This window comes from Chenopodium album, chromosome 22 (genome assembly GCF_948465745.1).
Source record: "Chenopodium album chromosome 22, dcCheAlbu1.1, whole genome shotgun sequence".
Taxonomy (NCBI): domain Eukaryota; kingdom Viridiplantae; phylum Streptophyta; class Magnoliopsida; order Caryophyllales; family Amaranthaceae; genus Chenopodium; species Chenopodium album.
Window position 1 is genome coordinate 33355315 of NC_137855.1, and position 121896 is coordinate 33477210.

Consider the following 121896-nt stretch of genomic DNA (forward strand, 5'->3'; position numbering starts at 1 on the left):
TTCCAAACCTATTCAATATAAATACTTCGTATTTCAAATTAACCCTTTTGTTTTGCTATCGATAAAATATACAAAAAAAAAAAAACCTCTACGGTCATAATTGGTTGCGGACTTACGGGTTATAAATGGTTTGGTTATAACCGTTTACGGGTTGTAAACTGTTCGATCATAACTTATTATGGATTATAAACGATTCGGTCCTAACCAGTTACAGGTTGTAAGCGATTTGGGTTTATCGGGGTTTTGTCGGGTTTAAACAGTTTCGGTTTACAGTGGGTCGGGTTGCTATCGGGTTCGAAAGTACTCAGTTCCAGTTGTTCTTGGTTTCGGGTTGTATAAATTTGGCTTGATAACGGGTACGGTTCATTAACGGTTCTCAAACATCCGGATCGGTTCAGTTTCAGGTTTTGAAAAATCGGGTGGGGTCAGTTTACGGTTTTAATAACAGGTTCTTATCGGTTCGGTTCCTTTTCGAAACAGTTCGGAACGGTTCAGATTCACCAGTTTGGGTCGGTTTTTGACAGCTCTTCTTCACTCCCATCTTTTAAAAAGAAACTATGTACGCGGGCTGATATTCTATTAGAAGAACTATTGCATATTTGCATATAGTATTACGCTTCCTCATACGAAAATCTGTTAAATTTGAAATGTCGATGCGTATGGACTCTATTATAATCAATGCTTAATTTTTTATTTAAAGAAAGGGTAGATGAAATTCGAATTTGTGACCTTTGTGTCACGTAGATGCTGATACCATATTAGAAGGCAACCATTTTAACCAAAAGTTTAAGGTAATGATTGAAATTAAACCTGATTATTAGTAGGATAGTCCAATGATAATAGGGTTAGAGCCAAAATTTTTGGTGCTTAAAGAGCCACAAGGACACGTGATAAGAATCGATCCCAAGATCACCTGAAATCGGGAGGGCTCTAACCACATGAGCTATCCCTAAGGCTCAGAGCCAAAGTTAAAGTGCCATTAATGAACAGGGTCTTTTATAATGGACATAACCCTTAATGATTAGGGCCAAAATATTTGACCAAAAAAATAGATAAAGAAAATCAATAAGCTAAAATAAAGCATGGATATATAATCAATAATGGTTTTGTCCTATTTTTTCTTTTTAATTGATAATTTATTGATCCATTTATTATCGACCTGCTAATGACTTGCGCCACACATTGGCCTAAGTCATTTTAGGCCCTGTTCTTTTGAGCTTATGAGCAGAGCAGAGCAGATTTCAACAAAGCAGAGCAGAGCAGATTTCACTTTGTAACGAACTTTGTATGTTGAGGTAGTCTAAGCTAGTTGATTTTTAATTGCTTGAAATTGGAGAGTCTAGAAAGAGATATCCTTGGGATAGGGTTTGTAGTTAGGTTAGTTAAGCTCTTCTGCTCTTCCCCTCAAAAAAAAAAAAAAAAAAAAAAAAAAAAAAAAAAAAAAAAAGCTCTTCAGCTCTTGCATGCTTTGAATGAAAATTAATTTGTCTAGGACTAGAAGACCTTTAATTTGTCATGCTAGTAGGCTTCAACCTTGGTTATATTAGATCCAGCTAGCTCATAGATTAAGCGCTAAGTCAGTTTTGCCTAGCGTTTGTGCCCTTTTTGACACCTTAAAATCTTTGCCAACAAAAGTCAGAGAGGAATTAAAGTAGGCTTATACCAATTTTAGTCGTATTTTTGGTATTTAGAGAGCCATTAGGACGGGGGTGAGAATCGATCCAAAAATCTACTGAGACCAGGAAGGAAGCTCTAAACATTTGAGCTGAGCTATCCCTCATTCTCACCAATTTTAGTTGTATTTATTGCATTGTATCTCTATTTAAATAAAATAAAATAAAATAAAATAAAAAATAAAGTATACTTTGTATAATCATTATGACCTAGTGGGAAGTCCATAAGCCCTAAACCTTATTCATAGATTGTAATACCTCGACCCTAAACAAATTAGGGAGGGGCCTATTACCACGAAATGCACATCAAGGGATATTTGTCCCCACAGATCAACACAAGTCTTTGTGGTGCATCTTATCCTCACTCATGCGCATCCCGAGAAAACTTCGTAGGAGGTCACCCATCCCAAGACTACTCCCAGGCCCCAGCCAAGCACGCTAAAATGCAGAACATCTTAGCGTATGAGCTCCCTAAAAAGAAAATGCATTTTGTTGATATGAGTATTATATCAAATCCTTTTTAAAGCAATTATGAGGTGTATTACATAGATTATCTAGCTACCATTATCATCATCCATATTCACCTATGGATTTGTTGAACATGCAAAGACTCAAACTAGTGACCATAAAAGCTTAGCTAGGATCGCTTGATTTCTGTGGAAATTAACCCTACTTGCCCTATAGCATTTGTGTTTAAGAGCTGCTAGGTATTGCTTAAAATAAGCCCACAACAACCCGGTCATTTGCAAAGGTTTAATTCAATTTAATTTAAAAAATTTGAAGATCGAGCAATCTTTTGACCTAAGAATATACTTCATAAGTATTAATTTGTGTTTAAGGTAACCTAAGTAGTAAGTAAAAAGGGTAACATGAGTACTCGAAAGTGAATTTATAGCAAGTGATAATGTGATTATGTTCTCGCAAAGTGAAGCGTGAATGCGTGATCGATTGAAGGCCAACAAGTTGTGTTAATAGTAATAATTTCTCGCGAGAAAAGAGTTTGTTGGCTTAGCCTAATGATATCTTGTACTCCTTCCGTGTTTTAATAAGTGCTACAGTTTGACCAAATACGCATGTTGAGGCACGACTTTGACTATTAATTTATCTAATTATATGTTAGTAAAATCATAGAAAATTTGATATTATTAAAGTATACATTATAACGAATCCAACAATATATTATACAGTAACGTATGTTTTTTTTATATATTAGTTATTAATCAAGTCAAAGTCATTATGTGAATAGTGAAAAAAGTCAAACTGTAACACTTATTAAAACACAAAGGGAGTAAGCAATGTCGTATTCGTGATATCTGTAAGTGTGTACGACGCATGATACTTTGATCTACTTCCTTCATTTTTGTATAGTTACAATACACACTTTACCACGGTATTTAAGAATAGTGAATCTCACATGATATAACACACTTAAAATGGGGTTAAAAGGTTGTTAAGAGCATAATCAAGTGGGTCATGTGCTTTAAATAAAGATAATAGTACTCCTTCCGTCCCTTTATTACATGCCTATTTCTCATTTTGCACGGGAATTAAGAAAGCTAAAGATTCCTTAAAACTAAAAATTGGAAGTACAAATATGCATGTGGGGTTAGAGAGAGATAGAGAGAAAGAAAAAAGTTGTTGAAAATTAGGAGAGAGAAAGTATTGGGAATTGATGTAAAGTACAAAAAAGAAAAAGAAAAATGATGACAATTCATCAAAACAAAAATAATATTGGCGAAAAGTACAACCTATAAATAGAAATAGGCACTTAATTTTGGTCACCTCAAAAAGGAATACAAGCATGTAATAAAGGGACGGAGGGAGTACAATTTTCTCCATAAAAACCTTTCTTTTATGGTGTATTGCAACTATTATGATATTTTTATTTTAGAAAAGTGACAACTATAAAGAAAAAGAGGAAGTATAAACAAAAAAAACTGTATAAGTAATATACTGACAACAAGTTTCAATTGTTCAAAACAAAGTAGCCTGCGTAGTAAAAAGACTTGCAAGTACAAAATGGGTGACGATAACCTCCTATCTTGTGATCGGCCAATTAAACATGATTCCATGTTGTTTTGAGTTACGCAAGGTTAAAATAAAAGGGTAAGTATTATACCACTTGTTTTTAATGGTAGGGAGAAAACTCATCTTCAAAAGGAGAAATTTAAAGAAAATTCCTTCTTAAATTGATGAATTCGATGAGATTTGACTTGTGACTTGAATCTTGAAATTGTAAAGCTAACCAATTACTCTAACTTTTTATCTTATTATATAGAGTACCTTTTTGCTTTTAGCCTCTTGTTGAATAAAATTCTCTTCTTCATATTTTTTTTTATCTTCCAAAATAAAAATGAAGTTTTCCCTCGAATTAAACTCATATATTACGGATCCAAATATCAAACCCAAGTTTAGAAAACGGGTCAACAAATGAGTAGGTCCGTACACGTGATAACCAATAATTTTGGGTCAGGGACTCAGAAGCTATCATTGACAAATAAAAAATTCAATTTTTTTGGATAAGAAACACTACTCTAAAATTATTAAAGTGTATGTTAAATTATTAAAGTATATGAATTTTAATTTCCTAATTTTTGGAGATCCCAATAAATTGTAAGAGTACCGTACAAAAGAGGGGAGGAGGGACGAAGTGTTTAAGAAAATGGCATTATTGCACGTGGGAGGAGCAAAGAATGCCCTCATTTTAAGAGCTTGTAGGGCATACCAACAATTCATACAAATTACTCACTACTTCCTCCGTCCCTAAATTACATTCCTCAAACTATTTTTGGTATTTCAAAATTACATTCCTCCTTTCTGTTTTTGGTAAGTTTTTTTAGTAAATCAACTCTCTTTTTCTGTTTTAAATTGGTGCTTTCTCACTCATCCTTATCTAATCTCACTCATAATTCTTGTGCCAAATTACAATGAATATGATTGGTTAAAAATTTTCAATTAGGAGCATGTAATTGGTCCTTTATTTTTGCAAAGGATTGATGACATGTCATGAGTAATAACTAACCTATCTTTGTACTTTCCATTGCATTATCCAATTATTGTTATTTGTCTCATTCTTCCCTCCTTAATTCCCGTGTAAATTTCCAAACAGGAATGTAATTTAAGGACGGAGGGAGTACATTTTTTTCTTTTTTCATATTGATTTTTACCATTTGTCAAAAAAATAAATTTAACCACATAAATGCGTAAGCATCTAAAAATTATATTAATTGATATTTTGAAAAATATACATTGAGTCAAATACAATTATATTACGTGCATAATAACAATTGTTTTCATATTTGAGTAGAAAAAAGGATCAAGATAAAACATGAGAATGATGAAAAAGCTAAGTGAATTGAATTTAGATTTTGGAGCAATTTAATTAGAAAGTAAAATGAGTGAAAAATAAAAGGTGTCTTTTCTTGCATATGCTTAAATGGTCGAAAATAGCTACGATGACTTGTGATGGCGTGATGCCTTAGCTTGTATCAAAATTTCGTGATGGTAACAATGTATATCTGCAAGACGGTTTCGTTGGAGACCGAGAGGCTATAAGTTATGTTGTCCTTGGTTTGAAGGGAAGGGATAGTTGGGATAGACAATTCAAGTCACACATGAAAAGAAAAGGAAGTGTAGAGTTCCTAAATAGGCTTAGGGATTGGACGTTATTATATTAATGTGGAGTGAAGGTGTGCAAGCAAGCTACTCACTCGTCTGTGTTTTATTATTCACATGTATTTTTGACTTAATTATTTTACTAATATATTAAAAAATAAATATTAATTATATATATAATATATTGTTGGATTTGTTATAATGTATACTTTTATAATATCATTTTTTAATAATTTTATTAACATATAATTAGATTAATTAATAATAAAGTCCTGTTTATTTTAAGAAGTATATGTATTTGGTTAAAGTGTAACATTGATTGTAAAAATGGAGTAAGGGTCTATTCTAATTTACTGAACTAAGCTGAATTGAGTTGAACTGAACTAAACTGAATAGAGCTCAAATGAATTGTTTATGAAAGAAGGAAATTAAGAGCTGAGTTGAATTGAACTAATTGGAGCTGAATTGATCTGAACTGAAATTAAGCTGTAGAGAACAGACCCTAAGTTGGATGACCCGGGCCTAACATGAGTTTTTTTTTTTCAAGATTACTGTTCAGTTTTTTTTTTTTTTTGAAGGAAGATTATTGTTTAGAACTTGATGAAAGTATATGTGATTATTAATTTTGTGGAAGTAAGTTAGTAACTATAAGCGCAGAGAAAATATCATCCACTGAAACTAAAAGAAAATCATTTAGATTTTGCAGGGCTGGGTCACCACTTAACTAGTACACATGCATCCAATTTTGCAGAGCTTGCGGTGTACTGTAGTATATTCTGTTTCTAAAATGGAAAATTAAATTTATATTAAAAAAAAGGGTATCATTTTATTCTGGTCTAGCTATTTCTGTCTCACACTCCCACACTACAAATGGGAGTTTGTTGTTGTCCAAAAGAAAAAAAAATAATAATAATAATAAAAAAAAAAAAAATAATAAAAAAAAAAATATCTGATAGATCATTCTAGTAATTGTATTGTTTTGTAGATATTGGAGTACAACATATAATGTTCTAAATCTTCTAATGTTCAATGCACAATGTCAAAGACTCATTACAAGTTTATAACCACTAGTCACAGAGAATATGCTAAATTAAACATGTCATTGTTTTTCTTAATCCTTAATTAATCTTTTCACGTAACTAGCGGTGTTAAATTCATCTTTAAAATTAACGTGCCTTCTAAATGGTCGTTAGATCAGTTGTACGTTGTTAGCCTACTTGCCACGTCGTTATGTTTTGGGTCATAAACACATGTATCACTGACGTGAGTAATGATAAGCATGTGGCTTAATTAGCTTGTTTATTTATTTATTTTAATATCGGATAAGACATTACCAACGTCTCTCGCAAATAAACCACTCCAATTCAACTACACATGCCAAACTCTTGAATAGGAAGGGGAGAGGACAGATAAGAAAATTCTTATCCCCAATCAATACAACTGGGATTATTGAACTTTTGATCTCAAGGTAGGTCATAAGGTGAAACCCCTACCAACTACATACACCACACACTATTTATTAATTGTTGAGCTCGTTAATTGAGCTATTTGTTGAATTGCCTACAAGCATATAATACAATAATAATAGAAATTGAGTAACTAGATAAAAATAAGGGTTAGTAAGTCTTAAATAAATAATGTACAATGATAAATAGATTACATAATAATTAAGAAGAGGGAGCACACTTCTCTTAGACTCTTACCCTTGATGAACCATTATGGCTCCACATGATCCTTTCCCTTTCTCCTTTAATAAAAGGGTTGAGACATCGGTAGATACTTGCAAAATCAATTATATGCCATCAATTCTTTATTTGGTCCCCTCTTAAAACCCTACTTTTATTCCCCATCTCAATTTTTACACCAAAAGACAAACAAGGAGGATATATATCATCGACTACCTCTACTTGTTAAAAGGTGGTATTGAAACTTCTTTGTAAACTTTATTTTGATTCAAATTTCCTAAATTAAAATCAAATGTAAATTGGATATACTTCTAGAGACAAACGAAAGAGCCGAACATATTCGAGCTCGTTTAGTGCACATCTTGTTCATGTTGACAATTATGTTGTGAAATTCATTGGGGGTTGAGTCATCATGATCTCTTTTACTAACTTGAATTTCTAAGCTTGATGAGAATATTGTAAGTCAACTTATTGATGTCTAATAAATTAGAATAAGTTTCTATAAGTTCAAGTAATATGGGTAAAGTTTAAATAAGCTCAAATAAGTGAAAAACATGCGGGTAACATAACACACTCTTATTAGCTATTGAACATAAGGTAACTCAAATAAGTCTTTTTTTTTTTGTAATTTTTTATTTAATTTTTTTTTTTTTGTAATAAGGTAAATCAAATAAGAGCTTTATCAACAATACATATGATGAGATGTGACTAAATAACCTTTTATAATGACTAGGGTGACTAACTCGAGCAATGCGCGCATTATAGTTAGTCATTTTCGGGAAAATCTTTCAGCTTGGTCTTATGCCACACATATTTAGTTGTTAGCAATTACTATCAATGGGGAAAAATATGTAAACATATGGAGGTGTGTAATTATTCGCATACTATTCATAAATGTTTTTAAAAATAGGAAGTTAGCATCAATGAGGGTAAATAAGCAAACAATCATTTTTAGAGGTATACATGTCTGTAAACTATTCATAAGAGTTTTAAAAAAAGAGGCAGTTAACATCAATGAGAAAAATACATATTTAGGGGTATAAATGTTGTCCACACGCTATTTATAAGAGTTTGTTTGAACTTTATAAAAGGTAGGAAAAAGTGAGAGTTTTACCACCAATTCGACGTAATATCTTATCTATAATATTATTAAAACCTAAAAGGACAATATGCTAATGCCATCATGTGTCACCCTTCCTTCAATTCAATTTGAGTTGGTGCCACATGTGTGCCATGTGTCACCATATGTGTCATCATCCTTCTCTCGCCATATTAATTCGTAGAATGTTTCATCTACTTGAAAAACTCTTCATATGTATTACCTCCTTATTTAAAATTAATTCTCTATAATAATGTTTAGCCCCATTCACTTAATAAATTGTTCAACATTAACCTTTCTTACTTAATTTTGAACAAACTTATAAGCTCATGATGTACCGGGGCATCACCCGAGCCAATAACTAGTTATTGTTTAATACTCCGTATTTCAACAAAAGATAATTAAGTTTTATAAGCATTCCCTTCTTTTCTTATTGTTAATCTTGTAGGGAATCTGTATGAATTTCATTGCAAATGAAATACGAAGTTATAAATACACCAATATCTTTCAATTATCAATATGCAAAAATCATCAAAAGTTGATCTATATTCAATATTGTACATTACGTACAATTTAATAAGATCCCATTTAAGTATGCTTTTTAATTAAATAAATCAGAATAATATAAATAAATAGTGATAAAGTCAAACCGTGTCAACTAATAAGAAACGGATAAAGGAGTAGTATAATAGTTAGGAAAAATACACTTTAATAATCCCAACTATAGCCGATTCACTTTTATTAATCCCAACTAAGGTTTATTATCTAATAACCCTAACTACTGCGTATGTTTACCTCTAATGGTCCTAACCGGTCAACACCAAGTCAATGACCTGTTATACCAGGTAACCATGACACATGTCAACACGTGATTGGCCCAAAAAAAAAACAAAAAATTTCCCAGCCACTTTCCACCACCACCAAACCCTTGCCCCTCCCCTTATATTGCAGGAAAACGGCTGACCACCTCCTTAACCACCAAAAATCGGCCGACCGACCCTTTACCACTCCACCTGAGCCACCCTCGACCCCCAAAGCCACCCACACAGCCTACCCCGACCCCAAAAACCACCAACACGAGCCTCGATACTAAGCCCACTCCTTTCCTTCGTCGCCAAAACCACCCTTCCTCCCTACCCCCACCATCAAAACGACTGATTTTGAGGGTGGAGAAAGGGAGGAGCAGTGATTTTTGCGACAGAAAAAAGGAGAGGGCACCTGATTTCGAAGATGGGTTGGTGGTTTTTGGGTCGAGGTGGGCTGGGTAGGTGGTTTTGGGGATCGGCGGTGGGGTGCTAAAGGGAAGGCCAGTTGGTTTTTGTTAGTTAAGGGGGGTGGCCGTGAAACTTTTTGGCGAGGTTAAGGGAGGGGTTAGGGTTTGGCAGTGGTGGGAAGGTGGCTCGAAAATTTTGGGTTTTTTTTTTTTTTTTTAAAAAAAAAAATTTTTTTAAATATATTTTTTATTTTTGAGCCAAGCACGTGTTGACACATGGTGATTAAAAAAAAAAAAAAAAAAAAAAAAAAAAAAAAAAAAAAAAAAAAACTCTTTCAGCAGGTTACTGGTCATTGAAACCATTGAAGGCAAACACCTAGCATAGTTAGGATTATAAGATTATAAACCTTAATTTAGATTATTAAAAGTAAATCGCCCATAGTTGGAATTATTAAATTGTATTTTTTTAAAATAGTATTAAAGTGTATTTTCCTAATAGTTAATACATAGTTAAATCATTGACTAGGCTTACCTAAATTTATGAACTTCATTCATAAACAATTAAGTTCCCTAAATTTGGACTTAATACAGATTTGGATTAATGATCATTTATAATTTTAGATTGGTGGATCCTAAATTAATTAGAAGTCGAATACACGAGCGAATTCTGTCAGCGAGACCCACATTGAAGTTAAAGTTATCACTGGCTCCATAATTTCACCACAAATTTGCAAACTGACAAACTTCAAAATCCATCATGCATGTGCTTAATGAACCTACCACTACTGCTATCACTTACTACTAACGAACCAATATATTTGTGAACATATTTATTTGCAAATTGACCTTTTGGAATCCTACATTATATTCCAATTTGCAAAGAAATTATTTAGGTTGATGCAAACTCTTTATTTAATATATTTACAAATTTAATTAAGGATATAATGGTGGCAACTAAGGTCGGTCTTTCTAAGACTTTAAGGGGGTGTTTGGTTGGTGGGAATAGAAGATGGGAATGGGAATTTAAATCCTATTTATCATAAAAGTCCATGTTTGTTTGATGGGAATTAGGTTGTGAGGAGGGAATGGGATTGGGAATAAAAAACTTGAATTACCATCAAAATAATACTGGTAGGGGTGGTATTAAGGGATGGGAATTAAAAAATGGATAAAATGACAATATTGCCATTAATGAAAAGGGGTGTGGAAGAAATATTAGTAAGACTATTTTTATAAATTTGTTATTTATTCCCTACATATTCTCACTTTGCTACCAAAAAAGGTAATTGACATATCAATAACTATATACTAAAAGACACACCAGTAATGACACGTGTCATTTTCTGGTGTGTCCATTATTTTTTTTTTTAAAAAAAAAAATAATCTTTAGCAAACAAATCTTATACATAAATAGAAAATAGCAAAATAATACATAAATTAAAGATTTGACACATCTTATACATAAATAAAAAGATAGCAAAAATAATACATATATAAGAGATTTGATATGTCTTTCCATAACATATATGGAGTACATTGGCAAATATAGAAACTAAAGTACATAAAAATATAGTAAATCAGATTTTTAATATAATTGTGCCATAATATTATGTACTACTTATTACAACAATAATTTTATTTATTTATATTTTTAATTATGTGTTAAAAAATCCAAGAAAGTTTTTTGAATTTCAAATATTAAAAAATAGATTAAATTAAAAATTTGATGTATCCTTCTACAAATAAATATTAACAACTAACAATCAATGAAAGAGAAAAAAATCAAGTTCTTAACATAATTTGTGATATACATAAGTGACTAGGAATGGGTCTCGGTTTGGCGGGTGGCGGGGCAGGGATGGGGATAAAAACCATACCCGCCATGGGTGATGGGGCAAGGGTGGATTTTAGGTTGTACCCGTCCCATCACCGCTCCACCCCACCCGCCCCGTCCCCACCCCATACCTATCTATATATTTTTTTATAAGATAATTATATACTTTTATGCTATTTCATATAAATAATAAATAATAATGTAAAATAAAGTAATAAATGTAATACATTATATATATATATATATATATATATATATATATATATATATATATATATATATATATATATATATATAGGGGAGGGATCCGGTAAGAACCCCTCCTTATATAAGAACCCTAGTTATATAAGAACCAATCTCATCCGTAGGATTAGATTAGGATGAGTGGTCAAGATTAAACAAAAAAAAAAAAAAAAAAACTCCCCCAAAACCCTCCCCAAACGTTCATACTTTTATCTCTCCTCAAACTTTCAATCCTCTTTACTTTCTCTCTCCTCAAATCTCAAAATCTAGCCCAAATTGCTGCAAAACAACCTAAATTGCTCAAATCAGGTACGTTTTTCTTTGATTTTGTTCTAATTTTGTGAATTTCACATGATATTCAAGTCGATTTTGTACTTTCAATCGCATGATGTCCGCAAATTGGCGATTTTGATTTTTGCAATTTGATTTTCATGAATTTTGCATGAGTTAAAGCCGATTTTGTATGTTTTTCTTTTCGATTTTTTTTTAAATTTCTATGAAATTAGCATGATGTTCAAGTGGATTTTGTTTTTCTTTTCGATTTTTTTGAGTTCGATTTTTGAAAATTTAGGGCTCGAATTTAGGGTTCGAATTTTGCGGCTTTAGTGTTCTAATTTAGGGTTCAATTTTAGTTCAATTATTTAGTTAGATTTTTGTTCGATTTTCGCTCGATTTTAGTTCGAATTTTGCTCGATTTTAGTTCGATTTTGCTAATATTTTTTATTTTTGTTCGAATTTTGTTCGATTTAATGAGTTCAATTTATGTTTGAATTATTTTGTTCGATTTTTGTTGTTTGTTTTCTGTCAATTTCGAATAGGCTTGTATAATGTTCTAGACTCTTTTTTTTAAAAAAAATTATGTTCTAAACTCATTCTATTATGTTCCATGTTTAAATTAATGGATAATGTTCTAAACTCTTTTTTTAAAAAAATTATGTTCTAAACTCATTCTATTATGTTCTACGTTTAAATTATTAATGGATATCCGACAACATAATCATAATGGAGGTGGATCTTTGATTTTTACGATACATAATTCCACGTTTTAAAAGCATTGTTGAATGCTGCTGAATTATTCAATGGGAAAATGTGCTGAAGAAAATTTCAATAATAGAGCATCTTGTCCAGAGACAACATAAAATCAGCTATCATCCCGGTCCATCGCTGTCAATTCGTTCATAATACGATGTGACATAACAATCAAAGAGGAATCTCATAAAAAAGGCGTAAAATTAGAATGTTGTCAGAATTTTGATCAATTTTACTGGAATGTTTGGTTTTGATAGTTCATTATTAGAGTTCATATGAGATTGCAAATAATATTGAAGCATTTGCTGGTAGTTGCACAAATTTAGTCATCTAGGTTAGTTCATGTAAAAATAAGAGTATTATAGTAAGAAATTAGGTTAGCACTTGCAGTAGATAAATTTGCATAATATTTTATAGGAATGGAATCAATGGATGAACATCCAACTATATATTTTCCTCTGTCAGACTATGTAATTTACTTGATAATACTTCCTAGTAGTACTGTAGTAGTGGTGTTGGGTAATGTATGAGCTATGGTGGTTGTTTTAGCAATAATGGAGGCATTTGAGTTTCTACATGTGATCGTTTTCCTCTACTTCTATGGGAGGGTAGTGTGTTGATCTATATCAAAAACCTATTAGCTCAAGTGGTAGAGCACTATGCAAACTGCATAGATGATGTAGGTTCGAGTCCTACATAGGCTATATTTATAAATAACTATATAAAAAAAACTTAATCATTGTTCTTTCCTTAGAAAAAATTAAATCATAATTCATAATGTTATAATTTAGAACATAAGAAATATTTTTAGAACATAGGGAAAAAATTAGAACATAGGCTCAAAAGATAGGTTTAGAACATATAAAGAATTGAAATTTAGAATATGGACGAAAAAACTAAGAATATAGGATATGATTTTAGAGCATAGGGGAAAAAAAATTAGAACATAGGCTCACAATATAAGTTTAGAACATAGGAAAAAGTTTAGAACATAGACAAAAAAAAAATTAGAACATGAAAATGTAAAATTGAACATAAATCGAAAATCAAGCATAAATCTAAATTTAGAACATAGAAAAAAAAAATTAGAACATAGGGAATAAATTTAGAACATAGGCTCAAAATATAGGTTTAGAACATAGAAAGAAATTTAGAACATACACGAAAAACTAAGAATATAGGAAATGTTTTTAGAGCATAGGGGAAAAAATTAGAACATAGACTCACAATATAAGTTTAGAACATATGCAAAAGTTTAGAACATAGACAAATTTTTTTGAACATAGACAAAAAATTTAGAACACGGAAATATAAAATCGAACATAAATCGAAAATCAAGCTTTTTATGTTCTAAATTTTTTCTGCTTATGTTCTAAATTTTTGTTTGCTTATGTTCTAAATTTTATTTCTTATGTTCTAAATTTTTCTGCTTATGTTCTAAAAATTTTCCTATGTTCTAAATTTTTATTCTATGTTCTAAACACAAACTCTTTAAAATTACAAAAATGCCATTACTAAAGGATCATTTTAGATGGTTGGATCAAAACAAATAAAGGGTTAAGATTGGTTCTTATATAAGATTGGGTTCTTATATAGTGGAGGGTTCTTACATGAGCCTTCCTCTCTCTCTCTCTCTCTCTCTCTCTCTCTCTCTCTCTCTATATATATATATATATATATATATATATATATATATATATATATATATATATATATATATATAAATTTAAAAAGTGTAATATAAACAATGAATTTTTTTTTGTTGTAATTTAAATTATGTAGTGTTGTTGTATTTAGGAGGCGGGGATAGGTGGGGCATGGATATCCAAGTGGGGGGTAGGGTAGGGTGGGGATGGTTTTAGCATTGGACTTGGCGGGGCGGGGAAGGGGATGGGAATGAGATTATTAGGCAGGGATGGGATTGAAAAGCCAAAATCCGCCCCGCCCCATTGACATCCCTAATAGTGACTATAGAAGTGTAATGTGCAACTTTTAAGAAACCCATTTGGTTAACGACAAAAAAAATTGTACCAATTTTTTTTATGAAATATAATATACATATTGTCAAATGCGTTTTAAAAATAACTACCGGGCTAATATGCTCTTTTATAATAATTAATTATAGGGTATTTTATAATAAATTCATTACACCATGTAATATTTTAGAAAAAATTCATTGTTAATTTAAAAATAATAATTAAAATTACCGTGCATGTCACGGGACCTAACAATCTGGTGTGTCATTAGAATTTTTTTAAAAAAACAATTAATTTAATAGAAAATTTATTTTAGGAAATTATTTGTAAAATATAATTAAAATATAAATAGCTATGATAATTACCTTTATTTTATACTGACATTCAATTAACTAATGCGGAAACTATAATATTTGTATAATATTTTTATAAAATATATGATCACTGATAAGTTTATATGTATGGATTTTTTAAATAAGACATTACAATATAAATATGATCACTGATAAGTGTATATGTATGGATTTTTTTTGCCATAACTCACATCCTCTCCTTTTTTTTTTTTTTTTTTTTTTTTTTTTTTTTTTTTTCTATTCTTCTTTCTGTGGTTTTTAGGAATTTATTTTAAATGATTTTTTTTTTATTCCTATAATAAATTTTAATCTTTATCTTTATGTATTTAGCTAATATAGATTTTCTTATATGGTTGAATCATTAGAATGTCAATTAAACATGTAATTCCATGTTTCATTATGTCAAAATGTCAAATACTTCATTATTTTTTATCAATAAATATAACATTTAATCGATAATAAATAATTATAATGACCGTGCATGGCACGGGACCTAACCTAGTTTTACCAATTTCTAACCACAAATTCCCAATCCCATTCCTACTCTTTATTCCCCCAATTCCCATTCCCACATGCCAAATGCCCATAAGTTCTTGTTTTAAATTTTGATAGCATTTGATTATATTGTTGGTAGACCCATTTTTTATTTTGATTAACTTATTTGGGGTCTAAACCCAATTGTAAAGGGATAATCGGGCAATGGACTAAAATAACAGACCAACACAAGGCCCAATAGCCCATTTGCATAAAGCTATAAGCCTATACGTCAAGGAGGCCTAGAACTACTAAGTCAATGAATTTATAATGAAGTCTTGTATGATGAATTCAAAAAGAGAAAAGAAGTGCCAAAGAGAAAGGTAGGTGCCAAAGAGAAAATAACCATCACAAAGAAAATTGTCGACTCAAGGCCGGTCCTTACCTGGCGCAGCCTGTGCGGTTGCACAGGGCCTAAAGTTGGTTAGGGCCTCAAATAAGTTAAAAAAAAGCATAAATATACGGTAACATTAACTTGTACAAACTCTTCTTTTTTTTTTTTTTTTTTTTTTTTTTTTTTTTTTTTTTTGGCTAGGAAAGAAAAACAACAAACAAAACCAAACTAAGGGAGAATAAAATGTGACAAAGCCACGCCTATTACATCATTATGCAAGATACGACCTAGAGAGAGGAATAGGGACTTGAATCAACTCAATTTGGTTATTATGAGATATTCTTGATTAGCAAGCCAATCTGCCAAGTTGTTTCCTTCTCTGAATATATGTTTCACTTCAACCTGCCAATATGGATTAGCTATGACTTAGAGACAATTCGCAATGTGATGAACACATGCTCCTCCATAATTCTCCACCTTCGCAAGTATATTCGCAATAGCCTTATTATCAATTTGTAACCGAAGAGACTTACCCATTATTATATTAATTGGGATTGTATTTTATTTTGAATCAATATGTAGCATAAGTAATCTATATAATTCCATCCTAAATGAGTTTAATAAGTAAGCATTATCAAGTCTTTTTTGGGTCATCAACTCATCATGTCATTACCAAATATAAGTACACAGGTATACGGATATTTTTTGTTATACCATGCACAAAGTACAACTGATTGTACATAGAAAATTGTTGTACATTAGATCCCACTATTCTGTTTTATAGTTGATTAAATCAACTTTCATAAGATAAAAACCCAAATTAATAAGATCAAATACTACGTAATAATAATAGGGGGGTTGCATTGGTTTAATATCATACATGCACAAACAGGATCAATATTACATTCAACAGAGTGCTAGGCTATCAAATTAAGCAAGTCTGATAAAATCGTTTATCAATGGTTTGCCTTAATTACTACTAAAATATTTTCTAGACCAACTTCTAAGTTCTAAGCACCAAATCATACAAACTAAATCATCTAATTTAGCAGTAAAAGCTCAAACAAGCCTTGCTATCTAGCAACTACAGAGTACTTGTTACCATAATTCGATCTTTCCTCTAAGCTGTAGTTGACCGTGTTAAGGGAACAATGTTATAAATGGCTCGAAATATGTAGACGTTAAAGACAGGTACATGCCCTTTTTGAATCAGCTCGAACACACATGAATCGTCCACCTCCAAGTTATTATCAAACACAAAGTTAGCCATGTTTCGATAGAGGAAGTGGTAAAGCTGCTTATGAGACCCACGAGCTGTCACTGTGTATCCAACAATCCAGCTTCGGTCTCCAACTTGGAGCTTCACATCTTGAGTGTCTTGGACCATATGCTCTTGTGCAAATATTTTTGGGATTGTCTGCTTACAAATTCATACATATATATATACATATATATATATATATATATGTACATCTTGAGTTGGTAAATTATAGTAGCAAATAATGCTAGGATAATAAACTATAGCATAGAAAAACTGTGTGAATATGCAATCAGAGAAGTAAAATCATATTTAGCTAGGATAATGCAGAATTTTAATCCTTCAAATGATGTTACCACAAGCTAAGGAAGGTCCTTTAATTAAACTTTAACTTGATTTATGATTTTATGATCAACATGGGTATTAATACCTTGGCCTACTACATAATTTCTTTGGATTAAGCTGTGTCTACTTATTGGTAATAAACATGCTAGATATAGAAATAAATATGTACAGGAATCCAACTCGACAATTTAGATTGTTTTTAACCTCTTTATCTAGTGGATGGATTATTCAACGAGCATATGTAGCATAGTCTTTCTGAGATGGCCGAAGCCTTTCAACATTGGCTAGTTGTTAATGACTTTGTGAGCCAATTCTGATAGATTATAAAACATACTCCTCGGCCTTAACTATCAACTTAAGCTTTTGGTTGAGATGATTCTTTAACATGGTATCAGAGATGGTCCCAAAAAGCTTAAGCTGATGGTTGAGGCCCAAGATTATGTTTTATACTCTATCAACTTCACTTGTTGTACTTAGCAGCAGATACATACAAAGATGTACTCCAACAGTCACACTACTCATATAGACTGAAGTACTCCTATTCATCTATCTTCCCATTTAATTTTCTAATTCATCTCAATGTTGTTTCTACTAAATTTTCTGCTTATGACCAAATAATCGGATTCCTGCCATTAAAAACAAGATCAGATGGTGCACAATAAGGAATTTTGAGTGGGAAACTAGTAAATTCAACATATTAGCTAGAGGTTGGAGTAGCTATTACTTTTAAACAGAGTAATTAAACACTCTCCATAAGTCAAACAAGAAAAATTATAAATTAGAACTTAGAAAAACTCGGGTTTAGAGAGGAAAACAAACCATTATAAACTTATGTTGAACATGTGTAGGCACTAAGATTTTCTGAAACATAGGCGCGCTCTGAATCTTGTTTCTGCTCGCAATATCCTCCATGAATCTTGATGCGTTTTCTGAAGCTCTTTCCTTTTCTTCATCTGTAGGCTCCCTCCTATTAGATATGTAGCACAATTTTCTGTGCGAAGTTTTTTCTGCATGTATAACATGCTGATTAATTCATCAATTAGAAAAGGAAAAAAAAAAAAAAAAGCAAATTGCTGTTGCCTAGTGTCTTTTGCAGATATGAATCAGGCCTTCATTCAAGGTAATAAGTTATCTAATTTCTAGCATGAAATAAATTGAGCCTTGCACTACATCAACATCAGCTTCAAATGACGAATTATGCAACAAATAAATCATGAACACACTACCACGGTACAATCTCCTTGATATCAGTCACCCACCAAAGATTGCTTTAAAATTTGTACCTACAACTCATAACATCATTCTATCTAAATCAAATGGCGTGATCACAAATTGAATCGATGAAATCCAATTCAGAGATCAATAGCCCTAGAGATCAATTTTTCACCACTTTTTTCTGATGATTTAGCTCAAGATCAAAGATATAGTGCCACCAACACTACCAAAACCAGTCAATTCTGTCTTGAGCAAATATTGCTCCTCTGCTACAGGTGTTTCTTTATAGGCTATCTTTAAATATGTTCAACTTTCCCCCCTCAACAATGATTCGCATTCACACGAACACCAACCCAACAGAAACAGCTACACTGAGCAATATGCAGATAACCACCTTAAAACACTCAATACAATGATTCACATACTGAAGACTCTGAGAGACAAAATCCACAGTTCAGCATTCCCCCCCTCAACAAATCGCGCTAGCTACATTGTTAATAATGTGACACTATCAAAACTTCCAAATAAACCTTCGACCTTTACCTCAACATATGCAATTTCAATCACATATTACATAATATCTAGAAATTATATATAGGATTATAGGTAATAAATCTTAAAGATGGTGTTATAACCTGTAGGAGAGTAAGATGATCTAGCCCTTGTTCTGCGTTTCCAAATAGGCTGGTACTCCCACTTATCTTCGTCTTCCTCACTTGTTTCAACAGTAGCAGCAGAGTCATACTCATACTCATAGTCATGGTCTTCCTCATCAATTACAATTGGAATTTGCGAACTTCCAACAGCAGCAGCAGAACCAGCAGCAGAAGCAGGAGTAGGAGCCCCTGAACCATTGTTGTTACCAACCCTCTTACAATGCAAAGTACTAGTACAAGTAACTTGGTGCGAGCTAGAAGAAGTATTACTCGCAAAGTGAGAGTGCACCCTTTCGCAACCATTCTCCCTATCGAATATAGAGACCTTAAACGACGAATCTCCAGCATAATGAAACACCACAATGTCATTGACTTCAACTCCATGATCACTAACAAACTTCTCCCATCCATCTGAGAATTTCGTATCACTAACAAACTTTACTCTCCATTTGTTTTCATTTGGTCCGATTAGTGTACACCATGTTGAGAGTTCCTCTTTGAAACATTCTGTGAACTTCCGAGGGATTTTCTACCAAAACAAATAAACAAAAACTGTGATGAGTTCATGAGTTGGGTAATTAAATGGTGATCGAGTTTGATACTTCATCCGTTCTTTTTTATTGTTTTTGTTGCAAACGAGGGGCTAAGACCATAGGAAAATAACAAAATAATGGCCTAAGCGTGGCATATCCACACCACAAACATCATCAATTCATCATGCAAAATATGACCCAAATCTAGTGGGTCATATGGAAAGTTTATCTTTCTATGATTATATTTTCCGAAATTTATAAAATGTTGGTTTTTTTGAAAATACATCCGCAAACTAATCTAACAAACAAGATTTCACTCGATTATGTCTATACTTTTCATTTAAATTGAACCATTTGAAGTATTAAGCTAGCTAAATGTGGGTGAGTTTAACAATTATTCTATAACTATCATTATAAAAGCATCTAGACACATCAAACAAACAAGATTCACAAATAATTTGAAGTTTTACACTAGCAAATGCACAAATTATATGGCAAAATTAAACCCATTCTACAATTACCTTACCAAACTTATAAAAAAAAGTTGATATTTTTGTAAGTACATTTTGAGACAAATTTAACAAACAAAATCTAGTCACCTTGTAAGTATGCTTTCCATTACGTATAAATTATAAATTATGTTCCTCTTTGACAACCTCTCAAATCAAGAGAAATTTTCTACCAACATAATATAAAATTTAACCAAAAAAAAACAAAACTAGTAATGACAAGTAAATTACCAGTTCTTGACGGAAATTGTGGGCCATAATCACGATAAACTGGTGATTAGTTGAAGGAAATTCAAACCAATAACAATATTTCTCCATAATGTTACAACATTGGCATTTCTTTGCCATTTTTGCAAAAGCTACCTTAGAGAGAGAGAGAAAAAGAAACAGAAACAGAGCTTACTAATTTACTATTGGTAACTATTGGTAAAAGAAAGAGAGTAAATCTTTTGGCAGAAAATCGGATAATATATGGTTGAATTTTACTGACCAAGAACATGTTAGTAAATGAGGTTAGTGGAAATGGTAAATTTTCAGTATTGCTGGTTTGCTAAACGCTACAGAACTTTCTTTTCTAGGTAAGGAAATGAAAGAAGCGATTACTCCTCTGTTTTTTTATTTTATTTATTTATTTATTTATTTTTTAAGCGATTACTTCCTCTGTTTTGTAATAATTGCAACAGTTTGAATTTGAACTATTTATACGAAGTATATTGTATTCCCTCCGGTTTTTTTTTATATGTATCACTTTCCTTTTATGGGTTTTTTTTTATATGCATCACTTCTATATTTGGTAAAGTTATACAGCACTATATTTTATTATTTATCTCTCTTACTTTAAACCCCACTCAAATTATTTTATCAATTCTCCCTCTTCTATGTCCCCACTTAAATAATAAAATATCTATTCTCTCTCATATACTTTCTCTTTCATGGTCCCTCATACTTTTATTATAATAATTTATTTACCCACTCACAATATTATATTTATCTCCTAAAACTATGTGCATTTCCAAGTGATGCATATATATATATATATAAAAAAAAAAAAACGGAGGGAGTATTTATTTATACTATACTTTTTACTAATATACTCCCTCCGTTTTTAAATACGTGCTCCATTTTCCTTTAGCGGTCGTTTTAAATACTTGCTCTATTTTCTTATTTGGAAATATTTTATAAAATTTAATTTATTTTTCTCAACTAGTGGACCTAATTTTATTATTTTTAGATTCTCTCTCTTCCAATTTACCTTACACCAACCCCACTACAATACTTTCTCCAATTTCTCCTAAAGCTTCGCGCATGAAGAAATAGAGCAAGTATTTAATAATGGAGGGAGTATATAAATATAAAAAAATAAAATTACATGTTATCACCTGATATATACTTTGTATTTGATTAGCCTTTATGTGTATTTTCATTGTATTATCCTTTTATACTTCTTTTTTTTGACGAGTCCTTTTATACTCCCTCTGTTTTTTTTATATGCATCAGTTTGACTGACACATTTGTCGAGACGCTACTTTGACCATAAATATCTTTAATTGTGTATTAGTAAAAATTGTAACAAAATTATATTATGAAACTAGACATTATGACGAATCTAATGACATATAATAGAATAACATTTGTTCATTTTTTAGAGGTGAAAAAATTAAGTCAACCATGGTATGTGAATAGTGCAATTGTCAAAGTGATGCATATGGAAAAAAACGGAGGGAGTACTTCTTTAATTATGTACTCCGTATAATTTATAAATATTAAAGGTCAAAGTTGAGCACTAACATGTATTACAGTTAAAGTGGTGCAATTATTATGAAACAGAGAAAGTACATTTTTTTTTTGAATTGTCAATCTACTACCTAAATATTACAAATTAGTTCTTTCAAAAAAAAAAAAAATAAATAAATAAAATAATAAAATTGACACAGTTAAACATGATACCCATGTCTAACAATATAATCAAATGATTTTAAATATTAATATAACTGATTGTAAGTTTATTTTTGTAATAATTAGTAAAAAATATATAATAAAAGATGATATTACATAACTTTATTTTTATACTAGATTTTTTTTAAAAAAAAACAGTTCGATTGATCAGGTCGGGCCAAGAATGCTTGCCCAAAACTCACAATATTGGATCATATCGGTATTAGTGGGCTTTATGGGCTTTTTCGGGCCAGAAAAAGAAATTTAAGAGAAAGCTTAGAAATGCATGTCCAAGGTCTGTTGGAATTATTGTTTACAATTCAGGCCAGGCCCGACCCATTTCAAACCAAAAATTTATAGCCAAAATCGGGTCGGGCCTGACAATTGTTGTCGTTAATATAATTTGTTGTTATGTGGTTCTTATGTTAGTTTTATGTCTTGTAATATTTGCGATCGTGGGAAGAAGAGCAAAATAAGTAATATAGAGATGCAAGGACACAAATGGCAATTGCCCCCTCAAATTAAAGGTTGAGTATGATAGATTAACATATGGTGGGAAGATATTATTCAAAAATGATGTCACCGGCACGTACAATCATCCTTTCATTGTATATTTGGAAGGTCATCGTTAAATTAGCAATCTCAGTCTTGATGCGAAGCAGGTGGTGTGTGATATGAAGAAAGCACATGTTGTGCCTCGTAATATCATGGTAACTCTTATAAAGATCATCTAATCATCAGACACGTTTAAACCTATCGGATGGAGTGACATCAGAATGTAGTGTTCGTCTAAAGGGAGAGAGATAAACTTGCATGTAGTTTCTTCTTCTATTATACTTCATCCTAGAGGTGATCATTGGGCGGGCCAGGCCAGGTTCCGGCCGGGCCATAGCAAAAAAAATAAGCCCACTTCTCGGGTTAGGCCGGAATTTTTGTGCCCAAACCCGCCTAAAATGGTCAAGCTGTGCAGGCTTTTCGGGTCGGACCTAAAAGAATCAACTAAATATGCATAAAAACGCATTTCCAAACCCGTCGAAAAAAAAAAATTTGGGTCGAGCCCAACTTGATTCCAAGCCGAAAAATTCTACCCAAAACCCACCCAAAATCGGGTCGGGCTACCTTTGATCACCTCTACTGCATGCATTCATAGCACACCAAGTCACGACAAACTTATTACGCACATATGCTTGTGTGATCAGTATGGATTATATGTCAAGGCAAACTGATACGGTATGCCATTCTCAAAAAATTTCCGGATTAATTATGACGACAAATCAGTACTTTCTTGTTATTTATGCGTTCATCAGCTAGGTTAGAGATGTATCAATGGGTGTTGGAAAAATTGAGGGTGTTGATCGGCTACAATAGTGAACCATTGGTAAGTATTGTTGACCAACTATGAGTTTGATTTATGTGCAATGCTACCGAGGGTGTTTCTATCGAGTATCTTCGTGCCATGTCATCTTCTATCGTCCAATCGTTTGACAAATTGTGTAATTTATATTTTCTTATTTTTTAAAATTTATTTTAAAATTAGAATTTAAGGAATTATAAATACTCAAGGAGACTTATTTTCTCCTTACACCTTTTATTATTTTTATAAGTGTGTTTTCTTTTCTCTCTAGCCACAGTTTCTTTTGCGCAACTCCATAGATTCCTCCATGGATTGTTGTAGAGTTTGTTACATTAATTAATTTATTAAGGTATTTTATTTATTTCTTTGTTTTAATTATGCTTTCTTTATTAGATTTAGTTTAATTATTTATAAGTTCGTTTTCTTACACTTTTTATAAACTACTTATTTTCTCCACACTTTTTATTATTTTGATAATTAGTTCGTTTTCTTTTCTCTTTATTCATAGGTTCTTTGCTCTCGAGCTTCTTAATTCATTAAGGTATTTTAATTCTCTCTTGTAATTATACTTTCTTTATTAGATTTAGTTTTGATTATTTATTTCATGCTATAGTAGTTTATTTTTTAGTATATGAGAAATCCATGTTTATTTAATGATTTTTTATTGATGTTATTGATATTTTGATTATTCATATCTCTAATTGATAGTGTTATAATGTTAGGGCCTGTTCACATTTACTGAACTGAGCTGAACTGAACAAAACTGAACTGATTGGAGCTGAACTGAACTAAACTGAACTGAATTGAGCAGAAATGAATATTTTATGAGAGAAGGAAATTAAGAGCTGAACTGAACTGATTAGAGTTGAACTGAACTGATTGGAGCTGAACTGAACTGAATTGAAATTAAGTAAATGTGAGCAGGCCCTTAATCTTGCAACCTGATCAATTGTTTGATTAATTATTGTTAATAAGAGTTTGAATCGAAAATCGTACTTAGGCTTTCCTACAATTAGCAATTTTGATTATGTTAGCGATCGTACTTCATATGTTGAATTGAGAGTGTTAAGTCCCAACCGTAGACTTAACAATTGTTTGAACGAGATACTTAATTAATTGAATAATTATTGGTATTTTGATAGATGTAGAAGTAGAAACATGGTGAACCACAACCCTAGGCCTTTTTATTAATTTTATTCTTATTTTAGTTTAGACTACTTTTCTCCCAATTCGTGACATAGTTTAATACCTTTGCCCTGTGGATTCGACCCAACTTACCCTACTACATTGTTAGTTGGTTTTGTTAGGAGTTTATTTTTGACAAGGGAAGAACTTAGGCCCTATTCACTTCACCTTAGAAAAGTAATATTTAGTAAAAATAAATTCATTACAGTAAAAATAATTTTAGTTCAGTAAAAAATAATTTCAGTTCAGTAAAACTCAGTAACTTTAAAACATAAATATAATAGAAAATCAATAAAAAAAAAAAAATCACTTCTAGCAAAAATAATTTCAGTTCAGTAAAATTAAATTCAGTTTAGTAGAAATAATTTCAGTTCAGGAAATATAATTTCAATTCAGTAAAAATAATATAAGTTCAGCAAAAATAATGTCAGTTAAGTAAAAATAGTTTCAGTTAAGTAAAAATAAGGTGAACTGAACGCGGCCTTATTTGAAGATTGTTTGGTTAATGTTAATTGATTCACGTGTTATATTTATAAGACATGATTTGGGAAATGGACCAGTAATGTGAGCATGTTGCTTATCATTATTAATTAATCTTAATGTGATTATTTATAAGATTCTGATTTAGATGGTTTTAATTTACTAACTATTCCATGAGGTTATTTTATTATTACTCATTAATGACATGTACTATGGATTAAGTCAAAGGAATTATGAAATTCTTAGTGACGAGGTTAGTTGACTTTGTTCAACAAGTGAATTTTCTTATAAAGGATTTGTTGATTCAAACTAATATAATGTTCGTAATCACTACCGGCAATTAAAAAAAGAGAATTTGTTGTGGATTGTAGTGTTATAATGTTGTGTGATGATTGTTTGATGACTCGAAATTAATTAAACTTGTAAATCTCGTAAAGTGAAAGATAAATAAGCAAGTAAAATTTGTCAAGAGTAAAACGACCTTTCAGTGGTCTTCCAAAAATAATACGACCTTTTGATTATCTCGGAATAAAATGACCTTTGACATGGATCTACTCAAAATAGGATGTAACCGGTTGGTAACCAGTTTGATAGGTTCATTGTGACACGTGTCGTCATCCAATTGGTCAATTTTTTTTTTACAATTTCTTATAAATTTTTTTTAGTAATAATAATAAAAAAAAAATCATTAGCTCCACCCATCACCGTGCAGCCACCACCAACCGTCATCCCCACCCTCCACCATTGCTCGACCAAAACCCTAGTCTCATCTACCACCCAGTCACCCACCACCGGCACCCAAATCCACCAGCGTCCCCACACCTCCGACAGCCCCAACGTATCCCACCCCTCCCCCCACCATCCCGCCCGAAACCCGCACCCAGCTTTCCACCATGAGCTCGAAACGGCGAAACCCCAACCCTCAACGAACTTCCCCAACGAAACCTTCCCACCACCAACATCCGCCTTATCAGAATCGCCTTACCAGATCCAACCGCCCAGAACACCGCCCTACACCTCCATCCTTTCATCACCAATTGCCCATAAAAACCATTCGATGTTGCGGATAAGAGTGAAGACTGGGAGCGCTGCGGGAAGGGGGATGGGGATTCGTGGCGTTGCGGAAAGGGAGGGGGAAGAAACCGGTGCCGGTGGCATTGCACGGAGGAGCAGGGGGATACCGATATATGGTTGAAGCAGGGAAGGGGTGGAGCGGAATTGACAGAAGGGGAGGGTTTTTTTTTTTTTTTTTATAATTAAGTTTTAATTAAATTAAAATATTTTACTTAAAAGAAAATTTACAATAAAAAATCCTAAGTAATCAATATGCGACACGTGTCCGGGTTAACCTTTGAAATAGGTTACCGGTTTTTTTATCCTATTTTGAGCAGATCCATGTCAAAGGTCGTTTTATTCCGGAATAATCAAAAGGTCGTTTTATTTTTGAAAGACCGCTGAAAGGTCGTTTTATTCTTGACAATTTTTCCAAATACAATGAAACTCTAGATTTTTGCATGTTTGAAATATAGAAAATCAGAGGTTGGGGTTCAAGGTTTCTAGAGGCCGTGTGATCTACAAGTCTCTATTTATCTTAATTTACAATTATATTTTATTATATAAAGGGGTTAGTTGAGATCTCATCAAACTATAGTGACGGAGTCGTGCCTGTTCGCCATCTAGATTACTATTTTCGATGCTTTCTGATGAGAAAGCATGAGAATTTTATTTACTATAATTCTGATGTTCATAAATAGGAACATAGATGAGACAACCTTGACTATTGCTTAATCCAACAAATGTTACCTCAAAATCTAAACATCCAAGATTGCTACCAATTCCTCTATAACATATTTATGGCACGAGTAGAGGTGTCAAACTCGAACCGACCCGAAAAAAATTATCCGTTTCGAACTGTAACCGATCCGATTTGATCCGAGAAATTCAAGACCCAAACCCGATCTGTAACCGAACCGAACTCAACCCGAATCCGAACTTGACCTGATCTGAACTTAACTCGGCACCGATTTAATCCGACCTGAACTCAACCTGAATCCGATTTGACCCGACCTGAACTCAAACCGAACCGATTTGACCCGTCCCGAGCTCAACCCGATCCGAAATTGACCCGACAAATAACCGATCAGATCCGATCTGTTTTGACCCGAACTGTTATTAACCCGACTCGATTTTAACTCGATTTGATTTTTACCCGATCCGAATTTAACCCGACCATAATTGATTATTGACCTTTTTATTCAAGTTCTTATACTATATATTTACTAAGTATTAATAAGTTAACTTTTTTACTACAAAGAAATAGTCTGGAGTCTTAAGTTTACTACAAACCCATCACGTGAGACAATCTGACCAAAAAGTAGGTGGGGTCCATATAAAGAGCTCTCTCTTCCTATCTCTCTCCTTTTTTCTCTCTCTACCATGTGTTTTTAGAATATTTTAATCGTTGTTATGTATTTACAAATGCATAACATTCCTTCATTACTACTTCCTCTACAATTGTGCATTATCCTAGAATTATAGGCATTATACATCGTACGGTTATATACACACTACATACATATGCAATAATTTATGCTCAAATAAAAAGAATGTACATAGTAACAATTAACTATCACTATGTATAATGTCAAGTTTTTAATATAAAATTGAATTAGTAATAAAGTAATTCTAATAACTCTAACAAATATCTTATACAAATTGAATTAGTAATAAACTAAACTAATAGTACAGAACTCATAACCTCGCAAGATTGTACAATTGATGAAGAGTTGTAACCTTGTAATAACCTTAAAAAATTGATATTCTATTTTGTATATATCACCATATGTAACTATTATTACTCATCAATATATCACTAGCTCGGTCTCACTTATATAAGTATGATAAGTTATCGATAATTATTCAATCTCAATTTTCCTTTAAGATAAAAATTATACATAACTTGATCAAATGAGAAAACTAAAACTTCGTGCTTCATAATTAATAATCATATTGAACCAATAATAAGGTAAAAACTCAATAATATCTCTAGATTAAAAATAACCTTATTTGGATATGAATTTGGTCAGATCGATCAAAATCCAGCCAAACACAAAAAGGAATTGAATCGAAACTGACCATTTAATGAATCAACGGATCAACCTTATCTTAATCAAACCGAACTTGACCGAACCGAAATCATCTGAACCGAAATCAACCCGACCCAAATTCATCCGACCCGAAGTTATCCGGTTAAACCCGATCCAAATTTATCCGAACCGAAAGTGAACCGATCTGGAGTTGACCCGACCCATATCCGACCCGGACTCGATAGACCATGACCCAAATTTGACCCGACCCGAATTTGACCCGATCCGAGTTAAAAGGATAATTTTGATCCGAACAGACCCGACCCAAACTCCATCCGGTTATCCGAATTGACACCTCTAGGCACGAGTGTCATCATACTATAGAAGGGAGAATTCAAATTGAAGTACAAACACAATAGAAACGACATCAAAATTAATCACACACATCGCATGCACACAAGGCTAGTTTATGATATGAAAACCCACATTTGACCTTATTTAGTAGGAAAAAAAAAGATGAAAGTTGTCTCAATTTTAAGAAGAAATACTAATTGTTATAGATTTGAGTCTTCAACAAATTTCTAGCTCGAAAAAAGAATTAAAAAAATGTGAAAACCTATGTTAGCTTGTGATAATTACAGTAGAAACTTTAGCAAAATTGTAGAACTACTCTTTTCTCATCTTTTTTTGTTCACTTATGCACAATACCATGTAAGGAAGTTAAATTTTGTATCAAGTATGAGATTAGTATTATGTTAAGTTGTTGTGATACTTGGTTGAGTTGATTTAATTTGGTGATCCATGTCTTATATGTAAGCATGTGAACTTGCTAGAATTATCATAAAGAGCTTGATACATGCTGAAAGTAATTGAATCATGTTGTTATACTTCCTCCGTTAGCTATTATTTGCAACAAAGGGGGTATTTGTGGACTCCTAGGCAAAATTTGTTTGTGAGAGTAAAATGGAGAGAGAGAGAGAGAGAAATGATTACCTAAAAAGGAAAGAAAACATTTGTTTCACATAATAGTTAGCATCCATTTATAATATATGTTGCAAATAATAGTTAACGGAGGAACATTTTTTTATTAAATATCAAAAAGGCATATATTTGATAAACTAAGACTTAGATTCATTGAAAGAGGTAAAGTTATATTTATTTTGAACATGATTCATGATTTTATTTCTCACACTGCAAATTTGAATATTCAACCAACTTAGTAATAATCTTTAAAGTTGAATAGTGTTTGTATGCCTTTGAGGCTTTCAAATCGCAAAGAGTACTTTTCACATTAAGAATCGAGTAAAGGCTAATACGAGCGAAGTTGACTACCATGACTTAACTTCGTACCATCATCTTCGATATTTCATATGTGGTTCGTGACCATATGGAGTAAGTAATTAATCTCATGGATTATGAATGAGGGATAACCTTCATGGATTAAATCGTTGTTGCCTTTCAGTTTGTCACTTTTTGTGGTTCCCTTTAATGATCCATACATGAACGATTACAAGCTTTTTAAAACTTGTTGGCGACACCCTACATTTTGTCCCTAATCGTAAAATATTAAATCCCACTTCCTATAATTTCCAAGCATATTCACAACATGTTTAAGTAGGCGCACGTCATTTGATGCCTATAGTAGGGGAAGGGGTGTAGATAGCATTACCTACATTGAGGTGTTGGAAAAAATTGTAAACAACTGATAATTTGCTTCGCCTAATCAGGCCACGCCTTGCCCGATTAGGGACAAGCTTGTTGCTAGCAGGGGTTATTTAATTCTTGGATTTCTATCATGGGCCTTGATATGAATTAGCCTTATTCCCTTCTATTCACTACTTGGTCCATGCTAGTAATTTGGACTTTCATCATAGCCTATTCCCTTTATCGAGCCCTTGTACTGAACCAAGTTCCATTAGCTCGGTCTTGGGGTTCAAATATTCAGTCAGGTAATATGACTCAACTCTAATGTTTCGTAGTGGCTTAAATTAATGAGCTTGGTGACTGTCATAAATCTACAAGTTTATTTAAAAAAAAAACCAACAATACAAAAACATTAGAAAATGCATATTAGTAATTAAAATAACTCAGAATAGCTCAAATAAGAATATATATGACCTTGCATATGTAGACAATGAATTATTTGATATAGTTGATTTGTTTCCTTTCAATTCCAAGATTTAGTTGATATTTTCCTTTTAGTAGTTGATTTCTTTCCTTTTAGTAGTTGATTTCTTTCATTTAATCTTGCATTATTTCATACATTATTATACATTTCTTTCTTTCAAATGTTATTAGAATTGCCAAAAATTATTTTCTATCTGTGCTTGTCTATATATATATACTGTTATATGTACATGGAACTCCATAATACATACACTTCAACAAGTAAAAAAAATGGCTTCAGTAGTGCTCCTTATTGTTTTACACATCTTTATGTTGTTCACCAGAATAAACACATTCTCCTTACCAATGATTCCTTTAGATTCACCGCGTTTACAAATTATACCTCAAAATCTAAACACCCAAGAGCGCTACCAATTCCTCAAGAACATATCTATGACACGAGTGTCATCATACTATACAAGGGGGAATTCAAGTTTAAGTACAAACACAATAGAAACGACATCATATCGTATTTTAAGCAATTATTATGTAACAGAAATCTTCTTTGGAACGGGCCAACTATTCTCCCCTTACGTTATACTTGACACTGGGGATGATAGGACGTGGATCCAATGTGCCGGATGCAACCCATGTTTCGAGGTAAAGGGTGAAAACATTCAACCCTCTACCTCTTCATCTTATAGACTATTAAATTATGATGATCCGCGATGCAATCCTAGACTTCTTTATCATTGGGCATGTGGGTTCAGAAGAGGATACGGAGGAGATCCATCCATGATTTCATCCACAACTGGTCTTATGGGAACGGATACCTTTCTTTTCATAAACTCGGATACCCATAAACCACAACCATTTCAAGATCTAGCATTTGGGTGTGGTCTTGAAAACAGAAATTTCAGCTTTGGCTTGAACAATGGTCCTAACAACCCTATAGCCGGGGTCTTTGGACTTGCACCCGGTCCACAGTCATTTCTTACCCAATTAGACAGTGTGACCCAAGGTCGATTTTCTTATTGCTTAACGTCTTGGGCTGAGACAAATCCTGGCATTTCTACTGTCCATTTTGGCCCTAGTGCTCAAATAGAAGGGCTTGATGTGCTAAGATTAAACACAATACCATCATCAAACTATCAATTATTCTTACGAGGTATAAGTGTGGATGGTAAAAGTGTTCCGTATAATCGATCTTTTTGTGCACCAGACTTTAATAAAGAGCTCAGAGGCTTTATCATTGATTCTGGTGCACCATATATGCTACTTCCTCAATCCATATATCGGCCATTTAAGTCACTCATAATGCTATATTTTGCAAGTTTTGGGTTGGAAGCATTGCAACCATACCAGGGTCCAATTTTTAATCTTTGTTACAGATATGGACCTAAAAGACCTGAAGATTTTCCTAAAATTATGTTTCAATTTACAAGTAGTAAGGGACTGACCACTAATTGGATTATGGAAAACGAAAATATGTTTTTGACATCTAATAGTGATGGCGGGTTTTGCATGGTGGTAGAGGAGCTCCCTGACCCCGGACCTTGCATTTTAGGTGCATATCAACAAGAAAACTTCAGAATCTCACATGACTCCAAGAAATGGAAGATGAATTTTAAACCCGAGAGATGTCAAGAGAATCTTCCCATGTATGATCGTTCAGACATGATAAATTATGCTAAACAAGGATAAGGTGTACCTTCATAACCATAATAAAGGGTTTGACTGATTTGCCTTTATGTTACAAAAAATAAACTTATTTTATGGTTAAACCAAATCTATTAATTAGTATCCATAAGTGAGTTTATTATAACTCTTTTCTTCAGTCTTTATTTATGGTGTCAAAAAGTTTGAAACCCGCTTTATTCATTGTTGTACTCTTATGACGTTATGAGAACCTAAAGCTTTTATAATTGAAGCCTAGGATTGGTTTTATATATTCTATCATGACCTCTCACACGAGAGCCCCTTGGTTTTGAAATGTGGATGCAGTGTAAGTCTTTTGTTGACCTTAAGTTTTGATGATGACTCAAGGAACCTAAGCAAACCCATTTAAATTTTAACTTTCGTTTTTAGCTTTGATTGATGATAAGTTTATGCAACGAAATTCTAGAGTAAGAATGAAGCATGGAACAAGGTCTAGAGATATGCTATGGAAGGATAAAGAAGACAATCAGAAGTCAAGTTCATTGAGTGAGGAACTGAAGCTCTAGAGATGAAGCTTCCCAGAGTTTCAAGGAGTCTAATGTATTTTATCTTTATTTTAGGCTTCTTGTATTTATGTTAAGTACAATGATAATTGATAGGATTTAAGTGGATTTAATTTTATTTGATAAAGATGTTATTTTCCATATTTTAACTAATTTATTTTCGAAAATATCTTTTAGTTAAAATATCTTTTTTGTTAAAAAGATTTTCTGTTTTGATTCTATCTTATTCTTTGGAAAATTTGATTTGGAAAATATCTCCTTCAATGTGTGTTTTACTTTGTCAAAGAAGCTGAGAAAATTAAGGAAGTTTTAAAACCACTTCCTTTAGTTACGTTTTAGCTTGCTGCCCAAGCTCCTACGAACTGCACTTCCTAGTTTTATGGAAGTTGTGGCTTAGTGGAGGTTAAGGCAAACGACAGTTTTTAACTTCCTTCTTCTCTTATAAATAGACTTGGTTTTCTATTGAGAAAAACACACTTGAGCATTACAATCTTTTAGCTTTCGAAAAGAGTCATAATCCACTTAAGTCCTTGAGTGTCTTTGTACTTAGTATTTTAGAGTTTAATCTTGAGTTGTATAGGGTTAGAGTTTGGGTAAACTCTCGAGTGTTTATTGCTTTGAGTGAAGCAAGGAGAAAAAGAGAGATTAGAGAGTTCAACTAGTTAAGGGATCAGTTGAAGGGGACTTGAGTTCGTTGAGGAACTTGAGTTTAGAGTCTTAATTTGTAATAGGTTGTTTGCCCTATTATTATTAAGAGTTGAGTTTAAAATCCCTTGTGGTCATGGTTTTTCTTCTTGATTAGGGCCAAGAAGTTTTCCACGTAAAATCTCTCTTTGCACTTTAAAGTTTTGTTTAAGTTCCTTTAAGAATTCCGCCAAAATTACCCTAGTTCCTCTATAATACAATTCACCCCCTTCTTGTATTGTTCATTCGAGTCAACAGTTGGTATCAGAGCTTGTTCCTCGAAGAAATCAGGAAACCCGGACGAGTTAAGTTCCTGGAATCAAGATGAATAATCACGAGAAAATGGAAGAAAGTTACTCTACGCAGCGTCCTCCTATGCTCAATGGGAAGTTCTACACCTACTGGAAGAACAGGATGGAGATATTTATCAAAGCTGACAACTACCAGGTAAGGAGAGTGATTGAGGTTGGTGATTTCAAAATCACCAAAACTACAAATGAAAATGAGGTAGTACTTAAACCTATGTCTGAGTTTGATAAGGAAGATTTTAAGAAAATGGAAATTAATGCACTTGGTGTTAAACTACTTCACTGTGTTCTTGGACCCCATGAACACAATAGTGTTATGGGATGTAAAAATGCTAAAGAAATATGGGATTTACTTCAAGTAACACATGAAGGAAATAACGAAGTAAAACGCTCTAAAATTGACCTGCTTATGTCTAATGTCTAAATATGAACGTTTTGAATTGCAGCCAAAAGAGACTATTCAGGAAATGTTAACTAGTTTACTAACATTATTAATGAGCTTGTTTCTCTTGGAAAGAAAATCCCTATTGATGAGCAGGTTAGGAAAGTTCTGAAAAGCCTTCCTCGGGATGAAAGATGGAGAGCCAAGGTGACCGCCCTACAAGAAACTAAGGACTTCACGAAGTTCAACATTGAGCAACTTGCTGGTTCCCTCATGACTCATGAGTTACACTTGGGAACAAGCAATAGTGAAGGAAACAGAGGAAAAGGCTTGGCTCTCAAAGCTGGAGATCTAGAAGACTATGAGGTAGATGAAGAAGAGGCTGGTATGTTGGTTAGAAGGTTCAAAGAATGTTCAATCGAAACAATAGAACGAGGAACTTCACCAAGAAGGCAAGAAACCCTCTACCTCAATAGCTGACTCTGGATGTCACAAATGTGGATCACTAGAACACTGCATTCATGAGCGTCCACTTTGGGATATAGAGAAAGGAAAAGGGAAGGCAAAGGAACAAAGCAAGAGCAACAAAACTCCTTTAATTTCAACAAAACTGACATTAGGAAAGCTATGATCGCTGCCTGGGGAGATTCTGAAAGTTAAAATGAAGAGGAACAACCTAAAGAAAAAACATCCCATTTCTGTTTGATGGCCAAACGAGATGAAAAAGCTTATAATGACAATCTTGCTAAAGAGGTATTCCTTGATCCTAACTTACTTAAGACTTATACTAAAGATGCTCTCATTGATTTAGTTTTTGAAATGGAAGATGAGTGGACTCATACTAGTATTCGTCTAGGTGAATGTCAAAGAGCTCTCAAAGTATGCAAAGAACATAGTGCGTGGATTGAGAATCAACGAAATGATGTTCAAAGCAGATTCTTTGAACTATTTGACAAGAATCTTCTCCTAAAAGAAATGAATGAGAAACTCAAGTTTGAAAATATTATGGTTAATGTAGAACTGACTCAATACAAGCTTGCTAGTGCAAAACTGTCTCCAAGTTCCTCTTCTGAATCTTTGCCTAAATTTAATGAGGATTTTGAAAAATTAAAAAATGATCTTGACGAGTTAAGGAATGAAAAGGAAAAATTGGAAAAGGAACTTGAAATTCGAAAAGAAAGAAGCACTAGTCAGCTTGGAATTCCTAAGTGGATTGGGAATGCTCAAACCAAAAGAACTAACGGGCTGTTTGGTAAGTGGGATTATGGGTTGGGAATGGGAATAATAATACCCTAGTCTTTATAAACCCATGTTTGGTTGGTGGGAATTATAATATAAAATGGGAACGGGCTTGGGAATAATTAGCTTGTATTCCCTACATTTTATTACTTGGGGGAGGTAGGTAATATTTCGGGGGGGGGGGGGGAGTTCACTAAATTGTTAAAAAGACAATATTACCCCCTATTTTGTGGCATACTTCCTCTGTTCTATTAATATTGCAACAAGGAGGAAATTACGCATCCCAAAGCACATTTTATATGCTAAATATCTATAATTGTGTAAGAGTAAAAATTATAAAAAGTTGATATTGTGAAAGTATTTTATGGGACGAATCCAACAAGATCCCACATGACTATATTTTGTTTAACATATAAGTCATATTATATGGTCAAACAAGAGTGATGAATAGTGCAAAAAGTCTATTGTTGCAATATTAATAGAACGGAGGAAAAATATTTTTGTGGTATATGATAATAAAAGGGCAATTTTGTAAACTTAGCTTATAATCCCTCTATTATTCCCACATACCAAACATAGGATTTAAAATTTCTCAATCTTATTTCTAAAATATGCCAAACAAGGGATTGGGATGATTTCATGAATTCCTACCTATTAATAACCATTCCCACTCCCACCCTATATTCCCCAAATTCCAATCCCATTTGCAAAACGCCCCGTGAAGGATTAGGATTCATAAGTTCCAAGCACCAAGGTAAACAGAAAAAATATGTTGACTTGCCTAGCTATAAAGTGTATTCCTTTGGTGGAAAAACTAGTCACTTAGTTGCTACTTGTAATAAGAAGGAACAATCTGCTAAAAAGAATGTTAAGCAAGTTTGGGTGAAAAAAATCTGATATTGCTTCAATGTCCAAGGAACCCAAGGAAACCTAGGTTCCTGAATCTAACCAATAAGTTCTTTTGTAGGTCTTAGTGAGGGGGAACAGCACATGGTGATAGTGGTTGTTCTAAGCATATATGACAGAAGACAAATCAAGATTTCTCTCACTAGAGGCCTATCCAGGAGGAAATGTGACCTTTGGAGACTACAAGAAAGGTGAAGTAATTGCTAAAGGAAAAGTAGGAAGGTCCAGTTCTCACTCAATAGACAATGTACTTTTGGTCGAGGGTTTGATGCACAATCTGCTGAGCATATCACAATTTTTTGATAAAGGAAACTCTGTAAGTTTTACTGCTGATTCATGCAACATCATTAATGACAAAACAGGAAGGGTTGTTCTTGAAGGAACTAGAAAAGGGAACACATATATTGTGGATCTCAACTCTGTTCCAAGGAACAACCTTACATGCCCGAGTGCCATTAATGATGATCCTTTATTATGGCATAGACGTTTTGGACAAGCAAGCTTCTCACTTATGGATAAACTTAGGCCAAGGAACTTGTTCATAGGGCTTCCCTCAGTCAAGTTCTTTATACATCATATCTGTGATGCACGTGTGAGAGGCAAGCAAGTCGGGTCTTCATTTAAAAGTAAAAACATGGTCAGCACCACAAAACCATTAGAACTTATTCACATGGGTTTGTGTGGCCCCATGCGGGTTCAAAGTAGAAGTGGAAAGATATATGTTTTGGTTATTATTGATGATTTTTCTAGATTTATCTAGGTGATTTTTCTGTCTAGCAAGGATGAAACCTTTGATGAATTTGTGTCCTTTGCCAAGAAAGTACAGAAGACAAGTGGAAATCAAATTGTCCACATTTGATCAGATCATGGAACTGAGTTCGAAAACACAAGATTCGATGAGTTCTGCAAGGAAAATGGCATGGATCATAACTTTTCAGCCCCAAGAACTCCTAAAAAAAAATGGAGTTGTTGAAAGGAATAACATGACCCTAGAAGACATGGCAAGAACTATGCTCATTGCAAGCGGTCTTCCAAGGAACTTCTGGGCTGAAGCTATTAATACTGCATGCTTTATTATTAATAGAATTATTATGATGAGACCAATCATCAATAAAACTCCATATGAACTATTTAAGGGCAGAAAACCAAATATTTTTCACTTTAGAGCTTTTGGATGCAGGTGCTTTGTTCATAATAATGGAAAAAGGAACATTGGAAAATTTTGATGAAAGAAGTGATGAGGTTGTGTTCCTTGGCTATGCATCAAATAGCAAGGCGTACAAAGTTTACAACAAAAACACTTTGTGTGTCGAAGAAAGTATTCATGTGATATTTGATGAATCTAACATGTATATGAATGTGCAGGAACAAGATAATAATGATTATGAAATTGGAATGATTAGAGACAGGGAAGAAGATGAAGAAATATCCAAACAAACCAAGGAAATGCGAGAGGAACCTGAACCAAAACATCAAGAATATGGTGAAGTTCCTCACCCTGAAATTCAAGAGGAACAAGTTCCGGAAGAAGCAGACAACGAGGAAAATGCAGAAGGAACAGAAGGAGAAGTGCCTAAAATAGGAGTTCCATCTAGAAAATTTCAACTAAAGCCATTCAAATATCAAGGCTCTCATCCTACTAATCTCATAATAAGTGATATTGGTAGAGGAACTCAGACCGGATCGTAGATGAGGAACTTATGTGCCTTCCAAGCCTTTCGATCTATAATTGAGCCAAGAAATCATGAAAAAGCTCTTAAAGATGCTGACTGGATAATAGCTATGCAAGATGAACTCAATGAATTCGAAAGGAACAAGGTCTGGCACCTTGAAGAGAAACCCAAGAATAAAAAGGTGATAGGGCTCAAGTGGGTATTCAGAAACAAGCTGGATGAATATAAAACGATTGTGAGAAACAAGGCCAGACTTGTTATGAAGGGCTACAATCAACAAGAAGGTATTGATTTCGAAGAAACATTTGATCCAGTTGTTAGATTAGAAGCTATTGGAATATTAATTGCTTTTGCTTCTTTCATGGGTTTTAAATTGTATCAAATGGATGTTAAATGTGCCTTCTTAAATGGTTTTCTCAAAGAAGAAGTTTTTGTGGAACAACCACCTAGCTTTGAAAACCCTCAATTTCCTAATCATGTCTTTAAGCTTGATAAAGCTCGTTATGGGCAACAAGCACCATGAGCTTGGTATGAAAGGCTCTCTAAGTTCCTTCTTCAAAATGATTTTAAAAGAGGAAAAGTAGATAAAACTTTGTTTTTGAAATCTGAAGGAACTGACTTATTAGTTGTTCAAGAAACTAACGAAAACTTGTGCAAGTACTTTGCTGAACTAATGAGTGGTGAATTTGAGATGAACATGATGGGGGAACTAAACTTCTTTCTTGGACTTCAAATTAAAAAAACGGAAAGAGGTATTGCAATTCACCAACAAAAATATGTCAAGGAACTACTAAAGAAATACAACCTTGACCAAGCAAAGACCAACCATACTCCAATGGGTACAGGCGCAAGATTGGATGAAGATCTGTAAGGAACTAGTGTAGATCAAACCAAATATAGAGGTATGATCGGATCTCTTTTATGTCTAACTGCTAGTAGACCTGATATTGCCTTTAGTGTTGGCTTGTGTGCTAGATTTCAATCAAATCTTAAAGAGTCACACCTTACAGCAGTGAAAAGGATCTTAAGATACCTCAAAGGAACTGACCACCTCTGTCGCTTCTATCCTAGAAGTGATACTTTTGAATTGAAAAGTTTTGCAGATGCTGACTATGCAGGAGATTTGGTGAACAGAAAGAGTACTTCAGGAATGATCCAGTTCCTCGGGCCATGTCTAGTTTCTTGGGGATCCAAGAAACAAAACACTGTGGCCTTGTCAACTACTGAAGCTGAATATGTGGCAGCTGCTGCTTGTTGTTCTCAAGTACTTTGGATAAAACAACAATTAAGAGATTATGGTATGCAGTATGATTGCATTCCTATTTATTGTGATAATACTAGTGCTATATGCATTTCAATAGATCTAGTTCATCATTCTCGTGTGAAACATATTCACATAAGGCATCATTTCCTTAAGGATAATGTGAAAAAAGGCTTAATTAAGTTAGATTTTTGTGATATTGAAAATCAAATTGCTGACATTTTTACTAAGCCTTTGAGCAGGGAAAAATTTGAGAAGATGCGCACGGAACTTGGTATGATACAATTGAGTTAAGAAGACCTAAAGTTCCCCCCAAAGGTATAACTCAATGATGCATACATTATATGTGTCTTACACAAAATGAATATGTGAAAACATAGTCCTGAGCATTAGAATGTATGGCATTGCATATGGGATTGTGGTTGTATGTGAAGAACTCAAATTGCATTTAGTATGTCTTTATTACTAACAAACTATGTTGAATTGTTCCTAGTTCCTCCGCAAAAATATATCTCAATAAGATTTTCTTTATCTCTTGAATTAATTAACTTGTCAGTTAATTAATTTTATCCTTTCAATCTTATCAATTATTCTTTCGGATTTTTAAAATATCTTCAATTTTAAAATCTTTTAAAATTCAAATTTATCTTTTTGCAATTACCCTAGACTCCTTAAATACACTTCACTTTATTAAAAGTTCTGATCAGAGGCCAAGTGAAAAGAATTTACTCATCCTCCCTCAAACGACACCTGCTACATTCAATTCACCTTCTACACTATTCCACCGACCTATTTTACCTCTTAAAATTCCGATCCCACCACTATATGATGAAACCAAACCCTAACCACTGTTCCTTAACACCTTACTCCGTAAAATACACTCTCATCTTTAGTGATTCTTCTCTAATTCTCATGGAAATCTCTCTGAAAGTTTAAAACTCTCCTCAAAAGGAATCGTCCATGGAAATCGAGAATGAAACCTCAGCCAAAGCCGCTATTGAAAAACCTCAAAATAAACCCATGGCTCGTAGTGATTCGAAAAAGAGGAAGATCGAGGTTGAAGAAGAATTGGACTATGAGGAACTTGGTGAACCAATTTAGGGGGTAAATCGAAGTCAACTGCTGTGAAAAAGCTTGAAGCTAGCTCTGATCAATTCATTCCTAGTTTCTGTATAAACCTAAAGTGGTGCGAATCGAGTAACTGCACTAAACTTCTTGATATTCTTGAAGCACGAAATTGGATTAACTTGTTTAGTGAATGTTATGATAATGTGATTGCTCATGCTCCTCTAAAGGAATTTTGTGCGAATTTTAAGAATGTGAATGGTGTGTGTACTAGCAAAGTTAAAAATAAGAAAATTAGTTTTGATGCTAATGATTTATGTGCTGTGTTTGGAACTCCTAATGAGGGGTTTGATGAGTATTTTAAAGGAGAAACTAAGTTGAGTGTTGATGGTGTACCTATTGAGAAAATTGTTGAATCTATTAGTGGTAAAGCTTCCAAAGTTCGAACCAGCCACAATCTATTCTCTCTTATTCAAAAGCTGCTATTTATCTTTGTCCATCTAGCTATTATCCCAAGAACCCATCATAGACACGAGGCTAATCACCTTGATGCTGTGCTTATGTATTGCCTTGAAAACAAAATTCAGATCAACTTTCCATCTTTGATGATCTAACACCTCACTTACTATCTTGCCAACCATCTGAAGGTTGGGTATGCCAATCTGCTTATTACCCTCCTTGAAAGCTGTGGCATCTCCATGACAAACTATGAAAGCCTCAAGCTTAAAACAAACCAATATGTCCAACCCAAAACCTTGACGCCAGAAATCTAACTATTATTGATGGAGTTACCCAATTCATTTCCCAATCTCTTCCTAAGCCTAAGCAGGATGAAAGAAGTGTGAAGAAAATTGAAGATGAAGAGTTGGATAGATGGTCGGAGGAAGAAGAGAGTCCGGAAGAAGGAGAAAAGAAAGGAAAATAGGTGACAGTGATGTCTAGCAAGAAATTAAAAATGCTCTAAGTATTGGGAAGAGAAAGAGTATCAGGTTGGCCTTTACGCCAAAAGGGAAGGGCAAAGCTGAGTCTACTACAGTGGTTGATCTTAGTGAAGAGAAGGGCATCAGTGAAGGGAGAGCATTTGTTCAGGGGGAACAGGGCACGTTTGAGCAAGAGACTATGATCCGTTCTGCTCCAGCTAGTGAAGGATTGGGGTTTGCTGGCTTCAGTTCTGTCAGTTCTACCTTGGAATTGAAATCTCTCAAGGACACTATCAAGCTACTTCATGATGCTCAGCCTACCCTGCTTTTGAGGATTGAAGCTCTAGAGAAGGTGGTAGGAGATCTGGTATAAGCTTCCAAGGAGCTAACTACAGCCATGCAGTAGAGCACCTCAACTCTTTCTCAAGGCCAAGCTGATCTGTTGAAGAAGCTGGAGGATCTGGTCATTGAAGAAGTGCCAGCTGAAGATGCAGGAGAAGAGCACCAGTCCTCAGCCCCTGAAGCCAAATCTTATTTTCTTTCTGTTTCACCTATGAAACTATCTTTCTTTGAACTTAATCTGGATTGAACTTGGTTTTATTTTGCTTCTTTTGGTTTGTAAACAATTAAACAGGGTATTTGCTTTTGTCTTTTTGATGTTCTGGAGGAACATCAGTTTGTTTATATGGATAATGCTTGCTTGCTTTATGATTATTTGCATACTATTTCTGCCTATATGTGCTTTGTTCTATGCTTTGGACACAAACCATTATCATGGTGCTGTGTTTAGACATGCATGTATAAGTGCATTAATTTTGATGAAAGCCAAAAGGAGGAAAAGAAAGGGAAACTCAATTGTTGACAAGCTCTCCATCCATCTGAATATTGAGGTATATCAGTTCCTTGTTAATTTCTAGTTCATTTAATTTTGCTTATATTTTTTAATTTAAATTCTTTTTTTACTAATTGTCTCTTCTCTATTTTACTGAGTTTGCTTAGGTTTGTCATTCATAAAAAAGGGGGGATATTGTTGACCTTAAATTTTGATGATGACGTAAGGAACCTAAGCAAACCAATATAAGTTTTAACTTTCGTTTTTAGCTTTGATTGATGACAAGTTTATGCAACAAAATTCTAGAGTAAGAATGGAGCATGGAACAAGGTCTAGAGATATGCTATGGAAGGATAAAGAAGACAATCAGAAGTCAAGTTCATTGAGTGAGGAACTGAAGCTCTAGAGATGAAGCTTCCCAGAGTCTCAAGGAGTCTAATGTATTTTATCTTTATTTTAGGCTTCTTGTATTTATGTTAAGTACAATGATAATTGATAGGATTTAAGTGGATTTAATTTTATTTGATAAAGATGTTATTTTCCATATTTTAACTAATTTATTTTCGAAAATATCTTTTAGTTAAAATATCTTTTTTGTTAAAAAGATTTTCTGTTTTGATTCTATCTTATTCTTTGGAAAATCTGATTTGGAAAATATCTCCTTCAATGTGTGTTTCACTTTGTCAAAGAAGCTGAGAAAATTAAGGAAGTTTTAAAACCACTTCCTTTAGTTACGTTTTAGCTTGCTGCCCAAGTTCCCACGAACTGCACTTCCTAGTTTTATGGAAGTTGTGGCTTAGTGGAGGTTAAGGCAAACAACAGTTTTTAACTTCCTTCTTCTCTTATAAATAGACTTGGTTTTCTGTTGAGAAAAACACACTTGAGCATTACAATCTTTTAGCTTTCGAAAAGAGTCATAGTCCACTTAAGTCCTTGAGTGTCTTTGTACTTAGTATTTTAGAGTTTAATCTTGAGTTGTATTGGGTTAGAGTTTGGGTAAACTCTAGAGTGTTTATTGTTATGAGTTTGGGCGAAAAAGGTTCGTCGGCGCCGGGGAGGAGGTTTGGACGCCGGCCGCGAAGGAGGGGGGTTTTCGAAGGACGGGGAGGGGTTTAAGGGGAGGGGAAATGGAGGGAGAGGGGGCTGGGGGTAGGGGAGGGGGTGTCGAGGGTGAGGGGGCTGGCCATCGTCGGCACCGGCGCAGGGGGAGGGGTGGGAGCTGGCGGCCGCCGCCGGCGCCATCTAGCAGGGGCTGGTGGTGGGGTATTTTTTTAGTTATTTTTTTATATTTTTAAATTTTTTTTAATAATTAATTAACTAATATTACAATAACTAATTAGAGGCTGCCACGTGGCATATTAGTCATTAATGATTAACGGTGAAGATAACCGCTGTTAGTCATTAAGGGCATTTGGTGACATTTTTCTTAAACTCATGAGTATTTGGTGTATTTGAAAGTTTTGATGGGTATTTGGTGAATAAAAAAATTACTCAGGGGCATTTCATGAAATTTTCTTAAAATTTTTAATGTGATAAGATGAATTTTTTTTGTTTTTAAAATTATTTTAATAAATCACTATTTGTAGTTTTTTTAACCGACATATAAAATTAAACTCTCAAATCTCATCTGTTAATTTTTCTTACGTGGCGATTAATTTTTTTTTTTTTTTTTAATTCTGAAGTAAAACAAAAATCTCTTTTTTCATTGAATAAAATAATGTCTTGCTTATTTATGTATGAAAAAACTGTGCATCGCACAGGCTTGACGCATATAATAATTAATATAGATTAACCATAATTTTATATCACTTTTCTCATATTAAATAATTTAATGTTATCAAATTTTTTATTTCTTCATCTTTCAAATATTTATAACAAGTTTTTTTTTTCTTTTTTACAAAAATAAGTGGGTCAATTGATTCCATTACCTTACACATAGATCCGCCCATGATCTTAGTCTATAATATATACGGAATACTAAAATAAAACTTTTTGCATGGAGCCTAAATCTATACCAACAACCTTTTTAACATAATTATTTAGTTTATTTTAAATAATGTATGTCCTCATATTTTTTCATCTTAACCATCTATTACATTTCAATAATTAAATACATCAAAATGTAATAGTAAAAAGGAAAAAATAAAACTAATAATCCCAACTTTGGCTCATCTTCTCAAAACAATCAAACCTTTGCATATTCTGAAAACAATCCCACCTTTATATCCCATATTTTCAAAATGAGCCTTTTACCAGTTTGTGAAATTGATAGCTGGTTTGGAAAGTATTTTGCCACGTGTTATCTTCCAATTGGTTATTTTTTTTTTAAAAAAAAATAAAGGAATAAACAAAAAAAACCTTCTTTTTCCTTCCTCTGCCGGGTTTCCCCCACCCTCGTCGAGTCAGCTGCCTGCCGGAACAGCTAGACCTAATCGGGCAGCCGCCCTCCTTGATTCCCTCCCTCCCAATTCATCACCACCACATCCAGCCACCCTCACTGTGGAAAATAAACAACAAATAAACCCCTTTCGGAATCCCAACCTGCAACACTCCCCTGCCGAAATCAACTCCCTTTCCCCGTCGCTCCCCACCTGAACCATCACTAGAATCCAAGCTCTCCCACCATTTTTTCATTCTTACCACTCAAAACCCCCCTTTCTCTTTCTCCTCCTTTAAAGCTCTCATCAATGGTGTATCAATTTTAGATCGCCATCAATTTCTTTGCAATTCACATTACCCTTTTTGTTTTCCAGATTAGGGTCTTACAACCTAACTTTAAAGACTGTTTTTTTGTTCCTGACACACACTAATCTGTTCTTCTCACCTTTGTGGGATTGTTTCTTCAATACTAGTTCACAAAAATTGTTCAACATCTATGGTTTTGGGGTGGGGATCAGTTCGGCGGTGAATATGGTGATGGGTGGTGATGTGGTGGTGGTGGTGGTGGTGGAATGGAGGAAGGGGGTGAGGTAGGAGAAGAAGTGTTAAATAAAAAATATTTAAAAAAAAAAAATCTAACGTGTAAAACAGGTTGAAGGTAAAAAGGTTTATTTTGAGAACATGAGGTATATTGGTGGGATTTTTTTTAGGATAAATAAAGGTGGGATTGTTTCGAGAAAATGAGCTAAAGATGGGATTATAAGTTTTAATTTTTCCTATTAAAAATGGTATTGCTCTTTATTTTATTTTTTAAAATTACTGTATAAGATGTGTGAAACACATAGTATATTCTAAGATAATTTTTCTAAAAAATTGCAGTTGATGACCAATCAATACTACTATACTAAAGTAATCACCGGTATTATCCTCTAATACACGTGTCACTTTCTCAGCAAAAATTTTCCCGCCCAAAGTTTGTTTGTTTGTTTGTTTTTTTTTTTTTTACAATTTTTTGTTATCTTCTAAAAAAGTTTGTTACAGTATGATTGGATATTGCTTTAAATTGGTAATTATCTCTTAAATTACTAGTTTAGGTCCCGTGCCATGCACAGTGATTTTTAGTGTTATTATCAATTTACAACTTTTTTTTTGTGCGATCAATTTACAACTATTTTAATATGTGTAAAGCAAAAAAGTGTGAAATAAACTACCAAAACATTTACTAAAATGACACATAATCATGAAAAATTTAATTAGCAAAATATGTACTCTAAAGTTAAGCATTTGAGCATATGGTTATTTTATGTATTTTGGTGTGGTATTGTTAAAGTGTTATCATTCTTGTTAATTATATGAAAAATTTTAAAGTTAAGTGCTAAACTTGCGAATAAATTTTTTTTGTATACACTATTAAAATCAATCTATTGTGAATAAGTTATGTTTCTCCAAACTCAATCCAAGTGGGGGCTTCTGTACACACCTGATTGTGTCTCCCCAAAAATCAAACCCAGTGATGATTACCTTTCACGTATTTGATTATCGAGTAAGGAGAAATGTTAAAGAGTCTCGTGAATTTCCCCTATTCTAACCTTTCCTGAAAATGTTTTAAGCCAAAATCATCCATTTTGTGTCTTTAATTAAACCCAAAATAATTCTTTTCGTGTCCTTAAAATAATTCATTTTGTGTCCTTTTTATAAAATTGTCCAAAATATTTTATTTTGGTCCATAATCTAGTCCAATAATTGTGTAGTTTGAATGAGGTTTGAAAACAGCTTTCTAACGATATAATATAAGCCAAAATCCGAGTTATAACAAGGAAGTTATGGCCAAAATACTAACTAGACCCAAATCGAACATTACCTACGGCCCAAAGATCATGTGGAGGGTCCAATGACTTTAATCCCATTCTTAAACCAATTAGAATTAATTATAAGCTTCTAATAGTTTATAAGAGATCTTACTTATCCTTTTTAAAAAGATAAGATTAAAGAGTTTGAAATTGAATAAAACTCCTCTTTTTAATAATCCTAATCTCGTTTAAATTAAAAGACGTTCAAAGACAGTCAGATATTATTTTTTTGCCTCATAGTTTTATCCAAATCTTGGATTACTAGATATCCCTTGAAATTATCTTTCCAATGATATATTATAATATTAATTCCGAGCTATAACGAAAAAGATATAATTGAAATACCAAACTCTATCCAAAACTAACATCGTCCCACTATTTTGGCCATATTATTTATTATACAAAATATTTTGATGTGATTTTAATTAGGTTGGAAAGTAGACTTCAAGAGCTTTCCAAGAACATATTATTTATCTTATTCCGACTTCTGGATCAAAAGTTATGATAAAAACAAAAAACGCAAAAACTGTTGTCTATCAAAGGAGCTTTTTTCCTATTCGAAATCAATTCGGATATTTTCTTATTCCTTTGACCCTCTTTTTCCTTATAAATAGAGGTCATATCACCCCTTTTTCTAATCATCAACAAACTTGACCACCAACAATCATCTAATTCTCTCGATAAGCTAAAAACTTCTTCTTTCTCTCTTCTCTAAACCTTTTCCCTAAGAAAAACACACACCATACGTCATTTGCGAGACACTAATACACCTAGCTAAGCTCGAAGTTGCCTTCGCCGTCGACGTGAAAGGTTGATAGTTATGAGGGTTTAGTCCCAAATCTCTATTTCAATTCTTTGATTGGATTTACTATTTAATATTTCCTTGAAGTTACTAACGTGTGTCTTGTTTTGATAGAAAGAGGTACATGAAACAAAGTGAGTAATTCAATTGCTCTATTCTGTTAGAAAGCATGCTTAGATTATTATATTAATTCATAGTATCATGTTAAGATGTCTTTAATGCTTTCTAGTATCATGTTTAGGGTGCCTCCTATTTCTTATATCATGATAGTATTATGTTTAGGGATAAAGTTTTGAGTTTTATTATTTGGTGACATGCTAGGATTTGTTACTAATTATATTAGTATCATGCCTAGGATCTTGCTAATAATATTATGTTTTTATGATAAGATTATTATGATGATGATGATTTGTTGTGCCAATAATTATTATGTTGCTTGATATATATATCATTGTTATTGCTTGATCACGCCTTTTTCTTGTAGGTTTAAAGAAAATTTGTACTAGAGATCACACTTAATAAGATAATTAATCATTTGGTTTAGGATTAATATGATTTTAATTCCAGTGATCGTCAATAATATCTTTATTTGTGCATTAATAATCAACCAACTTAGATTAAACAGGTTTAGGGCTAACATAGTGATTGTATGTTAATTGAAAAGCGCACATGAATATAAGAAGAATAAAGTAGAGGCCTATTTAGGGCGGGTTCAATCTCTTTTAGGTTGGATTCGTATCTTCATCCTCGAATATCCATTCATGGTTCCGGACCACTATGGAGTTAGCGATCTCAGTGATCGTGAATGGGGTGTAACCTTCACCTCGTGAACGGTTTACAAGTTCCTAAAAACTTGTTGGTGACTCTTTTGCTCTAGCTTCCTTCCCTTTGAACGCCACCATGCTTAAATGCATGATCACAATAGGGCTCAAAGTTTGGTGTTTGAAATATTCCCTACACTCTTCTAGAGGTTTACTCAAGGAGATCATTAATCACCAGTGTTATTTGTTATAATGTTATATCACTATATGTATGGAAATGCTCTCGAAGAAGCCTCTTTTAGATTCTTTTGATTAAAATTTGATATAGGTTTTATAATCAGATAAGTTATGGTTTATATTAGAATAATCCCCACCCCCAAAAAACCTTGACCTCTCTCCTCTCTCATAAACCCTAGCCTCCATTTTTGAGGGGCTTCCATCGGATCTTGCCGGCGGAAAGGCCCAATCTAGTTTTTTTTTTTTTTTTTTTTTTTTTTTTTTTTTTTTTTGTCTTTAGCTTATTATAATGGTTCCTCTGCTCGAGAGGAAGTTATCTCCCTCGAAAGAAAAAAGGTTTTTCTTCTTTAAAAGACAAGGTTTTTTCGATTTCCTTCGAAAGATAAGGTTGTTCAAACCCCTTCGAAAGACAAGATGTTTTATGCGCTTGTAATATTATTAGGTTATGCGAGGCTACAATTGATTTTGATTACTCTGATTCAGGATACAAAATTATCGCAAGAATTTTCTTCCTCCAAAAATCATGAAGTTATGACAAATCCACTAAAAAATGTGTATAAGACAACAAATCAAGAATGTGACGAATTGTTATATCTATGTATTTGGATTCTTAGTCCTTCGCCATTTAACTAGTTTGATTGTGTTAAATCTATTTTCTTTGTCATTAATCATCAATGGTACATGGCGTATGGTTATAGTCAATGAATATAAGTGTCTTTTGAGACTTCTTTAGAGAGAGAGAGAGAGAGAGAGAGAGAGAGAGAATAATCCCCACACCCCATTCAAACATTCCACTAACTTTACATAACAATGACCCAAACACTTTTTATGAATAAAATAATATTCCACTAACTTCACTTTACAATAAACAATTTCATAAAACTATCCCGCTCAAATATTTCTTAAAATTCGTGTCCATTTTAAAGTGTCAGATGAACTAGAAAGGATGGATTGAGCATAACCAATTCCTTCAAAATTGGAGAGCTTTGAAAGGATAATGAAAGCCACATTTCCCCTCCCCATCCTTCTCTTTCCATCACCCCCTTGCTTTCTCTTCTACTTTGCTATCCAAACAAATCATAAAGGTCAAAAGAAAAATTAATAGTTCCTTTGTTTCTTTTATATGTGACACAAATTTTAGTCACTTGTGCAAATACATTTCAACCTTGTTGAATAATAAGCATAAACTATAATTAATATTTTGAAATTACATATTGATATGAATCCAATAAGATTTTGTACTTTTTTTTCATTACGTAAAAATCACAAAAGATAGCAAAGCAGAATGTGAAAAGTGGTAAAGTCAAAGCTTGTCAATTTTTTTTTTTTTAAAAAAAAAATGAAATATTGAAAATTGAACTAGTAGCCCATATAGCTGAAAAGTATCACTGGAATTTCTATTACTAATGACTAAACTAGTAGTAATTGTAATTTAATCGATGCAGCATCGACAAGAGGCACCTCATAAATTTGACAAGCATAAAACTTTCTTTATAACCCATCACATGGACATGATATGATGAATGTCTGAGTAAGTGCAAACAATTCATAAAGCATATATTATGGTTAATAATACTCTATAATTTATTTACAAATAATTAATGGCCCCTTTCTGGGATTTTTAAATGTAAATATAGTTCACTTGCAGAATGCAAATACATTCCATTATTTATGTACACATACTGACAGCTAAGATACCACAAGATCTGCATCATAAAACTATGTTAAACACGGAGTAGTCTATCTGAATCTAGCCATACCTAATCAGCATCCTCATTACTGGAGGCTTTAGAACAGCCCTCTTTGCGAAAATGTGACCGGAGTCCTATCCAGCATTGATAGTAATCGTTGTCGAGGAAGGGTGACTCAAGAGCCCAAGTGCAAACTCGAGGAATTAGATATGATTCAAACATGAATGCCAGGGTATCAGTAATTTTGTACGGTCCTGCATTCTCCCCGCATGCAACGGTTGCCTGGAAGACATACAAATTTGTAAAGCTAAATGATGGGCAAGCCAATTATAGCAGACTGGAACATTTCTATTCAAAACTAAGTGTATTCAATCACAAAATCACCCGACTGTAGAAGAACACTTTTGTTTAACCTAACAAGTAAAGACTAAAAGAAAATAATAACAGGAAATCAAGAGGACATAATCTCATGGACGGAATTGATAGTAATTAGTTTTTAAGTCAACTAACAACATTTGTACATACCTCATAAGTCTTGGTATCAGGACCATGTGGAGTCATGCAGCTATGCAGACTTGAACCACCCGGGATAAACCCATCAGCCTTTGCCTGCATGTAATTCAATAAAATTGTCGATATGAAAGACGTGACCACATAAGATTAGCGAGATATAACAGCCCAGAACAGACATAATAAAAGGCAAAGAACTTGAATATTCATGTTAAGAATGAAATAGTAACAAGAAAAGAGCCCCTCGATCTAAACAAATATGAGTAAGATTCAGTACAAAAATTAATGGGCAATAAAAGTAGTGTAGCCAACTAGGGTAATAAAATGAAGCCTGTAGGCTTCAACTGTTGAATATGGGACAACATATTTATACTTGTTCGTAAGAATCTCCCCTTCAAATGTGAATCCATATACTCCCCCTTCAGCGACAAAAGTTTGAACAAGGCACCCAAATTCTAAACATAACTCCTACTCTCCTAGGAAAAAGCTAGAACTAGTTGTGTGAGGTAAATCTCTTAGGTCATCACCAATAAAAGGGCCCTAGAGGCACAAGCCCGACAAAAACTACGTCCATTAAATGTTGTGAAAAAGGTATATCACTTTTCGGACATGGTGGGGAAACAAGGGAGAGTGACAAGCCATAAATCCAAAACCAAAACTGACTGAAGTTCCATTACGAAACAAATGAATAGGAGTAGGCAACTAGGGTTAACTGAAGGCTAGCCTTCAACTTTCAATGTAGAACTACATACTGAATTCAAATAATATGAGCCACAGCTAAATTTTCTACTAGAAAAACCTTTTTGCTCTCACGAGCTTCCATTACTTAGGATTTCATCTTCAGGACAGTATATGCAGCATACTGAACAGTTGATCAAGAACCCAAGAGAGTAAAGATATTGAAACAGTGTGAGCTGAAGAGTTAATACCTCGTAATTACCATGTATCAGTCCCATAAACTCGCTCATACAATTGCGATGATAATAAGGAGGGCGAAATGTGTGTTCCGCAACCAACCACCTAGGAGGGAAGATGACAAAATCAAGTAAAGCCACACCAGGCTTATCTGTTGGGGCAGTAAGCACTGCAATGCAAGAACAAGGCAACCAAATAAAGGTTAAAATTGGACTCAAAGAAGTAGCTTGAGAGTTGAGACATTAAGAAAAGTGTACGATGGAAGAAATAGTTACCAACCTGTATTTACTGATGGGTCCCCATGATCCACCAATACAGTATTATATGGACAGAACTTGCTCAAATCATACTGCAAGAAGAGTGTGTCAGTAATGTGAAACATAACTAGCTCAAGATATCAATTACTTTGTATAATCGTGTAACAGTGTTAAGCCAGAAAATTTTTAAGCTTATAGCTTTGATGGTGCACACATACAATATCATATATACAAATGAATAGCCCAGTAAGCCCACCTTATATGGGACATAGTTTCCATGCCAGGCAACTACATTGAAGGGAGAGAAATCCTGCTTGGCAGTAAATAATTCCCCGCCATATTTTTGAACGATTATGTAATTTGGACAGGGAGTTTCCTCAAAACAAGCAACGGGAACAAGGAAATCTCTTGCAGCAGCTAGACCATTGGCACCTACAAGCAAACATAAATGCCATAAAGCATTAATGGTACCTAATCTTCAAATGTAAATAGGTGCACGGTTTTTCACCAATACCATAGAACTTTAATACCTATAGGACCTAGATCTGGAAGCTGGAAATGTGTCCCAAATATCTCAGAAACATAACCTCGTGATGGACCATCAGGCAAGCTGACAGCAAAACGAAATCCTTGAGGCAGTACAGCAACTTCACCAGGAATAACTTCCAATCTTCCACACTCCGTCATGATCCATAGCCCTGATAAGTACGCAAACTCTTATAAGCTGCACCTCAATGAAATTTTGAAAGCACCAATGAAATTCATGTTGTGTAACAGAAGACACCATTGTTTTCCACAATTCATCTCACTTCAATGATATATCGAATGTTCATTTCTTTAAATTATGACATGCTAATCCTAAGAAACCCCAAGCAGGTTTTTTCCTGAAAAAATTGGCTTAAAATAATTGAAACGTCTCTAGACAAGCATCTATAGTACAGCAATAAAGTATGATTCAGGCTTTGTTATTTTTCGCCTGCAAATTACATTTTAAAAATATACCTAAGCCATTTTTTCCTCACTTTGCTGTCCATAATATGAGCTATTTTTAGCAGCAAGTGAAATTAATAGCCCTTATCATATCGGAAATTTTCCAAGCATAATTTTTTGAGGAATAAACAGCAAGACCTTAATGTAATATGATTATGTGGGAACCGCACAGCAAACAATTATGCATGAACAGAAGAAAAAAAAACACACGCACTTCCTTTCTGAGGAACGAATAAGAAGTCTCCGTCAGCATTGCAGAAGGCACAGTTATCCATTGATTTGTTTGCTGTGTACCTACATGAGCAATAGCAATCTTGAGGCTTTGTTCTCCACTCACCAGAATAGATTTAACAAAATCGATGCTATAAGTTCTCAGAAATCCACATCTTGTTACTGAATATCAGCATTTTATGTTTCACTAGCACAAGTACTAGCTGAATCTACCCATGAGATTAACAAACTAGGAAAAAAAAAGTCAGATAACAATTACACCATTGACAAAAACATAGGTGAAAATGCTTTAATTTGATGATATCTTTAAACGATAGAAAACAGCCTTTTAAATTTCAATACTGTATAAGATGTTCATGAAAATTTGAAAACTCTAGAAAATTTAGCACTTACAACCCTTTATATAGGACACTTCGTAAATACAGCCTTGTACAAAAAAAATGTTTACAGCTCTAAAAGAAACTTTCATGTAATTTTGATGTTTGATATTTCATTTAATATGACCACTAGTTCAATAAATAGGATTAAGTGGTAGGATAAACAATTATAACATCATTTACTAGCACCAAGCCACCAACCATTTGAAAGTGCCTAAAGGTATCAAATTTAAATATATTGTGTGATTTTAGAGTCGTAAATTCCATAATTTTTAACACATTGTAGTTGCTGAAGTGACCTATACAGGCTATGACTTATTTCCAAAAGTCTTAAACCTAATGTTTCTTTGTCAATACAATGTGACAGTCCTAAGCTCTATCGTAGGTGAAAGTGTTCATATGTTTTAAAACCCATAAAGAATGCAAAAGCTATTTTTTGGTCCTCTGAAGAGTACACAGATGCTAATACTTAGTAATCTTAATCAACATTTGAGTATTATAATAAAACGGCACAAGCAAAAACAAATGGCTATGAAATTTACCAGGCTCAGGGAGGCCAACTTTCTGGCACACATCTTTACACACACTTATGCATTTCTATCCTATAATTGGAATAAGGCAAAGGTGCTTGCAGACAAGAAGTTTGGAGCTTTATAGAGAAAATGACTGAAAGGAAACAAATTACTAGATAAAGAGAAGAACGTGGAAAACGCCATAATTTTTAAAAATACCAATTACATGTGAACTGCATATCCATGACGGAGATAGGAACTGCCTGCCCCACATATAGTTTGCAAACCATCAATAAAATCTGTTGGTTCTTCAGGAATATCAACAGGCTTCCACCGTAGTTGTGTTGGATTAGCAGAGCTGTTGGACTGGTTGAAATCTGCAATAAGTTTCTCATTGCCAGGGACACGAGGTTTAAAGGGCTCATGCGTAACTGATGGTTTGATACGATACAACCAACTGCCAAAGAAATCATTTACACTCAATTCATGTCTATAGCCAAAACAACCAAACGAGGATAAATCATAACATTGTTTTAATAGGCATAGTACTTGGAAAAAAATTGCTGCTCAGCTATCACGCACACATAATTGATCCTTTATCCACACACAATTCACCACCATGACAAAATATAGTCATGTTATGCCTTACTAAGCATGAAACACACTACAAGATAAAACATCCAAAAAAATGAAAACTAATTAGTTAAGAGCCATTAGAGTGTTAGGCAAGAAGGCGTAACAGTATTAAGCTGAAATGATTTTGTACCATTTTACCAAATTTTTCCCTTAACCAAAACCAACAACTAGATATCAATTACAAAGTACGAAAAAAGTAATTGCATAATGTTGTTTTAAAGTTTTCAACAAATTTGATGATTTGCCAAACATTTCCAATAAATTAGTAGCTAATAACCTTTTAAATAAACTTTATTTTCAGCTTTCTACTTGTCTTATAATGTTTAACCAACTACTATACAAACCTTTAAGGTCCCAAATATTCAAAATTCAATCTCAACAATAAAATTAGTTCATATTTCTAGGACAGAACAAGTAATAAAACAATAAGCATCTGGGATTATAGGAAATGTGAAAAAACTTGAACATAACTTAGTTCATAGAATGATAGAAGAGTCTCAACATTGAAGCTTAAAACTAATTACAAAAGAACTTCTTTACCCAAATTAAGCACCACTAATAACGATGATCTTAATTCTTAAAGCTTATCATGCAAAACATTACAAGAGATTTTTTTTTTAATGAATCACAAATATTAATACCAACTGTCTATTTGAAATTCCAATTCCAACAATTTATAACATAGTTATTTTCAAAGTATCAATTTTGTGTGACTTTAACTATTGATAATTACAAATATTTACGCTTGAATCTATACATTGACAAACACGATAAAAGAAACGTATTGAAATATACTACTAACACTAATCACATGTTTAAACTTTTCAATATCATATACTTGTAATTTTGTAAAAACAAAAATTCATCACGTAACATGTTGTTAGATTAAGCTGCTTGACCATAACTAGTTGAATTGCAACCAATTTTCACTTGTTTTAATCAAGAAAATAATCGCATATACTACCTCCGTAACATATTATTTGCAACGATTAGACATTTTTCCTCTCCACTTTATGTCAAATCGTTGCAAATAATGTGTAAGGGAGGTAGTATCAATAGTCAAAGTTATGCATTAACAATTAACCCTTGGTTAAAATCAAAGTACAGCAATTTCAATTAAACGGACAAAATATTTCATAGAAAGTAATCAAAGATTGAAAAGAGGTAATTAAAGAGAAAATTAGGACAACACCTTCGAAGATTAAGCTTGCGAGGAGCAGTGAAAGAAGTGCCGGAAATTTGCTCGGCGTATAAACCGAAGGGACAAATAAGGGGGTTGTTCTGTCCTTGTGGCAGAGCTCCGGCGATGGCTTCCGACGAAAAGTGGTTTCCAAACCCAGAAAGGTACTCTAAATCCGCCGGAAAATCGAGACACTCCGCCGTTTTAACCACCTCTGACGCCATTGTTGTTACTGCGGAAGACGATGATGTTTCAATCTGAGTCAACACTCAACAGAGTGATGAATATACAAGGTATCAAAGTATTTGGGTTGGTTAGTCAAATGGGTGACTTTTGGATATTGTAGACTTTTCTATTTTCTCCTCCTCCTTGTTAAATAAAAAAAATGGTGTACTCACTTCAAAAATCAAAATATAGTCATGTTGAATATTGTATATTTGTTTCGATTTACGCTAGTATTTTGTTAGATTGAGATATACTTTCTCTTTATTCTTTTGAATGCAACACACCATTTTGACACGGTTTTTAGGAGATGGTTAGACTAGATAAACCATAATAGGTAAACGAGCTACTTTATCAAAATAATTTTAACACCAAGATTATATAAGGGTTAGGTAATAGGTAATACATGTATAAACTTTTTTTTAATTAATTTATCTGTTTATAGTGTGTACCGAGAAAGATGTGTTGCTTTTAAAAAAAAAAAGAAAAAGTTCTTTAAATTATGGAGTATTTACAATAATGCGAAGTATTGTACTCGGTATATAATGTAAAAAATGGAAAAATAAAAATAAAAACAGAGAGAATTTAAGCCAAGAAAGTTAGAAATAAAAAGGATGAGTATTATTAATTAATGTAATGTATCACCAAAATGTATCAAAATATGTAAAAATGTCAAAGTGTGGGTGGGGCTTTACTTGCGTTACATGTATGTGTTTTGGTGGTAGCAGTGTTATGTTCCGTGAAGTTAAGAAATTGCTCTTCCACGTTGATTTTTATTTATTCTATCCTCATTCAAACAAAAAATTAGATAACGACAATTTACAAGACGAAAACGTCGTATGCATTGTTGTTTACGAGTAACACGGCAATAAGTCCCCACCAGGCCCACAGGCCACAAGGCCACAATATTTGGCAACCGCAATTCCATATTTGATATTTCCATATAAAATTTACTTTAAATTTTAGGAAATTTTCACATTTGTTACCACCTAAAACACCTCGCTTCAGATTTGCTACCTATTTAATTTTTTTTTTACTTTTTTTTTTACGGCAATTTAAAAAATATATATATAAAAAAAAAAATTACTTTGCTACCACCTGAAATCAGATTTTGTTAAAAATCACTACCACTTAACGAAATCCGTTAGGATTTCTGTTAAGTTTATTAAAAAAAAAAGAAAAATTAAAAAGATTTTTAAAAAATAAAAAAATAAAAAAAACCAGCAACCCCATCCACCCCTCCCCTAATCTGCCACCCTCTCCCTCCCCCTACCCCCTTCCGGCGGCCGGCGCCTAAAGATTCGGCCGGCGCCGGCGACCTCACCCCCCTCCCTTTTTCCCACCCAAAATTGACAATCCTAATCCTAAGCCGACACCCCCAAACCCAGACCACCGCCGCCACCGTAACCCCCAAAACCCATACAACCACCATAACCCCCTTTCCCCTTCCCTCCACCGGAAATCGGCCCCCCTCCCCTGATTCCCCCACCGGAATCGAACCCCCTCCCCTTCCCCTACCCTTTTCGGCCGTCCCTAACCCTAAACCACCACCCCAAAACCACCACAACCGAAACCCTAAAATTTGTTTAGGGTGGTGGTTTAGGGTTAGGGACGGCCGAAAAGGGTAGGGGAAGGGGTGGGGGTTGATTTCGGTGGGGGAATCAGGGGAGGGGGGCCGATTTCCGGTGGAGGGAAGGGGAAAGGGGGTGGTTTTCGTTCGGGGTGGGGGTCAGAGCTCAAGAACGGGGAAAGGGGGGATTGGATCGCATAGGATGGGGGAAAGGGATGGGGTGGGTTCGTGCGGCGGCGCCAGTAGGGGGAGGGGGAGGTGGCAGTGAGGAGGAGGGGTGGCTGAAAGGTGGTTGGAGGGGTGGTTAAACGGTGGAGTGGGCCCACTAACGGAAATAGTAACAGAATAAGGCATGTGGTAGTGATTTTTAACAAACTATGTTTTAGGTGGTAGTAAAATAAAAAAAAAAATATATAAACAGGTAGCAAATGTGAATCGTGGTGTTTTTAGTGATAGAAAATATGAAATTTTCCTAAATTTTATCATGTATCTTCTATTTGGAAATATTGTGTAAGACAAATTATCAAGATAATGAAGATTAATACTTCGGGCCTGTTCACATTTACTGAACTAAGCTGAACTGAACTGAATTGAACTGATTGGAGCTAAACTGAACTGAACTGATTGGAGCTGAGCTGGGCAAATTTTAATATGCACCATGGTGCATATTAAAATGTGTGCACCACCATTAATAAGAGGCCACGTGTTTTATAATTTGCCAGCACAATACCAACATTATTCTCTATCCCCATCATTTTCTCTCTCCTCTTTTCTCCTCCTCTCACACTTTCCTCATTTCTGATTTCTCTCTCCTCTTTCTTCTCTTTAAACTATTTTCTCTCTCTTAAATTCATTCATAATTTTGTTTTTGATTTAATTTTTTCATCACCATTGTTGTTCACCATAGATTGAGATCCTTCATTTCTTCCTCTTACAATTCCTAATTTTTGATTTCTCTCTCCTCTATTTTTCTTTTTCTTAAATTCATTCATTAATTTTTTTTTTATTTAACTCCTTCATCACCATTGTTAATCTCTATACATTAATTAAAAAGTTCGTTTTCTTCAACCTTCAATTTAAAGCTTTGTTAATGGAGTTTTCCAATGAAGTGAAGTTAAAAATGGCGGATTTGATGAGGAAGAGGTGTTTAAGACGACAGAGATGATCATTTTCCGATGAGATTCCTTAATCTAAATCACTATGGTTAGGTTTGAGTTTCGAAATATGTAACTTTCATATTATTTTGATTTTTTAGTGATATTTGTGTATTCTATTATGAACAGTTCTGTTTTTTGTTATATTTTGGTATTTTGAACATTTTTAGTTAAAAATATGAACGTAGGACACGTTTCCTATAAATAAATATTTTTACAAACCTATATTTTTGGATTTATGAACATCTTAATTATAATTTTGAACAAGTGATACATTATTTCTGAACTTTTTTTGAGATTTATGTATTTTGTAATCACTTTTTTTAAAAAAAAAATTGGCATTCTGTACTTTATAAGGTGCAGAAGTTTTTGAAGGGTGTTCAGTGGTTTGTGGTTGGGGTTCAGAAGTTTTTGTAGGGAGTTCAGAGGTTTTGTAGGGTGTTCAAAAATTTTTGTAGGGGGTTCAGAGGTTTTTGTAGGGTGTTCAGTGGTTTGTGGTTGGGGTTTAGAAGTTTTTGTAGGGGGTTCAGAGGTTTTTGTAGGGTGTTCAGTGGTGTGTGGTTGGGGTTCAAAAGTTTTTGTAGAGGGTTCAGAGATTTTTGTAGGGTGTTCAATGGTTTGTGGTTGGGGTTCAAAAGTTTTTGTAGGGGGGTCAGCGGTTTTTGTAGGGTGTGCAGTGGTTTGTGATTGGTGTTCAAAAATTTTTATAGGGGGTTCATAGGTTTTTGTAGGGAGTTCATTGGTTTGTGATTAGGGTTCAGAAGTTTTTGTAGGGGGTTCAGAGGTTTTTGTAGGTTCAGAGGCTTTTATAGGGTGTTTAGTGGTTTGTAATTAGGGTTCAAAAGTTTATATAAGGGGTTCAGAGGTTTTTGAGGTTTTTATGTTATCAGAAGTTTTTTGGGGCTTTTTTGTTGCTTCTATGGTCTTATAAGAAGTTTTAGGGGCTTTTCTTTTGCTTATTGTGCTTGATCTGAAGTTTCAGGTAGCTAATTTGAACAATAAATTACTTACACATCTTCATCCTCTTCTGTAGGAGTAGATAATTTAATTTTGATTTTCTACAAAAAAAAAAATAAAAAAAAATAATTCAATAAAAAAAAAAATCAAAAAGACAATTATACAGTAGAATATTGTTTCAATTTTATAATTTGTTCATTTTTTTAGTGATGTTTTCGTGTGTTTTTCGTCTTTTGCCATGGTGGATTGCAGGTTTTAGAGAGAGAAAAATGGTGAGAGGAGAGAGAAAATACAAAAAGAAATAATTGAAGAAGGTTTTTAATTTATGAGAGGAGAGATAAATTTTTTAAAATGAAGTAAAAATAGATATGGCGGATAGAGAGGAGGAAAAGTTAGTTTTTTTAAAAACAAATTGAACTCCATGTGGCCTTTTTCATCTGGGCTTTCTCTATTGGGTGCAAATTGGGCCTGGTGCACTTATTTCTAGGTGCACCATGGTGCACATAATACTAATTGGCTGAGCTGAATTGAACTAAAATGAACTGAATTGAACTGAAATGAATATTTTATGAGAGAGGGAAATTAGGAGCTGAACTGAACTGAACTGAACTGAACTGATTGAAGCTGAACTGAACTGAACTGATTGGAGCTGAACTGAACTTAACTGAACTGAAAATAAGTAAATGTGAACAGGCCCTTCCTCCGTTTTTATTTAGTTGCAACACAGTCCTTTGGCACGCATTTTAAGGAAGATATCAAACTACGTAAACAGATAATTAATTTATAAAATTTTGTCACCTATAAGAAGAAATGGATAAATTGCTACAATTTGAATTTCTTAGCTTAATTCATTCATTTACCTAGTATAATAACCTCCTCGAAAAACGTGATAAAAGGTGTGTTGCAAATATAAAAAAAAAAAAAAAAACAAAGGAAGTATAAACTAGAAAGAGTTAACTCCTCATGTACTAGTATATACGAAGTATATCATATTCAAATGTAGACAACAAGCACAATATGTATTGGCTAGTGAATATGCAACTTGGTTAGTTTCACACTTTCACTTTTACTGAATATTCCATGATTACTCCTAATAGGGTTTTTTTGGCGTATTTTATACTATAGGCTCCTTCAATGACAATTTTTACTCCCCATATCCCTAACAAATTGCTTCTTATACCAAAAATAAAATGCCCCTGAATGATTGCCCCATACTTTATTTGATAAATTTTTCCACTTACAACCTCACGAGTTATATATATTTGCCACTCTCATCATCAAATATTGACTTGATTCTTTAAAATTGAAAATTGGAGCAAGGTTTTAGAGACGAAAAGAGTTGTTAGAGATTGAAATTACAGTACTACAAGAAACATTGTCTTCTTCAAACTCATTGTTTAGATTGTTAATTTCGAGAAGAAAAAAAAGGCAAGGTAATGAAATTAAGAGAACAAATTAAGTGTTACCTCAATATAGGGCATTATTTGATCCCCCCCCCCCCCCCCCCCACCCCCCCCAAAAAAAAAAAAAAAAAAAAAAGTGTCTAATTCTACAAGCAAAGTAATAACGTAGGATATTATTTACTAGCTACCTTTATTTGGCTTAAAGTATAGCTATGAAAACTTAATAACTTAATTTTAAGGGGAATGCACCAAATATTATGCATACGCAGTACTCCCTCGTATAATTTAGAGCATGCATGTTAGTCATATTCATATGAAAACTTTGTTCCACTTTGAGTCTTTTCTACTTATGAAGACAAATTAATTTACTTTGAGTGAGTAACAAGTCTTAGTTTTTATCCATCAATTGCTCTAATTAGTTGACTTAGCTTTAATCATGATTTTGATCCTGATATGCATGTTCTCAATGAAAAAAGTACAATTTCTTTGTAAATCATGCTATATAATCATGTTGATTTGGTTCATGTAATTTGTGAATTTAGAATCACAAGCAATAAGGTAGGTATATACTGATTTTAGGTGATTCAATTATCGGTTTGGAGATGATGGTTTCTTTGACAAGTAAATCAAATAATGTATTGTCGTGCTTTATCAATATGACAATAATAGCATGCATACATTTCTCATTTTGTTTTTTGTCCGATAATTTCAAACTCCAACTAATCTAGATTCTACCCGAGTCAAGCTTTAAAGGGGAAAGAGCTTTCCGTAAACAAAATATTGTATATCCAATGTTCAAACTGAAATACGAAGTATATTAAGTTGGAACAACTACTTTACTAAATCCACCTAGCTGATTTATTTAGTTGTTGGTGGCTTGTGCAACCAAAATCATTGTGCTAATTTAAACTAAATCCACCTGTACACTCAATGATGTGCGTAGACGTGTAGTTCATTTGCCCAATGATGATTATTAGTCTTGAGATTTTTCTAAAAAATAATGATATTACCATTGATTCTCCTTTGAATGCACAGGGCATGCCAACTACTAATTGACTTGCAAGAGAGTGAGGGATAGATAGCTCAAAGTGGTTAGAGCTCCCTCCCGGAGATCTTGTGATCAATTCTCACCCCCACCCTTGTGGCTCTCTAAACACCAAAAAAAAAAAAAAATAGTTAAAAAAAATAATTGACTTGCAACAAAATTTTGAACCCTACAATTAGTTTTTTCATCCACAGTGCGAGTTAGTTTTTCCAAGTCTATCTATTTGTTCTTATGAAAATAGTGTTCGATGCCAATAACCTTTTGGAAAATTAAATTCACTGCTTAGCAAATGCATTCTGAAAACATGTCTAAGCTATTATTAGTACTGTATGTCTGTAAATAGTACTCCGTATAAGACGAGCAAACACAAATTACCATAAGCAGAGAAGGAATATAAAACCAAAATAAGCATATCCCTCTGTACTTCAATAATCTGGCCTCTTCAAAGTTCTGAAATGAATATAAATGTGTACTTCGAATGATTTTCACAAAATCCATGGCTTTCTGTGAGAACTTTACAAAAATTTCCTGTGCGATGAGATGAGCATCTCGATTATCTTACAGCTGGATCAGGCAGAGCAGCAACCAACCTTTTTCACTTCAGATACATCATCCTTACCGATATCAATGGTTTGACCCTTTGGCAAGGCAGTTGGGTCACCCCCAACATCAAGTGCTTTGCGGCAGACAACATGATATACTTGTGTGAGGACTTCACTAAATGCGTTTTCAACGTTCAAAGATTCAAGAGCAGATGTCTCCATGAAAAAGAGGTTCTCTCTTTCTGCAAAGGCCTTGGCATCCTCAGTGGCAACAGCACGCAAGTGCCTCAAATCTGCCTTGTTTGCTACAAGCATTATCACAATGCTGGAATCTGTATGATCTCGCAATTCCTTTAACCATCTCTTAATGTTCTCAAATGTTACATGCCTGGTAACATCATAGACCAATAGAGCACCAACAGCCCCTCTGTAGTATGCACTAGTGATAGCACGGTACCTTCAATGACCAACATGAGGAAAGGAATGACCATCATTTAGAGATTAATGACAAACAATACAATAAATTTTGAGAAAAGACTGATGTTAGTGACACCTTAAGAGAAAGGTAACGGCTATGAAAAACTAAAATTTTAAACAAGATATTTACTAGCCAGCACATTAGGCCAATTTTATGATTCAGTGTATATATTCATGAATTGATGGGAAAAGTTTGACACAAAATGTATATTTTAACAAATGAAAACACAGAAGACTATCACATAAATGTTAACAGCCTAAGAAACTTCGCTGTAAACAACAAGAAATGCTTAAAAGATCAACAAATTACAGTCAATTTCTTATACTTGATGATACCCAATCCTTGACTACCCAAATACAGTAATGACAAGCAGCATAGACAGATATTGTCATAATTAAGTACTTATCATCACATAAACAGATGTTCATTGATCCTTTTTACTGGACAAGGACCTTATCCAGGTCAAACATTCAAAGTCCAATGAAAAATAAACAGCAGAAATGCAAATCATACAAAGTACAAAGACTAAAGCAACCTCTGAAGAAATTTGTACCAAAATTGCTAGTTCTAGTTTGAAATTTGATTCTAAAGTTATAGCACCAATCCATTTTCAAGAATGAATTCTCATATAATGACCAAATGTTCATAAGTATTTCTCTTCCAAAAGATAAGTTATAAGTTGAGTATGATTAAACTCATCAAAAAGCATGCTGAGCTTGCATAAGTAAAATCAGAACATGAGCAGATTCTACCGACTTCCAACCCTAAAATATTACTCCCTTAATATCATTTCTTATAACACAGGCATATTCTTTCACTGATCCTGCCATCACTACGACTGCTACCATCTTAAGTGGTGACCTCCTTTCTTAGCAGCCTTATTGGCCCTTACAGACTATCTTCATTTATGCAGCTTAGGATAATTCAACATTTTAATTTGTGACTGCCAAGGATATGACAAATTTCATCTCTATGCAAAATGTTAGTAAAGATATATGAGTACATATTTCCATTGTTGCGCCATACAGAGTACAAGCTTTCATAAAATTTTCTTACACAAACATACACAGAGCTGGATATTATTATTCTCAGGACACTTAATGAGGAACACGAATGACACAAATTGTATATTCCCCAATGGCTATAACATAAAGCCATCATGCACACCAATATCAACACACTTTTATTCTTGCATTTCAGGCTCATATTGCCATATAATTAGCGAACAGGACGCAAAACAAAGCGAAAATGAATATCAATATTTACACATCAAGTCAAAACCTAGCAACAAAACCCCTCTGGCCAACCCCCTCAATCCTTTCATCCTTTTCAACCACCCATTCAGACAATCAAACAGGAGCAACGGCGTATCTAAGAGACTAAGATCCCCGAGCTCGACGATCAATGCCTCTCCATCAATCTGTGTATTCGACTATTCGAGCATTCCACTTCTTTGCAATTAGCAAATTCAAATTATATACTCATGCATAAAATCTCATAATCCATGGTCAGGTCAAAATATATCCAATTTCAATTACAGCACCAAACAAAAAAAACAGGAAAAAAACAGCAAATGGCTAATCAATTAACTATTATCCACTTTCCAATCAAAATCAATTCAAATGAAATAAACCTAATTCCAAAGAAATTGTCAACAGCTAATCAAAATTCAAAAATGCATAATTCAGCAACATCATTGACCAAAGACCATAAAATCGTAGAACAGGTAAAAAGAAATTCAAAAAATGCACAAAATAAACACAAAATTAGGGCTCAAAACAAACAATACAAAGATCAATTACACCAAAAAAAAAAAAAAAAAAAAAAAAAAAAAAACAAAATGCATGCAAAATCAGAAAACTAAAGTACCTTTCCTGACCAGCAGTATCCCAAATCTGAGCTTTAACAATCTTATCATCAACATGAATGCTACGAGTAGCGAATTCAACACCGATGGTTGATTTGGATTCAAGGTTAAACTCATTGCGGGTGAAACGAGAGAGAAGGTTGGATTTTCCGACGCCAGAATCGCCAATTAATACTACTTTGAACAAGTAATCGTAGTCGTCTTCTGCTCTGTAAGCCGCCATTGTCGAGCTTTCTCTCTCCTCTGAAAATGGCGAGAATTTTCGAGGAAAAAGATGAAGATGATGATGAAAATGTGTGAATTTTGAAAAAAGGAGGGTTTGTTTGGGTTTATTTATATTTGGGGGATTTTAATTAAAATTAAAAGGAAGAGAGAGGGAAAGGGGTGGGAAACAGAGAACTTGTGATAATTCGTGGGGTGGATGTAAGACTTTGTTAAGTCGTTCATGTAATGGAATTTCAATTTCTCTCTCATCACGTGACTTCCTACATTTTTCTCAATTTGTTTTTTAACAAAAAAATATAAATTCATGCCAAATTTAAATTTTCTAGGTAGCTAATCAACCTAGGTGAATTAGGATATGATGAGAACAGAGAAACAAATAAGCTATTGAATTATCATAACCAGATGTTCTACCGGTATTCAGTATCATTACTGATTTTTTTAATATTTGTAAGAGATAAAATATTCCAAAGTTGCAACTAATATGTAACGGAGGTAGTACTTTTTTTTTTTTTTTTTTTTAATTTACTTCTTGAATTTGAAACTTATAATCAATTTATAAAGTTGCAAAATAACAAAATTGTACTTATTGACACGGGAAGTATAAGGTGGTTTGATTATGATGATCTAAAATACCAAATTGGTTCTTTGTTCTCATTTTAGAGATGATTCTTATTAAAGTTTTATCCAACATAGTTAAAGTCGGTTTTGAATAACCACATTACCATTTAGGTCAAATATGTTAGGGAAATATAACTTATGAATAACTAGGGCTGCAAACGATCCGAGTCAAGCCGAGTTTTAGTCTGTTCAAATAAAGCTTGATAAGAAAATTTAGTTTTCGAGCTATTTCGAGCTTGAACGAGCTTTCAAACATCTTGTTCAAGCTTGGCTCGTTAAGGATTTGGCATGTTCGAGCTTTGTTCACGAACGTGCTTGTTTATATTTCGAGTTTAAGGTCAAACTTGAACAAGTTTATTCAATAAACGAGCCCAATATATCGTTAAATTTTTAAATTTTAATGCATCTACTTAATTTTATATGAGAAGTTTTCATTCTTTCTATTGTAAAAAGGTAATCCCAAAATTTTCATGCCTATATAAGATGTAATAATTTGTAAATGTAATAATTTGTAATTTTTTACAATTAAATATGAGTAAAAGATATATAAATATACTAAAGTAGTTTTAATATATAATAGAGATTGTTTGAGATTGAGCAAGCTTTGACCGAGTTATAATCGAACGTGATCATAAATGTGCATAAACGAGTTGTTCACGAGCATTTTCGAGCCGAACATGATGTTGTTCGAGCTTTGTTCATTTATTTGACGAGCTTAAAATTTTTGTTCAAGCTTGTTTATTACTTAATAAACGAGCTTTGACCGAATTTGTTCGCGAGTAATTCATGAACGTATCGGCTCATTTGCACCCCTACGAATAACATATTATATTTGATTTTACCCTATATATACCAATTCTATGACAAAGGAATTGTGATTAAAATTGAAGCAAGATTTTACATCCTTTATTTAACTCATTTTATTTTTCAGTCTTTGGATAAGTGAAAAATAAGGAAGCATAACTTATTGTTTTGTCTATCTCTATATCAATAGAGTCAACAAAACTGACTACTCTAATATTTTAGTAACATATAAGACGAGTTAAATTTTGTCAATATACACTCTTATTATCTTTATTGCAAATTCAATTGTTTATCATCAATTTACCTCAACAAAATGTTACTAAGAATTAAAAAAAATAAAAAATCAGATGGGTGAATTAGTTTTTAAACCGACATTGGCCAAATAATTTCCAAAAAAGAAGGGTATTATTGAATTGTCAAAATGACAAATAATTGCTTAACTAAAATGAAAATGTTGACATGTAAAATTGGACAAAGGAGCATTAAGCATTTTTTATTGGTGAAGTTTGAGTAGAGATTGATATATACATATTATTATTGGGTAAAAGAGTTTTCAAGGTTACAAAAAAAAAAAAAAAAAAAAAAAAAAAAAAAAAAAAAAGAGACCAAAATCTCACTTACTTTGAAAATGATAATTAGTTCAAGCATTGTGCTCGAATTATTTGTTCCCTAAATTATTAAAAATGACACACTTCACACAAATTATACTTCGTACTGTTTAGGGATTGTGCAAATGCACATAGCCAAAGACTCATAATGGTAAGTTTATATCAAAAAAAATAATGGTAAGATTGATTAACAATGACTTACAAGTATTGTGTCAAAAAATAAATAAATAAATAAATAATGTTGAACTAATTTTATATATATATATATATATATATATATATATATATATATATATATATATATATATATATATATATATATATTGATAAAAAATTCATTTTAAAAAAATAGCAATTTTGGAGGGAAATTTTTTCATATAATTGTGCTAAGTGTACTTTTTGGTGATTACTTTAATATACAGTATAGAAGTATAGACTTATGCTCCGGGAGGAGAAAAAATCATTAGGAGGTAAAAAAAAATGTCAAATAAGAGATGCAACTATGAACATGAATTGACTATTAAGGATTGATTGTACATTTAATCAACTCAAGAAAATTAACGTAAGTAAAGAGGGAGATTAAAAGATGTAACATCTAGATCAAAGATAAACCTAATAACAGAGCTTAAAGACCCTCAAACATGCCAAGAATTAAATCAAAGAATAAAGATTTGTAACCTCCAACAATGTGGGAAAAATCATCTTCATATCTCTCAAAATAAAATATACAAGTATATAATAATTACAAGCACAAGAAAAATGAAAGGCTAAGATATAGAAAAATTCAACTAAAGTTGCTGAACTAATTAATCAAAGTTGTCTAGTGGTATTTAATCAAAACTCACATACTAAAAAGTTGTCAATATTCTGCGCACAATTTCATAGATTGTACGCACAAACCTTAGTTGGCACATTAGTGATTTTTGGTTATGTACACGACCTGAATAACATAATTTGTATGCACAATCTGAAGTTGGCACACAAAAAAATGACTTTTCTTGAATGATACATCCAACATTATTTGCATACGAATAACATAAATTAAAAATCCAACACTTTGAAGTCCTTTGACCATTGTTCGTTTTTATATGCAGTTGCCATTCAAATATTCAGGATTTTCATTTTATTACGGAGCAATTTTTTAACACGAGTTACAGTACTGTATATCGTATTTAACCAATACTCCGTAATAATTTGCCACTGATATTTGCACTAAGTAATTGATATTCCACTCCATTTCATATTGGGGATATTGCATTTCCTACTCAAGCGTAGCATTATTCAGATTATTTGCTCTGAAGTTGAAACATTTAGTGAGATTAGATAGTGAATTAGTGCAGATATAACTATCGGAGATCTTGACTCTAAAAAAGCCTTGACGAATAACATTATATGGCAAGTTATCACTTTCTAACAAGATTAGAGAAAAAACCTACAGAATTCTGCATGTGTGAGTATAAAAATGACGACAGGGTCCTATCGTCATCATGCTCATTCAGATACGTATGAACCCTCACAACATATTCCATCTCTTTCCCGTAAAAATGGGATGCACAAGCTGCCTTGTATGACATGAGCCTTGAGTCACCTGGGACATCAGAAAATTCAGGTCATTGCGCAAAAACCAACATCAAGCTTAAGACATTGAGAGGCACAGGTAAAGGAATAATTACGTAACTTCTTTACTAGCAACAAATAACAAAATGCACTCGTTCTACTAGTGTAAGAAAAAATATACCAATTGCCTAAATGCAGTATAACAGGCACAGATGTAATAAACTTGAATGGGCAACATTATTGATTTAAACCAGATTCTCACTGTCAATTTTAAAACCTGATCATGTTGCAAAAACTGTCCTTTTGTGGTTAAAAAGTTCTACTTTACACAAAATGCACTCTGCTGCAAGGAATTATTATTTTACGACACAAACAATGCAGATAGCTAAGGGTGAGTTTAGGCGATACCTTCTGCCATTTCTGATGCCAGTACGTGCTTGCTAAAATGGCGGTTCAACCACCATTTACAGCGGAATTTCCAAGTCTTTCCTGATGTACCCTCCACAAATGAGGAAGGTGTCCTGCTGAACCGGATAGTATGCAAATACTGACTCTGAATTTGCTCCCCATCTACACACATTGACATTCTGTCTTCTTCGCACTGGGAAAGTTTAAGCAAACATAAAGCAAATTCCCTCCATGAAGTGTGATCTCCATACGTAGCTTCCAAGTGAAGAGCAATCATCTCCACCAGACGTTCAGGAGCATACTCTCCTGGAAAGATTAAATGTCAAAAAAAAAAAAAAAAAAAAAAAAGAAAAAAAAAGGGGGGGAGGGGGGGTTAGTTTTTAGTTTTTTACATCATAAAAAGAGATGCTGCAACAGCCATCTAAGTTTTCAGGGTAACCAACCCATTTGATGAACATGTACACCAGATAATAGCAAGGGTAAAGGTGTATGCTTTCTTTTTTTTTTTTTTTTTTTTTTCTGAAAAATATTGAACAGAACCGAAAAGAAATTATTCAACCTCATCTGAACTTAAGTAAGCTTATATCAACTTATTTGAACTTTCTTCAACTTTAATATTTATATTATAAAAATTGGATAAACAAAATAGTACTCGTAGATGTACATTATGAAAACAAGTTGTCCTCGGAAAGAGATTGGAAATCTCAACTTATTTTAGCTTACTAGCCTGCACTTAATTATTTGAACTTCTAGCCATTAAACTAAAGTCATTTGAGCTGAACATATCAGAGCTTATTAGCAATTTATCAGTACTGAAACTTAAAATTTTAAGGTGATGTATAATACTGTAACAGTGTAACTCCCTAGGAGAATTTCAGTTTATTAATACACTTTGTAACTATTGTAATTTTGTTATACTAGCGGGGAAAAATGAATTAAAATAAACAATCAAAAGCAAAACAATCCAGTGCAGGTGACAATAGGACTGAATATGTACTAATTACTCATAAATGACCAGCAGGGTCGGTCAAAACTAAATAAATATGTCATCAAGAATTCCAAAGGGTACAGCTACAACTTTCAAACTTGAGCTCATGAATCATTGTGTTATTTGTTTATGTTTCCTAGCTCGACTATATACCTTACATAAAATGTTAACATATAAATGTTATGCTTTCCTCGAGGTATGTACTCTCCATGCAGTTCAATTAATAGAGTTTTCTATCCTAGATATGCTAAATTGTAACAGAATTTAAAAGCACAATTCCAACTTCATAACTTTCACTTACCATATAGTTTTGGTAATAAAAACACATTAAAAAAAACTTAAAACTTGCATAAAAAGCTCAGTTGATTATAAAAGTGCAATGCTAAAACCTTGAATAGACTATATCAAGGATTGACATGATATTTTCAGTTTGTTCCGAGTTTGATGAAAATTAGATGGGCAAAAATGAATACTCCAATACTCAATCAATCATGAATCCCTTGTATCAGATTTATGTGTAAATTAATAAAACTACAGAGCAACGCTTTTGCACAATAATACAAAAGACAGATTATCTACAAGCAGACAAGCAAAGTATAGTAAAATTAGTAAACATGTAAATTTGAATTTTAACAACAAACAAGTGTATATAGGATTAGAAAACAAAGAAAGCACATATCAGGTTCCGAAAATACAATACCTTTTTTATTCAAGTCCAGGAGTCTTGCTAACGAATGCCTACATGTCGGGTCCCTCTTCATGACATCCTCGAAACATGCAGAGAGCTCATCATAATTGTTCGCATCAAAGCACTCGCAGAGACGAGCCTTTAATCTGCCAAAGCATAGAGAACAAACCTATGATACTCTAATCACACATTGATCACCTCACAATTTGATAATTATTCAGGATTTGCCATTGTATCTCAACAGACAGTTGATACTTATGCATAACAATCTACCGACACATTTCTTTAATCATAGAGTAGTTTACAGATGAACACAAAATAGCTAACAAATTAGATTCACGAGTCTCTCAACTCGCAAAAGACTATCATCACATTACAAACCACAGCATAAGTAGGGGGCGTTAAAGGGGATACAAGGACAATGGAAAGCAATGACCCTGAATCTCCCTATCTGTTTGGATTTGTCCAGAAATGGAATGAACTGATCCCTAATTGCCTTTGTGACAGTTTGGTTCAAAGTACGGAATCAGACTAAAATTTATAGTCTTATTATTTTGTTATAAATAACTTGTAATTAGATTTCATTTGCTTGCTAATCTTTGTGATAATTAAAGTGAACTCACTTTAGCATAAATTCTCTCTGAACTAATGAGCTTAAAAATGTTTTATTGACCACCATGTGTTTTCACGTGTGTCTAATCCATTATATTTTGTGACCAAACTGCGATGAAAAGAAACGACTAGTTGCAGCTCTTTACAACAATCCACAAAGATAGCTGATAAAAATTACTGATGTGATCAATCAAATGATTATTGCCAAGAAGCCATAGGAAACCATGTCATGAAGGTTGAAGTACGTGAGATTGTCAGAAAATCATATAACCCTTTTAATACACATACATAAAATATATTACTCACATATACAAATTTTGTACTAGAAAATTCATTGCAAACTTACATATACAAAATCAATTCTAGCAAATTCAATACCAAGTTCATACAAAAAGGTGGGCACACCTGCTGGGGTTCCAGGGTTTGAGATGAATACCCCCAACCAAACACCCTCTTGTTCAATTTTAATTTATCATCTTTTAATGCTCCCATTATTGCAGTAAGATTCACCCTTTTAAGATATTAACCCATGCCTTTTAAACCACAAAGCAGAGAAGCATGCAGAAATATAGAAGGTCAAGACTGCTTTCAAATCCCACAAGTATAGTTGACCTAGAAATTAGCACGTAGAAGGCCAATATTGCTCTCAAATCCCAAGCATCAAAGAGTCCATTAAGATATGATACTGTGGTCTCTCTCTTCCAGGATTTTAGAAGAAAAACCACAGATTAGGATTTTAGGTGCCAAAAGGAGTTAATTGAAAGAAGAGAGCAGTTAAGAAACGTAAAAAAGAGATATCAAATGTAAGAAGTACAATGAAGTGCTTACATATAAGCAACGACTTTTACAGCTTGCTTGTTATATTTTTGCTATTCCTATAATCCTATGTCAGGTTTAATGGAAGAAGTTGAAAGAAAACCACTGTTAAGTTACCATAACGGAAAGAAAGAAAATTCCGAGAGCGTATTGAAGATGAACAGTTGTTTCCATCAGCTCAATTTCTGCTATTTAAAAAGAAGGTTAGAGAAGAATAATTTATAAAGGGGTTTTCCATTTACTTCCCTTCTTCATATACCAAATTCAATGTATCTTTTAACAACAAAAATGGGATGTGTCTCACTCCCTTTATCTCCATTCCTCTTCTACCAAATATCTCCCTACCAAAAGCATTGCCTTTTCCCAATTCTATTCCCAGTATCGTGGTACCGCATTTCAGTTCCTATTTATAGATAATCCACATGCAATTATATGCTCCATATCTTTATTAAGAGGCGAGATCATTACCTAAAAGAAAGCACTGAGTTTGACTCATTGCAGGACTGCTCAAGAATGGCTAAGGCTTCCTTACCGCGACCATCAAGAAGCAACAGCTGCCAAAAGGAATTTTCAATTAATAAAGATTATAAAAACATTGCAATCAATGACAAATAATATCCAACAGTTTACATCACCATAACAGCAATTGCACTACACCGCACCACACCAGTTGGAGCAGGTATAGGTATGACATTGGTGGGTAGTGGGTGGGTGTTGATATCATAAGTTATACCTGCCATGGGTTAGGTAAATATTGGATTTATAAGCATACCCGTCTTGCCCCTGCCTTGTATCCAAAACAAGCTTATCATACATTTCAACTAAATCCAAAGATAAGAAGAATTCACAGCCCAAACTCAAAGCCTATGTCTGTATCAATGATGTGGATGGCGCATTGGTCATTACTTATTTTTTTATGTATTTGATTTTGTAATGGTTATTTGTTTACTCTATTTCAATTTAGTTTGCCCACATTCCTTTTCCATCCGTCCCAACTTAGTTTGCCCATTTCTAAAATTGACAAGGGTTTACTAGTTTATATTACTCTCTTTTTCAATACTATAAGTTCAAATCCCATCTTGGCACACTAAGTTGGGACAAAGGAGGTAATTTTTTTTTTATACTGCCTCCCTTACCATAACTACAAGTTTGGTTTCTTATCATGCTACTATACTCAATATAATTATACTACACAACCTTAACTTTCACCAAGTGATATGACAAAGTTAGATCCTCAAATTCCACATAAACAACCAAATTGCTACAGAAACAAGCTTAATTATTCAACACTGCATTTGTCTGCACACCTGTTGAACCCTACAAACTATCTTATCCAACTTCACTAATGATAAACTCAAATTTTGTAAAGAAAGGAATTAAGGAATGCAAACTCAGATCACTGTAAACATAAAACAAAAAAGTACCTGAATCAAAGGAAGTAATGCTGCCACTGAGATTGGAGGCGGAGACTGAAGAGCAAGCTTTAAGAACTTTAAAGCTTCCTTGTAATGATCACCAAAAAATTGTCGACGAGAAGAGAGCATGTCCATCAAATTATCTGAAGAAGGTACTCTTATGGGCAACAGTGATTGCAAGCCTGTTTTGACAAACCAAGGCTCAATATATTGGTACCAAGATTAACCAATGAGAAACTGCACCAGCAAGGAAACAGGTCTTGCTACTCAATTATATATATTCATAATGATAGGGGCACAAAAATATAATTACAAATGGCATAATAAGATGCTATAAAACCAATTGGTTTGGATAAAGAGGTCATCAGCCCAGAAAATACTGAATAGACAGATAAGCAATCACAGTTACCTGACTAACAGCTTTCGTGTTAAACATATGACAACTTATGCTTAAAAATAAAATAAAAAAAACAGACACACACACACACCCCTTTAGCTCGAAACTATTTACATCTTTTTCCTTTCCTCCCTCAAACCCCGCAATTGTAATGCCTCTAACACCACAATATTTAAGACCACAACCTGAAGATCCCACTACCCCATACGGCCCTTGAGAAGCTATTACCACTCAGACTAAACTAATCCACCCCACCCCATCACCACTGACCACCAAATTGTTTCCTCCTACCCCAAACAATCAAAACAGCCATACAATACCCTTAGTTTGTGACTAATATACATTACCCCAACCTCATCCATCACAAAGTACTGCCAACACACATATATCACATCTTCCTATTGTGATAAGTCAAATGGAGCTGTCAACAGAAATAGCAAGACATCATCATGCTACCAGCCCACAAGTACTTATGGACTGAACTATCGGATTCCATCTATATATAAGAAACATAGTGAAAAGCAATTGCTCTGAAGAAAAATTAAAGGAGAGGGGTGGCAAACTGGGCAGGTGAGGATAGATGATTACAGAAACTGAATAACACTCACTGTGTACATTATATGCAGAAGAACAATGATATTGATTATAAGCATGTTGATTTGAGCCATCAGTTTCTACACTTGCTTCATCAGATCTCATATAGAAATCCTGTGACTGTAGTTTCTTGTCATTCTCAACTTGCTTGACCCCAGAAACTTCGCCATCTGGCTTTTGATTTACATTTGCACAAGTGTCCTTGTCATTCACAACAGATGTCTCTGAATGATAGTGCAAGTCTGAAAATGTCTCATAGATACTGGCTGCATCCTCATCCTTCAAGTTATCAATTTCCTGAGAGGAGTTGGTTTTCATAGTCTCGGACTCCATAGGCGTGCAAGACTCTTCTAAGTTTCCCAGCCGCATCTTGTTTGGCAGTTCTGAATACCATAACTCATAATTGGTCAAACCCATTACCAAATTAGCTTTCAGGTCTCTTGCGGATTCATATTCCTGCTGAAGACTACATGAATAACCAATAGAATACACATTTAACATAAATATATGTATTATTAAATATAATACACTTCCTCCGTTTCATTTTACTTGCAACAATTTGACTTTTGACACTATTCACATATTTTTGTTTGAAAATCCTTAGTAAATTGCTTCATAAGGGAAAAAAATAGTCAAGTGGGATCTTGTTAGATTCATCACAATGTATATTTTTCACAACTTTTTATTATATTACACTAGATCATAATTAAAGATATCAATGGTTGAAGTTATGCATCAGCAACCTTAAAAATCAAATTTGCAAGTAATTGGAACAGAGGAAATAGTATTTGGAACAGAGAAAATATTAAATAAACAAAGATAAGTAAAAAGGTAATCAGCTCCATAAAGCTCAAAAAAGAAGTTTTTTTTTTTTTTTTGAGGCAGCTCAAAAAAGAAGTTAAATACAGCAATAGCAATCATATTAAGCCTTCAACATGATACTAGAGGATATTATTGCCAAAAGAATCATAGGAATAAAAAAAAAAACAAACAAACAAACAAAAAATAAAAATAAAAAACAACATTTGCACATCTATGATACACTCAAGCTTCAACATCAAAGCTGGTATATTTCCTATTTACCTTCATAGCACATGATACCAAAACTAGCTTTCGATTTTGTGCTATCATGGAAGGTTAGCCATGTTGATGAACAAGAGATAAAGAGAGAAGAGAAAGTGAATTTTTTGTTTCATAAGATTCGGGCTCATGGTTTTTAGAGGAATTACTTGTAGTAGCAGTGTATTCAAATCTTAATCAGTAATTCAGGACTTCAAATTCTAACGACAACATTAAATTATATATATTATAAAGAAAAATGATGCCTATATAAGAGGTATGATTTATTGGCAAGGAAAAAGCAGTAACAAAAAATTAATTTGACCCTACTACCAAATCGAATAAGGAACGCATCCATCTAAATGCACTAGTATCCAGCATTATATTTGTTTACGCAAGTCGTATTTGGCAACTGTTGCATAGAAAAAGAGAGTAAAATTTACCTGTGCAAACTAAGACGGGCAGAGTCATGGTTATTTCGTGCAAGGGAGAAAAGAATGTACTCCAACAAAACAGATCTATCCTGTCAAAATAATACATAGTAAGAATCTACACATGTATAAAGAGATAATGAAGCTTAAACCAGACAAAATATAGTTTACAGAAGCCCCCACAACCCCACCCCAAAACAAATAAAAGCTTCTCATGTATTCGTCCAATTGTCCATGTACCTGACAGAAGAAGCTACTCAAAAAGATAACTATCCTATGAGATGTCATTATATGATGAATAAGCATTAGCAAGATATTATCATATTTGTTACCATTACCTCCAACTTTTGCAGGATTTCCCCTTCTCATACTATCTTTGAATTTACCTTATTTAATTCTATTGAAAAGAAATACTCCTACACCTGGGAAAGCAAGGGAGCCATTCCATTTCTTGTAGCCAAAATGATCCCAAAGTAAAAAGAAATAAATAATATTTCATAGCTTAAAACCATTAAAATGCCAAGCTACACAAGAGTAAGCGTTCATATCTTTTAAACATGCTGCTGTATTAGCTATCAATCAAGCACAATGGAGAACAGATAACAGTATTACACTTCTGTCAGGAGGAGCAGGTATAAAAACAGTACTATAGTTTGATGGGTGGTCATGTTTGGATTCCAATAAATAGCAAATATTCATCCCTGAACTGAAGTGGCCATGGAATTGACCCATTATCAACCCCGGTCCCACATATTTGGCTACCCACTTAATACATAGTAAGCCACTATGTACAATAACAGATTTTCAAAAGTCATAACTTTATTAGAATGTATTTCTTTTGGATATTTTATTACTTTTGCAACAAACTAATAAGTAGGTCGTAGGAAGTAGGTAGGCAATGTGCAGTGCATCTGCCTTGTGATGGAGCAAAGGCAAATGCAACTTTGATCTTTTGCCTACTTGTGCAAGTGTAATTTAAAGATTAGACTGGTCACGAGTAGCAAGCAGGTGGCGGATGTAAGAATTCAACTCAGAATACTAATAGTTCTTATACATTGGCAATAACTAAAGTTCAAGATGGAACTTTCCTACAAGTTAACAAGGCCTAGCTGCTAGATCTCACTGATGGTGTGTTTGGATTGAAGGAAATGGAGGGAAAGGAAGGGAAGAGAAATGGAGAGATGGGGTATCTTTCATTTGGATAACAAATGAGTAAGGAAGGGAATTGGAGGGAAGAGAAATGGAGGGATTAAACTGTAGGAAATTGATCCCTCCAACAATGGAAAGATTTGGAAGGTAAACCCACCATTCTTCCCTCCCCTCCCTTTCTCTCCCCTCCTCTTCTCCTCCCTCCCCTTCTTTTCCTTCCCCTTTCTTTATCCAAACATACTGTAAATGAACAATGCATTATGATTTTTAAGCACCAAGAAAGAATATCGAATATAACTTATGGGCATTAATAAAAAAAACCACAAAACTTTCACTATTTTCCAAGGACAATTGTTAAATTGTTTAAACTGAAAGCCTCAATATCCATTCCCTCAAACCCCCCTAAAAATAAAACATTTCTTAAGAAATGCATACAGAAAAGCAAATGGAATGGCTACCATCAACAACAGTTTGATCAGTTTATTTGGAAGACCCATTCAACAAGTTTAAGCTTAAAGGAACTTCAAGAACGATAATTGAGTGTGACAGAAACTTATGAAAGCCAACAGTATAAAAGACTTTTCCAAAGAATATCAAAAGCTCATAGTTTACAAGACTCTTTCTGCTCCTAACTGTTGCTTTTTCGCTATCGCCAGGACAAACTTCAGCAGCATTTTCTCTTGTATATTTGAATTTGTAAAACTAATCCAGCAACAGAATTATTACAATATCATCATAATTTTTGACCTTTTGAAATTTCCTCTCCTCCCCCTGCTTTATTCATCATCACATATTCCTCCCTGTGGTCTCTTTTTCAGTATTAAGTATAGCAAATGATGCAGATTTGTGTTACTGGTGATTATACACATTCATGGCTCTATGTTATGTGTTTTAACCAACTGTGATTTCCCAAAAAATAAGCTGGAATAATGTCACAACTTCTGTGTATAAACATTCTACTTTATACATGTTTGACCTAGTTAAACATCCATTGACTATCCACAATTACTATTTCACCAGGAGAAGAAAAACAGAGAGTTGTAAAAGTTATAACTAATTCCGTTCTTATTTCTTTCTTCACTACTAGCACATTCATCCATTGACTAGTCATAATTACTTTTCCACCAGGAGAAGAAAACAGAGGGTCGTAAAAGTTGTAACAACTTCCATTCTTATTTCTTTATTCACTACTAGCACTTCATATGCATGCTCGCCTAATAAGAGAATTAAAAATAGGCTAACTGATGATAAAAAGTTATACAATTTCACTCTTCATGCTTTAAATGATGTGATTTAACATAAGATATACCTGCAATGGCTTTCTCTTCCCAGACTTTATCTTTTCCTTCCACGTATCATACAAGTGCTCAATCCTTGATGAGTAAAGATCTAAATTACAATCCATGTGTTGAAGAAGCTCCATAGCGACCTATGACAACAAAAACATAGATTGCTTGTCAAGAAGATAGCATTTGCTAGCAGTGAACAAATGATATTACTTAGATGCAGGAAATAACACTTTTGCAACTGAGGTTAGAGTTAACTGCAGACAACACTATAAAGAAGACCTTGCCACCGATAAGGTGTCTAAGGAGGTTCAATCTGTGTAGATTCACCTCTAGTTAATTTATGCTAGTTGAGCGGGTCTATCTATGAAACACGGATGATACATATTTTCACAAGAAGAATGCAAACTTTAGAAGAAAAAAATTTACACAAATATAATTATTACATTATAAAGTAGTGCATACTCAATATCTTAGTTTAATCAGACCTTCAAATTTACCCCTTGGATTAAACTTCCACTTACACACCCTTCCAATCCATTTACGAACTCCCGATTAGATTAGATTAGGCCAGCCCTGGTTTAATAGCTTCTCCATTAGTCTGTACTCATATTAAAGTTGGTATGAATACTCTGAACCAAAGCCATGCCTTATTACAAAATATTCATAACAGCCTTAAAAACAATTACATGATAACAGATTAAACACGATAGTCCAAAACACATCATCCATCACTATGCCACTAAAAACTACCATCAACGCCGCCATATCAGTTCTTCTTCACTAATCCTAACTACTACGAATAACAATTATGTATACTTCAGCTTAAGTTCACTTCAGTTCAGCTCCAATCAATTCAGTTCGGCTCCTAATTTCCTTCTCTCATAAAATATCCATTTAAGCTCTATTAAGTTCCGTTCAGTTCAGTTTCAATCAGTTCAGTTTAATTCAGCTAAGCTCAGTAAATGTGAACAGGCCCTAACTCGCATGAAATCAATTCCTATGTTACAAGTAATATTGTAACGCAATCTCAATTGCAATAAAACAAATACTTCAGTGATTAAGGACATACCCAATACTTGAAACGATTGCTCAGCGGTGCTTTTTCTCTACATGTCCCTTGTAAAAGCGCACTCAACACTCCACTTGCATCAACCCAGTTGCGTTGTACAACAAGCTTGCGAAGTAGATACCGCAACCGAATACGATTTTCATGGCAGACATTCATTGAACCGACTTTTAGGGTATACGAAGGTAAGGTCAATAACATCGCAACTCGCTTGAAAGATCTCCTTCCCTTGGTATTCAATTTATGGGGCATTCTCTGTTTTGTGTCAACTTCTTTTTTATCATCTAAAACATCATCTAGGTTTGATGTATGCAGATTATCATCTTCCGTATGTAAATTATCATCTTCCAATTTCATAGTTTCGTCTTTGGATTTAAAAATTAGGGTTATGCGTGAGGACGGCGGTGGTGGTTGGCGGAGTTGCGGGAAGAGAGAGATGAAGTGGTGGTTGTGGCGGCGGCTGTGATAGTGTTGGTGGTGGTGGAGTGAGGAAGACAATGGAGGAAGAGGAGGAGTGAGAAATCAGGAACGATTTGCGACGTGGGGTTGGAAAATAAAGAAATTACTCGAATAGTGTTCACGGTAAAAATATTTATCACTTTAGTATCCAAGTAGATTCGGAAATTACGAACCTAGGTTATGGTTAAAAATTCATTAAAGAGAAATTTTTTTCTAATAAATTCCTATTAAATATATATACCATCAAAAAAAAAATTTACTAGTATTATTTATTTTATTTTTTTGATACGAAGAGGATTTTTTTTTTCTATTAGTAACTCAACCCTTAATCAAGGAGAACATCAGAGATTACATTAGGTAAGATTTCTTCAAGCCAAACTTTCATTTATGCATCAAATTTTTTATCTTAAATAATGTTTACGATATCTTAATTTTATTTAGCATTGAGCCTCATCATTTTTTTTTATTTTTGTTTGACAAAAGAGCCTCATCATTAATGCTTTTGTATATTATTAATAGTAAAAATGGATATAAGCACTATCGAGTATGATATAGTAATATAAATATTTAAAAAATTTCTAGCATCTGCTGACTTACGAGTAATCAATAAAGGAACACAAAGCAGCTAGCTTAAAGATGTCCCTAACAATGATATAACCAAAGCTAGACATTTCATGCTTCCCCTGCTTCAAATAAGTGAATAGATAGCAATAGTCCGTTTGTAGCATATTTTTTATGGATATAAATTGTAAAAAAAATATGTACTCGTAACATGAAACATCAATGTTTGGAACAATGGTGAATTAAAATCCTTAGAGAATAGTATTGAAACTCCAATGATTTTTTTAAACTTTAAATCTCGAAGCAATAAAATTAGGTTTACAGTTATCCAATCCTACGTGAACACTAATTTGAGAAATATTTTAAAGTGAACACTATTTTAGTAACTTCTTTATTTTTTAGCACCAATTTAGCAAATCAGAGGGATGTCAAGTCTACTTAGCCAATAACTAGACCGCACATAATATAAACTGCCTTTAGTTGGCCACCAGAACCTCGTATCACGAGGTCACCTACTGACAAAGGGATGTCTAGTACAGCTTTCCTGTCAATCGCCGTAAAGGTAGAACTCACAGCATTCACAAGCTTTTTCACTACCTTCCCACACGTTTCACTAGACAACCACATTGCCTCAAATTTAAAGCTTCTGCCTTGTTTCTCCTCCTCTAATTTGTCACTTAATTTCAAGAGGATAGGTGCATGATCCGACCGATGGGTAATAGGAAGGTGAATTACCACCTTATGAGGAAAAATAGAGCATCAATGATCATCCGCAATATATCTATCAAGACGCTCCCTTACAATAGTGTCTGTCGAATTGCCACGCTGCCAAGTGTATATATTACCTTTGAACCCCAAGTCTCTACAAGAGCAATCCTTAATTGCCTCCCGAAATGCATCAATTTGTCGTTCTCCCCTCACAGCCCCTCCATCCTTCTCACTCATTCCCAGAATTTTATTGAAATCCCCACACATCTTAAAAGGAATTAAAGTAGTCGACCTTATCATTCTCATCAAACTCCAAGTAAGGTGCTTATTAGAAGCTTCCGGCCAACCATATATTTTTACTATCTTCCACTTTGGTTCACCTATCTCATCACTTACCACAACCTCAATGTGGTGTGCCGAGTAAGAGCCCACAATCACATTTGAATCCCTCCACTAAAGGTCAAGCCTCCCCGACCTCCCATCACTACTCAAACATATACCACTAGAGAAACCACACCTATTTCTAATCAACTTTAATCGTTGAGCGTCAATCTTAGTCTCCATCACAAACACTAACTCCGGCCTATCCCTCCAACACCAATCTTGGAGGGTTTTTACTGTCAATGGGTTGCCAAGCCCATTACAGTTCCAACTTAGGGTTTTCATTGTTGTTCACGGGGTTGGTTTGCTCCAACCTCCGCTTCTTTCAAAGAGTGGCTCGTATCGTCCACTATCTCATTGTTCTTAAATCCCCCCCCCCCACCAACACACCTTCTGTCACCCTATCACCATCACCCATACTCCTCTTCAAATTAGAAATGTTTACTCCCCCATCCACACTCTCCATATGATCGTCAAACAAAGCAAATCTTGGCATTCTTTTTAAAAAAAATTTGTGGTCCCTCTAAACTGACTCACTCTTCTCACTAGCTAGCAACATATCAATATTCCTAGGGATTAAGTTTGTATTTTGTATGGCACCTAAAGATGTATGTAGGCCCCCCACACCCACCACATTTCGAACAGCCACCTCACTCAACACTACTTGTCTTCCTGCCACACCAACTCCACCAACAGTAGGCTTAAGACATTATTCATTCCCTCCACTACTACCTGACACAATATTACACAACTTCCTGTCATCATTCGGAGCTCTCTCCAACAAATTGGCAGCTCCAAGGCCTCCAACTTTGGTTGTAACCTTTGTTTCACCATCAGATTTAGTAACAAAAGTCAACTTCTTCGCACTAGTCATCTTATGCACCTCCTCCACATTGTTCATCCAACCTTTTCTTAGGTATGCTTTTAGCCAAGTACCCCATCCCATACCCCTGCTTTGTGCTTCCTCAAAAACATTCAAACAGTCCTTCTCACTATGCCCAATCACCCCCACACATGAAATAAAAGAAAGGCAAACGTTCATATATACTTCAATTTGGCTTTTGCAAAGTTACCTTCCTGGTTCATAATATTCTGAAATCGGCGCAACGGTTTACGAACATCAAGAAAAACTTTCACTCGTCTTGCTTTGATAATGGCTAAAGAGTCCTTTTCAATCTCCAAAACTTCTCCAAGGTTACAAGCAATGGCCCAAACATCGTCATCCGTCCTGCAATTAAACAGAAGGTCCTCAAGTCGAATCTAAAAGGGTGAGTTTACAAGAGCAACATCATTCGGTTGTTCATTCCCAAAAATTTCGTTCAAAATTAGCAAACTTTGTTCAAAACACCATGGCCTCCCTGCCATGATCTTCTCCTTATCTTTCCAGTGAAACAGTTGGAACACTAACCTATTCGCCCTAATTGAACGAAATGCAACTTTGTCATTCAAACCCCAGGATCGCATCATAGTTTCTTGAAAGCTTCAAGGATTACACCCCAATCAGAGAGTAATCTCCCCCATTAACATCAGAGAAACCCTAGCCTCCTGTTCCTCTGAATTAACGGTTCCAACATCGACAACATCTTTCTCCTCATCATCAATAATGGTTAAATTCGAACACATAGCAGCAAGATCGTCAGCCATAACAGCCAAAGATCAACCACAAAGCGATGGTAGGCCGACCTTTTTTCGAGGTAGCAAACCCTTTCTTTCAAGGGAGGTTTTAAAATTAAAATTGATACTAGTATAAATTACTCCGTATAAAATTATACACTATAATTTGTCTATGAAATTCATTAAATTGTCAGAAACTACTCATTTAATAATTTATTTTCAATAACTACTCATTTAAAATTTTGCCACGTGTTGTTGTTTGGTTGTTTATGTTGGGTTTCTTTTCTTTGACCTTGAGGAGCCTTGTTGTGGTTGGGCCTTGTGAATTTTGTGTGTGTTGGTTTTCCTTAGAAATAGAGTGTGTTTACAGTGTACTATTTTGGGAGAAAATCCTCGTTAACAAGCCATATAAACGAGTTGCGTTTATATGAGGCTATGCGCGTCATTTCGCCAAATTAAATATAGTAAGTGTTATGTCGTCAATAGGAAATTAGGCTCTTAACTGCAGACTGACGGCGTTAGTCTTTGCAAGTCTAATAAAAATGGAGTACAGAAGTAGAGAAAGAGGACAGCTTGTAGATCGTGTTCTCCAGACGACAGGTGAGGCAGAGCTTCTGATTCCCGAAGTTAAGACAAAATGGGATTGGAATTGTCACTGTTAACCATGCTCTAACGGTTAAGTGATTTCCACAGTTAAGTGTCATGTCAGCTGAAATGCACGAAAACAATAAAATATTGACAGAAGCTTCAATAATATCGAAAATGCCATCATATTAACGAAAATTGTTTATACGCCATATTAACTGGGGGAAGCTCTTAGTTTGGTGCCCCGTGTGACGCCCAGGTTGTTTAACAAATTTATAATATAATTTTTTTTCATCTGTAAAGCAAGTTTTAAAATTTATCATTGATAAAAAAATTAGTTAGAAATTGATGTGATTTTGTGACGATTTAAATTATATTATGCAGTAGGCATATAATGACTAATAATAATATTGGTGAAAATGCTTATTTAAAATATTTTAAAAAAATTAAATAGCGAAGTAAGTTTGAAATATTAGAAATAATTGATAGAGAGGAAGCACTATAAAGATATTTTAAAAATTAGTCAAAAATAAAGCAAATCAAAAAATTGTTCTAAGCCTGTTTAGTTGACCTGAACCTAAACTTCGTGCCAGTGTGGACATTTTTTGACCCATTACCTGAAGTGACTCGACCCGAAATGACCCGTGACCCAACCTAATTGATAGTTCTATATAAAGTAAAAAAATCATACTTCGTATTAAATTGTGAGGTATTTTATTTAAATCGATTAAGATATATTATAAATGAATGTTGTGCTTTCTGAACTACTTCCTTTGCTCCCAAAAATATTTTGATATATATAAATGAGGGAGCCCCAGTTAATCTCTGAGATTAACATTTCAAGTTAATCTCCTCTCAAAAATTTTTGCATTGATTTATGTGCCACTTTATTATTTAACTTTTATTATTTAGAAAATAAACATAAAACAATATATTGTGAGAGGAGGTATATTTTCAAGTTTATCACAGAGATAAACTTGAATTCTCCCTATATGAATATAAATTTATATGATAAATTATTAAATTGTTGTCTACGTTACGTGAAGAATTAGAAAGAAATAGAATAGAGTGACTTGTCTTGCCTTCTTATTATTCATCAATACGTTGAGTATTTATACAAAGCCTAAGCTCATAAGATAGGAAACAATCTTCCTAAAAGATATACCATATATCCTAATGATATATATATGTATATATATATATATATATATATATATATATATATATATATATATATATACATATATATATGTATATATACATATATATATGTATATATACATATATATATGTATATATACATATATATATGTATATATACATATATATATATATATATATATATATATATATCGATATCTCATATCTCTAACACCTAACGGCAGTAACACGAACGTTGCGATTGGAAATTCTTCCATTTGTTCGAAGCCGAGATGCACAAGCCTTCAAAATTTTTTATTTTTTTTTCAATGATGAGAACGTATCTTTTCGAACTCATCAGTCATCAATCAAGCAGGAACGTCATTCTTTTCAAACCTACAAATATAACAATTTTGGTTTTTATAGAGCAAAACCGAGCTCCAATCAAATATTGGTTTTTCAGAGTAAACCACACTCAAATCTTTTACTGGTTTTTCAGAGTAAACCACACTCAAATCTCTTATTGGTTTTTGTAGACACCCATTTGTGTCTCCCCAAAACCAAACCCAGTGATGAATGCCTTTTGCGTCGAAACATAATCGAATGAGGTGAAAGTGTGAAAAGTCAAGTGTTGCGGTTAGTTTTTATTAAAATCTTTCTTTCTGTTTTTGAAAACCCACTCTATTTTATGAAAACGTCCAATCCAGTTTAGTTTGGTCCATGATAATGGTCCAATAATGGTGTAGTTGGATGGGGCTTGAAAATACCTTTCCAACGATATATTATAAGCCCAATTCCGATGAATAATGAGGAAGTTATGGCCAAAATACTAAATTGGGCCCAAACCGGATTTTACCTACGACCCAATGATCATGAGGAGGGTCCAAAGGTTTTATCCTATTCCTAAACTAATTAGAATTGATTAGAATCTTCTATAAGTTTCTAAAATATCTTAATTATCCTTTTTTGAAAAGATAAGATCAAGGAATTTGATTTGAATATAAAACTTTCCTTTTTTAAAACTTTCCTAATTCTATTCGGATTTAAAGATGTTCAAAGATAGTCATATATTATTTTAGTACCTCATATTTTTTATCCAAATTTAATATGGTTGGATAGATCTTGAAATTATCTTTCCAATGATATATTATAATATTAAATCCGAGCTATAACGAAAAAGATATGAAAGATATACGAAACTCTATCCAAAACTGACACCCTTTCACTATTTCGGCCATATATTTTTATCTACAAAAGATTTTAATCTTATTCTAATTGCATTAGAAATTAGACTTCAAGATCTTTCCAACGACATATTATATGACTTATTTGGACTTATGGATCAAAAGATATGATAAAAACAAAATCCGCAAAAAACTGTCTTGTTGCGAAACGACAAGCCTGTCGCCTCGCGACAAGATAAATTTCTGGCGACATGTCTAGTTTTCTAGCGACAGAGTGGAGTTTTATTCCTTATTAAGTTCTATGATTTTCCGGACTATTTTCTTATAAATAGGGTCCTCAACCTCTGTTTTTATTCAACTATCAACAATCAATTTTCATCTACAATCAACTCTCATCAAGAATTACTTAATTCTTATTCTTCTCTCTCTTTCTAAACCAACCTTTTTACAAACACAATTCCGCATTCACAAGACTTAGAATCATCTAGCCAAGTTCGAAGTTGCCTTCGCCCTAGGCGTGCAAGGTTTAATATTTTCTGAGGGTTTGGTCTCAAATTCAGTCTAAACTTTATAACTCTTTCTTTCAATTATTTAATTTAGTTTCTTTAATTCTTTATTATTTTCATTGAATTTTACTAACTTGTGTATGTTGTTATTAGAAAGAGGTACGAGGCTTCAAAGTAAGTAGATTAGCTTACTCCCTATTTTATTCACAATGTAGAAAGCATGTTTATTATTGTTTAATTCCTAGTATCATGTTAGGATGTTTTTAATGCTTTCTAGTATCATGTTTAGGGTGCCTTTACTTATTTCTAATATCATGTTGGCATGTTAGTACCATGTTAGGTTTAAAGCTTTGATCTTTATTGTTTAGTGACATGCTAGGATTTGTTATTAATCTTTTTAGTATCATGCATAGGATTTTGCTACTTTATTAAGCTTTATTATGCCTTATCATGATTATGATTATTGTTATTCACAATTATTATGTTGCTTGATTTATTATTGTTATTGCTTGATCACACCTTTTATGCATGTTTAAAGGGAATTTGTACTTGAAATCACGCTTAATAAGATTATTAATAATTTGGTTTAGGCTAATGTGATTTTAATTCAAGTGATCACCAATAATATTTTTATTTGTGCATTAATATTCAACCAACATAGATAAACAGGGTAGGTTTAATATAATGTTTGTATGTTATTCGAAAAGCGCACATAAATACGAGCAGAACAAAGTAGAGGCCTATTTTATAGGGCGGGTCCTTTCTTTTGTAGATTGGATTCGTACCTTCATCCCCGAACCCTATTTGGTTCAAGACCTTATGGAGTTGATGGTCCTTTTTGATTGTCTTTTGGGTTTACAAGTTCCTAAAACTTGTTGGCGACTCTTTTGCTCTCTTTTCTTTCCCTTTGGAACGCCACCATACTTAAGTGTATGATCACAGTGGGGTTCAAGTTTGGGATCATAATGCTTGAAATATTCCCTACAGTTTTTCAGAGTAAACCACACTCAAATCTTTTTTTGGTCTTTCAGAGTAAACCACACTCAAATCTCTTAATGGTCTTTCAGAGTAAACCATACTCAAATCTCTTATTGGTTTTATTTTGGAGCAAAACCAAACTAGCTCATATCCAAAGGAGCAAAATCATATCGAATCAACTCACAAAAAACAAATTAGCACAGCGGAAGTTTTTGGTAAAATTTAAGAATCGCGCCAGTGAGTTTAATTTTCTAACTCATCGGCAGGGGGAAATTTTTGTGAACGGTCCCAAGATTTAACCTACTCTTGATACCATGAAGAATTAGAGAACGGTCCTAAGATTTAACCTGCTCTTGATACCATGAAGAATTAGAAAGAAATAGAATAGAGTGACTTGTCTTGCCATCTTATTATTCATCAATAGGTTGAGTATTTATACAAAACCTAAGCTCATAAGATAGGAAATAATCCTCCTAAAAGATATACCATACATCCTAATGATATATTCACTAAATATTATCTTAACGTAACATAAATAGACCTAAATATATTATTCTACTAACAAGATCAACACGGAAAATATATCACACATATATTTTCCGATCGATATCTCATATCTCTAACATTACGCGACATTTGGTGAAAAGTTAAGTCAAGTGTTGTCACGTGATCGGGCTAAATTTATAGTTTATTTTATACTTGTGAAATAGAGGTATTTTATTGGAAATAAAACTCTAAATCAACAATTTTATCCTATAAATTTATCCAAATTTTATTGAAAATAAAACTCTAAACTAACTTTTTTTTTTATCCTACAAAATCTATTTTAGTTATTTAAAGAGCTTGTTATATACGCCTGAGTGTACCGTACACCCATGAGTATTTTGTTCTCATTTTGATGATTGTTTTTTATGTAATCATCAAATGAAAAGCAAACACTAACCTTGGGTTATTTGGGTGTACGGCACACCCGGGTGTATATAACAAACTCAATAACATGAGGCTCCACTTGTCGGATTTTGTTTGTTGCCGAAATATTAAAATGGATAGTGCCACTCATACTTTTTAAATTTAGGTAGTTTTTTTTTTCTTATAACAATTTTAAATGAGTAGGTGTTGACAAAATGAATTATTAGGTGATTAATGAATTTCCTAGTCAAATTAAAGTTTCTACATAGTAAATAAAATAAGGAAAATGCTATATATAACCCTTAGGGCGACATATAAGCATTAAATACACACTAGAAAATCGTATAAAGTTAGGAAATCATAAGGAAACTTAGTCAATTATTACCGCGTAATAAAGTCATTTTGAAAATTACTATCGCGAATTAAAATACTTATGAATTACTACCGTTAAAATTTTTATTCTACTACCAAACTGCACTTTAGATCATTTATGACGTCATATTTAGCCTTTAACCCATGTTTAACCTTGATTAACCATTTAAAAGACCTAAAAAAAGGAAAATAAATTTCCCCCTAACCCATGGTTACCCCAGCTAACCTAACCTAACCTACATTTCTCTCCTACTTCTTAAATTTGACAATTTGACCTTCAAACTCCATTAAAGAGCAATCTACAACGTGATAAATCTTCTGCTTTGATTTGCAACAAATCTTTGACAAAGTTAAACTGACCAGATATTATGCTAACAGAAAAGGGAGGGACCATTGGTTATAAATACAAAAACCGATCACATATTATGCTAACAGAAGCATCGTCCTATAACCTTTAATTAAAATTACCAAACAAAATTATAAATTATGCTTAATTAATAGCTCAATTCAAAGAAAAATACAAAAGCTTTATGTTAATCAATTAAAATCGTAATCCATAGACCCTGAAATGTAAATTGCCTAATATTCAAAAACCTTAGAATTCGAAAACAATAACAAAAAATTAATTTAAGAGAATCAAATTACATGTTTTATTTGGAGCAATTGGAGGATAGAAGGGAAAAATTAATGTGAATATGGAGTATGAAGCTTGGAGGGTTTTTAGCAACGGTGAAGGAGGAAAATCGATGAGAAAGGAAATGAGAGCTAGTAGTTTTGGTTAAGTTAATTAGCTGAGGTAACCATGGATTAGGGGGGATTTTTTTTTTGGTCGTTTAGATGGTTAACTAAGGGTTAAACATTGGTTAAAGGGAAAAATGACGTCATAAATGGTTTAAAGTGGAGTATGGTAGTAAAATCTAAACTTTTAAATTTTGTACGATAGTAATTCACAAGTTTTTTTTACTTCGCGGTAGTAGTTTTTAAAATGACATTAATACGCAGTAGTAATTGGCAATTTTCCAAATCATAAAAATATAAACACCAATTACACTGATTTACGCGTGTTTTTGTCATAAATTCTTAATTTCTACAATTTTAAAGAGTGTATTTAATGCGTAGATATAACTCTTAGGGCTACATAACTATTACCTATTTCTTTTAGAGGTTGACAATATGGATAAACTCCATCGAGACTTCCTATTCCCATAAGAACATTAGCAATCGAATCATGGTCATCCTCATCATCTAAGTGAAACAACAATAACTTTGAGTTAACCAAGCCAAAATCCATCTTGAAACTAGGCATATCATATCATATCATATCATATAACTAATATATAAAGCTAAAATTTTAGTCAGACCACGAGACGTCGACACTTGGCATTCCAGTTTTTCGCCAAGTGTCGAGCCACGTAGACAACAATTAAAAATTAGTAGACACATAGGATTTATTTAGATATATATTTTATAAATAAACAAGTTGTATTTTTAAATAGGATAAAAACTTAGAATTTGTTATATATACCCGGGTGTACCGTACATCCAACTAACCCAAGCTTAGTGTTTGCTCTTCATTTGATGATTGAATGAAAAACAATCATCAAAATGAGAACAAAATACTAATGGGCGTACGATACACCGATGTATATAACAAGGTCTCATTTTATAAGGGTAATATCATTACTTTCAATCACTAAAATTTAATTTCAATCATTTAAAGAACAACCCGTCTTGTATGCGGCCGGCCACACCGTGTGGCAATTTAAAATAATCCCTATAACATTGAATAAGTAACCCCTGTAATACCGACCGAGTAACCCTATAACACTGACGGGTTAACTTTATAACAATGACGAAGTAACCCCTTTAACACTAACCAAGTAACCCCCATTACAGTAGCGAAGTAACCCCTGTAGTGGCTGGCCACACGGTGTCGCCAACCACAACTAAAATTTTGCGTTTAAAGAATCACTACTAGAAAACCGCTCTTTACCTCGAAATTCGTCGGAAAACCCGTTTCCGACATAATTTCCGTCAGGACCGGTTGTCGAAAAAGCTTTTGTAGGAAAATCGTCTTCTTTCAACGGAAATTTTGTCTGAAAATGCTGCAAAAAAAATTTAAAAAAACACGTCGCACCACCACCGGCATGGCGTATCACCACCTCAACCACCTAAAAACCCACTGTCAACCCCACCCCCAACTAATCGAACCACACCACCACACCACCTGACCCACCACCAAAAATATATATAACCCCCAAATAAAACACCTCCCACCACCTACTACCACCAGCACCACTCACCATGCCAACCCCAACCCAGATTTGCCTGCAAAGCCCACCACCACAACCCTAACCCAAAGTCTCCACAATCACCCACTATGCCATCACAACCCTAACCCGAATTAAGTCGCCACCTACCACCACAAGACCCTACCCCGAATTAAGCCACCACCCACCACCACCATGAAAAAAAAACAAGAAATAAGATAAAATCAAATTAAATAAAATTAAAAAGAGTTACTTACCTTAATTCCACCATAAAACTTCGAAATCGGGTTTATAAGGAGAAATTCAACCATGAAAACTCTAGACCTAGATTTTTCATGGTTGTATTTCACCAAAAAGAAAAAAAAAATAAACCTTTGTTTTAATACAAATAAATTTGACCATAGAAGAAGGGAAAAGGGAGAAGTAGGGGTGGAGTAGACGAGGAGGAGGGAGAAGAAGAACAAGGGGTGAAGAAGAAGAGGAGGGAGAAGAAGAAATGAAAAGGAAAGGGGAAAGAAGAAGGTGCGAAGAAGAAGTGGAGGAGGTAGAAGAAGAAGGGAGAACAGAGAGGAGGAGGCAGAAGAAGAAGGGAGAACAGAGAAGAGGAAGCAGAAGGAGAAACGGAAAGAATGAGGGGAAAGAAGAAGGCGCGAAGAAGAAGAGAGGAGGAGGGAGAAGGAGAACATGAAGAATGAGGGGAGGAGAGTGAAAGAGAGGAAAGAGAAATGAAGGGGTAAGGGCGGCTGACTAGTTATTTAATTAGGGTTGTGAATTTTTTTAATTTTTAAAATCTAAATTCTATCGTTAACACATACTAATCCGACGGAAATTCCAAATTCATCGGAATTTCCAAATTCATCGGAATTTCCAAATTCGTCGAATTTCCTACGGAAATTAAATCTGGCGGAAATTTTGTAGTTTTTGACGGATTTTCGTGTCCATCGCAACCGTTGCGTCAGAATTTGACTTTTTTCTTGTAGTGGATGTTATTTTACTAATAAAGTATAAATTTTATAACCTTTATTCATTTCAAGGGTAACTTATAATAATTGTACACCCAATTTTGTAAAAAGTTTGTGATTACAATATGGTTTAGGAAAGTATAGATAAATCAATTATTTAGTTTTTTACCAAGGGTATATCGATGATAAATTAGAAATAATTTTTTTTTAATTCTTTAATTGTGTGCATAGTGAAATAACTCGATGGTTTCAATCCTTAAATTTTTTTTTTTTTTTTTGAAAGATAGGTAGCGGTGCTTTATTAAATTTAAATAAGGTCTAGCTCCGCCAAAGTAGTGAGGCTTTTGGGGAACGAGCCCAAACGTACAAGTTCCGAACTATCACTGGTGTCCCACCTAGCGATTAGGTGTGTAACCGTATGGTAGGTTGTCGTACACCTGTCAAAAATAAATTCCTAACGAATCCAACTAACAATGTAGTAGGGTAAGTAAGGTCGAATCCACAGGGAGATGGTATTAATCTAACCTCTAAGAAATTGGAGAAACTAACCTATGTCACGAAATTCAGATAGAAAAGTAGTTTAAATTAAAATAGGAATAAAACAAATAATAAAAAGACCTAGGATTATGGTTCACCATGTTTATAGTTCTAAATCTATCAAAAATCAATAACAATTCAATCAATCAATTATCTAGAGCAATTGTTAAGCCTACGGTCGGGTCTTAACGCTCTCAATTCAACATATGTAATTTGGTCGCTAACATAATCAGAATTGCTAATTATAGGTAAGCCTCTAAAAGTAAGATCTTTTGATTCAAACTCTTATTAACATGAATTAATCATACAATTGATCAGGTTGCAAGATTAACAATAAAACACTATCAATTAGAGAAATCAATAATCAAAATATTAAAATTATCAATCAAGATTCATAATATAAACATGGATTCCCAAACCCTAGAAATAAACTATTCAAACATGAAATAAATAATAAAAACTAGTTCTAAAAAAGAAAGCATAATTGAAATCAAGAAATAGGAATAAAAATACCTCAATGAATTAAAATAATAAACCCAAGAATCATCCATGGAAGAATACATGGAGATGCCATGAGAAACTAGGGTTCAAGAGAGAAAACTAAAAAGAACGTAAAATAATAAAAATAAAAAAGGCATAAGGGAAAATAATTATCCCTTGAGTATTTATATTATCCTAAAACTAATCTAAAAATAATTAAAGATTAGAAATAAGAGAATATAAAGATTACATAAGTTGAATTATTATTGGACAATAGAAGGTGTCGTGGCAAGAATAAGATCGACAGAATCGAGGGACAAGTGAAAGACGAGCATATGAAGCCTCGTGGGCTGCTCGTCGGAACCCGCGGGTGCAGGTCAGCCCCGCGGCCTGGCAGTAGCTGCGGCAGGCCTCGAGTGGGCGCGGGATAGACCCGCAGCAAAATCCCGCGGGTGGCTGACATCATTGCTTGGATTCAAATGCTTATAACTTCTGTTCTAGGAAGCATCTTGAGCTGTGTGACCTATTATTGGAAAGCTCTTTAAGTCTAGTTTCCAACGCAATTTGAATTGCATCAATCCAATCTGTAGAACTCAAATTATGATCAAAAGAGTGAGCAAAGGTCAATTTTGCCACTTCGTAAAACATCGTTTTTCTTCGTTTCTAACTCAAATTCAATTCCGAAAAATGCATAGCGACCCTTGTGAATGCTATATTCATTACTCATTCATATAAACCTCAACCTAAGCTTCCACAAACACATATCCTTCATTGAGCGACCTCGATCCATCGACTTTTCATCCTTTCATTGTCCCGTTCTTCCAAAATCACTCCGAAAGCGTTCAAAAAGTTATAGAAACTACCTGAAACATTAAGAAAATACAAACGAAGCGTAATAGAGCACAAAATGGACAACTTATGCAATTGCGACCTAAAAAGCAACAAAAGACTCAAAAATCAACTATAAAACTAGCATAAACGTGCCTATAAACTCTATATAAATATGACTCATCACCGTATTACAAGACGTTTCACATGTTTAAAGCTACGAGCATCAATCCTTAACTCATTGTACTACAATTCTCATAAATTTTATTTAGCTAAAATTTACCTTTAAAAACGACGATTAATCATGGCAAATTGGCAACCCAAACAAAACAAAAACAAATTGTCAAATATTGCAGTCGTAAACAATGCACCAATTCTATTTGGCCTAATAATTAGTTTGTTAAACTTAGACTAATCATCTTGTTACTTTAATTAAACTATTTAATCAATAATGAATTTTATTTCCCACGACAGATATTGTTATATTTCTTTCGAACTAGAGATCTATGAAGAACAAAAATTATAATTTTCACAACTTATACAATTGCACTACATTTTTTTTTTTTGACGAGAAGAAAACGAATTTCAGTAATGAAAGATAGTCAAACGGCACTTATCTGAAGCACCTTAGAACTAGTTACATCGCAGATTCGATCAACGATCACCTTAACTTTATCTGAAGCAATACAATTTGTGAGCTAGCACTAATTCGGCTTGAGATCCACGGATGAGTAGTTGTTTGGGTGAAAAAACTCATATGGCCTTCTAGATACTTTCGGATACGATGAAACCCTAAATCTTCAATCTTTAGCACACGAACAAACAAAAAAAAAGCCTAATTGAATAAACACCATCATAAAGATTGGATCCATTTATTGAAAGCAATTAAAAAGATTTTTGGGGCTTACCACCAATAAAAACACCGATGAAAACCTCTACAAATATTTACAATTGAGATCAGAAGAAAAGAGATGGAAGAGAAATAGAAAAAAGGAGAAGAGTGAAGGAAAACCTTCAAAAAAGCATAAAAAATCTAGCAATGAAGGCTAAAAAAACCCTCCCAAGGGAAAACCCTAGAGGGAACCAAAAAAACCCTCTCAAGGAGAAAACCTAGAGGGAACTGATATCTTTACAATATATGAGTAATGTTTGTTTACAATTGCACTACATTAGTATTTACAGATGTGCATAAAATTAAAATAGTAAGATTACTATTAATTGCAAATTCTAATCTTTAATTAAGAAGAAGGAATGATGGTGAAGAAATAATAAATTATTTAATATTGAATTATTTAATATGAGAGATAATATAAAAATTATGAATATACTATTCATACACATAATTATATGCGTCAACAATGTACAATGTAATAAGGAGCATATACATAGTTTAACGTAATTGTTAATTAATAAATCATATAAATAAAATTAATTTAATATAAATAAAATTTATTTTATATTTTTTAATTTGAAACCATTTATAACAAATGTTAAATTCGTTATTGCAAGAGGGTGTTATCCACTACTAATAACTAATTCTAATAAAGTTTAGCTCAAAAGATTAAGGTTAGATTATAGGTGAGGTATGATTTGTGATCATTAAAATTGTTAAAGGTTAGTGGACATTTTTTTAAAAGAAAAATAATGCATCGAGGTTTTGGACACAAAATATATGTATTTAAATAAAATTGATAAATACATTATCCATAATATGTTTGTTAAACCCGGGCTTCGTTCCGGACGATAATTTAAAAGTTTTGTTAACCTTTATATTGTGTGTAAATTAGAATACAATAACAAAAATAACTTATTTTAGATTTATTTTGCTTTTATTCTACATTCTAATACTTGTATTTATATATATAAATGTGAATTAATAGAACATGATTTATTTCTAGCTTAGATGATAATACATGTTGCTTTCATTATTCAATGAGGATTTGGGTTCAAATCTCTTTCACTGGTGTAAGAAAGGATACAAGTGGTACATATATAAATTTAGAAACGCTTTTTAATATATAGTATAGATATTCACAACTTGTATTGTTGTACTTGATTCCAAATAAAAATGCTAATAATAAAACATAAGAATTGTTGATAAGAATTATACTCACCCAATACTAAAGCTGTCAATTCGGGTAAATGGGTCGGGTTTGAGTCGGGTTTGTGTGGGTCGGGTCATCTCGGGTCGGGTCAATATGGGTTAATGTCAAGACCTATGTGGGTCGGGTTTGGGTTGGGTCATGCTTGAGTCGGGTCACGTCGGGTCATACATCTTTTCGGGTTCGGGTCGGATTTAGGTCGGGTCAATAAAAGGTCGGGTTACATTCGGGTCGGGTGAAAAACAAGTCGGGTTAAATTCGGGTTTTTACGGGTTTAAATGAGTTAGGGTCATGTTCGGGTTCGAGTCAGGTTCGGTTCAAGTCAATTATTTTCGGGTTATAATCAGGTCGGGTCATTATCGGGTTTGAGTCGGGGTCGGTTCAAGTCAATAATTTGCGGGTCATAATCAAGTCAGGTCATTCTCGGGTTCGGGTCGGGTTCGTTTCAATTCAAAAACTTGCGGGTTATAATCGGGTCATTTTCAAGTCGGGTCATTCTTGGGTTCAAGTCGGGTTTAGTTAATAATTTGCGGGTTACAATCAAGTTGGGTCATTTAAACTTATCTGGTCATTCTCGAGTTCAAATTGGCAAGTCAATAATTTGCAGGTTATAATCACGTCGGGTCATTTCCAAGTCGGTCTTGGGTGTGGTTCAAGTCAAAAATTTGAATTCCCTTAAAAATAATAATAAAAAAAAAAAGATAAGTCAAGTAAGATGAGAAAGACTTGCTATTGTCTGGGTCCCGTGTATTTTTTATTTTTTTGTTTAATTTTTTTTTTTTTTTTTTTGCTGCTATCCAGTTCAGTTTTTCTTTGACGAGGATTATGTAAGAGATAAGTCAAGTAAGATGAGAAATACCACTTTTGTTTTATAATTGGAATCCATGTTAATAAATTGAAAAAAAGCCTGAAACTCAATAGTCAATACGGAGTACTCTTTTTATCCTAAAAATTCCTAAATCCTAAAATTCGGGTTAGTAATAGGACGAGTTTAAATTCGGATCGGGTCAATAACAAGTCGGGTTGAATTTGGGTCAGGTGAATAACAAGTCGGGTTTATTTCGGGTCGGGTTTAAAATCGAGTTGGGTTAGGAACGGGTCGGGTTGAACTCGGGTCGGGTTAGTAACAGGTCGGGTTGAATTCCGGTTTTGACGGTTTAAATCGGGTTTGGGTCATTCTCGGGTTCGAGTCGGGTTCGGTTCAGGTCAATAATTTACTGGTCACATTCGGGTCGGGTCCTCTCTAGGTCGGTTCATGGTCGGGTTCGGGTCTCAAATACTCGGGTCAACTCGGGTCTAGGGTTGGTTTCAGGTCGGGTTAGGTCGGGTTCGGGTCACCATTTTTTTCGGGTTCAGACGGGTTAGGGTTAGGGTCGGGTTAGGGTCGGTATTTCAGGTCGGGTCAGCTTTTGACAGCTCTACCCAATACTCTTGGCCAACAAGGTAGAATCTCCCACATAATATTCCTCCTAATTTTACGCATAAACACACGCTTAAAGAATAGCAAAAAATGTCATTATATCATAGGTAGTACATGGTAAATATCGTAATAATTATAGCATTATCAAATTCAATACTATTAATTATTATACTTTAAGATGTTGAATTACACATAAATTGAAACAACCCAGCACAATGTGCATAAAACAAGCTAACAACAATAGACAAATGTAGAAGAACGGAATACATATATATCCAATTTTCTCGATATCTCATGTTGATCTTTCTGATAATTGAATTCTTCTTGCAATCTCCGAGATGGGTATCTCCTTTCTTCATGTAATATAGCTTAAAGATTCTTCTTTTTCTTCTTCAAATTCTTATTCAAACAAATAATCCTTGAACTTAGTAGTGCAAGATTTAATATCAACCGCAACCACAATCAACTTCACAGTAAAATCAAAAGCATGCTTATATTTCACAATAACCCTCATCAAATCTTCCTCATTTTTAGGTAAAATCTTAACAATTTCTGAAAGTACCCAAACATCATGCTTATATTTCACAATAAGCCTCATCAAATCTCCTCATTTTTAGGTAATATCTTAACAATTTTCGAAAGTACCCAAACATCGTCGATATTCTCATAAAAATCATGAACCACAAAGGACGGGGTGAGAATCGATCCCAGAATATATATATATATATACATACATACATACATACATACATACATACATACATACATACATATATATATATATATATATATATATATATATATATATATATATACATATATAATTATACATACATATATATATACATACATATACATATATACATATACATACATACATATACATATATATATATATATATATATATATATATATATATATATAGAGCAAAGCTTGCGTTCCAATATTTCACCAAGTGTTGTGCCACACGAATGACATATAAGGATTATTTTGACATGTATGATTTATTTGGATAGATTTTTTAGGATAATTTTTTTGATTTAAAAAACATAAACTTCCACATGTGGTTGACCATACCGTGTGGCTAGCCACATATTTATTTATGTTTTTTTGAAAGAATGGTCGGAGTTAGTTGGTTAGGGGTTACTCGTCGGTCAGGGGTTACTTAGTTAGGGCCTAGGGGTTACTCGTGTGTTAGCTGGCCACATGGTATGGGCAACCACACATTAAAGTTAATGTTTAATAGATTAGATAAATTTGAACGACCCAAAGGTTGGATTATTCAAGAATGATCTAAAGGTTAGATTATTAATAAATTTGAATGGCCAAAGGTTGGAATATTTAAATCAATTTTTTTTAAATAAATAAAGCATGATTTTTTTTTTAAAAAAAAAAATGGTAGTTTGATGACGTTGCCTTCAGATTAGGTAGAAAAAAAAATATTATTATATGAAGTTGTTAGGTGGATAATATTGATGTCAACGTGACATATGCATAATTTAGTAACAATTAGGGCTTGTTCACTTCAACATAATTTCAGTTTACTTTATTTCAATTCAGCTCCAATCAGTTTAGTTCAGTTCAGTTCCTAATTTCCTTCTCTCATAAAATATTCATTTCATCTCTATTCAGTTCAGTTCAGTTCCAATCAGTTCAGTTCAGTTCAGTAAATGTGAACAGACCCTTAATAGGTAATTTTGTTTTTATTGAAAGTAAAATCCATATCAATACATGTACTGAAAATAATATTATGTTTCGGCAGTGGTTGATTGAGATATAATTTTTTTAATTACTAATTTTTCAACAAATTATTGTACTATCATCCATATTATTAAATTTGATTGAAATAATTCTATTTTCTATATTTAGACATGTGATACAAGTTGTTCAATAACTATATTTTTTTCATATCTAATACTACATCCATAATTTGTGATGAAATACATCATGTATTCTCCTTTCAAAAAAAAAAAATACATCATGTATTCTCAGTGAAATTTTTTCCAAATTTATACTCCCTCTGTTTTTTTTAAAAGCATCGGTTTGATCAACACTAAATATTAGGCTGCTCGTACTAGAGATCGAAAGATGCGAAATATTTGAAAGGTCAAGTGTGTGAAGGATATTGACCAAAAGTTCTTGTCGGAGACAAGGAGATAAAGGAAAGATGGAGGTCTTTTACTTTGATAATCTATTCAGTGGAGATAGAACTCAAGATATTGGTGATAAAGTGTCCCGTGATACTGTTAATTGAGAGTTTTTGCGAAAGATTCAAAACGGAGAAATCAAAATGGCGTTAAAAAAGATGAGATTAAAGAATTAGCGGTTGGGTCTGATGCCACTCCTATTGAGGTTTAATTTAGAGAAAGAAAAAGGAATTGAATGGTTGACAACCTTTTTCAACAAGATTTGGGATGTAATAAGATACCTTTGGAGAGGGGAGGAGAAGTAATGTAATACCTTTGTATAGGAACAACGGTGAAGTTTAAGATTTTTCTAACTATAGAGAGAACAAACTAATTAGTCATACTATGAAACTTTGGGAGTAAGTGATAGTACAAAGGTTAAGGAGAAGTGTGAAGATCTAAAAAAACCAATTTGGATTTACGCTTGTAAGATCGAATGTGGAGGTAATAAATCCATATTATGAGATAGCTAATGGAGATATATCGGGATAAGAAGAAGGATTCACATATGGTTTTTATTGATTTGAAGAAGGCTTATGATAATGTACCAAGGAAGATTCTTTGGTGGGCTTTAACAAGAAAAGGTGTTTCGCGGAAATATATTGACATCATTAAAGACATGTATGAGGGAGCTAGCGCAAGTGTGCGGACCACTATCGAGAAGACTAAAGAGTTCCCAATTACAATTGGAGTTCATCAAGGTTCTACACTTAGTCCTTTTTTTTTGCTATAGTCATGGACGAATTGGCGAGTTCGATTCAAGATCATCATAAGTTATGGTGCCTAATGTTTGCTGACAATGCTGTGTTGATTGATGAGACGAAAGAGGGCGTGGAAAGTAAGTTGTGGAGACAGACTTTGGAGTCCCGCGTCTTGAAGGTGAGATGAAATAAGACATAGTATTTGGAATGTAAGTTTAGTGGTGTGGGAAACAATGAGGCAGGGTTGATAGATCACCTTGGATGGAAAGATTGTCCAAGGTTCGTTCGGAGCTCTTTCGATATTCGGGATCTATTATTCAAAAGGATGGAGAATTGGATGGAGATGTAGCTCATAGGATCAAAGCGGGTTGGTTGAAGTGGAAGAGTACGACAAGATTTTTATGTGATCCAGCGTACCTCATAGATTATAGGGGAGCTTCTACCTAATGACAATAAGCACTGCTTTGTTATATGATACTGAATGTTGGGTTGTAAAGCATTGCCACGTGCATAATATGAATGTGGCAGAGACGCGGATGTTACGATGGATGCATGTGTGGGCATACAAGAAAGAAACGATTGAGGAATGTGATAATTAGGAAGAAAGTAGGGGGTTACATTGATTGAGTACTAGATGAGGAAGAATCACTTAAGATGGTTTGGCCATATAAGGAGACCAAGTGACGCTCCGGTAAGAAGAATCACTTACCGGTACTAGATGAGGAAGAATCACTTAAGATGGTTTGGCCATATAAGGAGACCAAGTGACGCTCCGGTAAGAAGAATCACTTACCGGTACTAGATGAGGAAGAATCACTTAACATGGTTTGGCCATATAAGGAGACCTAGTGACGCTCCGGTAAGGAGAATTGAAGATTTGCAAAGTGTTGGGATTGCGAGAGGTAAGGGAAAACCTAAAAAAATCTTGGAAGAGGGTGATTGAAAGTGACATGAGTGCTTTGGGGATTGAGGAAAATATGGTGTTAGTGTGTTAGATAGGCGGTGTGGAGGGTAAAAATTCACATCAACGTCGTGTCATGATTATATTTACACTTTAATTTCTATACTTTGTGAATTCTAAATCCATCCAACCCATTCCAAGAAGTCCAATCAAACTCCTAAAGGTTAATTCCTTGACTCGGCAAGTTGGCATGAATTGTAAATTCCCATGTGCAACCAAACAAGCACTAAGCTATAAAGAGGTACCAACTTAAAAAGCATAAGTGCACATACTAGATTAACAAAACATGATAAGAACAAAGTTACTGCTCGATTATTCACAAAAATACTAGATTAACAGGACCCAACTACAGGACCTAAGTTTACAAAGGTCTGTACAGTTCCGTGACATTCTGGAGGGAAGGACCACTGCATATAAGTTGGTGGCGATGGCACACCTCTTATAACAAAAAAGTGCCCTGAATAAATGGTTTTTATACAAGTTCATCTCCAAAAGTATAATATGTACGAGTACGATAAAAGTTCTACATAGTTAAAGCACTTGATAGGCAGGGAAGCTTTTTCAGTCCATCAAGAGCGACCCACAACCAAGGCAGCCGATTTACAAATCGGGCACACGTTCTTCAAGAGCAGCCACTTCTTCAAACAATCTACATGGTATTCATGTCCACACTCTAGGGTTCCCAGCTTTTGATTGTCTTCGTATTCATCCTGCAATGCCGATAACAACCATCATCATACTGTCTACAGAGCTATTTTCATTTAACAGGCTAAGGTTTTGATTAAAAAGTCCTCCAAGCTTACATTAGCACCCAGAACAGAAGGATAAAATAAAACATTATAGTAGTAATTTTTACCTGGCATATGATGCATGAATCGTTCTTTTGATCACTGCATGGCAACTCCTCTAAATTGATAGTAGCTGCAGTAGACTTATATCTTCTAGTTTTCAGATGGCATCTAATGTCTTTCTCTGTCAACCCAGTATTTACTGTCCCAATACGTTCACTCAAAGCAAGAAGCTCCTGCAACAAAGAAAGCAAATATTATATCATATCACCATTGCTAGGGTACATGTAAGGATGTAAATAATGCACATGTCAGATTGCACTCAGTGATTGATCTGCAAGAGCAGGTTTTATTTTACAACAATATATATTATAACTCACCTCATAGGACATGTCATCAATATCCAAACGCATATCCCTATGATGATCAATAACGCTCTCGACATCGTAGTCTACTTCATAAAGGTCTGGGAAATCCAAAAGCGCAACTCTCTACAAGCAACGAAGCAGAATATTAGCATTCTAAATAAAAACAGGTGTTCCTCATCTATATTATATTGTGCAGCATTTTATATGAGCAGTAAGCCTGCAACTCTAATGGCCCGAGTAACACCAAATCTCCTTTACTTGTTCATTCCCAGAGAAATAAAGGAGTAAAGATTTTCTAAGCAAAATCAGATAACATAAACAAGTGTCATGCAGCATAGTAGATATGTAATATTTAAGCAGACCCAGTTTATGTTATTCTAACCTATAGAACAGAGTTATAAGTCGGAAATTTAAAGGATGGACATACATCTACTGGAAGAGTCCTTAAACGAGGAAGATCACGGCGTCTGGAAGCTACATCAGGCACAAGGCTTCTTCCTTGAGAGCGATATATTCTAATGCCCGTTGGCCTATTTGCTGGCTCAGCACTTTCATGGGATATGGACGAAAGATCATGAAGCATACCATCACTTGGTGTAACTCTACTTGGAGCTGCCAGAAACGGAGGATAACAGGCAACACCATACCCTCTCACACCCTGAATATTCTGCGATGGATGTAGATTGTGGTGTTGTTGAATAACAGGTGGCGCATGCAAGAAATTGGCAGAGCCATGGTTAGTAGATCTTTCAGTGTTACCAGGTAGACAAGCATTTGCTAGCTCAGGGGAACCTCCATGAATATTGTTCCCTGGATAAATCATCAAAAGCAAATCATTAATTAGTCATCAGCATATACAACAATTTCTGAGAAAAAATAAATAAATAAATAAATAAATAAATGAAAATCAACAGTTTAAGTGTATAACTTCAAAAAAACCATAAATTGTGTGCACTTGTTTACGCATGTTACACAGTCACTGTGCCAGCCTCTCTTCTCTCCAGCCCAACCCCCCCCCCCCCCTTTTCCTCTTTGTGAGTTGTGTGCACGTAGGTGTCAGGATGAAATAGAAATCATCAGAGACAAAGACATTACCTTGATAATAAGGCAACATGGGAGGTCCACTCCATGGTAAACCCCCAGCATTGCTGATTGACTGTTGCTCCAACCATGAGCAACTAGATGGCTGAAAAGATTGGCCTCCATAATTCCCTTGAACTATAAAATTATTATAGTTATGCAACATAGAAGAATCCATATGAGGCCCAACAGCACCAGATCTATGCCTAGCTCCTGAAACTGCTTCCATCATAGGATAAGAGCCATTACCTCTGTAATCTGGCAAAGAAAGTGATGCTTCCATAGAAGTAGACCCAGAATTGTAATGACTGCTAGTCATAGGAGCAGCTGAAGAGCTACTAGGTCCTGCAGAAGCACCAAAATGCATAACATTCCCTGGAATTCCTTCGGAATTTTTCCTCTTACATAACTCTCTAACACTTTCTGCCGAGTAATTGATCCTCCCATGATCATTAAAGGGAACCACATTGCCTCCATAATTGCTTGAAGATGGTAGTTGGTCAACAAATCCATGGTTAAGTGGAACTGGAAACACCCTCGATCCAGACGCAGGTTCTAAATGCCCATTATAGAAATTAGGCTGATTTGTAGCTGGATGGTTAGGCTGATTATACTGTGTCATCCCATAAAAAGATTGCCTCCCAACAACATGCTCTGGTAAATGGTGGAGATCAAAGCTGTTCATACTTCCAGATGGAGGTAACACCTGATTTATATGTGACCGTGGAAAATTAGATGTGCTTCCCAGAAAAATGCAGGGCTCAGGATAAATATGATTCTGGACTGGCTGACCATTTGCTAAATCAAAAGCCCGATGGCTGCTACACAACAAATCTCTTTCGTTCATATTTATCAGATAAGAAGATGATACTTCCTATAACTGTAAAAGAGAAAAATTCTATCAAAATTTGTAACTCAAGAATCAGCTAGACAAGCAGAGAAATTAGACTAATTGGTTTGATTGCTTATGCATAGTTCCAAGTTCCAACGGTAGTTCAAGCACAATTGTAACATAGGCAAACAAATACGTAAAGCAAATACGTAAAACAAAATGCTTCAGCAAAGCTTGTGCATCAAACATACTAAAAAAAACCAACAAAATGTGATTATAATGTGATTATATTTGAAGTAAACTTATTCCTTGTACTCAACTTTTCCAAATTTTTAGTGATGGTAATAAATAAAAACAACACAAATAATAATTTATAATTATATTATTAAAACTAGAAAAAATGACCAACACAATTCAGAGATGCATAACCTACAACATACACCCAAATTTCATTAATTCAATTAAGGACACTAAGACATCAGCTCTTGAGCACAATATGTTATTAAAGTTACCAACATAGGAAGTTCATGAACACAATTCTATATGAATTCATCCCCCAGCCTACACCCTCAGCCCAGCCGGCCCTGACAATATTATTAATTTTACCAACCTGGGAAGTTCATGGACACAATTCATATACTTGTAAATGAACTCACCCCCGGCTTACACCCCCCCCCCCCAGACCAGCCGACCCTGCCCCTGCCCCTGCCCTCATCCCCCACCCACACCTACCCAACCTTAAAAAAATGCAGAGAAAAGGGAAGAAAAAAGTTCAGCTTCCAAAGCTATAATCTGTTCCCAAATCTAAGAATTAGTTGATTTTGACATCAAACGGTTCAACAGGAAAGTCACTAACTGCTATGAAACCCTCAATTGAGTTGCACAAAAACATCAGAACCATTTAAAGAACAATGCCAATTGCCAACTGAGTATTCATCTAGAGTAAATGAGGAGTCTAACAGACTAGTGCCTAAACATGATATATACCAAAAAAAAAATTCAACAATTTATCAATGGATAGCTACTCCATGCATTAAATAGAACAATTCATACCTTGAATAACATCAATAATCAAAATAGAAGTTAATGACTTCAATTTTGGCGGGCAATCGCAATCAGGAGACAAATTACCTGAAAAAAATACACACAAAAAATTAGGAGCAATACAACATAAAACCAAAGAATACCCAGAAAAACTGAAGTTCATAAGTTTGAAACCGAATTAAAATTAACGGTAAAATTTTACGGTAGTTGGACCCCAAAATTTTGCTAGAAATTAAAATCAAAACCCTAATTCAAACAGCATAAAAATCCAATTTTTTCGCCAAAAAAACCCAGAAAAATCGATTACATTAATGGGGTAGAATCAATTAAAAAAAGACGAAGAACAAGTAAATCGATGATCAAAAACTCAAATTGGGATATTACTGATCAAAAATTGGGGAAAATAAAATCGACCCATTACAGAATTGATGATTAATTAAAGAAATTGCTTACCAAGTTATATAATTGATGGAGAATAAAATCTAGATCGATGAACAAATTTGCAGAAAAGGAGAGAGGAGAAGAAGAAAGGGAAGGCTAACAACGTCTGGGTTTCTATTTATCGTTGTTTTTCCCCCAAATATTTATTTTTGCGGAAAATAGAGTTTGGTACTTTCTCTTATAATATAACCGTTTTTATTTGCCGGAATAAATTTGGTGCCTAATTATTTTTGGAAATTAAAAATAAAATGACCGTTTGGATTATTCTTGAGGATCAAGGAATTTTTAGGCGGTTAATGTAGTAAAACTATCCCGCAATTTTTAAAAATCATTGCAAGAAAACCCATTTAAAAAAGAACAAAAATGCCCAATAATATTAAAGAGTGTGACCCTTCTTTTTCATGATATTTTAGGATTTGGTATTTCTTTTTCATGATATTTTAGGGTTTATCAGAAGAGTATTTTTCTTAAAAAAAAAATTATTAGAAAATTTGAAAAGAGCATGACACTAAGTTGATACATTATTGTTTTTTTATTTATTAATGTAAACTCAATTTTACTTTGTAATCTCTAAATTAGTGTTTTCAACAATGTGTTTTTTTTTTTTATAGTTTGATGATTTTTTTTTTTTTTTTTTTTTTTTTGTCTTCTACTATAGTTGTTCTTGGAAACAATCTTTACTTCTTTTGGATATGTAATGTGTTTAGCTTAGTTTTGTTGGAATTACTTTACCCTTTTGACTTGGTAACTCTTCTTCTTATACGGAGTACCCTTTAACTTATATGTGGTTGATCATAATGTAATGATCATTTCTTCGTCTTTATTTTAGCCACCAAAATAATATTTGGTCTTTTTCTAATAGTGCAAAAAATTTAACAGATATTTACGTATATAGACTTATCTTATCTTATATGAATTCATTTAAAATTACCTAAACTTACCAAAATCTACTCGTATCCACACTTATTTTTTTGAACTTATTAACCCTAATCTGAACTTATTTAGTTTCTAAAATAAGTAAAAATAAGGGTAAATAGAACCGGACTTAGATTTTTAGCTATTTAAATTTTGACTTTCCTACTGTACATCAAATTTTCAAAATAATTTCTTTTTATTTTTACTTTTGTTAATTGGTAAATTATTTTCTCTTCACATTTGCTAATATATATTTTAACCATTAGTATTTTCAACCCTTACTACTTCAATATTTGATTACATTTTTCTAATTAAAATTAATAACGCAAATTATTGACATAGGAAATAAGAATATGGTAGAGTGAATTCTCGATTTAAATAATTTAATAAACAAATTATAAAGCTAGATTTGCTAGGAATAATCTTTTTAGCAATTCATTAATACATCCATGGCTGCTATAATTGTGTTCTTCAGTCTTATTTGGTCTTTGAGACAATAAGACATGTGACATAATAAAAGCATAAATAATCCAAGCATTGACTTTAAACAGAGGCCTAACCAAACAAGTAATGAAGTTCTGAATGCACATGTGGCCGGTTGGACAAGCGAGCTAAATGAATATTGATTATTAAACATAAAGAAGCATTCTTCTGTTTTTTTTTTTTTTTTGACAAGAAAAGCATTCTTCTGTTACTTTGGAGCATATGTCATCTCCACTTATGCTCCACATATAATTATTCTTTGTTAAAATAACGATCGATATTTTTTGGTATATAGAGCCACCGATGAAAATAATATAGATAGGATTTAAACTGTAATTTAATTTTTTTTTTTTTTGTTTATTTTTGTTGTTTATCCGATTTACCTTTTGGACTAATCTGAATTCGAAGATCATTTATGAGTGGTTAGGTTTCTTTTCCATCATGTATGTTATTGCAAAGTATCGAACATGCGGTTTTCCCTATAATGCAGTCTCAATCACTTAATTCACCACTACACCAACAACCAATTAGTAACGGTAATCTATTAACTATTATTAAAACAAAACATGCTAACATAATGAAGAGAAACATGTCAAATTCTTATGAAATTTTTTCCCGGCAAAACTATTTATGACATCATCATTTTAATTTTCTATATTTTTCCTCCTAATTTCTACATATAGTACTTCTTTCAAAATTATTTAATTAAAAAGAGCTTATGATTGCATTTTTTCGGATAAAAAATATAGACAACTATTTTAAACAAATAATAACTAGGATTTTTTGACTTTTACCACCAATTATAATCAAGAAATTGTTTTTTTATAACCATAATTATTTTTAAAGGTTTATTTTACCACCAAATAAAAAATAAAAAAATTATTTTTTACCACCCGACGTCAAAAATCTAACGGAATTTTTTAAATTCTTTAATTTTCGTGTGCAAAACATGTACGTGGGTCCAATTTGATGTCAGAATTGATAAAAAATTATAAGAATTATCTCGTTTTGCGTGTTTAAAAGTACCTCGAATTGCGTAAAACACGCAAAACGAGGCATTTTCGATTATTTTTTTTATCAATTTTGACCTCAAATTGGATCCATTGAGCCAAAATGCCCCCTAAACCTTTGAAAAACATGTTTTGCGCACGAAAATCGAATAATTTTTTTAACACTGTTAGATTTAACGGTTTTCTTAACGATAGGTGGTAGAAAACAATTTTTAGAATTTTATTTGGTGGTAAAATAAAACTTTTAAAAATTTTGGTGGTAAAAAACAATTTCTTGATTTTTTTGGTGGTAAAAGTCAAAAAATCCTAATAACTAATTAGGGCCTGTTCTCTTACGTTGAAATTCAGTTCAATTCAGCTCAGCTCAGTTCAGTTCAGCTCAATTCAGTTCAGTTCAGTTCAGCTCCTAATTTCCTTTTCTTATAAAATATTCATTTCAGTTCAGTTCAGCTCAGTTCAGTTCAGCTGAGTTCAGTCAATGAGAACAGACCCTTAGTCTATGCAACGCACGAGACTAAACTAATTTATTATATAGACGGATCACGGGAGCAATTTAAAATTTTGAATATATAGTATTCTCAAAACATTATCTATTATGCTAAATTACCTATATGTATGTTATCTCTGCTCATTATGCTCCACATATAATTATTTTTTGTTAAATTGACCATCGATATTTTTTTCGTATTGAGTCATTGCACGAATGAAATAATATAGATGGGATTTAAACTGCAATTTAATTATTTTGTTTATTTTTGTTGTTCATCCGATTCACCCCTTGGACTAATCCAAATTCGAGGATTATTTATGAGTGGTTAGGTTTTATTTCCATCCAATTTGTTATTGTAGACGATCGAACACGCAGTCCTCCCTATAATGCAATCTCAATCACCACTACACCAACAAACAATTGGTAAATGTAATCTATTACTCCGTATATAAATAGGATCCATGCTTTATTTGTTAAAATAACGATCACTGCACGGATGAAAATAAAATAGATGGGATTTAAAATGTAATTTAATTTTTTGTTTATTTTTGTTGTTCATCCGATTCACCCTTTGGACTAACCCGGATTCAAGGATCATTTATGAGTGGTTAGGTTTTATTTCCATCCTATTTGTTATTACAAAGGATCGAACACGTAGTCCTCCCTATATTGCAATCTCAATCACCATTGCACCAACAACGAGAGTAATTTAAAATTTTAATTATATATTATTCTCAAAACATTATCTATTATGCTATATTGCCTAAATATAATGTCATACAAAGTATTTCCTCAAAAAAAAAAAGTAAATAAATAAAATAAAATAAAATAAAAAAATAAAAATTATGTCATACAAAGTATTTATTTATAGCATATGTCAACTCCGCTTATACTCACAACATATAATTATCCTCTTTTTTTTTTTTTTTTTGCTAAAATAATTATTCTTTAATTTGTTAAAAGATCGGTTCATTATCATTTTATAGTTTTATAGGCAAAGATAATATAAACAGAATTTTATCTATAATTTTAAACAGTATTCCTAAAATCAAAAGTTGCCAATTACGTTAGATATGTCCTTAGTCATATACTCATATAGTCATATATGTATGAATTGCCTTTATTTTCCTATCTAAAACAAAAGTTATCCTTTGATGAGCACCCAAACAATTGTGTGAACACGTTAAGGCTAAGACGGCACGAAACTTTTTCATGCATTGTTAGGAATTACAAGCAAAGATAACGCATGTTAGCATGGTAAAGGTATATTACTAGGATTTTATATTTTAGATTAATGTAAATAGGCCTAATTGTAGCCAAAGCCAAATAATGTCTCTTATGTTGATAAAACTAAAATAATTTTGTGCTATTATCGTTGATACTTCTTACCAAAATTAATTTTGGAGATGTTCTCTTTAACATTATTTATACTACAATTCAAGGAAACCCCTACCTTCAAGTATTCTCACTTGGTAGGATTCAAACTCCAAACCTCTAAAATCTGATGTCTTACCAAGTGAGCCGACACTTTATTGGTAATACTACAAAGTCCACAATATTATAGATCAAATCATAATAATTATTAATTACAAAACAACTAAATTTAGACGGATATCTATAGTGATATTTGTTAAATTAATGCTTAATTACTTCAATGGCTTTTTAGAATCAAAACTTAAATTGTTTTCGGAGTGCAAGTTACAACGCAGCCTTACCTTAAATGGTTTCCTGCATGTACCTATCCACTGACAAGAAAGAGTGTTATAAACAAGGTATCTGTCTGAAACTAGCTACTTCGTTTCTTGTTTGCCATTAGTTTAATTTTTCCTTGAATTGCATGCATGGTTTTAAAAGATGCTCGACTATTTATTAAGTAATTTAGTTGATTATAAACAAAGGAATGAGTTGGCTATGACAATGCATGCTCAAGGGCTACCCTTACCCTTGCCCTTACATTTACACCATCCACCTTCCTCGTCTTCCAAGATTCTCTCTCTACTGTCATAATGCCCCTTTCACCAATTTACTTGTATCTCTTTCTTCGTATGGAAACAAATTACTACTTCCGTCGTCTCTTTGAAATTGTTTCATTGAAGCGGCTTGATTAGTACATTAATTAAGTTTTGGTTGGATGAAATTTATTGAAAGAGAAAATTGGTTAAATAATAAGTGTGTGTAAGTAAAACCGTATGAAGGTGAGACCGTGAGAGTAAACTATGACCCTCGACCATAGTCAATTGTATATAGGGTGGATTTAAAGGGATAATCTATATCGAAGTTGTAACAATATTGGTAGAGAAATGTTCACCCACATACGTAGACTTTTGTATTAAAGTAATTATTCTATCGAATTGTAACAATTGTCCTAGTAGGTATTGATCTAACCTCATGATTGTGAGATACAATCCTTACCTCTACTATTTCTTGGTGTTGCTGTCAACAAATGACCCTTAGCTCACTTAATAAGTGTTTTTTTTTTGAAAAAAAAAAAACCTTAAAAAACATCTTGCTTGTACAAAGCAATATATACTAAAATTTAAAAACACATCTAAAAGGTATATTTAAATTTAAAAACTAATTAAACATATGTACCACTAAGCCAAACTTGATCTAGTGGGTTGGGAAGATCAAACTTTTCAATTTTGAGGCTGAGATTCAATCCCTATTAGAGACATTTTGAGGTTGGGGATCCCTTACCCTCCCCAGTGTTTGGCTCGCAAATACTGGACCAAAAGCAAAGCTTGGTCTCATAGAAATGTTTGCATTTCACAACCAATAAGAGGTTTTGGGATCAAAATCTCACTATAGGCACTTTGAAGTGGGGATTTCCTTACCCTCCCTCCACTCCCAAAGTGTCTAGCTTGCAAATCTGATGCAGGAGGATTTCCGGCCCAGTAAGTCCCATCCCCCCTCCCCCCCCCCCCCCCCCCCCAAAAAAAAAAAAAAGATAAACACGAGTCATGTATTATCGAGAGAGAGGAACAACTCAAGCGGTTAGAGCCCTCCTTCCGGTTTCAAGAGACCTTGAGATCGATTCTCATCACTCGCTTTTGTGGCTCTCTAAAAAACAAAAAGAAAAAGAAAAAAAAAATTGTGTACGTGCCAATTTTAGAAATGATGTCTATGTATGACCTATGAGGCTATGATCCAACGTGCCTCTCGTATCGTGCTAGACTCGTGTCAACAATCAAGTCGGACCATTTTCGTGCCATGCCTGACCTACAACGGTTGATGCTTGATCTCATAAATTATTTATTGTAGGAGCAAACCTTGTATTCCACCCCTAATTGGCAGCACCATCAATTAAAACTTTACGACTAAGTAAAAGAAAAAAATGGGGAGTGAGGTCGTAAGGAAGAAGAAGAACCCTAAAATGGCGCCTCTAAACCCTAATTGGGCTCTGCTTCAACAGGTACAACATCTCAATCTCTCTCTTCTTTGCATTCAATTCAATTCTTCGTATTTCCATGTACACAAATTAATCATGTTTTTTCTGCAATTTTCCACAGAAATTGAATCTTCAGGGTTCCAAACCCAAGCTTTTGCAGCACTCTAATGGCGGCTCCTCACCTGCAGTATTAGGTTACTTTCTCTTTCTCTTCAATTTGTAGTTTGTAGTTTAATTTTATTGTTTGTTTTGCTTAAGTTTTCTCTTTTTTTGCAGGAAAGCGGAAAGAACGCTCTGTTCCTGAATCCAATGAGTCTCAAGTCAATGTTCTTGCTCCTACTTCCTCTGATTGCAGGTACCACTTTCACGCTATCGGGTTTCTGTTACATTATTTATTATCGCCTACCAAACGGGCTGTTATATGTTTACCTTACCCCCCTGTTTATTAGAGAGTATTAGTGAACTTAGTTGACACTTGACTGTATGCATATGAATTGTAGTTTGAATAAATACATATCGACCGTTGTTGGACCGGTAATTTGGTTGCTCAAAACTATTCTAATATAATTCTGTTTCCCATGGGTTCAATTGAATCTTTTTCTTAGTTGAGAGTGTGTTAGCGAGTACATTAATGTTAATCTATATTCTTATTTCTTAAGGTTGGTGGATCATCATTCATGTTCAAGCTATTTAAGTTATAAGGAAATTTGAATTTCATTTAAAATTAATTTGGAGAATAGATGGTATTGGTGTCAAATTTGTAGTCTTGTAATTTCCATGCATCAACTGATAATTTGTTTTTCCTTCATTACCTGTCAGCTTGACCTTGTTTTTTCATTTTTGCCTTTTTATACACTCATAATTAAATGTAAGTGTTAATAATTGTTGGAGTTTTTATTCGTTGCTTGGTGTAAGTTATATTGATTTCTTCTTCTCAAGGGGAACTAAGCTAAAGTGTATGTGTTGATTATTGATGGAGTTCTTAGTTATTGTTGGTTTATGTTGTAATGTTTTTTGTTTTTTTTTTTTCTTCTTAGTTTGACAGATGAGGTAGCCATGGATTGTGAGATGGTTGGGGTCAGTCCTCAGGGTAATAAAAGCGCTCTTGGGCGAGTTACACTGGTACTATATATTCTTCATTCTCACATTCAAGCTCTTCTGCTTCATTCATTCATATAAAGTTGTCTGCCTTTAAAGTACTGCATCCAAATTGCTTTTGGTGAATTTGAGCTGACGTGACTGGCTGTTTGTGAATTTGTGTTATTCCACCCTTAATGATTTTTGATCTATCAACTTCTGTTATTTTTGCCGACCCCACTAATGGGACTAAGGCTTTGATTGATTGGACTTCTGTTATTTTTGTGTATTCACCATTTGTTTTCTGTCTGGAGGAGTTATTAGGATGCATGTCCAAATTCCCATTGCTGTATCATCTAGCTATTTTATTATGCACTTATATGCATTTTCCATTTGAAAGTAGCAGCTATTTGCAGTATTTGGAATTTGGATGTAGTAATAAAATTTTTGTCTGCCTATTACCAATTATCTGCCATTGCACATGCAAAAATTGACCTAAGAGGCTAATACAATGGCTTTACTACCAATTATGTTATTAATGCACAAACAAAAACTGGCCTTAGACAATGGCCGTGTCTTGTCATGCCGTCTTAATAAAATTGCTTTAGAACTTTATTTGGATGTGTTATAGTACAGATTGTGTTGCTGTCCAGTCAACTCTCTGCTATAGTGTTAGGTACTTATCAGCAATTCATCCCGCAGCTCTGAATTCTCTCGAGTTCTATCAATCAAAATTACATACTAGCTTCCCTGCATTGATTATGCATTACAAAACTGAATTAGTGTTCTAGGATTATGTGGATGCATGGAGCTTAAGACCTTTCAATTATCTGCTGTCTGAAAATATAGATGCATCTCTCTTCCATGTTGCTGATGTTTTTCTTTTCCTGGTTCTTGGGATTCTTTAAGGGGGAAGGTGTTGGAAGAAGTGTATTTGGACTTAGGAGCCTAACTTATATCCTTACATCTCCTCAAAGATTTTGTTCTCAATCCCTGGTTTTTTGTGAGTTAGTACTTAGTTTATAGGTTATGTTGTAGGAGGTTTTTTTTTTCCCTTTCATTCATGGTACTGGAAACTATCCAAAGGATAATTGGAGGTTTGAAATTCTAGGATTCAGCAGGCTTGACCAAGAAAGGGATGAACAATCTGTTAGACTGGTTGCTTTATGTGAATTTTGTGTGCTACTATTTTAGAATAGTTACAGCTTCCAACTATGGGTTTGATTCTTTGTTTGGATTTTAACGTTCTCAAGTGCGTATACTTTAACATAATATATCATTGGAGTAGAATGGTGTTTTGTAGCTCATGGACTTTGTTCCTTGATCTATTATCACTCTCGTATAGTCATATACGTGCCTTTCTCCTGTTCATATATTTTCTTGTGTCTAGGTCCCATATTAATGATTTAATGTACATCAGTTTCTGGCAGGTAAATAAATGGGGAAATGTGGTATATGATGAATTTGTCCGGCCTATTGATCGTGTTGTTGACTTCCGAACAGAAATTAGTGGAATCCGACCTCGTGATTTGAAGAAAGGTATGCTGGGCATTTTTTGCTGTCATTATTATTTGTATTGAAGAGTTGAAGCCTTAGGGATTAAGGCCTTGATTGATTGATTGAGTTGAAGCCTTATGTCTTGTGTGGTCGTTTTCCTATTTGTATCTAGGCTTCTTATTCTTACTCAGATCCTGCTAGTGACTGTTCATTGTTTTAGAATGTCATATGTTATGTTTATGCCTATATCAGATGATAATCATGATATAGAATAAAGTGGTCTAATTAATTGTGCAACTACTATTTGTGTTTGAAGTTGAACCTATCACAAGTTAATTTAAATATCTGTATGTGAATTAAGGCTCAATGTATATATGTCTTAATCTTACTGCATAAAGTGCAATACATGCACAACAGGGATGTTTGCATGCATCTAAGTTTGAAATAAGCCAAAACCTTCATAACTCCTTTTGAACAGCATTAAGAAGTCAGCATAATTTTAAATGGACATGAATAGTATAATAATCAGAAAATTCGTTATGATACTAATTATTGATCAAGTGATTGGGTCCTGAATAAAGTTATGGCATAATTTGTCCTGTATCTGTTTTTGTCGAGTGCTCCTCATTTTGCTTATGGATGATTCTACAGCAAAGGATTTTCCTTCAGTTCAAAGAAAGGTGGCAGAGTTGATCAAAGGAAAGATTCTTGTTGGACATGCTTTGCGTAATGACCTAAAGGTTAGTTTCCCCCCCCCCCCCCCCCCCTTCCCCCACACTAGTAATATTTATTGATTTTATCTGCATCCTACATTTGAAACTATAACCTCAACTAACCATCACTTTACAGGCACTTTTGCTAAGTCATCCAAAGAAGGATATGCGTGACACTGCAGAATACCAGCCATTTCTAAAGTATGTCTCTTGCTTCATCATCTTTTCTATTTCGAGGCTTTTCTTTTCATATAAGTTGAATTGCTCATCTTGAACTTATTTATTTAAAAAATTAAGCTCCATTGGAATGCATGATAATTAATTACATCTGTGAGCTTGATTTGCTAAAGAGTTCTAATTGCTTTTCTTAAAATGAGTAGGGAAAGTCGTAGAAAGGCACTTCGGCATCTTGCTGTTGAGTTTCTTGGTGTAGAGATCCAGAACGGAGAGCATTGTCCTGTGAGTATCTTAACCTGAATTCCTTGATCCATCCAATGACTTGTCTTAGTTTATAAATTTATCTTTGATGGTAGGAATAGGGTGTCAAGATGTCAACACTCAATACATATAGTTACATATAGTTTCTTATTATTCTGTTAAGGAAAGGATTCTGTCAATCTGAAGATGTTAATCTTACCACTGTCTCTCTTGTTGAGATGGAGAGATGTGCATTACGAGCTCGTTGATTGTTCGTTGGCTATGTTTTGAGTGCTCACTATTTACACTATGTCACAATCATTATACATATCAAGGCCTTGCTTTTGTCACCCTATTTTTACTAATTAAAACTTATATGTACCGATGTTATATTCTTTTTTTACTGATCAAAGCTCTAATTTAATTATTACTGGAAAAAACTTATTTTTACTGAGAAAGACTGATTTTTACTTAACTTTGCCTTAGTGTAGAGTAGCTATATATTTTTGGTTGAAATAATTCTGATTACAGTGTGGAACTGGGATTATGATCAGGATTCTGATTGCCTGACCCTCAGCTAAGTCAGTTCTTGATTCTGGAAGAAGGCTGTGAATTTTTTTTAATTGATGACTAAGAAATATTATATTTTACTTTTGGGCTTTGTTTATTGGCTTTGTAACTCCATGAGCTGTTTATTCAGCGAAGCTATCAAACTACTATAACTTGACTTAGAAGTTAATCAAAAAGGTGCTTTTACAAGGGTCCCTGTTTATTCTGCGCTCTATCTACTAGCAAGGCCCAGTTAAAAAAGGTTGATATAAGGCTGATTCAAGTAGCGGTTTCCCCTTCAAATTGAACGCTGATATACAAATATTGAATATCAGCCTTATTAACTTGTAATTTCCCCTTACCACTAAGTTTCTCCCTAGCCCAGAAGCCCCCTTTGTGAAGTAGGTGTAATTTAGACCTCATGGTGGTGGAGACAGGTGAGGGGAGAACATATAGCCCTAGCAACTCAGCAAGTTGTGGGAGTTATTGATGATTGGAGTTCTACACAATACATAATTATTTTATATAGTTCTAAGGCATTGTGATACTACAATACAAAATCCTTGTTGTATGGCCTCTATGGCATGGGTTAGTTGTAACTCCTAGATATTTTTAAAAAACTTTTTAGATCTATGATAGTATTTGAACTTCTGATAGTTGTTGCAATGTGTAACAATGTAATTGGATGAAGGAATGTGGAGGGAAGGGACTTAGGAGAGTGAAGGGTTCTTTTCCCCTTGTTTAGAAATGCAAATTGTGAAGATAAGGAAAGGAAATTGGATGGATTAAACATTAAACGCTCAAAATCACACATAGGCCATGTTTGGTAATTAGCTGGTAGCTGATTGATATAGCTGGCTGTGTTAGCTTATTTGACTAGCTAGTTATATTAGTTGTAGCTAATTGTGTAAAAGTGTTTGGTAAAGAATTGTTTATTGTTAGCTGTTTTAGTGTATTTAATAGCCAAAAAGCTAATAATTCAATAAGCTAATTTCAAAAAGCTTTTATAATGAGCTTTTTGTAAAAGAGCTTTTTGAGCTCAAAAGCTCTTTTAATAAGCTATTTACCAAACACATAAATTAGCTTTTTTAAATGGTCAAACCTCTAATAGGGCAAAATAAGCTAAAAGGTATTTGAAAAGCTCTTTACCAAACAAGGCCATAAGCTTAACTCATAACTATAACTAACTTCGGTTATTTATATACGTAACATTGTCCTGTTCCTACTCTAACAAGAAAAAGGAAACTAAATAACCTAGTAAAATAAAAAGACAATAACTAAGGAGTTAATTAATAATCAAAACCGTCCCAAAGTTAACCTTGACAACTTGGAATCTACTTATACTAAACACCTATACTTAGTATCATTGTAAAGATAATAATAGAAGCCACTTGTAAAACCCGTAATATAAAAGTAAGGTAATACCAAAAGGGTTCCTTTTTGAAGCTGTAAAGATAGTCATAAGGATTCTTAATTTGCATCACCTCACCACTCCTTCCCTCCTTTCCATCCCTTTCCTCGGTGTTTGCCAACCAAACACATTTTAAGATCTTAATGCATCTGCGTAGTGAGGGTATTATTGAATTGATTAAGATTAATATATCTTTCAAGATTTTGTGTTGTTTTAAGAATTGATTTTAAATGCCTTTCTTATGTTGACTTTTGGAATAATCTTTTGTAATTTTTTTTTTTTATTGTATTTAAAATCTTTTGAAATGCTTCAATTTTTAGAATCACCAACCACTTATTGAAGGGATAATATTGGACTTTAAAATTATATGTAATGCTGAAAGATAGTAATTTGTAAAGTCTACGTAAAAAAAGGTACTTGGAAGCATTTATAGCAAATTGAAGGGGGGTAGTTTTGGTTTAGCTCCAATTTATCTCATGGCATATGTTGGAAATACCATGTAAGACATTCTGAATGTCATGCATAGAAACCTCGCACGTTCTGGTAGAAATTTAAATTCTGGTAATTTGATGAACTCAATACACATTGATTACACTGAAGTGGGGTGAATGGATTTATTAGTGAGTGATTAAACCCTCCTGCAAATTATAAAGCGTGCTGAAAAGTTGTTAATAGAAATCATGTTTTAATACCCTGAAATCCTGCAATTAGAATGAGTGAACAATTAGCAAGCGCAAATGTACTTGGTGAAGTCCTTAAAAACTGATGTGATAGCAGGTTTGGTATTGAAGTTCATAATTAAAGGTTTTAAGTAAAACTACTGAGTTTTCTTATAAGTAGCCCAACTTCTTGCTCAAAGAAGCCTGGTGGAGGCTTGCCCAACTTCTTGCTCAAAGAAGCCTGGTGGAGGCTTAAAGTAAGCCCAAGAGCAGTCGTTCTTAAACAATCTTCTTAAAATAGAGCCTGATCTTGTACACTTTGTTTGGATAGACAGGAAATGTGAGACAGAGAGTGAAGGAAAAGGGAGGGGAATAAGTTTTCTTGTTTGGAAGGAGGAGGTTGGGGGAGGGAAGGGGAGCGATCCATTTTCCCTCCCATCTTTAATTAACATGTTCACTCTAAATTGGAGATAATTTGAGGGAAATAAAGCCCCACCTCTCCCTCCCTTTCTTTTGCCCTCTCCTTCCTTTCCCTTCTATCTTGCCATCCAAACAAAGTGTTATTTTTTCTTGAGACAAGGAATGAAGAACATTTGAGCAAATAAGCTAGACTAAAAGAATTTTGAAGAGCAAGCTTGAAAATTTTACTTTTGCTTTGATATCATTGTTTCTCATTATATTTGTAAAAGAGTGTATACTGTATAGGGAGGAGTGTTTGGACCATTCGATGAAAAGAAATTGAAGGCGCTTGCCTTTGATCTTGTGATTTAATGAGAAATTAAGGCTCATTGGCGTAAGGATGTATCAAGGTGAATTGAGATTGAAGAATGACAAGGGGATTCAAAAGACATTTCTCCTTGCCGAGTTGGCAATTATATTAGGAAGTTTGACTTTTGATTCTTAAAGATGCAATACCAGTTATGGACTTATGGTGTATATGAGTGCCTCAAGCTCTTTATTGAACCCTTATTGGTATCATGACATGTAAGGTAGCTTAGTAGAATGATTTTAACTGACTGAATACTGCCTCTTTGGGTGCTAGTTCCATGAACAGAACTAGAAAATTTTATAACACAAGGTAAGAGATAGAAGATATCAGTGGTGCCTCCCTTGTTTTAACACAATGATAGCAGATATGTTTTGACTGAATACACTCTCGTGGTGCCTGCCTTGTAATCGTATGAAATAGAAGATTGCAAAATAGATCATATGTGGGTGGGGATTATTCATGATCTATCTGCTGATGTTCCCTGCTAGAGTTAGTTTCATTTTATCAAGCTTTATGCTGATATGACCTCTGCTCTGTATTGACCCTCTTAAGTGCATATGTTAACATTTATCACATCTCTTGGGCTGGACTTGTTATAAAATAGACTTCTTAGGTGGGGAGGGCCTTCATTTATAATTTCTGAGAATGCTATTGGCTACTATCAAATGGGCTCTTTTTGGCCTTCACCCATTTTCCTGGATATGGCTGTCAGGGAAATAAATTACTGTTGGAAGGCAAGTCTACCATGAAACTGCAATATTGAATCAGAATTGATAACAGTAGGATTATAAATAGGATTTAGGTTGAATTTTTGGATCGGATTCCTTGATGATGCTTGCTAGAGCATTGTGATTTCAATCCAGCTTTGTATGACAGAACTTTCAATCGTTACCTGTTAGGTGACAAACTAACTTGGGTTGCTTGCTCCTATCTGTGGTCTCTCAGATTGAAGATGCTCGTGCAGCTATGTTGCTGTACCAGAGGCACAGAAAAGACTGGGAGAGGAGTGTCAAAGATCGGTCAAGGCTTATGGAAAAGCAAAAGAAACGCAAAAACAGGAAGAAATCAAACAAGAAAGTGGCCTCATAGTAGGTGAAAAATGTTCAGTTCTGTAGAATGCATTTGCTAGCTAATTTTTTTGTTTTTAATTTTTTTTTTTTTTTTAGTTTCTGGTTTATAGTTCTAAAGATAGCAGTCCATTCACCTTAGCTTTTGAAAGAAAAGCACCATATATGGTTGGAAGAATGTTTCTAATGCCTTTCAATTATTGACCTTATTTTTTTTTTTTTATGATTTAAATTTTGTAATACGGAGTAGAATTTATATTTGGTAAAAGAATTAACTTAGTTATTGTATTTGAACAGAGTTGCCTAGTTCAATACAAAAACAATTTAATGCAATTCCTCTTAAAGAATTAAACCCCCCATATGCGTTCAGAATTGAGTTTGTAAAGCCGTAGACCCTTCTCAAGGATGAGCTTAATCGTCTAATTTCGTGGGTTTGAAATCTTAAAGATATCATCTTAGTTGGTCTTGAGAATTCAAAATTAGTAAAACATATCAAAAATTTGCCCACGAGATTGTCTATTTAATTCATGCAAGAGATGGGTTTATCATCCCTCTATCGAGAACATAGGATTTCCATGCAAAACTGTCCCAATAACTTAGTTTCCTCCTCTGTGCAGAGTCCAGAACATAAAATTTCCATATTAAAACGTCCCAATAACTTTGTTTCCTCGTCTCGAATCCACGATTCATATCTGCAACAGTTCCATAGCAGTAAGATGCTAAAGTTGTGACTTTTTATTCACAATAAACAGACTCATCGCACTCCACTCAAACAGTGAAGAAAGGCGTACGCCACCTGACTGTATAACCATTGGCTCCTTTTGCGCTCGAAAGATGATCAATTTAGGGACCAAGAGAAGTGGTGACCCCAGAAAAGGGCGTTGAAAACTGAAGTTGGAAGCAGCACTACATCTGTATTTTTTATAGCAGAGACCGCTGATAAGTTAGCTCAAAGATGCCAACAAAATTTATGTTACAAAAAACAATGTAATAAGTGGAAAGTGGTATATTACTTGGTCAATATCGTTTTGATTCTGTTGATTGTTATTGGTGATTCTTCTAAGTGGTGATTTAAGTGACTTCCTATGTAATGATTAATTGAAAGTAGGCATTGGCTTTTTGTTCATGTGGCAGCATAACCTTAACTCCCTCACACCACCACAAATTCCTTCTAATGCTTCATCTTGTTACTTATATTATAGTATATGATTTTCAAAAAGAGTGAGGGATTTCTCAGTTGGTTAAAGCTTCACTCTCAATTTCAGGGGATTTTGTGAAGAGATATCCAGTGAGCTGCTTATCATGAATCATTTGTCTTGCATGTGACCGACTTACAATCGAGTGTAGTTTCTACTAGTTGAAGTAAGTCGTATCATTGATGTCAAATGGTGAACGAGTAGAAAGTCAGAGAAAAAGAACATAACATGTTACACCGAAGTGATGATTTCTTAAACTATTAGTTGGCGGGTTGGTGTTATCAATTTGTAAATAATATATGAAGTGATCGATGAACAACAACCTAGTATAGGGTATAATTTTGTTCACACATGCCAATATGCATCATTCGTGATTAATAAAATGTTTGTTCTTTTCATCCGAATAACATATATAAGCTATAAGAAGTGTTATCAGTTCAAATAAAGGTTAATTAATTAATGGTAGTTTAATGGGATTAAAAAGTACGAGACTCAAACGAATAGGACGAAGTCTTAATGCCTAAAGTGCAAAGTAGGAATTAAAAGAAACCGGCACTTAAGAGGTGCATATAGAGACTAGAGAGTGGAGATGAAGTGCAACAAAATAGCAATATAGATGGTTACTCTTTGTTTCTTAGCTCATCCACATCAAATTATCAATATTCTACGAACTATACTAAGTGATTTTCAAAAGAAACGACTAATGCATGTGTATGACTAGGACATCCTAGAATTTACAATAATCATTTAGCAGAAAACAACAAGAATACAACAAAGGTTTTACCAATATTATGCACTTAGCCGCATAAATACCACAATTATTGT

The 121896-nt window shown here is 33.7% G+C and overlaps 7 protein-coding genes across 7 annotated transcripts; 3 read left to right on the forward strand and 4 right to left on the reverse strand.

Moving 5' to 3' along the window:
• Positions 1 to 30616: 30616 nt before the first annotated feature.
• LOC145604223 (aspartic proteinase CDR1-like) lies at positions 30617 to 31954 on the forward strand. Its single transcript, XM_081660159.1, has one exon. The coding sequence runs from the start codon at positions 30617 to 30619 to the stop codon at positions 31952 to 31954; it is 1338 nt and encodes a 445-aa protein (XP_081516285.1).
• A 17412-nt stretch (positions 31955 to 49366) lies between these two features.
• On the reverse strand, positions 49367 to 55424 carry LOC145605324 (homogentisate 1,2-dioxygenase-like). Its single transcript, XM_081661360.1, has 9 exons — positions 55083 to 55424; positions 53481 to 53711; positions 52349 to 52428; positions 51675 to 51842; positions 51401 to 51576; positions 51167 to 51236; positions 50902 to 51056; positions 49988 to 50071; positions 49367 to 49744 (listed from the first exon to the last, which is right to left on the reverse strand). The coding sequence occupies exons 1-9, from the start codon at positions 55292 to 55294 to the stop codon at positions 49532 to 49534; spliced, it is 1389 nt and encodes a 462-aa protein (XP_081517486.1). The 5' UTR covers positions 55295 to 55424; the 3' UTR covers positions 49367 to 49531.
• A 6287-nt stretch (positions 55425 to 61711) lies between these two features.
• Positions 61712 to 64610, reverse strand: LOC145603522 (ras-related protein Rab11B-like). Its single transcript, XM_081659441.1, has 2 exons — positions 64311 to 64610; positions 61712 to 62420 (listed from the first exon to the last, which is right to left on the reverse strand). The coding sequence occupies exons 1-2, from the start codon at positions 64529 to 64531 to the stop codon at positions 61991 to 61993; spliced, it is 651 nt and encodes a 216-aa protein (XP_081515567.1). The 5' UTR covers positions 64532 to 64610; the 3' UTR covers positions 61712 to 61990.
• A 2986-nt stretch (positions 64611 to 67596) lies between these two features.
• Positions 67597 to 79492, reverse strand: LOC145605455 (uncharacterized). Its single transcript, XM_081661509.1, has 9 exons — positions 79036 to 79492; positions 77987 to 78106; positions 75541 to 75620; positions 74053 to 74504; positions 73057 to 73229; positions 72101 to 72186; positions 70217 to 70350; positions 68529 to 68834; positions 67597 to 68151 (listed from the first exon to the last, which is right to left on the reverse strand). The coding sequence occupies exons 1-9, from the start codon at positions 79387 to 79389 to the stop codon at positions 67967 to 67969; spliced, it is 1890 nt and encodes a 629-aa protein (XP_081517635.1). The 5' UTR covers positions 79390 to 79492; the 3' UTR covers positions 67597 to 67966.
• A 20195-nt stretch (positions 79493 to 99687) lies between these two features.
• Positions 99688 to 100363, forward strand: LOC145604224 (uncharacterized). The gene is made up of 3 exons (XM_081660160.1): positions 99688 to 99856; positions 99949 to 100094; positions 100241 to 100363. The coding sequence occupies exons 1-3, from the start codon at positions 99688 to 99690 to the stop codon at positions 100361 to 100363; spliced, it is 438 nt and encodes a 145-aa protein (XP_081516286.1).
• Positions 100364 to 101126: 763 nt separating this feature from the next.
• On the reverse strand, positions 101127 to 105577 carry LOC145605088 (putative E3 ubiquitin-protein ligase ZFP1). Its single transcript, XM_081661105.1, has 7 exons — positions 105443 to 105577; positions 104999 to 105076; positions 103129 to 103993; positions 102461 to 102843; positions 102046 to 102156; positions 101734 to 101901; positions 101127 to 101587 (listed from the first exon to the last, which is right to left on the reverse strand). Exons 3-7 carry the CDS (start codon positions 103958 to 103960, stop codon positions 101447 to 101449), a joined length of 1635 nt encoding a protein of 544 aa, XP_081517231.1. The 5' UTR covers positions 103961 to 103993; positions 104999 to 105076; positions 105443 to 105577; the 3' UTR covers positions 101127 to 101446.
• Positions 105578 to 111628: 6051 nt separating this feature from the next.
• LOC145605856 (uncharacterized) lies at positions 111629 to 120261 on the forward strand. Its single transcript, XM_081661921.1, has 9 exons — positions 111629 to 111740; positions 111838 to 111910; positions 111993 to 112071; positions 112754 to 112838; positions 114224 to 114332; positions 114942 to 115030; positions 115140 to 115204; positions 115384 to 115462; positions 119754 to 120261. Exons 1-9 carry the CDS (start codon positions 111663 to 111665, stop codon positions 119895 to 119897), a joined length of 801 nt encoding a protein of 266 aa, XP_081518047.1. The 5' UTR covers positions 111629 to 111662; the 3' UTR covers positions 119898 to 120261.
• Positions 120262 to 121896: the final 1635 nt, after the last annotated feature.

Bases quoted from the DNA above. Each gene is read 5' to 3' on its own strand.
- LOC145604223 (XM_081660159.1), top strand. From the start codon at position 30,617: ATGATTCCTTTAGATTCACCGCGTTTACAAATTATACCTCAAAATCTA.
- LOC145605324 (XM_081661360.1), bottom strand. From the start codon at position 55,294: ATGGCGTCAGAGGTGGTTAAAACGGCGGAGTGTCTCGATTTTCCGGCG. The intron at 51,577-51,674 runs GTATTAAAGTTC...GTTTGCTTGTAG, and splicing joins TCCAGATCTAGGTCCTATAG to GTGCCAATGGTCTAGCTGCT. The intron at 51,057-51,166 runs GTTGGTAACTAT...CTTGCATTGCAG, and splicing joins GGACCCATCAGTAAATACAG to TGCTTACTGCCCCAACAGAT.
- LOC145603522 (XM_081659441.1), bottom strand. From the start codon at position 64,531: ATGGCGGCTTACAGAGCAGAAGACGACTACGATTACTTGTTCAAAGTA. The intron at 62,421-64,310 runs GTACTTTAGTTT...TGGTCATTGAAG, and splicing joins GATACTGCTGGTCAGGAAAG to GTACCGTGCTATCACTAGTG.
- LOC145605455 (XM_081661509.1), bottom strand. From the start codon at position 79,389: ATGAAATTGGAAGATGATAATTTACATACGGAAGATGATAATCTGCAT. The intron at 73,230-74,052 runs GTGAGTGTTATT...TTGTCAAAACAG, and splicing joins TTCTGCATATAATGTACACA to GCTTGCAATCACTGTTGCCC. The intron at 68,835-70,216 runs GTATTGTATTTT...TAATCTTTCCAG, and splicing joins CCTGGACTTGAATAAAAAAG to GAGAGTATGCTCCTGAACGT.
- LOC145604224 (XM_081660160.1), top strand. From the start codon at position 99,688: ATGGAGATATATCGGGATAAGAAGAAGGATTCACATATGGTTTTTATT. The intron at 99,857-99,948 runs GTGTGCGGACCA...TTTTTGCTATAG, and splicing joins GTATGAGGGAGCTAGCGCAA to TCATGGACGAATTGGCGAGT. The intron at 100,095-100,240 runs GTGAGATGAAAT...ATTATTCAAAAG, and splicing joins TGGAGTCCCGCGTCTTGAAG to GATGGAGAATTGGATGGAGA.
- LOC145605088 (XM_081661105.1), bottom strand. From the start codon at position 103,960: ATGAACGAAAGAGATTTGTTGTGTAGCAGCCATCGGGCTTTTGATTTA. The intron at 102,844-103,128 runs GTAATGTCTTTG...TGATTTATCCAG, and splicing joins CATGTTGCCTTATTATCAAG to GGAACAATATTCATGGAGGT. The intron at 102,157-102,460 runs GTATGTCCATCC...CGTTGCTTGTAG, and splicing joins TAAGGACTCTTCCAGTAGAT to AGAGTTGCGCTTTTGGATTT.
- LOC145605856 (XM_081661921.1), top strand. From the start codon at position 111,663: ATGGGGAGTGAGGTCGTAAGGAAGAAGAAGAACCCTAAAATGGCGCCT. The intron at 112,839-114,223 runs GTACTATATATT...AGTTTCTGGCAG, and splicing joins CTCTTGGGCGAGTTACACTG to GTAAATAAATGGGGAAATGT. The intron at 114,333-114,941 runs GTATGCTGGGCA...ATGATTCTACAG, and splicing joins ACCTCGTGATTTGAAGAAAG to CAAAGGATTTTCCTTCAGTT.